The sequence below is a fragment of the Pempheris klunzingeri genome, chromosome 13 (assembly GCF_042242105.1).
Source record: "Pempheris klunzingeri isolate RE-2024b chromosome 13, fPemKlu1.hap1, whole genome shotgun sequence".
Taxonomy (NCBI): Eukaryota; Metazoa; Chordata; class Actinopteri; order Acropomatiformes; family Pempheridae; genus Pempheris; species Pempheris klunzingeri.
The window spans coordinates 18575498-18687530 of NC_092024.1; the positions used below are offsets into that span (position 1 = coordinate 18575498).

Consider the following 112033-nt stretch of genomic DNA (forward strand, 5'->3'; position numbering starts at 1 on the left):
CAATATATCCTGCTATACATGACCTTAAAGCAGCTCTTCCTTTCCATCAATTGTCCATTTTGTCAAAAGCAAGACAATAGCTCCCCCTTTAGTTCGATATGGATGAATACAATCTGTATGTAATGTAATAATCCAGTTTTTGATATTTTTGCTGTGAAATCTTTTTGACAGATCCCCTACAGCAGAGAGTCCCAATTAAAAGAGTCAGCTTTGCCTCGTGCCAAAGCTTTCAGAGCTGTGAAAACAACACAACAGGCGAGTCACTAATGAAGTCTGCAACAGAGAACTCACGTCCAGGACTTGTATACAAGTCAGTCAGTCAAAAATAATGTTTGTGTGACTTGATAGACTACACCCATCATGAGTATTTTATTCAAACTGCAATGTGATGGTGCTGCCTCTTCAGCTCAATAATAAAATAAGACAAGATAAGACTATATATTCACAGGTACTGTTCCTTAATAAAAATAATTGGATAATCCCAGTGTTTTCCTATTGTTAACACAGAAATACACCTATGCACAGTTAGGTGTAGAGGAAAGCTCTAACAACAGCCCCTTTATTGCTGTTCCTCCAATAGCGTCTCTGGATCCAAACACAACCCCTAGTGAGCGAATAAATGAGGGAGTACAATCAAAGATATGGAACGGTTTCTGCCAGGAAACAGGCCTAATTGATTTCCTCTGTGTCTTTGTCTCTTCTGTGCATTTATCTGCTACATGGAGGAGAGAAAGAGGATGGGAGAAGAAGAGAAACTGGGAGGAAGAAAGAGAGGCCATCAAGGGTCATCCTTAGGGACTGAAAGCAGAGTTTCTGCAGACGCTCTGAGTCTCGAGCCAATCCATCTCCACAGACTGAGAGTCAACAGAGAGAACACCTGCACCTCGCTCTACTGTAGTGTTCTGCCTGCACGCTCGCCTGAATGTCTTCATGACTGCACCAACATCTGGCAGAGGAGCAAGTGGATTCAAAAAGAACATCTGCACAGCAGCAAGCAGCCAAGTAAGAAAACAGTCCAAACGAAAGTAGTAACAGTTCCTAAAAACAAGGCTACATTGTTGACCACCTATTTTCCTTTAATGAAGACCACATTAAGTATTGACATTGTTCTCCTCCCAGTTTATTGGGGAACATTACAACAGCTTAAAACAGAGCTCACTGTGTGATATTTAACATATTGTGCAGGGATGTGCTGTGGTAGACTGCAATACAGTACATTTTCATTTCTCCAAAGGAATGTCACTTAGGAAGGTGAGAATCAGGCCAATACAGTGAGCAATGTATTATAGTCTAAACAGCATGCAGCAATATTCAGTCGGGTAATGGCTGTGTGTTTATGTGTGTGTTTATGCAGAAATGTCACACATAGCAGCAAGCAGCATACTGCGTATTGGGGAATAAATATATAATATGCAAAAAAAATATTAATTGCATAATAATGCAATTTCACTTCTATAACGTAACATTACTGTATAGTTCACATCAAAACACTTTTTGGTGTTGCTCGCACTATGCACACTGCCATTTAAAAACATTCTCAAATCTATTATATATTAGTGTGAATGACAAGTGTTGTTCTTACACACACACACACACACACGCACACACACACAAAAGCCCCAGGACACAATACAGGATCCCTCCATTGCAGTACAGATCTAACATTGAGGCTGCACACTTGAGCAGGAGTGCGTACACTAAGTACACGGGATTGGCTACCAGTGGTCATGTGACTGCAGACTGTAGTCCCTTGTGTTAGAAAACAGTAATTGAGGCCTCCATATGGTATAGATCAGATGTAACCTTCACCACAGCATTCCTCCAGCACTAAGTCTCCATGCTTGTGCCCACAATGAAAACTGAGCTAATCAAACAACTATCTTCAAAAGAAATACAATACAATTCAAACACAATATACTCCCTCTCTTGTCATACTCCTATTAGACGCTTAACAGTCTTTTTGCGGAAAACAAAAGCTGCACTCGCAAAATAATCATGTAATACTCAAGAAGCCATGTTTGTGGTTGGTGTTAATCAAGAAAACAGTGCTGCAAGTCTTTGTTGTAGCACAAAACATGCCAAATTTCAATGCCAGGGTATGAAAACTACAAAATCCTACCCACTTTCGATTTGCCCACAGACATGCAGGTTCATACATTGAACTAAGTAGGTGGTTGTACTGAGCTTGATGGTCCTACACCTCCCTGTGATGCTGCCAGAATCAGGTGTATGTGTATCCCATAATAACACATCATCAGTCACTGTGCTGCCCTCATTGCACACTGTGGACACAATGTTGTGCAAGTATTTGCTTTACAGTTACGCTCTGACAAAATATGAGCTAGAATATGTGTGAATGTGGGCTATATTGAACATCGATCTGATCAGGAAACCTCAACACACCGTTCTTTCTATTTGGAAAAAAGGAAATTATTAGACAGGAAAATATACAAAATGAAAAACAAAATTTGATTTGGCCTTATCTCAGAGCAGACTGTCATGATGAGAGAAAAAGAAATTGAATAGATTCTACCATTATATCATGCTGTATTTATTAGACAGGAATACCTTGAATTAAATTTCATTTTGATAGACCAACTATGTAAACATTAAAATAAAAATGTAAAACAATTAAGCCACATACCCTACATTAGCAGTAATGCAATCTTTGTTATTCGGGTTTCTTCATAGTGGTTAGGGATAAACCTTTGGCTTTAGTAACCGTTCTTGCATACTATATTTAAATGTAACTAAGCCTTTTCCTCTTTGCCAATAACCCCATGGGGCCCTCCCTTGGTGGTACATGGACCTCACTTGACACCACTAAGCCAAGGAATTTGGGATCACAGCTTTGGTTTTAGGGATGCTTGCATTTCCACAACACCAAGTTCCAGGGATGTTTATGATATACATTCACAATGGGGTCCAAAAGTCTGAGACCACATTGAAAATCTCTAATATTTTCACGTAAACCCGGTAATAATCAGAGTCTTTGAAGATTCAGAGACAGTTAAAAACACAAGGTAACAAATTTGTGGCACTGATCAAATGAAGCAGATCAAATCCACCTGAGTGCCACCTGAACACATGCTTCAGTGAAGGGGATACAATCCAAGGAAGTCTGACCTTCTGTACAAATGACTTAAGTTGGTCAATGCCCCCAAATTTGTCTATATTTGATTGCTGGATATGGTACAAAAACTTAAATATATTATCTTCATTGTACTTGTCATAACATCTTGTGTCCCTGAAACCCCAAACCTTTTGATTATTTCCAGGTTTTTCCATGTGGTCTCAGAATTTTATGTATATCTAAGAACTGTGGGATTTCTTCACATTTTATGAGGGTAGAATGGGACTAAAACAAAGTGTTTCAGTATCAAACTTCAACTGTGCACAAATTAGATATCACCTTAAAATATCGCGATAGTTGAGGTGTTCGAACCATAGATCGAATCATTCGAATCATATAATAAGTGTAGGATTCGAACCCTTGTGACCACACCACTTCATGATGTTTGCTCTTGTTTTTAAACTAGTTTCTGTGTTTAAATCAACTCAGTTTGGAGACACATCCTCTCTATCTACATAAAAACGGGGATTTCCCTCTCCAATTATCATTTAAACTAGAAACCAGCTAATTAATCACACAGGTAACGGTAACTAAGTAACTAACGAATAACGGTTGGTGCTGGACGAGCCAGTGACGTCACTCCGACGTGGGGCCGCAGCACAGATTGTGGTCGTAGCTTTATGCTGTAAAAATGTTATTAGGTGAGGTTTGTGACATTTATCTGGTAATTAAATCAGTCATTTTCTCCCATTCCCATTTCTCCCCGAACACCGTCGCCAAACTTCGCCGTTTGGAAAATGCAGTGCACTGTCTCTTTAAGGTCTCTCCGCTAGCCTGTTTCGTATTGATCAATCCACCATTTTCCAACACAGAGCGGCGGCAGTGCTAACACAGCTCCGGCTGCGAGAGACAGAAGAGAGCCACCCCTCTACCTGGAGAGGAAGCCAGGGACCGGGGGCAGTCATGGCAGCGAACATGTACCGGGTTGGAGGTAAGGTGTAGGGGGGAACATTTTAGAACCTTCCGGGAGTGTTTTTGTGGCGGACTCGCCATGATTCGCCGCGGGTCTTCCATGTATTTACAGAGCGTGGTCCGTCTTTCCTTCCCTTCTATTATTTCCCTAAAGCTAAAGAGCCTTGTGAAGCCTTGTGCTTCACAGATGATGATGATGGTGACTGTGTGAAGAGGAGGATGGTGATGAAGAGTACTGGTTCGCTTACTGAACCGCTGCTGGATTCCCTCGTTTCTTTTGTGTTTGTTCTAACTTACCATGATCCCCAAAACAACTACTTTAATGTGCCGATGCACATAAAGTAACATGCATTGTGTTTCCATATATTTAGGCTAACATTAAGAACATATTCTGAAAGTTTTGCGTGCCATTCAAGTATTGCCAGGCTACTCTTTTATAACGATGGCTAACATTACTAGTTATTCACTGACCTGCAGGGAAGCTGCAAGTAGATGCCTTCACAGAAAAAGTGCAGAAAAAGGAACTGAATTGAAAAAGTTAAAGGCTACCTCTCAACTACAAGAGCTGAGATGGGGAAAATTGGAATGAAAATATCATTGCATGCTTAATGGTGCATTTTCACATCAGCAATCAGGGTTATTTTTTTTTCTTAATTTGTGTAGGTGAGTACATTTGATACCTAATTAAAATTACTGTTTTCTCCTCCCACTAATTTTCTGCTCATGTTGCTCAGTTTCACATCCTGCAGGTACTGTGTCCAAATAAACACATGTACTGTTACTGCAATCATAGTATAGTTTTGATAAGGCTGTGGTTTTGGTTTTTTTGGGGGACATCACCAGATTTAAGAGGTTGGAACAGAGCAACAGCAAAGACAGGACAACAATCAGATGCTTTACACACAAAATATTATTTTTGCAGAATTTTGACTTAACGTGACATTTTATTAGGTTACTGACAAAATGTTTCAAATTTCAGTGTGAATAGGAGTCTGAACAGTCATATAAAGGTGTACCATTACAGGTATATTGTACTTAATATGGCAGGTGTAACTATTAAGAGGATCCTTCCTGTATGTCGTTGTGAGCTGGTCAGTTTCCTCTTCCATCAAGCAAATAAATCCATTCATGTTTTTTTTTTTTTTATTGTAGTGCAAAATTCTCCCTGATACGGTTATGATTGGGTAGCCAACTTGTGTAGATCTGTCTGTATATGTCAAAGGGAGAAGGAGGGACAGGGATTTTCTGACTGATTACATTTTCAAGATATATTTACATGTGATGAGTGGCAACTGTCTTTGGAAAGAGGAACACTGTTACTCTCTTATGGCACCAGCATTAAAATAGCTTGTAACGAACGTCATAGCCCCCTTATTTAGTCAAATGAAACAAGGCCTACCTGAGTGAGAACAGGATTATGTCCAGAGCAGGGCAGAAAGTTAACACTTTGTAAGCCAAATGTTGGTGAACGTAGTACATCTCTTCACTCTGTCCTCCTCATGTGTTGAGAAGCGAAGCAGTCAAGATCGTATGTCTTTGTCTTTTCCTTGCCTGTCTGCCTATCTTGTAGCTCTAAGATGGTTTAATTTGGCCCCCACATTGTAGCACTCACATTAATACCCAATAAACTATGAGCCTATACCCAGGCTGCCGTGTCTGTCCAAAACCCTAAGATCATAAATCAACTTACAACTGGTCCTGGTCATAGTGCTATAAATAGATTTAAAAAAAACAGTGGATGACACCGTTAACTCACTTGATATAAAGCAACATTGTGTTGCACTCTTTGATCTTTGAAGATTTTTGATACTGTTGATCACAACATTTTGTTAAATAAGCTGCTTTCTGATGGTTTTGATGTTTAAACCTAGCTCAAATTATTTTTCTATTATAGAGTTTAAGCTGTTGTTGCTGTTCGTTTCAAATCCAGTCCCCAAATGGTTGATGAAGGTGTCCCTCAAGGATGAATATTAGGCCCATTTCTATTTACTGTGTACATATAGGTTTTACTTGTTGTGGCTGTGTGTGTTTTATGTTTGTTTTTAAGTGAATTGTTTTTTTTATTTTTTTTGTTGTTACCTTGTGGAAATGTCATTTATTCTCAGGTTTCTTCTGCTAGGGAAATATTTATCGTAGTGTGATTTCCTGAATAATTGCCCTTAACTGTTACCATTAAACTGTTTTCTATCATATTAACCATACAACTTATTGTCTGCCCTTGTTAGGCAAAATTGCAACATTACAGGAATAACCTAAACTTATCTGAAACAACAAAGCATAAAAGTCCAATTACTGCATAAACATACAATAGCATTGAAATTGTTTCTCCACAGTACAAATAATAATGTAGATCAAAAACAAGCACAATTGAGGCCAAAAATAAGCCTCATAATTGAGTGAAGTTTCTCCTGAGACCAATTCAACTCAACATCAGAACAAAGCAGAACCCTTAGAAAGATGGCCGCTACTTTGCAAGACAATGCTGGATCGTCTTGGAAAAGCAGCGACTTCCCTTGTGACTGAACTGTGGACAAAAGCTGGCTCCATAGGCCCCGATGTCTTTGTTTTTACCGTGCAGGCCACACGCCACTCTTCCTGTGCCTGCAGCGCTTCTTCCTACTGCTTTCCTCCATATCTGTGAAAATGCTGGTGACAAAGTATAGGCCGCATCATAAGTCTTATCATCTTAATGGTGGGAAAGGAATAGCAGCTAGTCCAGACTTACTGCTAAAAAAAGTCTCCCATGCAACAAAGAGAAAATAGTTTTTGTGAATGCTTTAAAGGATAAGTTCACAATTTTGTGAGTTGGCCTTAAATGTGACCATATGGACATTGAAACAGGTTTTGCTTGCTGTTCATACAGGCCATTAAAAGTTCCTAATGCACGTCATGTGTAAGTGATGGGGGGACAAAATACACAGTCCTTGTTCTGTGCAAAAATGGATTCCTGAATTTATCTTAAGCGTCAGGCGTCTTAGTGGACATTCAGACTGAAATCAGCCCTGTGTTAAAACAGTGCAGGGGACGGTGTTGGTGGGGGTTTGCTGCTCAAGGGAATGTTGAGACATGAAATACAATCCAGAAAGTCCAGTTTGAGTAAAAGATCTGTTAATTTTAAGGCTTCTCTTGCAGTACTTTCAGACAGGATTCTACAACTGGAAAGTTATCACGGGGGCGATTTCTTAATCTCGTTGTCAGATAGTTTGGTCTAACAGTAGAACTAAGGCATATGCAGTATAAAGTAATCCGTCATGAATGCGTGCTTGCATGTATTAGATTGACTAACTCGGCACCCTGCAATATGACATCACATCGTAGCAAACATTGAGCCAGGTTCAACTTTTGTTGTTGGGCTGGAGCCCTTCTGTGTCGGCACCTCCACTGCCTGGCCGAACTAAAGATTTGTGAAGCTCTCCTTTAAATAGTGGAGTGTTTTTACTAACTTTAAAAATGACAAACTTTGTTGTCATTTTTGGTTGTTTGCATTCTCTTTTTTGGCTGGTGAGAATTTTCTCTGTGCTGCCAGTTATGAGTCAGAACCTGCTTAAAGGTGTTGTAGTGTTTACTAATTTACAAACTGACTAACTTTGACAGCACCCACACTTTGTTTGGCTGGCAGCGGGTGTTAATTTCCCACATTGGCAGTTGTCTCTCTCGCAGGTCTGGTGGGTGTACTCTCAGAGTGAAGTTCTGAGACTTGCTTGCCGCCATCCTGCCAAATTCAGGACGGTCAGTTGGAGAAATGCATGGCAGCTCTTAGATTCATTCAACAAAGTGTCACCATCATCACATTTTTTGGAGGCCAAACTGCACGTACATCCATCACAATAAACAATGTTTTCTACAAGCTATCTGCCTTGTGGCGCCTTTATGGCACCTCAACTATTTAGAATTCAAGATCTGGTTTTCGAAACTGCCCTAAAATAGTTGTTTTGAGAGGGACGCTTTGTGTAAAATCCACACACGTTGCTGATTAATCACATTTGAATACGAACAAGCTGCAGTGGTGGCTGTAACACAAGTGCACCACAGATGCATGATGGTAGTTAAGTTGCCACAACTGATTATAAGATTAAAATCCCTCTACTTAAACATCACCAAACAGATTAACTTTAATTTTTGAAAATGGCATATTTTATGTTTTTAATTTCTTGCGTTCGATGTGAATTATCTCCAAGGTCAATAAGTAAAACACATTCATCTATTGTCTGAAAGTAGATGTTCACCTTCTTCATCCAGGCATGTCGACAGGACCTGGATGGATGGATAGAAGGGTTCTTATCTTATCTTGGACATCTTCTCCCAGATGTGTGCAGCTGTCTCTAGGTCGACCATGCTAGTTAGAGTGAGAGTCATATCAACGTGCGAAAACGAGGTGTGAGATTGATTCAGAAGATTAAATTTACCTGCTATTACCATAGAAACCTCCACTCACACCACGACAGTCTGAGCCATAATGCCTCCCTGCCCACGACGACAGACACACCTCTCTGTGATGTTTGTGTGTGAGTAAGCATCGGATGGGGTGTAGGGGTATGTGTGCGTGGACAAGTGTGGGCGGATGCTCACGTTCTCCGTCTCCTGCTTCTCCATCTCCCTTCATAGCTCAAGGCTCGACCTTTTCATGGCTGTCATGTAGTAATGTCGTTTCTGTATTGGCACCTGTAGGGAAACTTTTCAGAGCAAACATATTTCTAGTATTTTGTGAGTTGGTCAGACTCTTCTAGTGATGGTTCCAGTTTTTTGTCTATGCCTGCTAGAACTGGAAGCTCTCCCATTAGGCTTTGCTGCAGGCACACTGTATACTGTGTGGCACCAAAAGGCAGGGAATACTGCTCAATGGAGAGCCAAAGCAGGAACTGTCTTTACTCTCTTACCGTGTGATCACCAGTCGTTGTCAGATAGTTTGGTTGATGCTGTAGTAGAGCTGTTTCTTTAGGATGTATGAGATATTATACACTAAAGTGCTGATTTACACCTTTTTGTCTTGTAACTCCTTGTAGCCAGTTCTACTCACAGCCCGTTGCCACAGATGTCTACATTTGTCTACAGTTAAAACAAAGAGTGGTGTCACCTCCTTAGAGTTTGAGTTCAATCGCTTTTAGAGTCCTGAAGTAATAAAACAGCATTTCTCTTAAAACAAAATTAAAAAAACAATTTTACGTAACAGAAATGTTTAGTTAATCATCTTGCAAATCCTCAGTTTTCTCTTGCAAAGGTGGTGTTAGATGCGATGGTTTAGTGTAAGACAACCTTTTTAACTTATTAAACAACCAGAGTCTGACGGAAACAATCATTCAGGCAACATGGAAGTGTTCGGCTAGATAGTATAATACTTCCTGCATTTAGAGGAAAGATGTTTTTATCGTCTCTGTTAAGCATTGTTAATAATAATAATTCTTTTTTCAGCATATGTGTCTCAATTGGGGTTTTTACACAGCCTCTTGCCTGTCTACAGTCAGCTCTGTGAGTTAGAAACACACCAATCAGACATCAGTTTGTAAGGCTGGGGTAGAGACGCAGCAGCAAAAGAAAAGCCCAGATTTCTGGGTCGAAAGGAGAAACGCCTACTTTTAAACATTTTGAAAGACTTCACTATCAACAGGTTTTTGCATATGCCTAAATGTCACAATGCCGACCTTTTCCGGAAGGTGGATGAAGGAATGAAAGCGAGAGGCTGTGTTCACATGGGCGAATAGGCTGGGAAAACTTATTTTGATGCAAAGAAGCAGAAACGGCTATATGACATTTTCAACTGAGTACGCACTGCTGCATGTAAAATGTGGATTATTCATTTTCATGAATCAGGAGGAGTATTGTCTTTTTTGGAATAAGGGTGAAAACTGGAATATGTTGTGCATGTGAACGTAGTCATTGTCTCTCATGTCAGATTTTCGATCCCATTTTAACTTTAACTATCTTAACGTTTCTGGTCGGCTGTGTACTTCTTCGGCTGTCTGATATTCTCCAGTCTCTCTTTCCGTTCATGTATCTCTCTCTCCATCAGTTATCTCATGTTTTCCCCTCTCTCATCACTGCATCTGTCTGTCTGTCTGTCGGTCTCCCTCTCTGGCCTGGTTTGAATCCGCCCAGCAGACTCTCTCTTTTGGGGCTCGGTAAAATGCCTTCATTGGCTCACGCAAAATTCGACTGCACTGTGACATCACAGGTGTCGGATCCTGCTGATTGGCTGACTCTGGGAGCGGGGGATGGAGTGTGTGTGTGTGTGTGCGTGGGGGGGTGGGGGGGTACGCGGATTGAGGCGGCGGGAGGGCTGATGGGAAACGGAGAGACTGAGTGACGCTGCTCAGTGCCTACAGGCCCTCTCTCTCTCTTTCTCTCTGTTGCTCTCATTTTGAGTTCCTCTCCAGCTCGCTCTCTACCAGGCTTCAGCTCCTCACATGGTGGAAACTCCAACACTCAAACAAGCCACTCTTGACTGTCACTTATCCGCTTTCCTCCCATATCCGCTTTTTCTTGCTGGAGGCAGCAGGAGGGAACACGGTTTGAACTTAATTAACTTAATTTTTCGAGCCAGGAAAATAAACGTAGACGACAAGCTCTGCCCAATAGCCCACCTTCACTCTCTAAATGTACTGGGAGAAATGTGCCGTCACTGACCAAAAAAAAATAGAGAAGTGTCTTACTGTGTGGCGGCGATTCACACCCAACCCCACACCAAAACTGAAAACTCGACATGTGGCTCAGCTTCAGTTTGAAATGGTCATGACGCAATTTGGCTCTCTATTAATGGGTCCCTTAGAGCTGGCGAAGAGTTGAAGGCCGCAATTAGTCACCAGTGTTTCTCTTTGGGGTTTGTCAAGAGACCCGTCCGTGTTTTTGAGCGTGAAACAACTTTTTGATCAGGGTTCCTTTGAACATTGACTGTTTTATTTACCTTTATTTGTCCGTGTGATGTTCTCTCTTTCAGCAGGCATACTTGAGCTGTAGAAACTTACTAAGGACAGCAACTAAATTATTAATTTCATTAGCGATTAATCTGTTGATTAGTTTTATTCGCTTAATCGATTATTTGTTTGGGCTATAAAAAGTCCAGTTTCTCAGGTGACGTCTCCAAATATCTCGGTTTGGGCGATGAACAGTCCAAAACTCAAATATTGAATTTACAATTATTCGATATTCAGAATAGCATTTTGTCAATTACGTCTAATTGTGTCAGCTCTACTGGTCAGAGGCATTTTATAAACTAAAAAAATTACTCCGATCACCTTAAACTCTGGTAAAAAATGTTAAGGGTTTCAGACATCTAACAGATTAAACAATGAATCTAAAAATAACAGATTAACTGATAATGGAAATGATCCATAGCTGCTGCAACCCAAATTTACAAAAAGGAGACCAGTACAGTTCAGGGCACATTGATTTCTCTCTACCAATCATCTTTTGGACTTTTCAATACAACGTTTGATCTATAAAAAGGAAGAAATAGTGAAAAATAAGTTTGAATAGAGAGTCCCAACGTGACGTTTACAAATTGCTAGTTTTTGCAGGACCAAACTCCATAACCCAAAGATACTCGTTTTACCATTCGACATGCTGTAAGTGTCATGTGCTTGACATTTTCAGTAACTGATCATCAACATACGAGCCAATTAATTTTCTTGTGATTGTGTCAATTAATCAACAAATTGCTTCAACTCCAAACAAGTTTGTTGCTCCAGAAGGCCCGTGGCTCTTCACTAATGGGAGAGAGTGTCCCTCACTTCCTCAGTCCACAGTTTCACAGCCCAGTCTGGTGATCGGAGCTCTAACCTCTGACCTCCAGCACTAACCCCCTCCACCCCTGTGTTTAAAAAAAAAAACAAAAAAAAAAAAACGTGCAAGTCAGATGTCTTCATTCTCTGTCTCAGTGCTGCTCAATTTCAAGTTGGCCTAGTTGATATTCAGGAGCAGGACGAAGATGTCACAGTGGCAGTGGAGTCTAGTAACAAGCTGTTTCGTGGCGAAGAGCAGACAGACACGATGTGACAATCTCTCCCCGTCTCGTAGCGATATTGAGTAGTGAATATGTGTCAGTGGCTGCCAGAAGAAGCTGTTACAGAAATTACACTCAACATGCTTTCTGAACTACTGCTGCTGGTTTGGATAACCCACAAGAGGAAGTGTTAAGTCCTTACATCTTTTTATACAGATGATCACTTAGTGGTGTTACATACATACAGAATGGCAGGAAATATTTAATTGAATTCATCATTTACTGTACAAATTTACTGTCAGCTTTTAGCTACTTTAATCAGAGATGACTTACATTCGTGGTTCCTTCTGTAAAGCTCAAAAGAAAGATTGTTCTATGTCCAACTACATGAATTTGCCTTTATGTTTCATTCTTGGTAAATTTTCCATTACCACAAATTAGAAAAGAACATTTTTTCACAATGTTGTGAGTTGAAAGTATATCTTTCCATACATTTGTATATGAAAGGTAAAAAAAAAACAAGGAGCCATAGTCTTGAGACTGAAAACTGAAACAATCAAAATCTGTTTTGTTGTCGTACTTAAAAAAAAAAAAAAAACATTTAATCAATTTCATGTCATGTGAAATGTGTTTTTCGGGGCTTTTGGGTGGTTGGTCGGGCAAAACAAGACCTCTGAAGACATCACCTTGTGTTCTCAGAAATTGAACATTTTTTTTAATTCTTTTCTGACATTTTACTGTCAAAATGTTTTTCAAAGAACCAAGAAAATAATAGATTGTTACTTGCAGTCCTTGAGATCAATTGATAAGACACTTATCTCAGAACTTAAAGTATTCACTATACAATATTATAAAACAAGAAAACCTGCACATAGCTGGAAACAGAATGTTTGGGGTATCACGTCAATTGATTTTCTGTCAGTTCATGAATTAATTAGTTTATTTGTTTTAGAAGGATTTATCTCATTCAAGCATGTTACAATGTCTGTATCCAGGATCTATCTATGCCAAATAGACAAAAAACAAACAGCAAAGTGTTCCAAAATACAAGGTATGTTACATATTAGGGCTGCAACTTATGGTTGTTTTCATTGTTGATTAATATATCGAATATTGTCTCAATTAGTCGATTTGTTCTTTGTATAACGTCAGAAAATAGTTAATGTCTTTTGTCCACAACCCAACAAACCAGAAAATATTCACATTTGAGAAGCTCGAACCAGAGAATTTCTTTTTCAAACCGATTAATCGCTATTGAAAATAGTTTGCAATTAATTCAATAGTTGACAACTAATCGATTAATCGTTTGAGCTCTAATAGTTGGTTTAACAGTGTTCAAGTGTTTGTAGGTGGATTTTTCCTTTTAATTCTGGCAGTTGCAATAATGCAGGATAGATTTGGATGTCAGTGCACATCCTGGGGGTGCTAGCGTGAAGAGTACATGCCTAAACCAGTTAGCGTTGGAGATGGGATGCAGGAAATAAAAGCAGGAGTCAGTGTGTAGTGCTGTTATGCTGGTGGAATTTCGGGCGATCTCTGGCCTAGGCGGTCAAGAAGATGCGGGGCCTGGGGGAGTGTGGGGGATGTTCAGGGTGAAGGGAGGATAGCTCCATCTCCAGGCAGCCTTCCAAGTGTGGGGTATAATCTGACAGGACTCAGCCAAGACACATGCAGGGCTAAGACCAGGCACCCTACCAAGACTGGGGCCTGTGGGGACATCCTGGTGAGAGCTAAGCCTCCAATGGGCCTGGAGCAGTGCCAGGAACCACAAGCGCGCGCGCACGCACTCACTCACACACACACACACACACACACACACACGCACACATGCACACATGCGCGCACGCACACGCGCACTTGAATGCATAGTAAAGTCACACATGCGTGGTAAAGCTTGTGCAATCTCTTATCTCTTTATATACACCCACACAAATGGAGATGCACTGTGCATGCAAACAACAACACACATGGGAGGGGAGGGGAGGGGATGGGATGTGAGGGGGGTGGCTAACGGAGCAATAAGACAAAGAAAGCATGAGGAAATACGAGTCTGAAAGGAAGGTTTGGAGAGCCAGAGTTGTGTGAGTGTGTGCGCATGTGACAGCGACAGTGTGTGTGTGTGTGTTAACGTCTCATTCAGTCAGACCTCCCAACTACGACTGAATCTCCTGTGTATGAAATTAACCTAATGGAGTTAAACCATTTGGTGGATGTCTGTGTTGCACTTTCCTGTTGACTAATTAAACTCTCATAGTGGCGTCCAACTGGAAATCACCCTGAACATTTGGATGACCTCGCAATGCTGACTGACATTTCTCTTTTCTTTCTTTTCCTTTCTGTTTCCACTCCCTCTTTCTCTTTCTGTTTCTCTTCCTCTTCCTCCTCCATGCTGTTCCTCTGCAGATTATGTTTACTTTGAGAACTCGTCCAGTAACCCACTGCTCATCAGGAGGATAGAGGAGTTGAACAAGGTGAGTGCGTGCATGGCTGAGGTTTAATCCATACCATTGAATGAAGCACAGATCTGATTGCTGTACTGTACATCGAATTTCATGCCTGTCTGTGCCAACCCTATAAACCCACTCTTCGTCACCCTAATTTTTCAGAGATTGACTCAATATCTCTAAACCGCCTTTGTGTCTTCTTAACTGTGTCCCTAGGGCATAAAAGATCAAAAAGTTTCTGGAGAATGCTTTTAATTGTAAAACATCCTTGGTATTTAGGGTTTTCATAAAGCTGAATTTTGAAAATAATTGGAGGCTACTTTATACTAGAAAGCAGTAAAAACAATATGTTATTAATATATCACAAGCATGACGATAATGTTGCTCTGGATGGTAAATGCCAGCCTGCCATCTCGTACACCGTTCAGTAAAAGTAGCAGAAAAAGAGCCCTGTCTCTGTAGACTAGTTACAGGTGCCCGCTGTCTGTCCCCTGTCCCAGGCCTGTGCTGGATAATATGGAGGCTGTTTAATGTGATTGACACAGAGCTCAGAGTGAACCCTCTGCTCTGCCTGTCACTGTCACTCTCTCTGCTCCTCAGGGATCCTTTGGTTTCTCCTCCATAAGGTTGCAGATGCACGTCTAGAAAGTATAGAACAGTGTGAGAAAATCTTGACAATCCACAGCTGCTCAAAACCATAGAAAAACACAGAAATTTAGAGAATTTGGTTTATGTGGCTAATATTAAAGCCTTTTGTAGATAATGTCAATAATCTAAATTGTACAAACGGCAACGTACAAATCAAAGTCTTCTACTTGGTGTCACGAATTTAAGGAAAACAAATATGCAGAAAAGAATGCTATTTCTTTAGGGCTTTCTTCCATTGTTGAATACCCTGCCTATTATTCCCTTGATTACTCTTTTGGTTCATAAAGTGAAAGAAAATTGGTGAAAAACGCACATCACAATTTCTTAAAGCACAAGATCATAGTATCAGATTACTTGTTTCTATTTGAAGTGTGACGTTAACATACTCGCAATCAATCAGGCAAACGCTTGCAGAAAAGTCATCATGTTTTGCTGCTGCATGCTTAAACCATATGTTGCTGCATCCCTTTGATCATACCAGATATGCCTTTACCCTTTCATGGCTTCTTGCACACATACTCATGTGCCTACATGTCTGTTTGCCCCCACCAATTCATCTCCTATTGACCTCTGTTATGTTCTGTATTTATTTGAGCTGCAGATCAAGCTAGGTTTACAGTTTAAACTTGCATAGAGCTATAGATATAATATACTGGAAATACTGAAGGCATTCTTACTCTTAGTTCTGCTTTACTTCATCAGGCTGCTTTCAATCACACTGATATGTCAAAGAATCACCAAAGAGACCTCACAATAACTTACCTACAAAACCTAGCTAAAATGTAATCAAATCAGCTAGGTAGTACCTGTATAAATCGTATCTTGATGCATCCTTATGATCATAGATACGCCTTGTTTTTGGTTTTTCTTGCACCCTCATACTCATGTCATAGTGCTAAGTGTAAAACTGATTCCATTGGTTGGTCTCTTATTATCTTCTGCTTCACTTGGCCTGTAGACCAAGCAAGGTTTGCAGTTTTGCCTGCTCAAGGAAATGATAAAGGTAGTACTTAATATTACATCTTTGCAATAATTGCAGCTGCATCTGTACCTGCCAAAAAAATCTGTCATAGAACAAAAGAGCAAAACTCTTTTCTCTGCATTTCATTAAAAACTTCCTTCATTTGGAGAGAAAATTGTGTTTTTTGTTTGCTCTCAGAAACAATCACAAATTAGGAAATTATGTTTTCATTGTTACTGCAGCATTTGTGAGACACGGAAATGTGGCAGATTGGATTTTAATTATTTCATGATTGGAAAAGTAGAAAGTTTGCAGCGCTAAACTGTCAGCAGAATGTAAAGAAATACAACATACTGACTAGTTGCTTATTCTCCATCTCTTTATCCACCATCCTCTCACATTACACAACACATATGATAGAAATGTGATTGTCAATGATATGTAACACTTCACACAGTTTCTCAACACAACAAGTTATACTCTATTGCTCCATTTTGATTCATATCTGGGGAACAAAGAAAAGATAAAAGCCACTTATCAATTTCTAAATGAGCTTCATTGCTTTTTAGATGTAATTTTACCCAGAAGTGGCTGTTTTGTTTTTCAGACAGCATTTAATAAAACATTGCCCTGCATCTCCTAATTTAAACACAATGTCATCTCAGTGTACCAGTGTAATATTACAGGGAAGAAACGAGTATTAGGACTGCACAGCTCACCCCCAACACGCCACACTGTCCTGATAACTGCAGCACTTATTGTGATTTTGGACACTCGCTGTAGTCTCACACTGCGTTTTCAGCCATAGTTAAGAACTAGCCTCGTCTATGGGTTTTTCATCTGTGTGTGCGTGTGTGGGTGCTCTGTGTGCGGCACCACTTGTTGCCGTGGTAACGCCGATTGTCTCTGGTCTGCAGACAGCCAATGGGAACGTGGAGGCCAAAGTGGTGTGTTTTTACCGGCGCAGGGACATCTCCAGCACACTCATCGCCCTGGCAGACAAGCATGCAAGTGAGTGACCGACCATAACCCAGCCAGCAAACATCAGGCATCAAAAACACGCCAGACAGGATCTGAAACAGTTCTTTTTGGCAGCCCTCTTCAGTTATTTTCCACCACAAAGTTGTAGTGCCTTCAAATCCAATTGAACAAGATTTCCCTGAAATGGAAAATACTACTCTATTTGTTATTTGGCCTCATAGTAAGGCTTGTTTGCACACCAGATTTTATCAAGGGGTGATACAAAATTGAATTGAGTTTGTTCACTGTTGCCAAGCTGAGAGAAACAGTCCAGACTGCAGCCCCTCCTCTGACAGGCCTGATTGCAGACAGCATTCGATCTGTTGGTGTATCAATGTGACGACACCTGTGTGTGTGTGTGTCTGTGCATATGTTCCTCTCCTGTTTAAAGCGTGGGTGTGTAGCGTGCTCTTGAATGTGGTGCTGTTCCCCAGAGCTTGGAGCATATTGTGCAGTATCTGGAACAGCTGGCAGACTTTGAATGGGCTCTACCTAAAGCAGTATCGTGTGGCCTTTTAATGTTGGCGGTACGGAGAGGTTTTTCAGAGAGAGAGCGAGACACTTAAACAATGATTTAAAAAGTGATGATGGGAAAGAAAGAGGGAAATACAGAAACCCAGAGGGATTGAGATAGTGGTTAGTTTAAGATCGTGAAAGAGACGGAGCGGAAGAAACCGCAGGTAACAAAAGTGTGTCACTGAAAGGCCAGAGCCATTCTTTAGTCTCTGGGTCACCTCCTCAGTGGTCAGTTGGAAATGATGCCTTCAAGGCACAGCTCCAGAGTGCCTGAGTTCAAAGAGTAAAGAAGCAGAGAGGGATGCAGGGTTTGTCTCCACCTCAGGATATTTTCTTGCTTTTTTTTTTTAACATGACATAATACCACCACTTTTGATTGTGTGAAAATGTCTATTTTGACTCTATTCGACTAGAGTTCGTCTAGACTTAAAACCGTGTCTGCAAGCCAACCTTTATTTGAATTGGATTTATAATAACTACAACTGTCACAAGGCACTGTGTTACAAGGTGCCTTACAACTGTTACATGGCAAAAGGGACTTGCCAGCTGTGTAGTAGAGAGTTTGAAAGAGACGTGTAAGCCCCTAAATTAATGTCTCATTACACACCCGGCCTTTGTTACGGGCGTGCCTTTTGGTTGGTCTTGGTAAATCCTCTCAATTTCAATATTGATCAAGACATGGGGGGGGGGAGGGGATTTCAGATGCTGTTCAATAAGTCGACTCACACTCTGTACTGACACCATAACACTTTAAGTTTAACAGGCCACATAAGCTACTAAGAATACACTGAATACAGCATAAACATGTTAATTTCCGTAACCTTTCTACAAAGTAAATTGTCCACTTTACATCTGGGCTGAGATGTCGGGTTGTGGTTGGAGAGGGTTAAAAACCCTCTCTACTTGGTGTCCACTGCTGTCTGCCCTCCTGTTTGTATACAAGTAAACCCACTCTGACTTAATATTTACATTAAACATACCCACGAACGTAAAGGCAGACAAAAACAGATCAGGCTCATCAAATCCATGTGAAAGATTTTAGCACAGCAGCGGTTCGATTTGACTCACTCCACCATTCACACCAGCAGCACTATCACGCTAAACTAGCAGCAGAAACATTGCCGTCCTGTAGTTCAGGCTAGAAAAACCAACCACTAGACTTTGACTGGGTGTGGCAGGCTTAATGTTGGGTCTTGGGGTGTGAAAGTGTCAGAGACAGAGAGAGACGGAGCAAGGGAGTGCTACCGAGTGTCCTGTTTGAATGAGTGCACATGTGTTTGTGTAACTGCATGAGCTTGCATGTGTGATGCCTGGGGGTGTATCCGTGGCAGGAGGCGATTGTTTGTTCTGTTGGACCACACAGCATCAGCTTGTCTGTGTGTATGTGTCCCTTATTAAGAAAGTCTATGATAATTCTTGAGCAGCGTTTGCAGTATTTGCTGCTTTATATGTGCAGTGTTGTTGTGCAGTGCTGCTAATTCAACAATATTCTGAACCAAAATATTATAAGAAAACTTTTCGTTGTTTTGGTATATGTGTTTTTTGTTGCATGGCAAGTACACCTGAGTATCTAACTTATCTCAGGTTACTTTTCACTGCTTTTGTTGCATTTTCGGTTAATCACATGCAGATGCAACCCACCCAGCATCATATGATAGTGCTGGCATTGTTTTCTGAGGGGAGTAAAGGTTTTGGCTGTGCTATACCAGCTGCAGTTTTGGTAAGGGGCTTCCAGACATTTGCAATATGTTAAAAAATGCATGGCAGGAATGGCTATGCACCGCATGGGTGTGGGCTGTATCCTGTCTGCATTTCTGTAGCTGCAGCCTCGCTGTATGTGTCTCTCTCTCAGTGTGTGTGTGTGTGTGTGTGCATGCTTGTGTGTGTTCATGTGCTCTTATATATGCATGATGGACTTGAGTTTTTAGCTCTGGGCTCCCTCGCAGGAATTGCTGAAGGGGTACGTTTAATTCAGTTTCGTTATGGATCAGTGGAGAATGGCAGACGAGTGTTTGTGTGTGCGTTTGAGCCTGTGTGTCTTAATGTGTGTCTGCTCTGAGTCATTGATCAAATATTTTGCTTGCAGAGATTCTGAGCACTCCCTCAATGGGGCCTCCAACCCCGGCATTAGCTCCTCCCCTGTGAGCGAAGCAGCCTCCTGAGTGGTCAGCGTCTGTGGCGGACTTGGCATTTTACCTCCCTGGTCCCTCCCTTCAGACGTTTGAATTTGCCATGACTCAAACCTTCTTCTATTTTTGAGATGTGGCTCCTCGCTCCCTTACACAATAGACACTGATGTTGCCAGTGAACTGATGCACAAAAGTAGAACCAGTGCGAAAGAAGTAGAGCTTGTCGTGGGCAAAACACAGTATTTTAGGTTTCTGGTTTCTGTTTTTCTTGGACACTAAAGTGGGTCACGAGCCTATGTAACATCCTTTTCTTTGGGATGCTTTTTAAATTCATTTGCAGGATGGGGGCTCTACGTGGAAACAAACCCCTCAGTCTGCCAGTAGTGCCATGTAGTACCACTTGAGCTTCACACCCACTCTATGTTTGTGATGACATATTATAATGGGACGAGGTTCTACAGTGAGAGGATGAATTTCTCATTTGTATCGCCTGCTGCAGAGCTTTATGAACTGTGGCCTTATCAGCTGCAATAATTACAAAGTGAAGGCAGCATCCTTGCCTCATGTCGCTTGAGCTGCTGAGCCTGTTGTGGAGCACACAGAGATTTCATGTTGTTGTTGACAGATGCTAAGCAGCTTATCAATCTTATGTATTTTAATATCATAAAATTGTAATTACTTGTTCTGTTTATCATGGAAGAAAGGGAGGAAATTATGCTGAGATACCTTTTGTGCGCTGCATTTGTTGCATGCAAACAAAGTAAAAATGTGCTGCATACAGAATAATTACAAAAAAATATATATAGTTTTGTCAGTGTTTTCCCCCTATGACTTTTTCCAGTAATGGTGCTGAATCGGGTGAGTTTTATTTTGCACCACAGGAAGATATTTAGCGTGTTCGCTGATTCAAGAGGGACTTGAGATATGTGTCTGTACACAGTTGTATATGTATAGTTGTGTTTAGTAAAGTGCTTGAACACCAGGTCTGCCAACTTCTCAATTTAGTTTGAAGTGAGATTGGTGAAGTCATTCCTCTACCCCCAAGAAATTAGTTTTTAAAGTTCAGCAGCCAAATTCACAGCTTTAAAGCATTTATAGTTGAAAAGCCAAGTCTATAATCGTGGACAATGATGAATGATTATGGTTTATCAGCCTACTTGCCAACCTCCAGACAGCCTAAAAACGGGAGATCAAACCTAACCAGGGCGTCTTGGGAGGTTGTCCCAGAAAATTGTTAATTTCAGACAGTAGTTCTGCATTCTAATGAATTTCTGGAGTGATTTTATTGCTGAAATGTGGAGTCTGGAGGATGTGGGAACGGGGCATTGGAAAACGGGACTCTCCGGAGAATCTGGAGGGTTGGCGAGAAGCTCCATCCACAAACAGTAACATTGTATGAAAAACAAATTGTTCAAAGACAGAGGATCCCGCAGGATAATTTTGTTCAGAAAACAAACAAACTAGATTTTATTAAACTAAAAAGCTGATGTCGAAATAGCAGAGAGAGGAAAAGTTCTTATTTTGTTTGGATTGGTCATATTTTTCTCATTGACTATGTCAGAAGTGCTTCTACACATATTTACTGATAAAACTACAAAAGCAGTTCATCTTCAGCCAAATTTAGCTATTAACCAGTGAGCTAGGATAAATACCAATGCGTGATGGACTATTGCAGCATCATGCATTCCTCAGAGGATGGCCTGTCTCGCCTGTCTGCTGGACTTTAACCACCCTAAATGATAAGACGCAAGAAAGCTCTCACTTGCATGGCTGTTTACATTTCAACTTTTTAGTTAAACTGTTCAAACTATTGATCAAATCCATGAAAGATAATTATTGTCCTAAATTGTCAGAGATGTATATGCAACACACTGAGTTTGTCTTCCCCTCCTTGCATTGGACAATCAAGCTATCACATTAAGATACAAACATAAAATCAATGGAGTGGTGAATGAGGTGAATATAATATGCTGCCCTATATGGAAACACAGAGAAAAGTGCATCAATAGGCTCAATAAAACAGGATGAGATAGTTATTTGAAGTGACAAACAGATGAATGGTCCATCGTAGTTAAATTCAAACACCACACCAAATTGAACTGTATAGAGCAGTATAGAGGCTTTGCTTTAACTCTGGTGTTGTAACTGCTTATAGGAGACACTGACAGCACACGGACAGACAAGCTGTCTGTCGGCACGGTGTTATCAACACAGAGACAGACAGGTAATAATTGGTTGGTAGTGAGACTGGAGCCTTTCTTGTCGCCAACTGCACTTTCAAACGACCAATAACCAATAACAGACTGCTAAATGGTAGTAATGTCTGGGGGTGTTCTATTTATAATTCCTCCTTGTTCCCGACTCAAGCTGCTTAAAGTGGAGATAGGGAGTTGATTGCGTCTGGGAAGCAGCGGCACTAATATAGGGGAAACACTGGTTTTGGGGATGTGTTTGCCTCTATGCTGTTAAATTAAACTTCTGTTTTAATGGCTTGCCAGCTTTTGCGTTTTTGAAAAGGTTTAAATGCACTCCAGTACCCAGGTTAGTGGGAGAAATGAGTTTAAGTCAGCAAATCACGTTTACACGGCAACAACCTGATTACTGTTAAACCCGTGTTTAAATAGAGTTGGCTGCTAATCAGATTTCTCCCTCACCCCCTACAACATTGTTGAACCAAGGCTTCCACAGGCATATATTAACACAGTTCACACAAAGTCTTGAAAGTTTGGAAAATGCTTGATTTTAACAGTTAAGTTTTCAAGGTTAGGAATGTGCCTGAGTTCAAATATAGTCCTTGAAAAATTATCTTGTATTTCATCTCCACAGTCCAAAACTCTTTTAATCTTCTAATTTAAAGTGAAACGATCCCGTCATCGTATTTGTTTGTTGCCTCCAGACGCCGACTGGAGAGGAGCTGAGCTAAATTTACTGACATGGGCACTGAAATGAAAAGGGGACATTTTTCTGTTCCGTCTCACATCTAAGTGTCGCGCACGGTGTAGATAAACAAATTGACAATATACGGTGATTGCTGACGGAATAAAGGAATACTGTAAGCTGCAATTGCATTTACATGTGATGATAAAGGCTTCAAGAGTCGGGAAATGTTTGGCTTAGGTACCTTGAAAGTCCTTAAACTGCTTGAATCTGTATTCTTAAAAAGCTGCACAAACCCTGCACTGAGTATATTATTTAGACATCAGGTTGCAAAGTGTCAGTTAAGACAAATTTGCACACGTCATGAGGAGAACCAGTCAGCCTGTGAAAACAGCTGTGTAATGTCTTCCTTTTTCTCTGGAGGAAGCTTTGTTATGTCTTAGAAAATATCCCTTGTGATGTCAACAAAGCAATCTTGGTTTGGGATTAGAAATAACAAATATTTAATGGAAAGCCTTTTTTACTAAATGGTGGAAGGAGTCGGCATTTACCAGCCAGACATATTTCAATAGCAGCATGGGATGTATAGGATCCAGCATTTTTGGAATTCGACTAAAAGTTCGGATACCTTGCTCTCATTTTTCCAAAAGAAAAAAAAAAAGTCTGTAATACTTAATCACTTTAGTACTCTTTAAGTCCACTTAAACACACCACATAACACATTTGAGTCTAATGTTCAGAAGAGGTCATTCAAACATGATGCATAAATTCAAGTGCAGTGGGACGTCCTCATCTCACCTGAACCTCATGATCCCAAACTGTGTTATTCTGACAATACAGAAACACTTGACTAAACTGTTTGTGTAAGTGTTAAAAATTTCCACATCTGTCAACTCGGAAAAAAAGGCCACTTTTCCTCACTGTCGCTGTGCTGTCGTTACACTTTCCTCGCAGAGCTACACCATGTTGTCAGCATCTCTGTTTGAAGTCCCAACAACAGATACAACATGTTCTACTGACTGTGCTGCACTTATTCTTACACCGGTTTGGTGGTGTGAATGGGGGAAAAAAAATTCCACAAAGCACTTGTGGGACGACATTAAAATTGAAGTATTTCTTTAAACACGTTCCTGTTCATCTGGCGTGCTGAGCCCACAGATCTGAAGACACAAGCGCCTCATTTAAAATCAGAGTCAGGTCTAGTCAGTAATGACAAAACGGTGATCTCAATATTGATTTTGTGATGATGTTTTGGGCGAGCCTGTTAGTATTTTCATACATTTCATGTTTTATGGAGGTGGGACGTGTAGTCTTTTTTTTTTTTTTTTAACCTTTATTTAACCAGGTAAAATCAGTTGAGAAGACAATAGTGTTAGTAATGGACTAGAGAGTTAAGGAAGCTCAGAAAATTGTATAATTCAACCTTTAAGACAATATGTAATTTATGTCACAATATTGCCATAATCCCAGATGATATCTTCTCACACCACAGTGATGATTTTATATTGATAGATGTCCCCGCTTTAGTCGGAATCGTGAGCAAACTGTTATTTTCCTTCTCACCAATGATTTTTTTAGCAGTCTGTAGCTGTCTGCGTCTGTCTCTCATGCTTCCACCACCACATAAGCACACTGTACCAGAGAGGTGAAGTCAGTTTGTTAAGGTAATAACAGTCTGCTGTGCTCTCCTCGTCTCCTCCTCTCGCCCTCCGGCCTGCTCTCTCCTCTCCTTTCCCTTCACTCGCAGGCTCTCAGCCCGGTAAGGCGACCCATTCATCAATAATTGATAATTGGCCGGGACAGGTGAGATGGAGAGGCAATTTGTAGAAAGTATGGTGTGGGTGCACTGCCAGGAGATTGGCTCGGAGGAGGTGAAGGACTGAGGTTGGGGAGTTGAGTTGCTACTCAGGGCCAGTTGGAAGGGCTCAGCCAACCCATGTACTACTAAATAATCCTGCTAGTATGTGTAAAAATATGAGCATGCAGAGGCCGAGTAACACACATTCAAATACTCACAAATAGATCCCAAAATCACAGATCACATTTTTGCGTCACAAGGCTTTAAACTCTCTACTCTTTATACACACAGTCAAATGGCTTTATCTGGAAAGTGAAAGCTCTAGAAAGAGCAGCAGAGGGGAGGTTCCTCACAGAGCGACTGATATGCCATAGATGTGGTGTATATACAGAGCAGACAAAAACAAGTTTGCTCTTCCTCATTAATTTCTCAGTTTCTCCAAGAAATGCACGACAGGAACACTGAATCAATTCTCCCTTTCTGTATTTTTCTCCTCTTTGCTCTAAGAAAGCCTAACATCAGAAAGAAATGTCACGTTTTTATGATATGTAACATGTTGCTCATAAAGCTTTAGGTAAAGCCAGCAGCGGCACTACATCACACAGCGAAGGCCACATATTTAATGAACCGTCATCTTGTTATTACACGTCAGGATCAGACGGGTTCACCTCAGCAGATAACTGATGGAGTGACTGATTGCATAAGTCATATGTTCACCAACCATTCAGACCAGCACGTCACATTGTCAAGGGGGACAATGTCTTCTGAGTTTAGCTGGAACGATTAGTATATTGGTAGAAAAATAATCGACAACAATTAAAATTAGTTAATTAGAATCAATCCTTCATGTCATTTATTAAGCAAAAGTGCCAAATGTTTGCTGGTTCCAGGACCTGGATGCATGTGAGGATTATCTGCTTTCATTAGTTTTTTATTGTATATATTTGGATTTTGATCTGACAAAAAAGAAACATTTAAAATGTGCAACTTTGACTTTTGACTTTTTATAGACTAAATTATAATATTTTCAGTTAATCGACAGCTTAATCGGCTGTGAAAATAATCGTTAGCTGCAGCCCTACTTCAGACATTGTACAGGTTGGGAAAAGAGGAGACAAACAGCCCAGTGAGTCAAAATCAGGTGCTGATATCTGAGGGACAAGTGGAGTTTTTATGCAGCCTTGTTCCAAAACAAACACAAACCGCTTCTTCATAAAGAATCTTTATTCTCTTATTTTTCTAATCCAATTCCAGCATGTTTTAGGAGTTATTACCATTCAAGTTTAAGTCTGTTTCAACTGATCTGCTGTCAGAAAAGTGCTGAAAAACATACACTTCCTATTTTTAGACAGTTTTGTCTTGCAGCTAGTCTTGTATATGGCACACACCTACTTCTTAATTAATACACTCTTGCAATTTAAATCTGATTCAGTTTTGCAGTGTTGTAGGTTTTTATGCTAATGCAGTGCCTCGCAGAGGAAACACCAGCAGCAGTTTCAGACTCGTTTTGAGTTGCCTGGTTAAAGAACCACTGGAACATAAGTACAGTAAATTTCAAAAATGGAAAGTGCAGGTAAAACACATGCACATAATGTATAGAATAATGTAAGAATTAGATACACATGCAACACATGCACAATGTACCTGATGCCTTTCCAACACACACACACACACACACCTCACCTTCCTACAACTTCCCACCTTATTTCCTGTTCCATTAAATTCTTTTTTATTTTTTTTTTAAACTAATAATCTCTGTCCATATTTTGTAGCTTTTACATGGCAGAAGATGGAGCGAGGCTCATGCTGTGTGTGTGTGAGCGCGCTCAGGCTGGGCACTGATGGTGTGTCTGCTGGCTGCTGAGTGCAGAGTGAGGGATTGAAGGAGTACTTATTGATTTTGGCCACACATCTCTTCTCCTGAAAATCCCTTGATTGCTTTTGTTCTGCTCCCTGTCTCCCTCTTTCTGTCTCGCTTCCTCTAATGAAACTCCAAATGAATTGGAGCACGTACTGACTGCTCTCTTTCTCTCCTCTGCTCTCTCACTGGCCTCCTTGGTCTCTCTCCCACTCTCTCTAGCTTTGTGTCTGCCTGTCTTTGTCTCTCTGTCTTGCTTTCCCTGCTGATTTCTCTATCGCTCCCTTTATTCCTCTCTCTGTCTCTCTCTCACACTGGCTTCGTGTCTCTCTGCCCTCATCTTATGCTCCCGTTGCTCTCCATCACTTTTGCCACACTTTCTACCCCCTACTTTATCTGTCTCTCTCTGTTTGTTTATTTTCCTGTTCGTCTCATCGTCTCTTTCCACTTCTCCCTCACCTTCATTTCCCCATCTCTCCTCACCCAAACATGAGGAGGGAATGTGGGGTGGAGATGTTGCCTACCAGCAGCAGCTAAATCTATTCTTATAGAATGACTCAGACACATGACCCACTCAAATGGGCTGATAGCCCTTCAACAGTCGCTCTGTCCATTCATTCTTTGGCCGACTCTCCAGGACTGTTTTTCACCTTCGATTCTCGTTTTTCCTAGTCGTGATCTGTGTGTGTTTTTGTGTGGTACAGGGACTTTCTTTTAATCTTACGTACAGGCACTAGGGGTAGGTATTGAACTCTGTACTTTTAAGTGTACCAACAGTATTACGTTGGTACTGCTGGGCTACTGATTCATATTAAATAAATCAGTGCCGAATTTCAGTGCCTGGGAGTGTGAGACTCCCCTGCAGCTTGTTAAAGTCCAGTATGTTTATCTTTCTCAAAACTTGACAGAGACGATGCTTGCTGCAGTTTTGTGTGGTGTGTGAATTTTTTAAATGAATAACAATGCTGAAATTGAGAAGTTTGGACTTATTTATTACAACTGAAATAAAATTTTTGTTATTACTGAGAGAGTAAAAAAGGTACAGAGTTTCAGATTCTACCTGGAATAACTACATCTCAGAGAATCCATGTCAGAGCTCTCTGAGACACAATGCTGTTACCTGCTCGAGGCTGACAAAGTTACAGTTTACTAGTTCGGTGGAGACCTTCTCAGAAAATGTTGAAAACAGTTGTGTAATGTTTTCTGTGGCTCTGGAGGAGTTTTGTCAAATCATAGACGAGACAAAGAGATAGATAGGTGTTTGACAGGTCAGGATGGTAAACATAGGATCCAGTGTTTCTAAAGGTTGAAACATATAAAGAATGAAAGGTTTGGATATGTCAAACCCTGCTACACCCATTTGTGACCATTGTTTTTTTTTATCTGTCTCATGTGAGTTTATTAAAGAGCAAATCGAAACTCTCTCTCACACACATACACACACAGACATACACACACACACACACACACACCTCTTGCAGTATCTAGCCATTCAGACAGTCTTCATTTGAATCATTTTGATCAAGTTTTTGAGCTGTCTTTGAGTTTTCTGCCTCCACCCAAACTCTGTGGAGGTAAATGGACACATCTCTCCAGAAACATAGTCCCTGTTCCTCTGGATAATCCACAGAACAGGTAGAAAGTAGTTCCAATCAAAAACTTTTGACAGTGCAGTCTGTGGATTACCCAGAATAACCAGGACCAGTTACGTAACTGAACTGTTTCTGAACACCACAAATGAAATTTCTTCTTCACCCTCATTGCATTTGGGTCATGGCACACATTGATATCTCCAAACTTGGGGAAATAAAACTGAAGCTGCATTAGTTTAATTTAATTTAAAGTGTTAATCTAAAAAACAGACTTTTAAAGAAAGAAAAAAGGCAGATCTTTCTAGTCGTCTAGCTGTAGCCAGAATTTAAAAAATATTCAAGCTATAAAAAACCAAGCACCCCCCCCATATCCAGATTACTTTTAAGAGCCCTAAAATCTCCGTTAAAAACGCTGCTCATTTGGTGATTTTTCCATTTTTTTGATTAATTCAACTGTTAATTTGCCCGGGGATGGGTGACATGGTAAAAAGCATTTAAGCTGATTTCTGTGGATTTTCTCTACTCCACTAGGAATAAATTCTGGTAGAAGAAATACAAAAATCAATGCATCTAACAATTTAACTAATTTTTCCAAGACATTAACTCTAAAAACGGATTGGTACCCATCTTTGAAAAACCAACTATGTATAATTTCATGAAAGATGAAGTACATTTCAGGTCGTTAATTTCCCAGAAAAAATACCAAGGTCATGACCTCTCTTTTCTCTGTGGAAGCTACAGAAATGCCCACTGTGTGTCTCTTTGCTGTTTTACAGTATGTGGATAACACAGATGAGCTTTCTCTACATTACTGTTCTTTTAGTAGTTACAATGCTTGAAATACAGGATTTTACCCAAATAAGAATACAAATGAAAACACATTTGGAGGGCATGAAAATGACGAAGAATCCTGAGGGCGCAAATACAAGTGTGACACACTGTGATATCCATGACTTGGCTTTTATAATCAGGGTAAAAATGCAATGCTGCATGAATCAGAAGAGAAAACCTCAGCCTGATGCTGTTTGATTCATGTTTCAGTCCTTCTATGTAAAACACTTGTCTACGTATACAGGAGTCTTCCAGGGGACTTCATTGTTCCAGCTCATCAAGTGTGCGTCTTTGTGCTTTATACCTGCTTGTTGTGCACCTGAGACTGTGTGTGGCTACAGCCGATACACTCGTTTTCCCGCTTTCCCCGTGGGCGTCTTTGTTCCACCTCATCTGATGTTTGTATGTTTGACCGTTGCACCTCTCACCACCCAGGGGAGCTGGAGGAGGAGATGGAGAATCCAGAGATGGCGGACCTCCCCGAGAAACAGAAGCACCAGCTCAGACACAGAGAGCTCTTCCTGTCCCGTCAACTGGAGTCTCTACCTGCCACACACATCAGGTACGCCCCCCTGGTGTTACACCACTAAATGATCTGTTTCACTTTGTCAATCTTTTCATTCCAGTTTCTCTTTTTTCCCCACATGAGTTTTGGACTCGCACAGTGCAGTATTTTGATGGACAGTAACCCAGGCTGTGAATGAAGCCTCCACACAGTTTTATTGGGCAACCACTGAGTCCAAAAATTCTCTCAACTCAATAAAAAGATCCCTAGGAAGTGATTGTCAGTGAACTCAGAACAAGTCCAAATGAACCCGATAACTGCTCTGGAAATTGACAAGAGAGTTGTCTTGCGTCTTTGTCAGAATTCTTTTCACTTTCACTCGAAATGAATAATAACTTTGGCTGTGAAAATGAAATTTAGCATTGTAATTATTAAGATTTTCGTCCTGGATTACTTGGCACCTACGGTTTGAGCAGCAACTGAGCAGGAATCCAACAGAAGAAGAAACTGGCCTATCTGTTCACAGTGCAGCCAATCAAACACACTTTGCTTTAATAAAGAAATCAGTCAAAATAATGGCAACCGTACACAGATTTCACACTGCCCACAATGAGAGTAATTTTCCAACAGCAGAACACACAAAAGTCGTTTCCTGCTGAAAATGTCCATTGTCTTGTTTGGTAGACGTATTATTGGTGAAGGATCCGTCCTAACTGAAGTGACAAATACACTTGAGTTCCCGGTGGCTGCTTCAAAATAAAAGCCCAAGTTTGTGCCCACATCTTTACAAAGACCTGGCTTCATCTCAGCCCCGTATCAAGCCACTGATCCCGGTGGTGCACCAGGTTCCGGTAAAAACAAAGGAAAATATAGTAAAACAAGCTGATAAACACATGAACTATTTGATTTTATTTTCTTAATGATTTAATGACTATTCGTAGTTTGAAAATCATGGCCCATCCCTTGTAGGAAATTAGAAATGAGTAAATAAAACTTTAGTTAGAGTTAGACTGGATTACATTTTGCATCATCTTGTGTCTATCCTGTGTGCATTGATTTGAGCATAGCATCATAAATGAGGTTTGATTTCATAAAAATCTTAAGGATTAGGGCTGCAGCTAAGTATTATTTTCATTATTGATTAATGTGGTGATATTTTGTTTTCATTTGGTCTTTTAAAAAAAAAAGTGAGAGCAAAAAGTGAGAAATTCCTGTCAGTCATGTGCTCATAAGTTTTGTTTTTTGTCCAACCATCAGTCAAAAACTCAAAAAATATTCAAATTACCACAATGTGAGACCAAGAAAAGCAGCATTTTCTCACATTTGAGAATCATTATGCATTTTTGTGGCATCTTTTGCTTGGAACAGTGAATCAATTATCAAAATATCAATGCCAATTTAATTTTCTTTTCATCAATTAATCGATTGATAGACTAATCGCTGTAGCTCCATTAAGCTAGGCATTGAATGTAGCATAAATTATGTAGTAGCAGCAAATGCTTCTAAAATGGCAGCATTTCATCTCTGACCATTGATCACACTGTTTTTTAATGAATTTGGAGATTTAATTAACCAGCTTCTGCTTCTGTTTTCATGCTGCTCAGACTGTTTTTTACCTTCCAGATTACATTACATAAAATGCACCACATTATTTGCTATACATAGCTATGACGGCTTTAGTAGTTCAGTCAAACAAACTCAGAAAATAAATCCACCCATATGCGCGCTGGAGCGCACGTTGAGCGCTAAATGTCAACAGAAAGCCGTTTCTACATATAGAACTGCCTTTGCTCGTCAGTGAGCTCCTGGCAAACCTGCCTAATCATTACCACATTATTACTTGACTTTTCTGAGGAGAGGCAGGAAGAGCAAACTGACATCTGCTCGAGTAAAAGTACTCCGATGAGCTGTTTGTTTAGCGAGGATTCAAACTTGATTAAGATTTCTGACTCAACATCAGCGTGCAGCAGGGTCACATGAGGTGTTTGAGTTTATCACCCTGCCAGATCGTATTTGCTTTAGGCTACAGAGGTATGACTAATAAGCTGGTAAATAATTTGAATTCAGATGGTAGCAGTTAAGGGACAGAGATGGGTGCTGTCTGTGTCAATACACTGGGCCATTTGATTCATCAAATAACAGACTGTGCCAGCTGGAACTAAATCAGTATCATCGTTGCAGATTCTTAGATACATCCTACATCAAAGTATCCTCCTGGACAGTTTCTCTTGCAGAGACCTGGACCAGGCTAGCAGCCTTCATCTCACACTTATGTAACGTACCATATCCTTGACTGAAAGTCTACTTTGTGTTTCACATGTTAACTATTCACTCTTTCCTCCCTCCTCCATGTCTTCCTTTCCCTCCTTTCCTTCCATCCTTGCTGGACTCCAGAGGGAAGTGCTGCGTGACGCTGCTCAACGAAACAGAAGCCCTGAAGTCGTACCTGGACAGAGAGGTATGTGCACCAGCTCGAAGGGGTCGTCTTAACTGTGATTAGCTATGTTAGATTTCAGGATTATCTAAGAGAGAGGGTGTGTATGTGTGTGTGAGAGACTTATGAGTTAAGAGATTCTCGTTTCCAGATGAATTATTCAACGTGTTGACCCAGAATGTTCTCTTCACATACAGTAATGAGGAGACGAGAGACTAGCAGAGGAGAAATACACGCGCACACACATGCTGAGACAGATACACTCCTCTCTTTCGCCTCTGCGTTCGCCCCGTCTCGCTTCCTGTTCCTTTCATTCTGTCCTCACGCCTTCCTGTTCACGCCATCTGTATTTCCCAGGATGCCTTCTTCTACTCGCTGGTGTATGACCCTCAGCAAAAGACTCTGCTGGCTGATAAGGGGGAGATCCGTGTCGGGAACAAGTTCCAGGCCGACATCACCGACCTCCTGAAAGAAGGTGCTTCATACTTTTTTTTTTTTTTTAGGTAGAATTGTAATTGACACAGAAGTTTTATCCTTAGCTTTCTTTTTATTCTCTTTAAACAATTTTTTCCACCTTAATAGGACAGTGTCAAATATGATAACCTACTCAAACTCATTTCTCGTGAACATATCATGAACTATAAACAGCAACCATTTATGTTTTGCAAGTAAAATTATGAAGAAAAAAACCCAACTAAAACTAGGTTTCCATGGCAATCACAGTGTGGATCCGTGAATAAAGTGCATAATCAAAGCATTTGCTGCACAAATGATGATTTTGCGGCTGTATGGAAAGGATTGGGTGCCTGATGTTTCTTGATAGTTACTAGACAACAACAACGTCTGTATTGTTTCCCTCGTCATAGTTTCTATGGTTGCCACGGTCACACAGTGAGCCACTGCCACTAACCTTGGCGGGACGTCTGCCACAGTGTTTACATTGAAAACATTGGAGGCGACGGAGGCAACCACTCGCCGTCTGAAAGCACCTTAAAGCTGCACCTACTCATACTGTATGTTTCACATCCAAAGCTGATTAGATTTGATTTTAAACTCACTTTGCAACTTGTCCATAATAAAATCCATGATTATTTTCATTCAAGCAGTTTGAAAGATATTTTGCTGACATTTTGTGCAAGTGTTTCGTGCAGATGTTCACTATTTTCAAATGTGGCTATTTTTCTGCCGGATTTAGGGTTTGGTGATTTGCCAGAATTTTAATCTTAGCAGGTGGGAAAACCTCTGAAATTGCAATTAGGGCACCAAGGGACACCAAGCTCTCTAATTAAACCCATGTTAATGAAATTCTGTGACATGTGTTAGAAACCCAGGCAGGTTGGCTGGTTTGTTGCAGGCTGGCAGCTCGACAGACCCCACCTATTCAACTCTGGGATTCATTAAGGCTTTACACGAAACACCAGGAAGAAAATCAAGTTTTATTGTGGATTTTACAAACTTGTGTTGCACACATAGAAAACAAGGAATCATAATGGCCTTGAACAGATCAGGAGAATCGGCTGTGTCTGTATCTGCATGTCTTCTGGGTCCGTGTAGGCGAGGATGATGGCAGAGACTTGGAGAAACTAGAGGAGAAGGTCTGGGACCCCAACAGCTCGCTGACGGAGAAGCAGATCGACCAGTTCTTAGTAGTAGCTCGGTAAGTCAACACACAAGTGCAAAAGCATACAAATAAAAGCATAAAAAGTGTCAATAAGTTAGCTTTACAGGTGCTGGTAGGCAGATTTTGTTTCCTTTAGCCAGAGTCAGGCTAGTTCTCTCCCCTAGTTTCTAGTCTTTATGCTAAGCTAAGCTAACCATCTCCTAGCACCTGCTTCACATTAAAGGTGTTAGAGCGGTATTGATTTTCTTAACTGACTGTCTGCATCAAAGCAAATAAGCATTTTCCTCTAAATGTCCTAACATTTAATGCTCCTGATTTCACTTTTTTAGAGCTGTATATGGTTGCTTAGCAGTTCTAAGTGTTTCAGCGCTAGTAGGCTGGAGTTGTATCATTTTCTCTGCAACACTGTATCACTTAATATTTTATCAGGAAGCACTGAACTTTGCTGACTAGTCTTTCAACTATTTTGTGCATGGTTGAGTAAAAGACATTTGGAACTATATCAAACACAAAATGTAGATGTTGAAAACACAACTCCAAATTATGTTTATTTAATAATTATGTCGTATATATATTTTGTCTGTTTCCGCATCACGTCTGTGTCCCTCAGGTCAGTAGGTACGTTTGCCAGAGCCCTGGACTGCAGTAGTTCTGTCCGGCAGCCCAGCCTTCACATGAGTGCTGCTGCAGCATCCAGAGACATCACCTTGGTGAGATGCACACACATGAAAGCAGCCTTGGGTTAAATCAGCAGCACACTATCGATGAAAAGTGTCGAGGGGAAGCAGTAATGTTAATCATAGAAACCGCTGGTAGTACACACGCGTGTTTGTGTGTGTTAGTACGTCTGTTAGTGATTCTTCAGGCCTGTGTCTGGTTATCCTTTACAAACACTTGGCCTTAGAAGCCTAGTGTGGGTCTATTCTGCCCTAGATCTCATCCTCATATATAAAACATAGATGAGAAGCCTGCTAGCTACCCACATGCACGCGCGCGCACACACACACACACATACATATATGTATAAACACAGCCTAAAGCCTTGGACTAGCGGCTGCATACAAGCTCCATTGGCTAAACAAAATAAAATGTGATAATACAGAATCTCATTGCATAACTGAGTCAAACAACAATAGCAAGTCTTGAGAGTGACATGCATTTATTTCTTGTGTTTCAGTTCCACGCTATGGACACCCTCCACGCCACGGGCTATGACATGACTCGAGCCATCGCAGCGCTGGTACCTCAGGGTGGGCCCGTCCTCTGCAGGGATGAGATGGAGGAGTGGAGCGCCTCAGAGGCCAACCTGTTTGAGGAGGCACTAGAGAAATACGGCAAAGACTTCACCGATATCCAGCAGGATTTTGTGAGTAGCAATAAAAAGCACAGTAGTTTGATATTTTGGGAAATATGTTTATCCGCCCTCTTGCCGCAAGTTAGATGAGACAGTCAAAGCCACTCTCATATCTGTTTGTAAAATATGAAGCCGCAGCCAATGGATGGTTAGCTTAGCTTAGCATTAACACTGGAAACAGGCTTCTTCAGGAGAAAATAAACCCCTGAGCTCTTGTTGCCTGGTAACCTCATGATGAAGAGTGCAGGAAGTCAAAAGAAAAAGTCTGGCCCTGTGTAACCACAACATGTTGTGTGTACAATTTGTTTTTGTACAGATCAAACAAACAAGAGATAAGAGCTTGAGATGTGCTGGAGTATACTGCATACTGATACAGGCTGATACAAGGAATCTCCTTCATAAAATCCCAGAAATCAACAAAAATCTAATTTCAGGACCACCCATTGATAAGCCAGTTGCTGGATGAGATGATCATGATTATCAGACTAGATGTTTTAAGGAAAATTGATGAGTCAAAATTATTTATATAATGCATTTTTTTTTTCTTCATCTTTTATCATGCCAATGTTCTTCTAAAACAGACATTCTACTTAAATGAAATGAAATGTTTTACGTATATTAATGTTCTAAGAAAACTAACAGTGGAAACAGACATGCGAGTGGTATTGATCTCAGGAATAAAGGGAAAAAGCTTTTTTTCCAAAATGTCAAACTGTTCCTTTTAATTGTGGAGTGTCACAGCTATATTTTACTTAACGTATCTCTGTGTAGTCGGGGTCTTTTTTTCAAGAGTAATTATAGTGTAATGGAGATTCATAAGGAAGACATCATGAGTACTTTGTATGCTGCTCATCTGCCTGTATGTGGGATGTCTAATTCAGAAATGTGTACAATAGGTATTTAGTGCACTCATACCTCCAGTTTCTGAGTGCAGAAACCACAGAATCCTGTAGCAGACATTTGGACCTTTTTTAGGCATTTATATCGAACGACTTTCTAGCACAACAGTAGTTTTGTAAACTAAGACTGCAGCCAGCCCAAAATAAAGGGTAAAATGTTAAAGCTAAGCACAATGGGCATTTATCCAGAAGCATTCCACAGAAATATCTTAGAGAAAACTAACTAAAGCCAGGAGAAAGCTGCCTCTCTGCTGTCTGCTCCTTGCAATCCTCTGTGCTTTGTAGAGTTCACCACCGCTCATTATGCTCACTGTGTGCGTCACTCCACCACCTGGTGGCTGGCTGCTGTCAGTACTGCTCACTCAGATTTCCACCCAGGCCTTCTCTCAAACAACATGACTACACCAGTGTTATGGGTGGGGCCTCTGCTTGGCAGCTCATTTGCCTTTCAAACTTCATAAAGAGAACTTTACCCTCTATTCACTTGTTTTTGGTCATCTATATAAAGATTCTCCTTGTATAAAACAATGCTTTTGTAACAGATGAGTAAAATACAATGGGCTAAAATCATTACAATATTCATATGGGAATGCTAAATCCACTTTTCCTCTCAAACAGACGACCTGAGGGTTTTTAGCAGCTTTACTGAAAATATAAAAAAGTAGTGCATCGCTAAGAGTCAACTGTCAAGTGTGTATTATCCTCGCTTCTAGGTCGGTCTGCGGATTAAAACCAGCAACCTGTCAGTCAAAAGTCTCACCACTACACTGAAATAATGATTATTTTGTGCCCTCTCTCCTTCTCCAGTTGCCCTGGAAGTCACTGACGAGTATTATTGAGTATTACTACATGTGGAAGACCACAGACAGATACGTACAGCAGGTAAACACATCCATTATATGTCGGTGATTAAAGAGAATTTTCTTGGGGCTTTCTTAATGGGCATTATGTCATTCAGAGCAAATTTTCTTGATCTTTTTGTTTGCAAGTGATTTACATCCCCAAGTTTTGGGGAGTTTATGCTTTGGCACATATCTGTATGCTTTCATCAGGGGTGCTCCAAAATAAAAAGTTCTAACAAGAAGAATCATAAACCAATATCACGTCTGAACTCAAGATCCTTTTAATGCTTTTTTTATTTCACACTAGTGTTGGTGGAGCCAACCTCTCTAATCACACCATTCTGTCTGTGCTCTCTCCTCGGCTTCTGTCTCTGCTCCAGAAACGATTAAAAGCAGCCGAGGCAGAAAGCAAGTTGAAGCAGGTCTACATCCCTAACTAGTGAGTACCTCAGTGCAAGTTTCTGGTTAAATTACATTCATCAGAAACCCTTTTTGCAACACTATGGCGTCCGAATACATTAAGATATCAAGAAACGTTTGGAGTAGTTCTGACCTTCTCAGCAGCGTCTCTGGTGTTATAAAGTTGGGTATCTGCTGCTCTTGTGAGAGCATAAAACCGTCTTTCACTATCAGTATTAATGACAGCTCTCAGCACAGTATCAGTAGAACTGCCATCTCTGGCAGGAAGCTGATGAATGTCATTTTTTCTCTCTCCGGCCTGTTTTATCTTTGCTGGCTGACCCTCTCTCTGCTCCCCTTCAGTAACAAGCCAAACCCCAACCAGCTGAGTAACAATGTCAAACCAGCTCTGGTGAATGGAGCGGCAGGTGGAGGGGTCCCAGGACCTCCAGGCTCGGCGCAGACCCCCACCCTCGGCAGAGCCTGTGAAAGCTGCTACAGTAAGTCACGCACAAGTGCATCACGTTTTGAATATAAATTCATATTATATGATATGATAAAATTCCAGTAGGCCAGGGCTCCAGACTAAAATTTTAAATGCCTTCAAAACAACTAACATAGCGTAATATAAATACAGGTTAATGACAATAGTTGTGCTGTATGATCGGCTATAGTGACATTTGTAGTGTCCGAGACAGCTGGAGGTGACAACAGGCAGTGTTTTAAAAATGCCCCACTGTGAGTCACTCCGTTTGGATGGAGTTTGATGAGAAAATTGCCGCTTTAGTGTGGATGCAGCTCCAAAACAAAGGAGAAGAAGATGCATTCAGAATTTGACCAGCTTAGTGTGGGCGTACGCTTAAGTCTCAGTTATTAATGTGTCGATGTGGTGCTGTTTAACACTTGTCTTCATCTGTACTTGTAAACACAAGAGTAAAACATCTCCAATATGATTAGTACGTGGTTACAGTATCTGTTTATACTGATCCAACTTAACATCCAACAAAAAAAAAAAACCACATTCCTACAACCAAATACTGAACTGATCATCCAACTTGAATTCAGTAAATCTTCTCGACTGTATTTTCATTAACATGCTCTTGCAATAGACCACAACAGTAATTTACATTGCCATTTTAAAACAGCTAAAGATCAACGCTCTGCTCTCTGTATGAGGCACACATTTGATATTGGATTTACAACATGGAGAGGAGAGAGAATAGGATTATGTGCCCCGCAGCAGAGTATTATTTGAGTTATTTTAGTGGTTGTAGTTAACTCAGTGATGAATGATTAAAGGCTGTGCTCTCGCCTGCCTGCACATGAGCATCTTTCCATAATTATGTCAGCATTATGAACCATCTTGAGCACGTTTTATACATATATATGTGCGTATGTCTCACTGTTGCACTGCGCTCACTGTCCTTTGTTTGTGTGTGTGTGTGTGTGTGTGTGTGTAGCCAGCAGCTCCTACCAGTGGTACTCGTGGGGACCTCCCAACATGCAGTGTCGCCTGTGTGCTTCATGCTGGACCTACTGGAAGAAGTACGGAGGGCTGAAGATGCCCACAAGGCTGGATGGAGAGAGGCCTGGACCCAACCGCAACAACATGGTACAAACTCACTCACACACACACACACACACACACACACACACACACACACACACACACACACACACACACACACACACACACACGCTTCACTGGACATTTACTTGTTCTGCAAATACCAAACAACAGCCTTACTGTTTGCCTAAAGCCTTACCCTACCCTTAAAGGAACAGTTCACTCTCCAGAGAAAATCTTTTTTCTTCTCATTCTCGTGTTAAAACCACCATCAAGTTTGTACATTCGTTAGGGCTCGTTATTTTTATTATCAATTTATTAGAGCATTTTTTTCAATTGATTAATTCATTTGGTAATGAATTAATTCATTTGGTATTTTTTGTTGAAGAATATTTGATCTAGGAGATCGTTTAATTTGTTCATTTGTTGATCAGCTAATAATTAATCAATGATTTGTTTCAGATCACAGGTAGTCAGCTGGCATGGATTCCTTGTCAGAGTTCTTTAAATCAATATTAAAATTTGGAACTTTTCCGCTGCAAAGACCATAAACACTTCACTCAAACACCTTAAACAGGAAAGTCTAAATGTCCAAAAATACAGCTTTTTCAAAAGTCTTTTTTTTATGGTTTCCCTTAAATATATTCCTACATGTAGCAATTAATACAAAATGGTCCTCATAAGTAACCACACTGTATGCCAACGTGTAAATACTGTAAATGTGTTTACCCATCTGTCTCTGCTGTGTCAGTAAGCCAGATTGAGTACCACATACACTCTGAATATTTGCCCAACTAATGACGGGTTTATATATTGTTCAGCAGTGAACTCGAGTAAATTATTGGCTTCTAAATGACTGTGATTGTCTGCATCAGCTGGACCCGTGTGTTAAATGGATGGTGCATTTTGCATTTTAGGAAGCATTCCAGTCAGCTTCATTTTGCCAATCAGTAACCAATAAATCCAAGTAATTAGATCTATTTCAGATAACCATTTACTCCAAATGTTTTCTCTGCCATCAGGCAGGTGATAATTTGACCTGCCCCTAGTCCAGCCCAATGTTCATTACATCAAGTGTACGCTGTTGATGCACAAACGCACATTTCCTGTATGTTTATCTAACTGATGTTAATGTATTCGTACCACCAGAGCCCCCACGGCCTGCCCCTGCGGCACAGCGGCAGCCCCAAGTTCGCAGTGAAGACGCGACAGGCTTTCTACCTGCAGACTACCGGCCTGACGCGGATGGCTCGCCGCCTCTGCCAGGACATCATCAGGCCAAGATATCTGGCCAGGCACCCCTACCTCCCTGTCAACACAGCAGCCATCAAGGCAGAATGTAAGGACCTGATCCCACAGACTGTATCGTGCACTGTTTGTTAAAGAGACCAGTTTTTCTTTGGATTTTGCACAGTTGGAGTGAATTTTGGTCGGTTGTAAATTTCCTGTGTTTGGATTTGTACAGGTGCCCTGCGGTTGCCAGATGGGCCAAAAAAGCCTTTGCCACTGAAACCTGTGGAACGTAAACCTCTGGAGTCTGTGGTTCGGTATTTAGGTAAGAAGAAGTCGTCACCTACTGAATCGCTTGCGTTTGAGTTTCTGTTTTCAGTCAGTTTTATCTGGACGTGCTGCTGTACATGGAAGCATGGTTGCTGTTTAGCCACATTAGCGATGCATGTCAGTACACCATGAGCAACGATTGGATGGATAGCCATGAGGTTTTGTACAGATGTTCATGGTCCCCAGAGGACGAATCGTACCGACTTTGGTGACCCCTCTGACTTTTCCTCTAGCGCCACCATGAGGTTAACATTTTTGGTTTTGAGTGAAATGTCTCAACAATTATAGGATGGATAGCTTTGAAATTTGGTACATTATATTATATTCACTTATACATTTATTCTGTCCAGCACCCAGGATTTGTAGTGTTTGGACGTGTGTGCTTTCACAAACTTTTTTGCATAGTATTGTTATTTTGACTACATTAGCAGGTCAGTGTTAGCATTTAGCTACTTGCCAGCTGTACTCTTAGTTTTGTTGCTTTGATATTGTTAATACTTTCTTCCTGAAGTGACACACTGATTCTGCGACAAGAACATGATTTTGCTTTTCTCAAAGGATTAAAGCGAAGGCTGCCTTACTATTTTACTGCCTTACTGTATTTTCTTTTTAAAGCACATTCATAAATATGCATGAAAAGTGCAAACATCCTGTTATTCTGAATCATTGTGGGGCATTTTTGATACCTTATCTTAGCACCTGTGACTGCTTTGTCAGCTTCATGTATTTCACATCTTCTAGTTCAGTTGTTCCTTATTGTCCACTCAGCTGATCTAGAACAACCTGCTTTCTGTCCTCTTTTGTCCCTCTCTCTCTCTCTCTCTCTCTCTCTCTCTCGGTTTCCTACTTTCCCATTGTCTCTCAACCTCTCCCCGTATTTTCACCTGCAGAATCACACCCCCGTCCAGCCAAACCCGACCCCCCGATTCGTGCAGGGTCCATCTCTACTGGCAGCCTGACGCCCATAAAGTCCTCCCCCATCCTCAACAACGGCTCGCCCACCATCCTGGGCAAACGCACCTATGAACAGCACAACGGACTGGATGGTGAGTGAGAGGAGAGAGCACTGAGTAAACATCTACTTAAATTGAAATACCTGTTGTTGCTGAAAATAAGCATGTTATTCATGAAGATTTATTTAACTTTTTTTCCATAAATCTGATAATCTTGGTCACCTTGTTTTAATTTGACCAATTATTTGGTAGGTAAAATATATGACTTTTATTGAGATGACATTTTATGAAGCCAGTTATTTAAACTGGTCCTGCTGTGTTTCTTTTTTTAGTGTTCGTTGATGTACTAATTTGACTAAAGTTAGAATAAGGCTGCCATCATTAGCTTTTAAACTAATTTAAATGTTATTTCATAGCATTTTTTAGTCATTACTATGTAATTTGAGCTATCTTAACTGTAGTTACACAAACTAAATATATTACATTACACATAAATGTTAAAGCATTAATATCCCTGCTAAATGGGGATTGTTTTAATATTTAAAGAGAAAGTAAAAGCACGTCTGCGCTCCATGGTTCACACGATGGGTAAGACACATAGTTGAGATCCACTGCTGAAGGGTTAAGAGTTTATGTGGGGCTCTTATTTTCTTTTGGGTTATGTCCCACTTTCCCCTCTCCCCTGTGAAACGAGAGAGGGGAAGAGACAGACTGAGAGATCAAGAGAGTGAGAGCATGCCAGAGAAAGACAGAGAAGAGGGAGAGAGATTGCGGGAGGATCGGATCGGCCTTGCTGCTTTAGCTGGAGGCTACAGTCTATGTTGTCATGGTAACAGCGGAGAGGAAGAAGGGGAGGAGGAGGAGGAAGTGGGGGGCTTGGTAAGTGTGTCCTGAGGGAGAGCATCTCCACTGGTCTGTGAGCCCACCTCAGGCCCAGGCTGGGATAACACACCGGAAGGAGATGTGGGCTGCAAATCAGCCAGTATTTGGTCGGCAGTGGAGCGTATTAGGGATTAGTTTTTATTTTACCGCCAGTCTATCAACTTAGTCATTGGTGTCAGGGTAGTTTTTTAGAAGATAGGATTGCTTTTTACAAACATTTTTTATTTTTAGTTATACCAATTGTTGGATTTTTTTTTGTTTCAGTTATTAAGTCACTGTTGTTCCCATAAGATGTGTATTTTCAGCACCAACCGTATGGGTTTTCCTCAGTTTCCTATTTTCTTATTCATTTACTTTCACACTGATTTCTCTTTCACGCTTGTACCCTTAAAGGAATAGTTCAGTGGTTCTTGCTGTGAAAAGTTTGAGACCCAGATCATGTCTCGGCTTTAAAAAGTCCCATATTACGTGAAATGCACAATTTAATTTCTCCTCAACATAAATATGTGTCGCTGACACCAAACGCTGAGAAAAGACCGGCCTCTCTCCTTTTCTCCTGCTCCATCTTTCAGTACAAGTGTGTGAAAACACGCCGTTTAGATTTGGCTGCCTTTATGATGTCATAAGTTGAACATGTGACCCCCCCCCCCCCTTCAGCAGGCCATCTGTCCCCACCTGTTGAAAACCTGAATCCACTTCGCTGTCCGCAATTGTTCTCTTCTCAGTAACGTCAGCTCCCACTAACGCGTAAATGTCAACGGCGACGCAGACTGTTCTGTTCCTCTAAACGATGCATGCAAAACAGCCGCAGCAGCCATGTCTGGTCTGAGAAAAATAATGTGTCTTTTGAACATTAAACCATGTAAAACTATTCTAGTAGGACATCCAAATACATGCATGAATGTGAAAATTAGCATGATATGGGACGTTTAAATGTGGAGCTAGAACCAAGAGGTGCTTAGCTTAGCTTAGCATAAAGACAGGACACAGGGGGGCTGGAAACTGCTAGCCTGGCTCTTTCCAAAGTTCAGGAGTCCACCTACCAGTAACCAGTAACTCTGATGTTTACAAATAAGTTTGTTTTATCTGCTCGCAAACATAAATGTAAGAACAATTTATGGTGAAAACTTTTCCTTTAACACTCAAACTTTAACATAGTGTGGGGCTCAGGCTTTATGGTGGCTGTGGAGCGTTCAATCACCTGCTCGACTTGGTTTTGGATGCATGTCAGCATCATATGAAGCCGTCTTTCTTGTTTGCCATGCTTGATCTCACAGGTGCTGTAGAGCACATGGCTGTTTTCACCTGTGGGAAATAATGAGAAATGTTCCTTCATGCACTGTGGGTGTTGTGAAACAAGCTTTGTGGAGCAAAGTGAAGAGGAGAGTTTATGTTCTGTTTCAACTGTTGATACAGTGGCATTTAGTTTGTGGGAATTAGGTGATAGATTCAAAACTAACCTTTACATTATCTAACTGTCAATTCAAGAAGAAAGGCCTGATTAATGGGAATTTATTACCTCCAGTGCTGTAAACATTGATGAGCTGTGATTGGAATCCTTTAGAAAGACAGAAACCTGATGTCAGTTGTACTGTGGGGAAATTGTGTGGAGGATTTTATAGATGTATTTTTACCAAACATGACAGAGACAGAGTGGTCAAAAAAAGGACAAATTATTAAAAAGATGTGTACATGTCTATTCTTTAAATTCTGTAGGTGTAGTTAAGGAATTAGTACTTCATGGAGCCACCAGGGGGCAGAAGATTTCATCCTTTAGTATATTCACTGGACTGTTGGCTGACCGGAGGAGTGTGTGTGTGTGTGTGTGTGTGTGTGTGGGAGGGAGTGACCACCTCTTCTTGTACTCTTCCCCTTCTGCAGGCACTAAGTCCAAAGCCCTGATTCCGCAGTGGGACATCATGGCCAAACGGCTGAGTGAAGCGGGACGGCCCTCGGCCTCCCTGCAGGACGAGGTACATGAACTGGACTGAACGCTCCATGGGAACGACCTGTACTTCAAACCCCAGAGAGGTGGGACGCACTGCTGAGATTCTCTGAAAAGATCTTTGTTACTTTATTTCTGTTTATTCTGTTTTTTCTGTTTAAGACTGTCTGTCAGGTGCGTCTCAAGTGTCCAAACATGTTTGATTACTTAAAGTCTACAACGAGATGCAAATTTTTTGTGATTTAGGGGGCTTTAATACCAATAATTTGGTTTATTTGGTCTGTTTCTCAGCATTTGTGCCAAACAAACAAAGGTTATACATCACTTATACAGATCGGGGGAAGAGTTCTCAAATAGCAAATGGATTTAAAGTGTAACTTCACCTCCAGATCTGAGCCGAACTCCAACTACTGCATAATTTAGAAAAATGCTAAAAAGTGTGCAGGGGGGAGGATGTCATTGTGTGAGGCAGTAATTGCCCAGTGATCTGATTAGAGGACATTAACATCCTCTTTTCATTTAAATGACATAGACGGGTCTCAACCGGTCAACTGTATCTCAGCATCTCAGCATTCAGGGCAGATTTAAAGCAGTAATTGGCACGTTGAGACATTTTCAACCTACGAAATGCCGATTTTTATGAATTTGGTAAGAAATGTCAATATTAACACCAGCATTGATGTGAGTCATCACAGTACTGTCATGTCATTTAGTTTCCAGCTCAAAACCACGTAGAAACGTGCTGTAATTCTTTAATAGAGGTTTAAATCACATATCTACTGTTGTAGGTTTCTGTGATTGGTCAGTTTGCCATCACACTACATGTGTCACTATCAATTTCATTATATTTTAGTGTGGTGAAACATTCTGATGGTAACGCCTCCACCAATAATCTCTGTCATGGTCAATATCATGATTGATCCTTGTCGTTTTCAGATGACTCTGTGAACACAACTCAGATCTCCTGTCTTTGTTAGAAGTTTTATTGAAGCGCAATGCAGCAACTTTTTTCAAAGTCAAACAGAGGTGGAGCGGACATTAAACCTGTGCGGTGGTCCATCACTATTATGTTCTAATGTACTGCCACCAGCAGGAAAGACTTCCTGCAAGGTTCTTGCACTCTAGAAAGTCTTTAAGACGAGTCGGTCGGATCTCACACTCTGACTGTGACAGACACAAAATCCTGCACACTAAAATTCAGTTGATGAATTTTTCATCATGAAGGTCTGTAAAGTAATAAAGTGAGTACAAGTAATCGTCAGTGTGCAGCTTCTTGTGCTTCTTTCACAACCATTAATAAACAAAAGAAATCAGAACATGTATGAAAGCATAAAATCTAGCAGACACTTAAAGTAAGTAAAGTAAATAAGTAAAGTAAGTAGTGGCTTAACTTAAAAACATCCAACCTGCGTTTTAAATGATGTTTGAAATGTATTTGCTGCCAAACAAAGCTGCACAAAACAGTTCACTGCTCAGTTTGTCAGGAGCTGTTGGGATCTTACTACCGTTAGCACTGATAGTGGTACTTTAGAAAAGAACATTGTAGTTTATCGCAGTATTTTAGACCACAATAATCGCAGCATGGAAATAATCATGATAATTGTCCTTTGTGTGTTGTCCGTAGCAGAGGGGGACATGAAATGGAAAGGCCTTTTCCAATAAACCATAGCCGAGGGCAGCTGAGGGAAGTTGAAGCTGGAAGGAGACGACAGCATTGGCCACCTTTCTTCAGTCAGTACGGGTCTGTCACGCTGCTGAAGACCAACCGATAATCGATCAGTTTGGCTGTGGTCAATCTGAAGATGAGCCTGACTGTACAGGACTGTGTTTATTACTTACATTTCTTGTTATAACTGTCATTGTAATTATTGCTATTGTTATTATAATTTTTTTTACCAACTATAACTCAGCTTATTGTTTGTCGATCAAACGATGGAACTTGTGAAGTTTCATGAAAAATGCTTGCAGAGCCCTGTGGAAAAGGGTGGAAGGACTGTAACATAAGCCACTTGCATCTTCTATGTTTGTTTTATGTTTTTTTTTTTTTTTTTTTTTTTTAAACTAGTTAAATTCAACAAGGAGACGCACTTTTATTTCAGCGACACGAGTTAACTCCTTGTCTTTTGTTTTCGATGAATTTGAATGCTTTACGGGAAATCTTCTGTTTTGTGAGCCGGCCCTGCTCTTCGGCCAGAGAGGTTTAACTTATTGAGAAAGACTTGCTGTTTTTTCTACTTTTTCACAAGTAATGCATCAATGCGTAGATAATGTAATTAAAAAAGATAATTGATTTTTCCCTCTTCTTTTGGTGTCTCTGCGCAGAGGTGAAAGGTGTCAGAACTTGCACTGAATGTTGTTTTTTCAAGCTGGTGTTCACTCCTTTTTCGTACTCGGATATGAAAACAGGACATATGCAAAATAACTTTTCATTCCACATTGCTATATATGTTTGTGCCTAAAAGAAAAAGATCAGAATTTGAAAAGATTAAACGCACAAACACAGCCATGTTTTTATAAGCAAAAGTCCATAAAACGACTAAAAAGCAGGAATGTGTTCTGCTGTCATGTCCCATCATTTTGTCAATGTGTTTATCTTAATTCTATGTTCATTAGTTGCCTGTTTTCATTGCACACAACCCTTTAATTTGAGTGACTGATATAAACATCAGTCATATTGGTTCTATTGGTCGATTGAAGAAAATATACCAATACCCAACACGTCTGCTGACAGTTGTTTTTGTATCTCTTAGCAGTTTGGATAGTTCATTCTCAACCTTTCAAACAACCGTAATAGTAATAACAAAATGTATAACACACTTCTAAAAACCGTTACAAGGTGCTTCACATGGCGAAATCAGGATGTAACAATTCAGCACAATAAATTAAATGGAAAAGAAAAACAGAAAAAGGCTGAAATGAATAAACACAACAAACTATAACTAAGTAAAGTAAAACAAACCGGTGACATTGTTAAAATATTATACATTTTCTTTGAAATGAGCCATTCTGTATAATGAGTACTTTTACTTTTGATACTTTCAGTAAAATTGATTGATGTGTCAATTCATTGAATGAGTTAATTCATTGAATGAGGAAGTGGTAATACAGCGGCCATCTGTGTCCTGCAAAGTAAAACGACAATGGAGTCTAGTGGCTTTGAAGCGAGTGAAGAGGAGGAGAGTATGGCTTCAGTTCGCTGTTGGAAGGTCTGTCTTACAGCAATGTAAAGCAGTAAAAACATTCCATATATAGCCCAACCTTTAAGTTATATTGTTTTTTCTTTTTCAGGTGGCTAAAATACACTTTTCTGCAGACCCTCTCCACAGCAGTACATTGCTTAGCATCTGTGCCGGGACTCCTGCCCGGGGATGGGGGTGTGCTGGCCGCTACTGTAGGTGATACACCAACTACGGATGAGTACTTAATTCAACCACACCTACGATAAACCAAACTAACCCCCTTTAGTTAAAAATATCTGAATATTTCTTCAGCCACTATAACTACACATGAGTGCAATGAGGAGTGAAAGGCTCTGTGATATCCAGTTTTAAGGCAGGACCCTGTTCAGGGATCTCAGTCTGCATTCAGGCTCATGTGGGACTTCAAGTCAAAAATAAAGCAAGGAGCCAGGATGTTATTTTTACATCACTGTGGGGTTACTGGATCAAAACAGCCCTTCTGTCTGGTGGTTTTCTACCCGTGGGTACTAGGTAAAATTAACATCACAACACTGGGTCAAAACACCCCATTGGAACTGGGCGAAGTTGACCCATTATTGCGTCTGCAGTTTAATGACCCACACTGGGCAAGTTTTAATCAAATATTTAGATTTATATTTAGAGTAGAGCCTTAAAAGTAATCAAAAAGATCTTAAAAATCAATCTCAGAGCATTTTGGAGAGGTTGAAACGTGAGTTGTAGGCAAACTGACAACTAAATTATGTGAATTGGAGGTTTTTGGTTGAGACGAGACCATTTTGAAATTGAAGATGCTCTCTAGTTAATGTACAGTTTACAGAACAAAGCATGCCTGCAGTTAGTGACTAAGGAAGAAGGAAGAACAAAAAGAGGAACAAACAGCAAGAACATATGTTCATTTCCTCAGCAATCACACTGATAAAGAAGAAGAACCGAGTGTGTTTCATTAAAATGAGCACACTAATGGTCCAATAAATACCAACGCATTGTATTCAGTGTTCTGCAGAGGCTGCGTTTACTGCTGTGAATCTTGCACATAGAGTATGTAATACTCAGTTTCTCTATTTCTCTCAGTTTTTCCTTTGAGATCCTCTCGAGTGCTGCCGTTTGCGGATTCTTTGCATGCAATCGGCATGAAGATTATAGTCCAGGCTTTGGCTACAACCAGAGCTTAGTTGTGACACCACCTCAGTGTTTTCAGGTCACTGAGCCTGAGCCCTTTCTCTTCTCTGTCTCAGATTGTTTGTGCTCCAGAGAAACTCAATATTTATAGTATCTGCTTGTCCGACTCCTACTTATCATAGATTAAGCAGCTATTTTCTCTTTCACTCCACTCATCTGAACCACGAGGTCGATGCTGAACGCTAACATAATGATTCTGAGCGAGCATCCGTCCTGTCTCTGTGGAAAATGGCATCTGGAAGGTATTTTAGTATCTACCATTAACGTCCAGTTGAAATCCTCTCTAGTGAGTGAGCACACAGATAACATTATTATACCGGCCATTTATTCCTTGTTGATTTCCCTTTAAAGACCACTTAAAACTAGAAAAATGGGCACAGTCATCACAGTTGATATTTTAGTTACATCCTGTGTTGCATTATCATATATCATGTGATTATCCTTTAGCGTCCTCAGATCAGAACAGCAGTGCCATAGCTGCTGGAAATACACCACGCAGTGAGCTTTGGCTACTTCTGCACCAGAGAAGAATCTGATCTGCCATTGCGGCCTCCTTTCCTTTGACTGTGACACCAGTACAGCTGATTCTCCTTGAACAGTGAGAACAGCTTCCCTTGAGCTGAATCCTCCTCTAAGTCAACCGTTCCTACGACTGGTGTGTCCCAGGTTAGACACCGCCTGCTGCTGGTCTGAAGTGTATTTATTGTCTCAGTTAACTACCAGGTGACTACCAGTTAACTACCAGGTGTGATAAGTTGGCTGCACAGGGATAAAGTAAATGGTCTGTATTTGTTTAGCACCTTTCTAGTCATTTCAACTACTCAAAGCTTTTTTACATCACACCCTCATTCTCATATAGGAGGAATCTAAGTTGGAGGAGATTATTCTCACTGAAGCAGCGTCTTGCCAAAGGACACTTTGACATGCCGACACATAAGAGCCAGGGATCAAACCACCGAGCTTCCGATTGAGGGACGACTGACTCTACCTCTGAGCCACAGCGGTTAACAAGTGAGAAGAAGAGTTTAAGTAGTTGGAATTTAACGGGTTCTTCCTTGATCCCTTGTCCAGATTTGCATTGTTACTAGTAAAAATACATTTGTGGATATCTACAATTGTATAGTTTCTAGTCATGATTATAATTTAGTTGAAGTTTATTTAAAGTGTCACGATGCACTTCATAAGAACAGTGAGAACTAGAGGAGCACTTAAAGAGCGCAGACCTCGGCCAAGGCCAGTAGTCCAACCCTAAACAGTAAATATCTGGATATATTTCCAAAGCTAGAGGAACTATGTGAAAAACAATAGGTGTGTTGTATGTTAAGTCACACCACACCACAGAGACCAGTTTTACAGTTTGGTCAATATTATTTCCTGTTCATCAGATGGACTGGGATCTGCTAAAAAAAAAAAAAAGTGTCTGGCTCTTCTTGGGCCCCCATGTGACACCCTTTCCACCCAGTGTCATGAAAATCCTGTCAGTAGTTTTTCCATCTGTCCTGCTGACAGACGGCACTGAGAACATAACGTCCTCGTCATAGGTAACAACAGGAGAACTAACAGCACAGATGATTATTACAAGTTAAAAGCAGAGCAGAGAAAGATGAGGTTTGAATCTGTCGTTTAAGGTTTTTCAAGGAGTCGTACTAATATACTAATATACGTTATGGACCGTACGAATGCAAACTTGGCAGACGTTACTGCAAAATACCGAACCTAAACACAGACAGTTCTAGGAGTTCTCTGTTTATAAGTTCAATAAGGTTAAGGATGTGTCCTTGTATTATGGTTTCTAATATATACAATTAAAGCACAGCCATGTAACTGAAGGAATCCACTTTGACAGACTGGTTCCTGTTAAGAAAGTGCTGACTGTGACCTGGACTTGAACACATAGCGTGACTGAGGGCAACTTATGTAATCATAGTTTCTCATTCACCCATATTTGGACATGTAGTATATCTCTTGTGCCCTGAGAAGATTTCTCTCACAGGTATTTTATAACTGTGGTCATAAACTCAGTGAACTGACTCAGAGTTGTCAGTTACATGGCAGTATCTAGCTAACATTAGCTAGCAGCCATAAGCTACTGGTGATACCACACCAAGTAATGCTGTTGGTTATTGATTAAACAATGAAATCATTGTGTGCTCTCTTAACAAGTTTGCATTTATGCTGTTAAATAACTAAATACTAAATAATTTTTACACCAGTGAAAAGAGTGCATCTTGAACCTGATGGCCAGTGAAGTGGTACTTTGAATTTTTTTTTTTATTTATTTGGAAAAAGCATCAGCTACTTGGCTAAAAAGAAATACAAACCACCAACCACCGCCGCACATCAGAGAAATTAACAGAAATACACTGCATTCAAGGACTTGAACGCATTTGGATGTGGATAAAACTGACACCTTTAAACACACAAAAATAACTAAAGTCTTTACCAGAACACAAAATAGAAAAAAGAGTCTCTCACAGTCCACTACCCATGAATTAATCATTATGATTTAACAGGAAGGAATTACATTACTTTAAGTACATTGGCTTCTTGATAGCAGCCACCTGCTATAATCAATAAACAACCAGACCTTTATTTGCAAATGGAAGTAGTTTGAGAGTGCATTACGCCAACGTCAGTGATGTTAATGACACTCATAATGAGAAGAAGGTTTGGGTCCTGTTTCTAAAGCAAAACACACAAAGAGAAAGAGACATTATTCTTGGCGCAGGTGTCACTTCTTCTTGTGTCACTGGATATGTGTGAGTGTTCACATCTCTGCAAACTCCTAAAATATTAATCCCACTGGAAGCCTGGTGAGAAGAAACTGGAATTACTGCAAAGGTCTGAAAGATTAGGGGGGAAAAAAAACATCAAAATACCCAAGAAATGATGCATATAATTTCTGAGGATTAAACATCCTACCTTCCATGTGCAGCACTCTCTGTTAGTATACAGCACCATTGTGCCATTTCCTTTGGGAGTGTCCTTGCATGTGCTTGGAACTACATTCTGGGGTCAAAGTCAAACGAGTAATATATTCTCTGTTGTGCTGATGCATCGCTTGTAAACCTGGTTGACAATCCTGCTGATCCACTGACAGTGACGGAGAGGACTTCCTGTCAGGTCTGGCTTCGGCTGAGCTGCGGTGAAGAAATGGTTAACGAAAGATGCAAGAGGTGCGTGAGTCTGACTGAGCATGTGCTGCCGCTGCTGCTGCTGCTGGTGCTGCAGTGAAGTAAAATGTGTCAATGTCCATCGGAGAGCAGAGACACCGTGGAGGAGAAGCCGGGGACAGCAGACGAGCAGCACCGCGACATCCTGCACAGCCTCTCCGGGTGATGTGCTTGATCCGCCGGCCTCTGTGCTGAGGGAGACACCGCAATCTGAAGGTAATGAAAAAACCTGCACTGAGGATGATTCATGGTAGCCAGTATGTGAGGATTTATGAAGCATGGCCGTTCATGCTAACAACATGTGTGTTGTGAAGCTTTTAAGTGACATTTGCTGGCTCACCTAGCCACAGACTGGAAACTACGCTCGGTTATTTAATGAATGTTTGCTATGCAAGTTGGCAGCTGGACAAGCGCGTTTTTGTACCGTGTCCCAAATTGAATGCAGCATTATTTCTGCAAAGTAACTAGCTGCACATTTTGTTGAATCGGGATGCATTCCGCTTCGTTCGGCAGGATTTATGCTCAGTTTGGCTGTTGCACTTGTTCAAAAATGGACAGGACAGGCGATGCAGGCACAGAGAGGGGACTCCAGCAGCAGCAGCAGCAGCGTCTTTTTGTGGTTTGTGGATGTCAGTGATGCTTCATAAGAGATAAAAGTGCTTTTCAAGTCTCCTTAGTCAAATTTTAGGGGACTTTTAGAGTGGATTTGTAGAGGATGACCGTACCGCACTGTTCAGCGGGAAGGAGGCGTGATGCTGCAGCGGAGTCCCGGGCCTGCGCACTGGCCCGTAGTTCCCAGGGACAAAATAAGATGACTTTGTCCATCCATCGTGATCACAACCAGTGGAGTTTATCCACAGAGCCGATTCAGCCCTGTCATCATTCAGTTTCTTCTGCATGGCCATTTGTGGATGTGCTTTGCGGAAAAAGATGGTGCTTTGCGTGGCTGTGGGTTAGATTTCCAAAATCCCATCCCATCTCATCGATTTATTCCTTATAAGGCCTGCAGTTCACTATCATTTGGGGTGAGATAATCCCTGCTGCTGTCTTGGTAGCCTATACTCCCCCTCAGCCTCACACTGACTGACTGTATTGGCATTTTGGACCTATTTATAACCCACACACCAGCACTCACAGTAAGGAGTCCCAAAATGACCCAATGGCAGGAGCACTGGTTTGAAAAGACAACATTCAGGTCACCTCAGCTGTGTGGACACTTGGTCCAGAGAGCTGTGGTGTTCAGCACAAGCACACTGCATGTCATAATGCAGTTTTTTGTTTTTTTAGTTAGCTGCCTCTTGTTTTACCAGACCTTATATGTTATGTTGGGAATTAGTCGGTTAAAGCCACATAAAAGGTCATGGTTGAGGTGGAGGAGAGTTTCGAAAGCTAAAATGTTCCTCTGTATGAGTGAGAATAGAAGTGGAAATCCCAAATGACTCTGCTTATTCAGACAATTTCCCTCAGTTCAGTTCAAAGATTTTAATCACCGACCACGTGGTTTCTTCACTTTATTTCCCATGCAAGTAGTTGCATCGTTGTTTAAATGCACTTCAGTGCGTACATCCATTCATATGTCTGCAAAGTTTAGCGCTGATTGTGACTCATTTCAGTAGTCTGTTTCTGGTCGAGGCTGTCGTGTTCAGGTCAGAACAAAGCCAGCCTACACAACCACTGCTTATAAGGTTAATAGATCAGCAGCCTACTGTCTATGACAGCGTTGTCAGATTATGATTGTTTCTGTGGCCTTTTCTGTTATTTAGTAGAATTTAAGGTCTTTAAAGTAATGTTAGCAAGTAATGTTCTGTGTGTTACAGCTGAGCGGAGAAGAGCTTCAATGCTAAAAGCTGCTGATTCATTCAGTTAAATGATTTGTTCATACATGTACTGAAGATCTCCACGATGGACGGTCCCAAGGCACCCAAATAGTCATTGTTTAGGGGAAGAAGCTTATTGCAGATATTTACTACTCATACTAGTGGTGGAAACCCTTGAAAATGAATTTTAATATGGTGTTTTCAAAGTTTGAAAAGTGCTTGAAATCTGAATTAACTGCTTAAAATTCTGCATTAATATAATAAATCGCTATCTTATTGGACAGTTTTTAGATGAAGCTATATAATAAGTCAGAGAAAGCTTAATTATTTTGAAAATATTTAATTTAGCACAGCCATTACATGCTGAAACTGCACTTTAAAAATGCTTGAAAAGTGCTTGAGTTTGAAAAGGTGTAGGCAGCCTGTACGTTAGTACTGGCATGAGCACATATATGTTGGTGAATAGTTGCCTGGACATAACAATACGGAAATTAATTAATGTTTGAAATAATCAGAAGACAGAGTCAACTTATACTTTTAACCAGAGAGGGCTGACATGTTTTTGTAATAGACAAATATTCCTTTCAGTACATATCTTGTAGTGGTTTTTATAAAAATGTTTATGGAAAAAAAAAAAAAAAAATCCAGTATTAGTCAGGCTCTACATAAAAAAGATTTTTGGGTGATTCCTTTATATAAAAGTGAGTTTTGTCTTTGCTTTAAAGGTCTTCTGACTCTCTCAGTGTGTATTTGACTTAGCTTAATGCACAAAAACACTAAATAAATGCTAAATATTTCTTTGTTGTTCAAAGCAGGTAACAGTTTAGCTGAAAACCTCTTTTGTTTTTCGAAGATCAATGTCCCTAAAACCTTCTCAGAGCAGCAGGCATCAATTATGCATTGTCAACGATTGGTCATAAAGCTTCTTTGTCTGATAACAGATTAACATGCGCATGCATCCCTCCATTACGGACATTACTTTCCATGGCACCATGATGACCATGTCAGTAAATCTCCTGTTTTCTCTGTAGCAGCTCCAAGATTTCTAATCTATGGGGCATGACCCACATGCTATTCAGGACAGAGGGCTTAGCTCCCATGTCTTAGGGTCTTTCATTAAACTGTAAAGAGCTCGAGAGCTGTAAGGGGTGTGTGAGGAGAAGACACTTTCAGAGCAGGTTTGGTCCGTAAAGGTCAGTTTGTCTAAAGGTGACATTGTTGATATGTAGTGTGTGATCAAGAGACAGACGGGCAGAGACTGGAAATTGCAGAGAAGAAGAGGTACAGCAGAAAATAGCCAACCGCCAGCAGCTTAGATAACTCAACAGAATCAATTAAAAGTCAGAGTGGACTGCAGCACAATGTGCACACAGAGACGAGGCACCACACTGTAGCGTGGACAGACTCCACACTCTACCACCAGTCTGTGTAATGTGAAGGTCAAAATGACCAAGAGAGGGTTTTTATTTCCAAATGTGAAACCCAACATCAGCAGAAAGCGACACCTTGAGCTGCCAGTGTGCTTCATCATAGCTGCAGGTCAGATGGTTGAATAGTTTCAGGAAAAAAACCCTCCCCCAACACACTCTACTAATCACCTCTATTCTAGGATCTATCCAGGCCCATACGCTTACTCAAGAACACTTTTTCTACTCATCCCAGAACTCGTAGTCAGGATATTGGCTGATCTTGAGTTCCCGTGTGACACGGGCGAACGTCACTCTTTAGTCTGCTCAGCTTCAGTTTTTCCCTCATCTTTCATTCATCTTTCAACAAACCCAAACACACTTTGTATGTTTATGTTTTGTCGTTCTTTACACCTCCGTCCAGAGAGAAACGATATTTGAACTCCGCAGCATTTTTATGGTCTAAATTACATAATAAAATTTGAAACAGTCCTTGTAGGCTGTGTGGTGCATTAATTATAAATATATTGTTCTAGAAAGGTCATGAAATTGCTTTGGTGGGGTAGATGATATGGAATAAATCTTTCATTAGAAATGGCTATTTTTAACATGGATTTCAACAATAGCCACATCGCAGGAGATTTTGAATCTTACATCAAAATGTTGATATTGCATTGATTTCTTACCCAGATCTAAAGCTTTTTGTCAATTGTGTAACAACAGTGACTAACTACAGTGTCTGGCTGATTTGTTTAAAAAAAGCAGGTATCCCAACACCAAGCCATGATATTGGATGGGTGCATCAATAACAAGCATTAATAACATGACCGTTCTTTTTAAAGGTCATCGTGTAATGTGAAAACTTCCCTATACAATGTGAGGGAAAAGGAGTCATGAACCTCAGGTAACCTCTGTTGGACACGAGCTTTTCAGAGTGCAGCTCTTACAGTACCACTCTGTTTACATAGAGCCCTCCTCCTCCTCCACCACTCTGCTTGTGTTGTTCGGGCTTTCACCTTGCAGATATAGAAAGGCTGCATACTGTAAAGTTATATGAGCCTCTGTTGGCTCTGCTGTGCCAGGCTTTTAGTCTCAGCCATCATGGCGTCTTTCCAGCTCTATCAGAAGCCGTACTTGTTTACGATACTCTGGGGGAAGCTCTGGATTTAGAGGGAACGGCGTGGAGGGAGAAGGGAGATGTGTGCTGGTTCGAAACCCTGAAATGGCCGAGTAGAAATTCAATAAAGGTATAGCTGAAACAAGTTGTCGCTCAATCAGTTAGTTGAAAGAGTCGTCATAAATACAATCTGTAAGTATTTTGTTAATCAGTTAATCCTCTGAGCACAATACCAAACCGACTGCAGCCTCTCAATGTTGAGGATTTGTAGCTTTTCTTTGCCTTAAGTGATAATAAAGAAATAATCTCATTCATGAGACAATACAAGACATTTAAAGACTTTGATGGCTATTGCTCACTCTTTTCTAACATATTCTAGTCTGAATGATTGCTTCATTGTGAGATATCAAATCAGAATCAAATTCTTGATATTTGATTGGGTTTTGAGGGTGAGGGAGAAGTGAGCGTGACTTAGCGAGTGCAGTACGATATGAAGCTGTAGGACGATTCACCCCCACCCACCCTCGCCTCGCCCGTGTTGTCAGATCAGCAGGAGGAGGATGAGGGCCAAATGAATAAATTAAGGCTCGATCACATGCTTCGCAAACGAAAACAAAGCCAAGAGAAATTCAAACACGCACCTCCTGCTATAACACTGCTGTGCTAGCTACCTACGAGCAAACATCAAGTGCGTTTTTATTTCACGGCCGGTGTTAGCTCGTTGCCCCAAATCACATTTGATTTGCATAACGCCACCTAAGTCATCAGAAATATTTATATCCTCACATCTAGACAATTATTGTGGCTTTTTCCCCTCAGCGACGTTAGGCTATATTTGTTGTTGTCTTTACACATGTAAGGGCAACAAACTACTGTAGTTTATTTCAAGCATATTTCAGCATTAAAGGGTATTACAACTCTGTTTGGCCCAAGACTTCCTCCAGATGGAGAAAACCACAAGTGATGCTGTTCAGGGTAACAGCCAGCTTGCTGTTTCTGGCACTACTGGCCTGTCTTTTGCAATTGATTGGGATCAATTTGTTTTGTGCCGCCTCAGAAGGTTCTTCTTCCCCACCTCCAACCCTCGTCCTGTCTGTCTGTCTGTCTTTCACCTCCCGTCACTCAAACACTTGCCCATCATGCACACAAAGGAGGAAACTCGATCAATTAGTGCTGACTTGGATAAAAATCATTAACCTGTCTTGCTTTATGTCCCGCAATCAGCTTTCAGATTACTAGTAGTAATAGTAGTAACATTTCTGATCAATTTGTTGATTGTTTTTTTCAATTCATTTGTAGTGTTAATGATGGCAATGTCATCACATTGCTTGTGCCAAAGGTATTCAGTTTATAATACGTCAAAGCAGCAAAAACTCATATTTTAGAAGCTGAAACGTGCAAATATTTTGCATTTTTGCTTGATAAATTACTAAAACAGTGAAGGATTTTTTGGAATGAAAATTCATCAACTAATTGTTCCTGTACTGCTGTTTTAGCTCATCAGTATCCTGGCTTGTCTTTATTTGGATAATAAGGTTCAAAACAGAAATATTAACCTTAAATCTGCAGTATTTTCAGGGGGTCAGATGCGACTACAAGGGCATGTTTCTGGCAGCTGCTGTTTCCATTAGCGACAGTGGTAGTTGGGTCACCTTGGTCACTGGCACCTATCTGCATTGGATACTGCTGGTTTCTATACGCTGCACTGCAGCCTCCTAGAGTGACCTTCTAAAAGCCTGCATAGGCTGGGGATCTGTGCCACAGTCAGAGCGCTACACTACATGATCAGGGATTATGTTGTGATGAGAGGTCAGCAATGGGTGAGGTTTCTGATTTAATCACGGTGTCAGAGTTCACAGCTGTCAGCATGCTGTCGGCAGAGTAAAGGCCTTGTCCCTTGTTTTTTTTTTTGTTTTTTTTTAATGCAACCATGGCTGACTGTCATAGGTTTTCTTCATGCTCTTCCTTGTTTACCTGCTGTCACAAGAGTGTCTCACTGACAGACCTGTCAGCCTTGTTTTCAACCGGTTCAAAGTTGGCTCTGGCACATTCCCTCTCTTTCTCTTTCTCTCTCTCTCTCTCTCTCTCTCTTTCTCTTTCTCTCTGTCTTGCTCTTTTCTCTTTGTTTCTCATGTGAAAGCACACGCTCAGTTGGTGTCTTCCCTCTGTGCCCTCAGACAAACCCCTGGCGCTCTGTGGTTAGACGTCCCTCCCATTCAGTTCCAGACAGCCCCCTGCCTGTGTTGTGTCTCCCCGTGGTCATGGGGAGCTTTACAAAGCAGGCAGCTCTATCACATTTGCCATTCTGATCACCATCACACTGTGGTATCCCGTAGTGGGGTTCAATAGAATGCAATGGCGAGGCGGGTCGCCACAGCAAGAGCTGGCAGGAACCTTGCCGATCAATACTTTGGGACGATGAGAGAGCTGGTGTGGTGGTGGGTTGGTGGGCGATATCCTACTACAGCTGCAACAACAACAACAGCAGCAGAATCAAATAGCACCCAGTGTGTGAACTGTGTCATGCTGAGGCTGCAAGTCAATAGATATGCCTAAATACACACACAGAAAGGGAGAGCGGGGGCGTCCTGACAGCTCACGGTTTTAAGACACTGAGCATGTAATCGCAGCCCCAGTTTGAGTCCGACCAGTGTGTGTCACCCCCATATATATAGGCTATATTAGTTAAGGTGTAGGATGGAATTAAACCCAGCGAACTAGTCCTGTTTAAGTTTAAAATGTTCTTGATCCTTCAGATGGATTTCCGGATTGGGATTTCCACTCATTCCCTCTTGAGAAAGGTGAGGATCTTATTCTCTGGATAATGAATTCCCCATACAGTTCAAGCACAGAATTTCATGCTGGGGAAATTATAAATAGCTGAAATATGCTGTCATACATATGTCATTATCCAAAGCCATCATTTGTCCTGTTTTTGGACAGCATACACAATACCCTAATGTATGGTGGCTGAGAAGTGTCAAACAAACTATGTATCCAAAATGCTCTGCAAATGCCAGGTACACTAAACTCAGGTATTTTTAAACCTGGGCCCATTTTTACACATTTTGCGTTTTAAATGACTCGTAGGGACAAAATGTTTTGGAATTGCTCCAGTAGGTGCTCTGCTGGCAGCTGAAAACAGGCAGTGAACAAGCTACTGTGGCTGTAATGTAATCCTTTGGGGCGTTTGTATTCGATCAAAGTACGTCCTCTAAAAGTGCTTTTTCTGCCACTGACAGGCTCAAATGTTATTCTAAGTGTCACTAAGTGTGACAACATTACAGAACAGATCCCCACGGAGACAGACCTGTAAGATGCAGTGGTGGTGGTTCAAAGCCACCAGACTCAATTCACAAAAATAGTAGTAGTAGTTGCTGGTCTACCAATGTTTTGATCAGTTTATGTGTATTATTGGGTGAGTTTGGTGTTTTGAAGAATTAGTTTGGATCCAGTAAATGCAATATTTGTGTAATACACAATAACAGACACAAACTAACCGATGGAGGCAACAGTAGACCAGCCACTCCTTACCTCTGTCGGGTAAAATTACTGTTTTTGTTAATGGAGTCTGGTTGGTTTGAATAGTGAGGTGTCGCAGCTGTTTAATAAGAAGGATCCTTTCTGTAATGTATAATAAGAGAATAACAATCCGAGCCATTCACTGGCAAGAGAAGCACTTTTAGTGAACATACTTTGATCTGGCACCAATTCCAAAACTTTTTTTACCTAATAGTCCTTTTGAACCCAAAATAAGTAAAAATGGTGCCCAGGTTTAAAAATTACTGGAGTTATCCTTTAACGGAAAAGTCAAATGCAAAAATCACAACACATATGCAAACAGCAACATCAGCTGTAGTGATGCCAACGGATGTTCACAAAGAAACGGGCTGACACTTCTTGGCCACTGTACTAATGCTACTGACTGACTGACTGACTGTAACTTACAAATATTTCTAAGTGCTGTTACTAGGTGCTTTACAAACCACACTAAGCCAGTATTGCAGGATGGTGTGCCAGAGCTCCGACAGAGCCTGGCTATTTAAGTGCTTGCATCACCTTAAGTCTAAGTCTCCACTCTGATTCAGTTATAACTGTTTACTTCGACTCCATTCTCAGTCAGTGACGTGTCAAAACACAATATTAGATTACAGATTGTTTTAAACAACAATATATCATGGGGACATTCATTCTGATTACAGTGTGCAAGTAGTGTAGTATAAATGGAAAGTTAATGTGTTCCTGTGCTTTAAGATCACATTTCAAACCTCTTTCATTTCTGTAGCAAATAGGATGTTGATGTTTGGTTTCAAGTTCACTCTGTTAAAGAATAAATAAGTTAAAAGTCAACATTCACTCACTCTTTTCATCTAGAACTGCAGAAACCTGTTTGCTCGGCTACAACATGCTCTCTTCCTGTTTCGTGACATAAACAAATCTGCCTCTGCACAGTTAACAGTCAGAGTCATGTAATCTGTTGTGTTGAAAATTCAAAGAGCAGTGTAAAGACCCAGACAGGCTGATAAACCTGATGTCTCGTATACTTATTTATGGATCTTTAACCTTTATAAAAACAGTCATTTTAACACAAAAACAGGCAGGTGTGGAGATGAAAAAGAAAACTCCTACACTTCTACAATTTGTCAATACCTGCAGTGAGAAATGAGCTCTGCATTATGAAGCTACTAGAATTCCACATTGACTTAGCTTCACCTCTGTAATAGCCATTCATCATGCCAAAGATGAAAAACGTCCAGAAAGACTAGAAACACAAACAAAGAGCATCAACATTTGGTGAAATATTCAGCAGCGGGTGAATCTGTAACACGCCAGCTTTTTTCTGAAATCACTTCTTCCACCTTTGTGTGTTTCTATAGCAGATTTGGCTCAAAGTTGAGTGTTACACAGCTGAATATTGCATTCCAAATATTTCATCATTAGCAGCTTAGTGGGCATGTGAGAGCTGAACAAATGGTGTAGAAGGGAAAGAGAGAAGGGGGGGCGGGGACTGAATTGTGAAAAAGGGAGAAAGAAGACGTGATTCTTGGGTGAGATCTGGGGTGAGTGCCTGAACCTAACAGTGCTTTGATGCAGACCACGTTTATTTAGTTCAATCATATAGTTCAACATTTGGGAAATATGATGATTTGCTTACTTTCTGTGAGTTGGATGAGATTAACACCTCAGATCTGACCCTTAGATATAAGGCTACAGCCAACAACCGCTTAGATTAACATAAAGGCTGGAAATGGGGGCTCTGTCCAAAGGTAACAAAATCCACCCACCAGCTCCTGGAAAGCTCAAGAATGGACACATAATATCCTGTTTGTTTTGTATAAAAAAGTGTAAAAATTTGCAGTTTTGCATGCGGTCATGTGCTAAACTATTTTTTGGACAGGTTCAGTAACTTCCCGGAGTCGTTACTATTTTTGTATGGATTAAGTGAATGTAAAAGTAGCAGTAATATCCAGCATGTTAATGTGAGCTTTAGAGGTGCTACTACATGGATTTTCTTACCGTCTGACAGAGCCAGACAAGTTGTGCCCCTGTTTCCAGTCTTACTCCTAAGCTAGGCTGAGTGGTAAGAAAGCAAACATAGCATATTTCCTAAATGTTTCCTTAAAACTTTGTTAGTGATTATGGGTTTGAGGTTTTTCAACACTAAGGTCAGAGGGAAAAGTCAGTGTAACACGCTTTGTTATAACAGGCAACTCATCCTCTGTTCAGACGTAGTAAAAGTGTTTTACTGCCTCCCCTGTTAACAGGTTAAAGTATTATGTCCATGATCTTTCTAAAAATGCCGTTTGACCAAGGCCTGCTTTGAGAAAAGAGTGAGAGTTTCCCAGACAGGCAGTGAAAAGATGGTATAAAGGGTTTAGGGAGGTCAGTTGGTCCATCGCTGTGGCCCAGTTCCTCACATGAAACCCTTGTTCCTTGTTTGGGAGAAATGTGCTAATCCCCATGGGCCCACTCTGGGCCCCAGCCAGCCTTTGAAGACAAAAAGAGCTAAAAAATCAGCTTTTGTTCTTCAAACAAGCTTTTGTACTCCTAACCTCTCTCTGAGCTTGTACTTCACACAGCGGCTATGATCCATTGTGTAATGGTTGCTGTTATGATACAGTTTCCTCTGGAGGCATTGTATAGTAGAAGATATACTCTCAGTGGCCCTCTCAGCTACATGGTCTTTGAACGTCTCGGTGTGATGCTGTTTGCCTTCAGTGGTTTTTATTAGACATGCAGTGTGATATAGAGTAGAGTAGAGGAAGGATCCAACCCTGCGTGGGCCTCCCGATACCTGATACCAAAGCCTATGTGCGTCAAGCTGCGGGATTTGGAAAAAGAGCACATGATGTAGGCAGTCAGATGACAAAGCTATAGCTTACATAAGAAACCCCCTCAGTCAGTCAGTAAATAGCATCAACTGATGGAAGGCCATAGAGTTCAAGTGCTCTGTAGCCCTGCCGTCTCTAATTTCATCTTTCCGATGTCATCAGAGTGTTTTATTGCCTTATCCTTACCTCTGGCCAGGCGCTATTTGCAATTAAAAGTTGTAATCCTTATGATTTAGCACCCGTGTGTTTTTTGGCGATAACACCAAGTGCTGTTTTATTCTACAGCAAACACTTGTTGAGCAGCGACTTTGTCAGAAATACAACAGATAAATAACTGGTGCTTCTGTTTACAGTGCAGCCAAACAAACTTGCACTGTTTTAATTAAAGAGGTCGGTCAGTAATCTGGTTTTTGCTATTGTGTCATGAGTAAACGATGATTTCACACAGCAAAAGCAGTTTTCTACACAGCAGCAGGACACAGTCAGTAAGGATTGTCCCACCGTGGCTGTTTACCCTGCAATATTTAGAACTGATCCACTGTCTAAAATATTTTGATGAATGATCATGGTTGTACAGTGACACATTGCCTTTCCTGTTGCGTCGTCACATTAAAAGTTAATCTGTGTTGTGTCAGTTAAAAGCTTGTAATGTGAAGCAACCATAAGATTTTCACTAAGATTTAACTTAATACAGCTCTGACAAGAGAGGGAACATTCTATGCTTAGGTTGATATTAATGAGATAAAGTTCCGCTTTATTGCATGTTGCATCATTTCTGTGAGTCCCTCAAGTCACAATGGTGGACTATGCTACCATAAATTCGTTAAATTTCAAGGACTAAAACTTAAAATAAAATTCATGTCACTTTTTTATACACTTTTCTTTCTCTCCTTTCTCCTCAGACCTGCATCTCATTTGCACAAACAGACGATTTGGGTGAAAGCAAGAGGAGGGATGGTGACACTGGAAACCCCAGAGGCTCCGGTGCCTCTGACAGCGTTGTCTCGCTGGTACCTCTACGCCATCCACGGCTACTTCTGCGAGGTCATGTTTACAGCCGCCTGGGAGTTTGTGGTGAACTGCAACTGGAAATTTCCCGGCGTGACCAGCGTGTGGGCGCTCTTCATCTACGGCACCTGCATCCTTATCGTGGAGCAGATGTACCTGAAGCTGCGTGGCCGCTGCCCCGTGCTGCTGCGCTGCATCATCTACACCTTATGGACGTACCTGTGGGAGTTCGGCACGGGGCTGCTGCTGCGCCAGTTCAACGCCTGCCCCTGGGACTACTCCGAGTTCCGCTACAACTTCAAGGGACTGATCACGGCCGAGTATGCCGTGCCCTGGTTCTGTGCGTCCTTCATCGTGGAGCGATTGGTCATCCGCAAGACGCTGAGGCTACGCTTCCACCAGGGGCCCGAGGACGGTTGGTCAAACCATCGATCGGATGCTGGGGGTGGAGCAGGGGCAGGAGGAACTATGGGGGGGGTGAGGAGGAGAGAGAGGAGCAGAGGGATGGGAAACGATGCAAACGGCTACCTTAAAGGAGAATGAATCTGAACAATCACAATCTGAAACCAGCCCGTTCGCCCTGCTACACCTCTTCTACCCTCCTCAGCCACTTTTCATAAGCAGTCCTCCCCCGTAACTGTGTGGGGGGAAGACAAGCAGACTGGGCTGGTGTGCAGAGGTGTACAGAGTATCAGAACAACCAGAAAACAAAACATAACTGGGACCTCAGACGCCCAAATAACTCCCTCTGCTCTCTACTGTCAACAGAGGCACAATAACTCCATGCTGCTGTGTTCGCTGCATCTCATAACACACCCACCCATTTCCATGTGGGACTGACCTTAAGGAGATCAGAATGACCAGGATAACGCTATCAATATCTCCTGTCCCATAGACTGCAAATAATTTGGGATAAAAAAAAAAAAAAAAAAAGATTAGTGTTATCATCCTGCGAAGGAACAAATTCAAGAACAATATGTCTGTTCTTCAGGGGCACATCAGTCTATCTGAAAGCAGAATGCTTGCTGCATAGAAATCATAATATAAAGTAGCTACAGCTGTAACTTTTTAAAAATGTACATATTGTCCTTTAGTATTACTCAAAGTACTGTAGTAATGTAGCTACAAAAAGCTCTTTAAGAACATACTGTCCACCCTGAGGCAAAGCTCCATGTGGCAGTTTACATCATGAAGAATGTCATTCTGCAGCAAGCGAATACCCACAATGCCTGGAAAAAAATGCATGAAAAAAGTTGTCTTCCAATATAATATACATTTTTACATTGCTCATTCAGAAGTCATACTTAACATCTCTTGAGTCAGTCGGCGGTTTTTGTGTGGGAGGGGGATGACGGTAGCTCAGGCAGCAGAGCCGGTCGACCTGTTATCTCGGTCGGTTCCCGTTTTTTTCCACCCGACAGCATGTTGAAGTGTCCTTGAGCAAGACACCGAACCCCAGACTGCTCCTGGTGAGCAGGTCATGGCCTTGCATGGCAGCTTTTACGCCATCAGTGTATGAATGGGTTTGTGTGTGTGTGTGTGTGTGTGTGTGTGGAGACTAATGAGAGGTATCTTTAGACGCTAAATAAAGGCAGTCCATTTACCATAATAGCAGGGGCGCTTTTCTATTGATGGCAGTGATTATGAGTCATGAGCAGCAGCATAAAGTACCAAACGTCTTGGTAATTTCCTTTTTGAGAAAACCTTTTCATTTGGTGTACTTTAATGTCCTCTCAGATCTACCAGGGTCACATAAGCCTCATTTCTTTGTTCTCATTCACTGGAAATTAATAGTCATTCATGTCAACTCATACAGTGTGAGACAATGGCTGCTGTCACGTTTTAAAAAATAATTTGTTCATTGAAAAAAACACTGCAGGATTTCCTTTTATACTGTGTGACAGCAATAGTCATAGAAGTTTCTGAAGTTTCTTGAAAATGCATTTAAAGGCAAGTTTTGCCCATCAGACGTTTTGTTGCTCGTCAGGCTTTCACCACATTTTCACGACCCTTCTCCTTATTTGCATCACTGTCAATTTGACGAGCGTGGTAAGTGAAGAGCGAGAAATACAGCAACTGATTGTAGTGATTAATCAATATAGAAACCCTCACTTTTCTCCTGACATAGCAAGTGTCAAAACTGGCTGCTTCCAGCGTTAACAATCTGTGAGTCACAGACAAGTTGGTTTCCTTGGTGAATAATAGAGCAACAATCAATCGATTTGTTATCAATTATTAAATCAATCAACTATTTTTTCAGTCAAAAATGATTCCAGCTTCTTAAATGTTAGATTTTTCTGCTTTCTTTTACTTTTCGATGAGAGAAAACTGATTATTTTTAGGTTCTTGACATTTGGGGATGTCCCCTTGTGCTTCAGGGAAACACTGATCAACATTTTCTGACATTTTATAGACCAAACAGCTAATTAAGCAAGAAAATAATTGACAGAGTAATCAACAATGACCATAATCATTAGTTGCAGCCCTAGTGAATAATGACTTCTATGGTGTTGTACTGGACGTCTGTGACAGGATACAGGAAGCTGATGAATAGTCACACGATGTAGCTTGTCTAAAATGCTTAACACAAACTAAGTGTAACAGTTCAAGTTACAGGCAACTGGAAGTTTGAAAGGTCTTAACTTGTCCAGACATTTGTTACTCTAAGCAGGTGAAAACATACAGAATAAAACCCATCTCCTCTGGTGTTGTCGCTCTCCATGTGGATCATGTGACTTCCTCGGCTCTGGCAGTAGAATAATGAAGGACCACGCTCTCGCCTTCGTGCAATACAGGAGCTGACAGTGATGTTTTCAGCCTGAGTAGGTGGATCTGGTGCTACTGGGTCAGGCATAAAGCAGGTCAGACTCTTCCCTCGAGTCTTTACAGTGATTCTGAGGCACCAGCAGATTGACAGCATTGCTGAAAAGTGTCCCCCAGGAGGGCCGTTTATGTCGTTGACTGACAATATTGTAGTCAGCTTTCCTAACATTTAAGTGATGACTGGAAAACTGAAAAAAAACGAACAAATACAAATTCATGTTTTCACAGCTCGACTGGGCCGTAAACGTGTGACCTTCATCATTGTGGCTGTAATTAGTCCAGAGGGAGGAAGGCAGGAAGCTCATGACAGATAAACTGCTGCCACCCAGTGGATACATTTAAAACTACACTTGGAAAATATATTCTGTTAATCATTGAGAAGAAATTAGATGTAAAAAAAAATGTACACAAACACATGAAGGTCAGGAATCCTTATTAGGATAACGAGCAGAGGGATATTTTTGTGTTTATGCTCTGTCACTTTATTTATTTGGATTTCATTTTTGTTTTATTTCATACATGAATCAACAGGCTTAAAAGCAATAGAGGCTTCTGACCCAGCAATGATTATCCAACTCAAGGCTGTTATATGTTCCTCTCAACAATCTTCTAAACTACATTATAACAACTGTTATGCAGCTAACGTCTTTACCCAATTCTGCTTTGATGAGACAAACCACACACACACAAAAAAAAAACATGCAAAAATTAAGAGTATTTGCTCTCTGCAATATGTGAGAGAAGGATTATTAGGTGAGTGTGTATAGTATGTGTTACAGAGACACCTTCTCTGTATGTGTATGTGCATGTAAAGTATGTTAACACTGAGCTGAACTTCTGGTATTTTTACTGTGAGGCTGCATGTCAAGAAGTTTTCAATTCCTCCCTCAAACTGATTTTCATCCAAGTGATCGTTAGCCCCATGTACTGTAGTGGTTGCTTTTGTACATGTTTTAGTGAAATGACTGTACTGTGTATCACTCACTTTGATTATGTTATGTGTATGATTTATCATTCTTTTCGATTAAATGTATTTATTTGATCATAACATCTGTGAAACTTTTTTTATTATATTGTTACAACCCTGGCTCACAGGTTGCAACAAGTGAGAGAGTTCACACACCAAAGTTCCAACAAAGATATTTATTTCTACCAAATAGTTTAACAGAAATATGCCCATTCAACCAACAAAGGGCTCTGGCTGTGTGGCCAGCCAGCAACCCAGCTCAGACAAAGAGAGAGGGCGAGAGCAAGAGAGGGAGAGAGAGCTCAGATGGCCTTTTATATGCCTGGACCACACCTACAGGTGTGGCCAGGCAAGTTGACGCCCACTTCTCCAGAGTCCAGCTGGAGAACAGGGAAGGAGACATCACAAGGCCGTCACAATGTATATCAACCCTTAGATTGTTAAAAGATTATTCAGCCAGTTTTTTTTTTTTGCAATATTATGAATTTCATATTCTAGGTCTTCATATTGACTTTGGTGATCCACTGACTAAATGTTCCTGTAGCGCCACCATGAGGCTCACATTTGTGCTTGTAGGTGAAACATCCCCAAAACTTGGATGACATTGAATGTCACTAGTTTGTGCACATTCACAGCCCCCCTCCCGATAGTTTAGCATACTAACATGCTAAGCTAAGGTGGTGAACAGTATAAAGATTACACCTGCTTTGCATCAGCACCTTAGCACCCTATGGTTAGCATGCTAACATTCAATTTGGCTGAAAGCACCAATGAAAGTTTTGCATTATAACCTAGTTAGTAGGTACAAAATGACCAGCATCCATTATGTATATTTATAAGGATCTTTCCTCCTTATAGCTTTTATCAGGTACAAACTCTTTTAACCATGTGTAATATTTTAACATGACATTTACACTTTGATTACTACGCAAAAGAGCATCTGCTGTCATAAGTAAACTTGTTTTAAAAAAAAACTTTATTTATTCACTTACTGAAATTATTTCAACATGGACGCTTTTTCCCATGTTGCTCCTCTGTTTCAGAATCAAAACAAAGATGGCTGCCCCCTGATAGGACGCAGGAGCAACTTTGAAAAAAATAGTTAATTCTTTATATATATGTCGTTCACAGACGGAATATTTTTTTCAACAAGACGATTGAAAGAGTCTTTTAGGATTCTGGGAATAAAACAAGCAGCGGTAAGTGTTTTTAAAAGATGTTATTTTTTAGAGAAGCTGATGCTTTATGGAGCACAAACTGACTCAATGATCTGGCTTCATGGCTAACTGTTGCCATAGTGACGTTAGCTTCGTTAGCTTAGCAGCTAAGTAGCACGATTTACAGGAAAAATTAGTGAAGTTAATTATGAAAATGACAATTAGGCATAACAGACTGTAAATAATGTTGGTGTGAGATTCAAATGATTATTTTGGGCACAATTATGAAGATAACATTTATCATTAACAAACGAGATGTATGAATGCTAACAGCCATGCTAGCAGCTCTGTGATGCTGTAATGGGACAACTTAACATTTGATGATGGGAATCATCAAAGTTATTACAATTTATTCTGAGGGAGACATGAATGTGTGCACTAAGTTTCATGCCGTTTCATACAATAGAAGTCAAGACTTTTCACTTAAAACTCCAAATAACAACTTGCTGGTGGTGCTTGGAGGAAACTTAATCAAGAGGATCACCAAACAATACATGATTGTTCAGATATTACCATCTGGATCAAAGTGGTGGACATAGACATCTTGGTTATCACTATCACTTAAAAGCACCAAATCAAACAAGCTGTTACATATTAACTCACACAAATATCATTATTAACATTAGATTTAGATATGAACACCTCATGCACAAAATACTTCCACTAAACTTGCCTCATGTCTATTTATTGGCTTATAAAGGGACAAAATCAAACTCAGCTCCTGCAGAGCAAAATGGGCTGCAGGATCTGAAGCTGCAGTACCTTTATTTGGCCACATGATGGCTCTTTTTCACCAAAAAAGACAAACTGTGATCATCAGAATGAGTACACAGGCTGATTCTGAGTCATCAGTCTGCATTTCAAGATTTGATTGCCAAGGAGGCTGTTTTTATGACTGAGCTTTCTAAGCAATGGGGCAAAGACTGGCTTTAAATATAACTATGTATGCAGAACAGTTGTCTGGTTTTATATGAACTGAAATGCCCCCTTATTTCATTCAAGATTCAAAGTTTACTCCTCTTTATTTCTAAACTGTCATGCATTAAGGAGAGGCTGTGAGTTACACATTTTTTCATTATATAAGCGTAATAAAAAAATAACTCATTTACTTAAATGACACCGTGATGACAGATTTCAAGTTGTGTTAAATAGAAGCCTCAAGCAAACATTTCCATCTCCTCCCTGTCTTGCTGCCACACCTTGCATCAGGTAGTGAGAATCTGGATCATTTACCTGTCTTGGCAAATCCTTTAATTAGCTGCAAGTCCCCTGAGGCCCTGGGGCCCTTCACCAAAGCAATGCGTACGTACCTGTGTGAGGGTGTGTCCACTTCACACACTCTGCTGCACTAATGGCATGAACCTGCTGTGGCCCTGCCTCATTTGGCCCCGTCAACATGTGGCTTCATCATGCCTCCTCCAATCAGTCACTCACACTCCAAATATGGAGCCTCACAGCCTGTAATCTGTGCGGGGGAGATGACAAGTGTCCTCCCTGAGGCAGGTTTCAGGGCCTGTTTTGTGAGAGTGTCGTGAGCTCACATGTGTGCGTCCTGTCATGTGTATTGAGCTTAAGTTTCATGGTGCTTTTCTGGTATGACTCATGTTCTCAGTGTCAGGTTCCAGTTCGCTCCACAGGAGGAAGAGATGCATTGAAGGCTGGGAATTAATATAAATTGTCCTCAACAGTTGACCTCGTTGAGACTACATGTTAAGGAAAAACCAAAACACTTTTTAGCTACAAATTATGATTCCCCACTTAGTGTATAAAAGAAACCATTTGAAGCTTCTGATATTTTGTATTGATGTAAGGCTTGGCTTCCACATGGATGGCGTAAAAGCTTTGCTTGTAGTGAGGATCTCCAAACCAAACCAAACCGGTACACCGTGTATGGTGGTGTGAGGGGACGACGGTGTGTTTAAAGTCTGTCGGACAGTTGAATGTCTGGTTGGCATTGGAGAGTGGTGGAGCGAGTGACAGCGTCATGGTGCATTTGTTGAGCGTCAGTGAGGGTTTTGGGGGGGTTGCAGAGGTTTGGAGGGGAGGGCGAGCTGACAAAATGAATAGCTCCATCAAATCGAGACCTTAACATTTGCATTTCCACTGAATCAGACCCGGCGAAGAAAGAGCCCTCCATTGAGAGGAAACTTCTTTGACGTGTGAATGAGCAAATGCGTCAGGCCTTTGCCGAAACACATTCATGCCTTCACAAGTTTGGACAGAGTCTGGGTCTTTTGCTCAGATCCTGCTGGAAAACTCGGGCCTTTTTTAGTCACTTTTTCCCTCCATGTCGGCTGCTTGGCAGTCAGGCCCTCCTGCAGTCAGAGTTGGACTAGCAACGGAGGGAGAATAGCTCGTTGATCACGCACTCTTCTTCCTCTTGACCTTACTGTACTGTATGTCTTCATACTGTTCTGGTGACGGCAAACAAATCCTCTGAATTAGCCACCAAACAGGTCATTGACACTCCTTTGAACAGAGGATGTTGAGGAAGTCAAACCCACCCAAACCCAATTTTGGCCAGAATGGAGTTTGCTCACTCATTTCTTGACGTAAAATGGTATAAAAGCACACCAGGCCTACACATCAAACTACGTAGCATCAGTCCAATATGAAAAATACACTATACTGTTTGTCTTTTTGTTACTTCACTCTGATGTTTGACTTTCGCTTTTTAGAATGATTTTTATGCATAGAGGTTGATACAGAAATGCTGTTTTCACATTTATCAGCTGCAGGGGGAAAGTCTCTCTGTATTCACCTTAAAGGTCCCATATTATGCAAAATGCACTTTTTAATGCTATGGAATATAAATATGTGTCCCTGGTGTACCTACAGACCACCAAACTCTGAGTAAAGACCTTCCTCTCTCTTTTTCCCCTGCTCCATCTTTCAGTAAATGTGTGTGAAAACATGCTGGATAGATTTGGCTCCCCTTATGATGTCATAAGAGGATCTGCGACCTCCTCAGCAGGCCGGCTGCCCCCGCTCACTGAAAACCTCCTGAATCCACCTCACTGTCCTCCACTGTTCCTTCCTAACCAGCACCAGCTCCCGGTAATGCGAAGATGTCAAAGGTGAGAGCAAAGCAGCAGATTGTTCTGTTCTTCTAAAACGAAGGGTTTAGACAGAGGCTGAAAACAGATGACAAATGCCAAAAATAATGTGATAAATCATACACACAACATAATCAAAGTGCTTTTTAAACATTAAACCTGTTATAGTAAGCCTCCAAATATAATTATGAACTATAGATTTAGCAAAATATGAGTTAAATTTCACAGCCACATCACAGTACATTAGTTACATCAGTAACATCAGTAAGATCAATAACATCACACGTAGCTTAGAGGCCAGTTGTGGGATGAAAATATTTTCATATTCATAGATTCTGGAGTGAGAGCGAGAGAGATAAGGAATAACACGCAGGGCTATCTCATCATGAGTTTCACTCTTTTTTTAATGCCGTTAAGTCCTGTATGTGACACACACTGATTGTATCTCGCCATTGGTTACACAGCACAGGAATACATCCAACAGGAACAACACGTACAGTACTGAAGTCTTTGGGGACACTGGAAATAAATAGAAGTTAAAGAAAGTTCAAACTTTTTCATCTAACAAGCCTCCTTTTATGAGGCTCTCTGGCATTGCTTGTGTTACGACTGAGTGGAACTGATTTGTGGATTTTCTACAAACTCAGGGAGCAACCTTTCCTTCTGCCCAGGTGTATTCCCTGAGGTAGCTTTTAAAATACGGCTACTCACTATCCATTTCCTGTCTCAAGGCATGTGAAATGAGACACTCTCTGTCTCAAAGATGGGCTTCAGAGAGCCATGAGATGACAGGTCCTGAATGAAAAACCTCCATATTTGGGAGAGTCTTCACTCTGCCTCGGAGCCCGCCAGTTAGTAAAATTACACTTCATATCTGGCAGCGCTCCTACGTAAAGCAACAACAACAGGCAGCAGGTTTGTGCATATTTGATGTTGACAGTTTGATCCTCTGGCCAGCTGTAGTGCTCTAGAAACCTGCCGTTTTTTGTTAACGGTCACAGCTTATCTCCTAGAAGGCTTTGCATAACGAGAGGGAACAACTCTTTCCCACGCTGCTTTCCATGTATTCTATTTCAGGTGTAATTGTTTGAAATAAAAGCTATCACTGGTGCCTCTAATGTAGCACAAATCTGCAGGTAACCAATGAGGATAAAGTGTTTCAACCAAACCCGTGTTACTGAATGTTTAGTTATGAGGGCCCTACAACATAAACAACCTTACAGGTAAAAGGCATTTTCTTTTTTTTTTTGCAATGCATCAGTTTGGATCTCTAGTGAAAAGTGCTTTCATAACCAAGCAGCATTCAAGCACAACAGATCTAGGCCTGAGGTCAAAGAACCTGCCAAGAAGAACAAATGCTCTGCTGCCTTGCCCATTTTTATGCTCACTGTTTTCCATATTCAAACCTCCATTGTTTGTACTGTAAATAATTAAGTCATAACATCCTGGATTTCATTTTAGTGTATCAGATAATAAGCAAATGTCTGTGATGATTCTCTTTGCTTCTGTATTACACCCCACTTTCAATGGTGGAAAGCCGCAAGTACTGGATTTAAGTACAATTTTGATGTACTTCACTTTAGTATTCTTCCACTCCACTGCATTTTATAAATATTGTACTTTTTTTACTCCACTGAGAGGAAAAAACAGAAATTTAAAGAAATATTTTTAACAAACTTGAACATCACGTGTCACTAAAGAGATGAAAAATGGCAGCAGTGGAAAACATCAGACCTGCGCGGAGACTGCACTGCAGTACTGAGTGTTTTTACATACACGAGTAAAGGATCTGAGTACTTTTTCCACCGCTGGTTATCCCTCCTGTCTCCTCTCTGGTGTGGTTTCTCTGTCCCAGGTGTGCAGGACTGCTCACAGCAGCTCTGCTCTCCAGGTACACTGCAGCGTGAATTATAATCACTTCTGGCAGGAGAGAGAATAAGGGCAGTTATTAAAATTAATGTGCTGCTGCTTTTCCTGCGGTCCGGAGGCTGCAGGAGTTTGAACCGCGCTTGTGCGGGCTGGGCCCATTCAACATCCATCCTTCCTCTCCTTCAGAGTGTGTGCGTGTCTTTTACTTTCTTTTACACATGTGTCATCCCTGCTTAATTTCAAGTCCAGCTTCCTTTCCATTTGGCCTTTTCAGATGCAAGTTTTTTGGGCACTGATCAGAGTGTCTTATTTGTCCAACATGGCCGATGCCAGCTTCCCCTCAGTCCAACAGGCCCAAGGGCCACGGTCTGCGTTGTGTCTCAACATGGTCCGCTAAGCTTCAAACAGACGCTGCACTGTACTGGAGCCCGGGCCCGTCCTCATTCCCTACTTTGAAGTGGGAATCCTTGCACTTAGCACATTCTAACGTCATCATAGTTTGGTTTTGAAGGGATCCAAATGTCGAGGTTGGCTCTGTTATACTGGCTCCTTCTGAACTACACATTTTATTCCTGCTGTTTATCCCCAGCAAACATGACCTTAGACACTCATTTGGCCACCTAAGCTGCAGTAGCTGGCTTGTGACGCTTCCAAATGTGTCTTTATGTCTCTTAGAATTAAAAGGTAGCACCTAATCCCATTTAATCATCTGCAGGCTGAGGCAGGAGCTAAACATTTAACAGCTTATAAGCCAAACTCCAGCCTCTCTACAGCAGTGACATTCTCAGGGTAATTGCGAAAATGATTTTAAAGGTTCTCTGTACGAAATTCAGAACATTAATATAGTGTTTAACGGCTATTTGCTATGTAAAAACACAGTGAAGTAATGGTGACCTGAGCACATATGGTTTGGTCTTCTGTGGATTCTGAGATCTTATTTAGAGAAGCTTTTCAACTATTTTTAAATCTAATAAAATGTATGCTCAAACTCCTAATTTTGTGTTTTGATGTCAGCATGTCTTTAAAGGTAGTTTGAAGTATTGGCAGACCTTTTATGAAGTTTTCATTAATCAATTGAAATATCCCAACATCTACTTGATGTATCAGCACAAAATTTGGTTCAGACGTTCGTAGTTCTCAGACAGGCAATCTCATCAACGTTTGTGTTACCAACTCCTCCTCTAGTGCCACAATGAGGTTGTAATTGTTAGCTTGGAAGGAAATGTCTTGACACCTATTGCCTTTTTTAATCTGCAGTCATGAAGAAAACACTTTGGCACCTGTCTCTGAGTGAGAACTTTTACTTTTAGATAATTTGCAAAATTAAGAGGAAATGAAGCTCAAAGTGAAGAAGTGCATGTTTGATTTCAACATAGATGTCAATAAAATCTGTATGAATGAATTAATGAATGAATTAATGTCTTTATTGTTTTCCCGCTCATTCCTGCCTCCCTGTGTGTAACTAAGGTCCAGCAGGAGCACTGGGAGCAAATTAGCTTCAGTTAAAACTAAACTGTCATCTCCTCATTATTACTTAACTGTATCCAACGGTATTACTGTCACATCACCTGTCTGTTTACACCAATGACAGCTGCAGGTAGACAAATGCACACACATAATTTCATAATTCAAACAAGCAGAGATAAGAATCTAACAGTAATACTCGCGCCCTGGAGCTAAACTGCAGGGGCTTCTTGTTGCATAAGCCTCCCCAGTCATCATCTGCCCGTCATGTTTTCCGACTGTGGGAGAATGACTTGCCTGTAAAGGCAAGTGTTTGTGTTTTCCATGTGAAGCTTCCAAGCCGCCGGCAGCAGCGGCGGTGGCTGAGTCTGGCACAGACCCTTTGAGGAACTCCAGGATGCTGTTTGGTTGAGTGACTGACTGTGGCTGTGTGTGTGTGTCGAGCTGCTGTGTTTGAGTCTCTGTTCGCTCTTATTGGCTTTTTGCCCCTGTACCAACAACTCTGAGCAGCCGTGGCCTTTTTTGACCCAGGGGTAGCAACACCTGAGGGGGCATTTGATATAGAAATAGACCTACAGCTGTGTTACTTCAGCTGGGGAGACAGTAGAGGCACAGTAGTGGAGGGCTACTAAGTACTTACATAGTACAGTAATTAAACCTGCAATAATCAAACGATTTTGGCCTCTTGGAATGAGCAGAAACACGTTGTGAACACATGATTGACATATTATCACCTTTTTTTTTATTTAAGTTTATAAGATGAACACAGTTCCCTATTTACTGTTTTTGGTCTACACCACCTCCTGAAGGAAATACGTGGCTCTTCAGCTGTTAAATGCTCCACTATGTTCACCAGCTAGTTGCTTACTGTGCTTGACTGCTGTTTGGTGCTGAGCAGGTCGTATGCACATGGCTTTTAGTTTTTTTTCAGTGAGAACAGCTGCCTGCTGAGGCTGAAAATGATGCTGTGAGAGCAGTGAGTATCAATCAAAACAGTAACATGTGACAAGTGACGTTAAACAAGCTGCTGAAACGAATGAGTACTTTTGACATGTTAATAATGCTTTTGTACCTCCACTTAAGTGAGGATTTCTTCCAGTAATGTAGTGTTTTTTTGTTGTGGTATTGGTACTTTTACTTTGGCCTGAATACTTCTTTCACCGCTGAATACAGACACACATGTATTATTTTTAACATCTTAACCACACCACTGCAGCCATTTCAGCTGGTACCTTTATCTAGGTGGGTGAGCAGTGCAGCTTGTAGCCAGGTCAAATGTTTCTTTTAGTTTTCGCTCAGTGTTTTAACTTCAGTTTTATATGCAAAACGTGCATTAGCCCAAACATGGTACGGCCTGCTATTTGAACCGCCGAGGGGCTCGTTGCCATGTGCAATGGAGCCGCTCTACAGGAGGCTACAGTGTGGCTGCTGTTTGTGCAGGTGTGCTGCAGAATGACGTCTGATTATCAAATATGCTGGACATTCATAGCCTTTGTTTTTTCAACCATTTGGTCTGTTCAGAAAAGCCCCCATTTGAGAGTCAAGGAAAACAGTGTGATTTCCGCCAAGGGTCTGTTCTGTGGTTTAGCCCCCCAACCAATAACCCGCCTTCACCCTCTTAAACCGGTGAGGCTGAAAGCTAAGGAGCACAGTCAGCGTTTATTTATAGAGGCTACTTTGATGTGTGGACTGACAGCTGATATTTCCAGCATTAAGCTGTGGGCAGAGATCCACCTGTGAGCTCTGCCGAGTTATTCCTCGGCTCACAGCGATGGACATGAGGAAGGAGAAAGAGCTTGTACTGTAACTGGCAACAGGCCAATACTGAGCTGTCACTCTGTATGTTCATCATGGAGGGAGACGTCTTTATGTACATGTTCGTTGTAATGCTGTGGGGTATAATGCTCTAACGCTTTGAATACACCATATAGCAGTTGTAAGCAGAGATAAGGTTTTTAAGTGGCTATTTCACTATATAACTATAACCGCACCTGTGAAGCATCCGATGATAAAATATTACAATAAAATATAACATGGTTGTAAATAGAATTGCACTGATTTGTTTGCAAATTTTGGTTGCAAATAAAAAAGAAAAAGAAAAGAATACTCATGGGAGCACATAGAATACATATAAAACTATTAGAAATGTGTAAATAAGAACAAACAAATAAATTGCAACTAAATTAAAGACCAGCGTTAATAGGTCAAAGATTTGACCTATAAGAATGCCAACCGTGACAGTTTCAGCTTTTCAAATATGCAAATGTCCTTGTTTTACTGCAGGTACACAACAAAATGCACAAGTCTTTTAACCAAATGTCTTTCTTGTCAGCCTGCTTCCATGTGGTTATTATTAGTCGTTATCATATTGCAACATCGTAACATTTGTTTTCTTATTGAATATAATAATGGAATTGGAAAGGTTAATGTACAGTGTTACTACTAACAGCCACTTCAGGGTAAAAAATGCATGGTTGGACATGTTTGTCTGCTTGAGAAAAAAGGGTCAAGAAGCAAAAAAACGTAATCTGGCAGCAACAAAAACATCTGCTCACTCCACTCAAGTTGATTTTGGCGTGGAGCTCAGCGTGGTTTGTGTAGTCCGACTGTGGTCCTCAGCTCGCCTGTTCCCCTCATGGGAGCTTCTCCTTCCTCTTTCCCCCTCCTCACCCACCTCCCTCCTCCCCTATTGCACTTTATGAAGCAGTTAAGTTATTTTACATCATGTCTGCTCCCCACAACAACCCTCTCGCTTTCTACAAATCTCTCTTGTCATTATGAAAATAGTGCTCCGCTGCAGCTTTGCACGCCAGCGTTTGGCGATAGAATGGCCCCTCTGTGGACGTGGAGTTGGGCATGGTGTGTGTTTCATGTAAAAGTGTGTGTTTCAGGGAATAGGAGAAGGGAGATGAGTGATTGCTCGCAGGTAACTGCAGCACAAGTTGCTCGATAGGAGTCGTTTTGAGTGTGACAGGAGAAGTTTCCAGCGTCAGGTGTAATTATGACAAACGGCTGGGGTCATAGCTCAGGTGTCCTCGTAAAAGCCCAGAAATGGGGAAAACAAATCAATATAAATACAAGAACAGATCTCACAGTGTATGCTGCTCTCTCACTGCCTGTGCTGTACTTAAAACCTCTGTGCTACATGTTCTCTAATATAACTATGGAAAACCATATTAAAGCACCAGCTCAGCTTGGCTCTTTTTTGTCACTGAGCACTAGCATTTGCATTGTTACTCTGCTGAACTCTCACTTCACCTAACACTAGCAAATATAACATTGCAACAGAACACCAAATATTACAATTCATAAGTGAACAGGAATATAAGAAGAAGACAAAGAGTCTGCAGCCATGTTGGCGGCTCTGTGAGGCAAATATAATGTTTACTGTCTGAATTTATCATGTTACTACGCTACCATTTGCTAATTAGCACTAAATGCAAAGTACAGCTGAGTTTTGTAGGCATTTTGTCAAAAATTGGACTAAAATCCCGTCTCACACTTTGAGCCTGTTGGCCTGTGGATATTATTCCTGACTGCTTATTGAGTTTGGATTATGCTCATACAATTTTTAGTACCAGTTAGCTAATGATCTTAATGCACACTGACTTAAATACTTGCTGTACTTGATGTCATCCCTTATTCATGCCAATGTTATGACTTTTGTTCACTTACAGTAAAAGTAAAAAAAAAAATAAGCCCATAGCATCAACACAATTATCTCAATAGTAAAATACACTGATTTTGATTTATCATCTTAATGAAGCCTACAGGTTAATATTTTAGAAAAAATAATCAACCATAATTTGCTTTAATTTCACTTGATACCTGCAAATCATGTTATGGGATTATTTATACTCTTGTAGCCTGAAGACTCTTTGCTACTGCTGCTAAAAACACCATAAAACACCATATTTGTTATTAGACTTGGGAAAGTTACTTAGTAGTAGTACTTGGTCCGTTTGAATGCTTTTTGTAGTACATTTGATCTCATATCCTCTTATGCACCAAAAAAGCAGAGACATGATCCAACCTGTTAGGTGAGTGTAGTGTTTTTTTTTCCTTTTTCTAAATTGCAGTTCCTAATAGTCTTTAATCCTCATCCATCATCTTGGCAGGCCCGTCCCTCCTTTCAGCTCACTGATTGGCTGAGAGCCAGTGGCCAGACAGTACACAGAGTTCACAGCCATTGTGATGTAACAGTGGGAACTCTACCTGAGGGCTTCCCTTTTGTCTCACCTGAGCTGCTATTGACCTCTGTTAGTCAGCATGCTTTACGTTAGTGATTGATATCGTCTGTACACACTACACTCACAAACACACACCCTTCAACCTTTCATTGGCACTCTCAAGGCTTCTTTAATGTTTGTTCTGGCTGTTCTGACTTGTCAATCACACAAGCAGCCCGGCACGTACACACACACACACACACACACACACGCACGCACACACAGACTTTGACAAGTGACAGAGGTGGAAAATAGGTTATGCAAACTGGAACAGCAGGTTTTGGGCTTTCAGCAGCAGCAGTGAGTTGTGTGAACGGCTGTCCAAGGGCTGGATGAGTAAGCAGGTCTGTCTCATTGTCTGTGAGTTCATCACTGACCTCATTTTCTAATTTCCCTGGAAAACAACTTGGCCAGGCTCACATGGGGCCAAGATTACCAGGTCTAGACAATGACTGTGGAACCAGCCCCGAGCGGGAATCGTTAAGAGAGAAATCAGTTCTCGTGTCAGCCACAAACTTTGATTAAAAGAAATGAAACAATCACCTCCAGTGGAATACAATCTTCCAGTGACGTTCACAGCAGTGGGCAAGATCCACATCCATCTTCCACCTTCTTCATATTTAATTCACATCCTTCTCCTTAACTATTAAAGAGAATCAGGCCATCAAAACACCTTAACGGTCTCAAAATAATTGCGCAATTGTATAATTGTAATAATTGCACTGGTAGCTCCTTCAATTGAATTATTTCCTGGCTGTATATATATATATATATATATATATATATGTATAGAAATATCCACACATATTGTTAATTTTAACAATCTGCATATATGTTCTGTAGGTGGCATGAAGGGGCTACAACTTTCATTTCTTTGTACAACCCAGTGTTGTAAAATGACTGAACTGGATGGATCAAATTACTTTGATACATAGATAGAAATGCTGTTTGGCCTTGGAAGTAACACTAGTTAGCACAACATGCTAACAAATGCAGCTTAAAGTACGTTAGGGCAGATAAACACACTCTAAACCGCTTCTAGCAGAAGAGATCCCTTTCTAACTCCAGTGTAAGTTAGCACAATAAAATGGGTGTATTTATAATTACAGTCTTTCCCTCGTTGTGTTACTGTCCCACCACTGCAGCTCAGCAAGGAAACACTGCATGGGGAAGTACAAAGACAGAACTTTAGAAAAGTCTGCAGGTTTGGAAGATATCCACTTGATTTGGTCAACGTAGCCCGCTTCAACCTAAAAAATCATTGTGTAATTCAGCGTTTTTTACAAAAATAGATAACATGAGCTTGTCCGTTTGAGTAGCTCTACTTATTTAACATTGAATAAAACATTTTTAGATCTTGGAGGAATACATGGCTGGTCTGGCTGTTGAAGGACAGGGCCAGACGGGTGCTACAGAGGTCACAGGGTCGCCGGGTTAGGGGTTCACACACATTCCCAACTGCCCCTTACCCTCCCTCTCAGTCCTGTCCAGCAGGTGCCACGATTTGACCTTGGCTGGGAATCTGGGATGCTGGGAATGTGAGTGTAGGAGCGCTCGGCCCTCTGGGACAATGCTAGGGGGATCTGTGACAGCGCGGCTGTGATCTCGGCAGGCCGGGAGTGCTGAGGGTGACAGACTGAGCCAGGCTGGACCGCGGGTCACTTTCCACTGGACGCCTGACGCCTTTGATGTCTGGTCATCGCTGCTCGCTGACAGTTGGTGCTTTTCTACATCCTCGCCTGTCCCACATGACACTGACAGACCACCCATGTCTGAAAAAATGTCCTGCCAGGTTTAAGTTTTCTCAAGAATGCGGCCCATCTGAGCATCCCTCGGCCCATCTGGACCCCTCTTAACCTGGGAAACCCTGCGATGATTGCAGTCTACATGCGTTTTTGGTGTGTGGCCTCGTCATTGGGGACAATTGAGAGCCTCTGTAAGTTAATTCCAAAGTCTCAGTATCATCTAAAGAAATTCACATGTGCTCACTCAGTCTGAGCTGTATGAAGTCAATAAATGCTTCAGAGATTAATTTACACGCGTCTAATCTGCCGAGGAATTTGTGTAACTCGAGATACACTCACACTTGAACAATAAGATCAAGGATTTCTCTTCCTTGTTTCATATTTGCTCACATATTCGCTGCTGCAACAAAGACAAAATGACTAGAAGTTGCTGGTAGATTAGTTTCAGCTTGTTAAAAGTACTTTCCCCTGCATTTTCCGGCTAATTAGTGTGAAGTACTTTAACCCCACTTCACCGTTACTCATTCAGGCCAAAGTCTTGTGCTATTGTTTATTCAGACCAACGGCAGGTGATTGGCTTTGATATGGAAATCATTTGATAGTGTTTATGGGAGTTTGTCGGAGCAGATGTGAAATGTTAAGGGCTGTTAAAGATCCAGATAAAAGGTAAAGTGCTTGTTTGAGCAGATAAGACGAAGAGGTGGGAGGAAAGACGGTTGTCTGACACAACCAACCTGACTGTTTGGGTCTCGAGACCAAGGCTGCACCTGTCTGTCTGTCTGTCTGTCTGTCTGTCTGTCTGTCTGTCTGTCTGTCTTTGTGTGTGTGTGTGTGTGTGTGTGTGATCACTAGTGGGACATGACATGGCAGGTTTTGTAAGGTTGACTGACTGTTTGTCTAAAAGAAAAAAAAGGCTGGTTGCTCTGCATGGACCGGACCTATTGGCTTCACAACCTTCTGTCTATTTCTGTACAAAATAATGGATTTGGGAGAGGACCAAAGCCGATTATTTTCCCTATCAGCATTATTGCATAGTATATTATTTCGCTTATCAGAATCAGAATCAGAATTCCTTTAATAATCCCCGGGGGGAAATCGCTTTTTGTTACACACAGCTCCAAAAGAATAAGAATAAACTTCAAACACAAAAGTAATAATAATGATACAAATAATACCACTACTACTAATAATAATACAAATAATACCACTACTACTACTAATAATATATAACAACATGTACATTCAGAGTGAGGAGATGTATTATATAATACTTGTAATACTACTACCACTACTACTACCACCAACAATAACATATAGCAACATGTACACTCAGAGTGAGGAGCTGTATTATATTGTAATAATAATAATAATAATAATAATACAAGTAATACCACTACTACTAATAATAATATATAACAACAATACTATTTACTAATACTGGTAATACTGTACCATAAGACCATACATACGTTCCCAGAACCCAAGGGTGACGTCTTCAAATACAGTTGGTTGTTTTGTTCAACCAATAGTCCAAATAGCAGCAAATTCAAGCTAGACCTAGTTAATGTTTTTAGCCACACTAGCTTATGGCTCCAGACTGAATTTTCCATGACATTTTCCTAATGACTAGTGATCCTTGGCTTGATCCCCTGACTTTTCCTCTAGTACCACCATGAACTGGACTTTTGTGGTTTTAAATAAAATCTCCCAACAACTATCGGATGGATTGCCATGAAATTTTCAACACACAGTTGTCCAGCACTTGGTTTAGGTTTTGGTTTTAACTAATGACATTCCCATCTGCTTGTGTGTTTAGTGCTGATTAGTAAATGATAGAAGGCTAAGACGCTAAATTGAAATAGTGACCATGGAAAACATTATACCTGCTAAATTTCAGCTTGTTAACATTTTGACTTTAGCATATAGCTTGAAGCACCTTTGTGCCAATGTTAATGAGTTATGAAGTGGGTTACATCCTTTATCAGATTATCAGAGGTCAAAATGGTCCATTGGAGGGAGGAAGTACAGTATCACTTAATGACTGATTAACTGCTAATAAAGCAACAAAGGCAACCTATTTAAGTGGTACTGTTTGATGCGCTAATAGACCTTACAGGTTTGACTGATGCCCACCAGCCATTCAGAAACAAGTTTTTTTTTTTCTTTGCCATGACATAAAAACACATCCGCATATGCTCACAAGCTTAAAGCTGTTTTGTTACAACCTCCCTTTGATGTGCATATACAGTGGGGCAAAAAAGTATTTAGTCAGCCACCAGTTGTGCAAGTTCTCCCACTTAAAAAGATGAGAGGCCTGTAATTTTCATCATAGGTATACCTCAACTATGAGAGACAAAATGAGAAAAAAAATATCCAGAAAATCACATTGACTGATTTTTAAAGAATTTATTTGCAAATTATGGTGGAAAATAAGTATTTGGTCAATAACAAAAGTTCATCTCAATACTTTGTTATATACCCTTTGTTGGCAATGACAGAGGTCAAACGTTTTCTTCTTCACAAGGTTTTCACACACTGTTGCTGGTATTTTGGCCCATTCCTCCATGCAGATCTCCTCTAGAGCAGTGATGTTTTGGGGCTGTCGCTGGGCAACACGGACTTTCAACTCCCTCCAAAGATTTTCTGTGGGGTTGAGATCTGGAGACTGGCTAGGCCACTCCAGGACCTGGAAATGCTTCTTATGAAGCCAGTCCTTCGTTGCCCAGGCAGTGTGTTTGGGATCATTGTCATGCTGAAAGACCCAGCCACGTTTATCTTCAATGCCCTTGCTGATGGAAGGAGGTTTTCACTCAAAATCTCACGATACATGGCCCCATTCATTCTTTCCTTTACACGGATCAGTCGTCCTGGTCCCTTTGCAGAAAAACAGCCCCAAAGCATGATGTTTCCACCCCCATGCTTCACAGTAGGTATGGTGTTCTTTGGATGCAACTCAGCATTCTTTCTCCTCCAAACACGGCAAGTTGAGTTTTTGCCAAAAAGTTCTATTTTGGTTTCATCTGACCATATGACATTCTCCCAGTCCTCTTCTGGATCATCCAAATGCTCTCTAGCAAACTTCAGACGGGCCTGGACATGTACTGGCTTAAGCAGGGGGACACGTCTGGCACTGCAGGATTTGAGTCCCTGGCGGCGTAGTGTGTTACTGATGGTAGCCTTTGTTACTTTGGTCCCAGCTCTCTGCAGGTCATTCACTAGGTCCCCCCGTGTGGTTCTGGGACTTTTGCTCACCGTTCTTGTGATCATTTTGACCCCACGGGGTGAGATCTTGCGTGGAGCCCCAGATCGAGGGAGATTATCAGTGGTCTTGTATGTCTTCCATTTTCTAATAATTGCTCCCGCAGTTGATTTCTTCACACCAAGCTGCTTACCTATTGCAGATTCAGTCTTCCCAGCCTAGTGCAGGTCTACAATTTTGTTTCTGGTGTCCTTTGACAGCTCTTTGGTCTTGGCCATAGTGCAGTTTGGAGTGTGACTGTTTGAGGTTGTGGACAGGTGTCTTTTATACTGATAACGAGTTCAAACAGGTGCCATTAATACAGGTAACGAGTGGAGGACAGAGGAGCCTCTTAAAGAAGAAGTTACAGGTCTGTGAGAGCCAGAAATCTTGCTTGTTTGTAGGTGACCAAATACTTATTTTACAGAGGAATTTACCAAATAATTCATTAAAAATCCTACAATGTGATTTCCTGGATTCTTTCCCCCCATTCTGTCTCTCATAGTTGAAGTGTACCTATGATGAAAATTACAGGCCTCTCTCATCTTTTTAAGTGGGAGAACATGCACAATTGGTGGCTGACTAAATACTTTTTTGCCCCACTGTATGTCTATCTGTTTCTTGGAATGTAATCAGTATTTGTTACTTTATCTTCTCTTTTTTACCATGAGATGTGTCAAAATACGTATTTGAATACACAAAACATTGCCACAAAATAGTAAAGGTAATTGAACTTCTACCTAAAAGTGGCACTTTTGGTTTTGGTCTTAAAAAACATTAAATGAGTGTATTATCTCAGTCACATAAACTACTACACATATGAATCATTGGTCATTTGCCCAGTAAAGTCTGTGAGGCTCTGTCTCTGTCGCTATTGTTTAGTTGTGTCTGTGCTTTCAGTCATAATGTGTCATCTCGTTAAAAGTATCTGCCTGTCCGACCTGTTTTACTCAGAATGTTTCACATACCAGCAACACATGAGCAAGAACTGTAAGCAAAAATGATGTAATCATTTTATCATTTCATAGTATCTGAGCACTTACGCACCAGTTGCACTAGTCAACCTTCAACCTGGACTTTGCAGCGTGTTACAGTTAAGGTTGATCCAGGTTACTGGGTATCCAGATCAAATGCAAAAACTAAAATAAAAGGAGCTGAGTTTGTGCTGGTGTGCTGTTTCAGGCACTGGTAACACAGTTGGAAATACTCTCAAGGAAGTTCAAGTTGAGTAATAGATCCGTGAGTTTGAAGAGTTATCAGATTGAAAACATTGAACAGCTGTTCATAATAATACAAGGAAGGATTTTACAACACAAGATGACCATCATTTTATCTTTCTTTGATGACTGACGCAGTGTTCACAGTACAAAGTAATAATCTATCATGAATGGGCACTTGTACATAGTTGGCCACCGTAGTGCCTTGCTGGATGAGGTTGTATTGTGTTGCAGTAAAATTTGTTGATATGCACAAACGCCCACTTCAAAGTATTCGCCAAGGTCGGGTCAGTCACAACAGTTGTCTAACATGGCTGGACAGAGGAGTGCCATTAAGACATTTTTTGAAACGACCAAGATGGCTGCCACTGTTGAATGCATCAGTATTAAAAGGGACGGTATATTTTCTCTAAACGAAGGAAAAACAACTGCACTTATGGTTTTTTTTTAATAAAAACGATGTGTTTGCCATACTTCTGACAGGATTTTGCAAAAGTAAAATTTCGGCGCTACGTCACACGTTTTGTTGCTCTGATTGGTCGTAGGTGTATCCAATTGCACCCAGAGGCATTCTGGTCTGCGATAACACCCCATGAGCTGAGAGGTCCCACACTAATTTATATTCAATGTTGGATTATACTTATTGATGCATTCGTGTGCACATCACATTAATGTTTCATTTGGTAAAGGTGGAGCTTTTTTAAATTACATTATATAGTGCTGGGTAGCTTGTGAATATCCACACAATGATCAAGTACAACTAGTAACTAAAGTTATGAAATAAATGTTCTGAAGTAAAAAAGCACAATATTTACTACTGAGATGTAATGGAGTGAAATGGAAATAATCAAGTAAAGTACAAGTACCTTAAAATATAACTTAAGTACATTACTTGGGTAAATATATTTGGTCATTATCCACCGCTGTTGAAGTCACCTGTGGATTAGCAATACAGAGGACAGAGCGAACACGCATGTTGTCTTCAGCTGCCTGCCTGCTGTAGCCTTTCTGATGCCTTCAAGTGCAACCCTTAATAGAAAACATGAGATGACGCAATGCTCGGTGCGTCAGGGCCGTGTAAAATGTGTGTGGTGCGCCCTCATAATAATTCCGACAGCGATACTGTAGCTGCATTAAGTCATAGTTAAGGACACTTAATTGATTTGCTTTCCTACTCTCATTGTAATTATCTAAACCACAACTATAAACTGGATGATTACAAGCAATTACCAATTACAGATTTGATACATAATCCGGTATTAAAACATACTTGCGTTTCAGTATTAATATGTTACAGATGTACACAAAAAAGCAGCTACAGCATCAAAATATTGATCCACATTAGCTGGGATTGTGTTTTTCTCTGACCTCTACACAGTTCTGGGAGCTCCATCAGCAGCAACCGACCGCACGGAGAAAAGAGACATAAAAACTGTGATTCACAATTTCTTTTTCCATTAAGCCTGTTAGCAAAATTGTTCTTTTGTCTTGGTTTTATAAAGCAAGTGAAGTGGGCTACCCCACAAAATATTCTGTGCTTTTTCCAGTGCTTTTCCTCAGAAAAAATGTAAAAACAACCACCCTCCTGTACACATCGCCCAAACCACCGCACACACCTAATGTGGCTTAATAATGGTTTTTAAAGCCTTTTTACAATAATGCTCACTCCGCAGCTTGCACACAAAGCTGGCAGGCTGGCAGGTCAGAGCTTGCGATTGAGTCAATGAGACCATTATGCTCCCCACTACTGCAGCCAGAGCCCATAACCTGCTCAACTGCAGGCCGCGGAAAAGAACCCACAGTGCTGATGGACCCATAGGAAGCACACACACACACAATTACCAGGGGTTTATCATATGTACCGTGACCATTTTAGGACATCTCAGGCTCAGCTGATCAGGCTCAGCTCTTCACTCATACACTCGTCTCATCTTTCATTTGTCTAAACTGGACTCGACTGCGTCTGACACAGTCTAATGAAAAATGCTCCACAGCCAGCTCAAAGCGCAGCTGAGTCTAAACACAGTTCATTCCCACTGCATGGCAGACAGACCCAGCTGATTTCCATTAAAAGGATGAGGAAAGCGACTGTGAACCTCTTTTTATCAGAGTTGGGGAAGTTGACCAGACGTACATTTATCCTCAAGCCTTACTTGGTCACACAAATATGAGAAGCACGCTTAATCGGATGTCAGTGTGTTTTGGTTTTATAAGAAGGAAGGCTTCGATGATAAGGACCAACTGGCTGCTTTGGCAAACATACATCTGGTTAACTTTTCCACCTCAGATAAAGAGTAGCACGTACCTGCTTCCTAAGCTTTTCAATGGGATCCATTTGTCTAGTAAACACACCTGAAGCTGTAGTTGTTAACAGCTGGAGATTAGCTGGAGATCAGCAAAATAATTAATGGCAATCAATCCAGTTGTTGACAAGATATTTCTCTCTGGACCAAAGTTTTGTGCCTCTGCTCTACACTGTAATCTCTAGAGCCACAACACTAACCTAGTTATAAAAGTGGAAATGGAAAAGTTGCATGCTGCTGAGTGGCTTAGTTACAGTTTAATCACCCATGTGCAAAATATTTCCCCTGTCTCTACAGCACTGGGAGGATTCTGATTAAACATGTTATAACATCCCACTTACTGCAAAAAAGATGTTGGGTGCTGCCACAGTTAAGTCAAAGATAACGTGAAGTTCAGGTCACGTTTTTCATGTTTGAAAAAAAAAAAGAAATGTCTTCAGTGGCAGATTTGATCAAAATGGTTCATGGTTTTCAAATCATCCCCAGTGATAATCATATCTATAATATAGAACTGCAGATTACTCACATATTTACATCCAAGACGCACACTCAAATAACCATACAATACACACACCCATGGCACAATGGCAGGCCCCAGGGTGGGGGAACAGTCTCAGGTAGATTAGGTGTCTTTTTTTCTTTGCCTCCACATTCATTGCATCTATAATCAGGTCATAACCTACTTGATGTCTTTATGAAATAATCTGCTTCACTGCAGGCGAGTACATGTGAAGAGTATAGAGTGGCAGGGTGTGGAAACCAGTCGTCACACAGGGACTCTGCAGCTCCTCCGAGTCAAACCTGAGTGTGGGTGAGTTGTCTTTTTTTGTGCCGTATACACATTACGGTCTATGTAATTACAGTACAAGTGTGGTGTATAATTTGAGTCATCACAGAGAGAGTGAATGAAGAGTGCAGGAGGGCATAGTGTTACTGTAGTGTGGGAAAGAGTTGTGCTTAAGGGGTCAATATTGGGAGCATTGTGTCGTACACCACCAGGGGGCAGTAGAATAGTTCCCACAGGAACCGAGGGGCCTCCCTGTCGGGATGCAGGTCACACTGTAGTTATCTCCCCTGTTTCCTTGTCTTTCTTCGCCTGTCTGTGCTTTTCTTCCTCTCATCTCATTTTCTCTAATCCCACTCACCCTCCCCTTTTCTCCTCACTCCCTGCTCTCCCATTCTGAATCTCAAAGCACAGTCTTGCACAGTTGAGTTATTTTCAGCACAAACACCTCCGAGTTCTCCACTGCTAACTAAATTACGCTACAAGTTTGTAGGCCCACTCACAAGAGACGCGAGGTCGGCGTGTTTCGGAGGCGGGATGGAAGAAGTGAGCTGAGAACAGTGGGTGGGAGAGATAAATCAGAAGAAGAGGCGAGAGAGGACATGCTGCATTTGGTGGGAGTGAGTGTGGGTTGTAGGTGAAGTGAAGTGGTCTTCGCATTGTGTTGACTTTGAAACACTAGATCACATGCTGAGGTGAAACGACCAGAACGATTGTCTGGCCAAAGCTGTCGTTTTCTCCATGAGGGCTGCTGCGGTTTAGGGAAGCTGAAAAGTGTGATGGGGGAGGAATTTGTCTCTGTTCAGTTGTGGTCATTTATGAGGAGAAGGGTGTGAGTGTTTGTGGCTCTTTGTATGTGTGTGTGTGTGTGTGTGAGCCTTTTCTGCAATGTATGCTATTAAACACAAAAATTTGGTGTCAGCAGTATAGAGGAAGAAGTAGTTAGATCCTTTACTCAAATAGAAATATCAATACAACAATCTAAGAGCAGTAGTACTGCATTTCAAATCCTTGGTGCATTATCACCAAAATGTACTTAAGATATCAAAAGTACTCATTTTACAGCAAAATGGACCCTGTGACTGATATATTATTTTATACGACATTATTATATTGTTAACACAGTTGGAGCTAGTTTAAATACTTTATGTACAATTAGGTGTCACCCCAAGCCCAAAAGGTTGGAAACCACTGGTTCAATCTTTATTGATATGTTCTGTTTTGTATAATCATCATGCGCTATTTTTCTCATGCAAAGTAACAATTACAGCACTCAGATAGGTGTAGTTGAGCAAAAAAGTACAACATTTCCCTCTGAAGTGTAGTGAAGTACAAGTATTGAGATAAAATGGTGTACCTAGTTACTTTCCACCACTGTTTGTGTAGCTGATGCAGGCGCGCACTGCAGGAACGACGAGGTCTGGAGGGCAATTGCTCAAAAGCAAGTTGTGGTGTGTTTGTGTCTGAGTGGGGGGGGTGGGTGTGGGGTTTTTTTGGGGGGGTTTGCATCCATTCCCTGCTGGATGGTGAAAAGTGCAGCGCAGCAGAAATGCATTCCAAAGTGGGGGGAGAGCTGCATGGGTTCCACGACTATCAGGTTCTTTGGCTGGGCTGCGGGTTTGGCTCCATCGTAGCATAATGGCAGGAAAAGAGGGGAGAGTGTATGGATGATTAGTAGTGAAGGGGCCAAACCAGAGAAAAATGTTTTAGCCCCAACCTTTTATTGTTTATAGATAAAATGCTTTGCCAGAGCCGTTAAAAGGCAAGCGAAGGGGAGAAAAATCACTGCCTTGGACCATTAAGAACAAAAACTGATTCACTTTAAGAAGAAAACGCTGCTTGTTATGTGATGCTCAGTGTGTCTTTGCATGCTGATACATGTGTGTGTGTGTGTGTGTATGTGTGTGTCATGTGTAGCTCAGAGAAGCCTGCAGCAGGCCCTGTAGCCAGTCTGACTGCTAATGAACTTGGATCGGCGTCCGTGAGCGTTGGGGCTGAAAGGGCTCTTTCTCCAGCCACTCAGCTGTCACTAGCTGACCTACAGCTCTCTGATTATGTCACTGTCGCTTAGAAGGCTCCGCATTCATCCATCATTAGGCTACAAGTCTGGACACCCCAATCAAATGCCCTATTAAAACCTTCTACTGGTCTCTTTCAGTTTGTTTGCTGATTGCAGCTGCTGCTCTGTACCAGGAAAAGCAGTGTGCCAAAATAATTCAGTTCCAATTCTTTTGCTCCAACTCTTGGATCAAGTAAAGGTGACGTGTAGAAATGTCCACAACAACTCTTTGTAAGTGATGAAAGTAGAAGTCGATTGAAATCGCATTTTAAATTTTCCACCAACCCAATGATTGTCTGAGATCAGGGCCCAGCAGCTCCCTGAATGTCGTCTATCCTGCATGTAAACTAACAACAAAAACAGGTTTTCCCAGACAGTCTATCAACCTACTCTAATTAACTACAACCTACACTGAGCAAAAGTCTCAAGAACATTAAAACAGCTAATGCTAGTTAGTTGTTCAACAGTTCAGCACTGTTCATGCCGCGTCTGCCTCCCTCCATCCACAGGAGGTTCATAACGAGGCGACCATGCCCACTTAGGAGACAGGAAGTGTTTATCACTTCATACCATTGGCACAGCCTGAAATGTGTCATCTTTGGTCGTCGAGTATCTCTGGAGTAGTGTGCGTAAGTGCGTGTTGATTGGTCGAACACTTGAGCCAATGCAGCACCGGCAGCCACCATTTTAAAAAACATTGTTACATTTTTTGAAAGCATTTTTGAAAATAGACAGGCTTGACAGCTAATCTATGTATACTCATGGGAATCCATTTTCCTTGTCACAACACTAGCTCATTTTTAAAATATCATACAATAGAATTTCTTGTGCAGTAGACCTACTATATTCTGTGTCCAGTAAAAACTTCAAAAACAATACGCTCGGTTCAGCCTTTATTGGAAGTGCATTTATAGCTGCTGAATAGCTGATTTCCTATCCCATGAGGGATCTCACGGCCCACCAGATTTACCCTACATTTTGCCGATGATACTTATGTACTTTGAAGTACATAAGTTCTTACAAGTAATATTTTGAACACAGACAGGACTTTTACTTGTAAAGGAGTATTTTACATTGTTATATCAGGACTTTTACTGAGATAAAGAGTCTTAATACTTCTTCCTCTGCTGCATGCTGTGCGTGTTCGGCCTCTTGGATCTGGAGGAATCCATTGAGCACCGGTCGCCAGGAGCAACGGTGCTTCGGGAAGAGGAGGAGGAGGAGGGGTCCAGTGTCCACCCGTCCACGCCTCCCTCTTTCGCTCTCTCTCTCTTTCTCTGCCACCCTCCCCTCCCCTCCCCTCCCTCTCACATGGGCTTTGCCTTTGGCTGAACGCTGGGATTCTTTCACAGTGGCTGCCGGTTGCCAAGAGAGATCGAGGCGCAGAAAAGCTGGGCAAATGTATGTGGGTCACTGCGAGTCAGAAGGGGGCTTTTCATTCTCCTCTTCCCTCCTTTTTTCTCCTCCTTTTTGTTCCTTTGTTCTTTTTGGCTCTTTGGCTCGCTCCTTCTCCCCTCATGAGTGAAAAGATAACACTGATCTGTGTCAGTCCCGTTTATTATTTTTGTGGTTGTGCCGCTAAGACAAGGCCCAATAAGATATGGAGCTGAGTCCTTTTGACTTATTAACTTCTCCCTGGGTGTGCACGCATCTCTGAGCGTCTCTTTGTGTGTATGTACGTGTGTGTTTGTGTGTTTGGCTTGTGCTCCTGACCCATGGACAAACAAAACGGTCTGAGAGAAGGGGACGGACTCCACTAAAAAGGATCTGGAGCAGATGTTTCGTTGGCCGCAGTCTCACTTCCTTTCACCAGCTCTCGACTTCTTCTTTCCCTTCCTCTTTTTCTCTGATGGATGCTGAGTGGTTTGTGCTGTTTTTGTGGAAGACGCGGGAAAGTAATCCAGGCTGTTGACACTGTGGGGACAGATCAGGAGACAGCTTGTGCTGTTGGCTCGGGCTTTACCTTATATGTTTGTCTCTGCCTGCCATATGTGCTGTTTGTCTCTCTCTCTCCCTCTTTCTGGCTGTTTACTTCTAGTAGTTATCAGCAGACAATCATATATATATAGGTCCGCAAGGTTCATCAGAGCCACCTCAATCAGATTTTTGAACTTTATCTGTGGTCGTATCTACAGAAGTTTCAGGTTCTGGGGATTTTTTGTTTTTTATTTGACATGTGTCATCCCCTTTTGAGCCAGTGAAAGTGAGTGTGTGTGCACAAGAGTTCACTGCAGTGTTTTAGTGTTTCACCCTCATTGTGTCTCTATGCTTCCCAAGGTCGAGAAAAGGAGTTTGTCAATGGGGTACAAAGTCTAGATATCCCAGATATCCACATCAGAGCGCTTGCTATTATTTCATTAGATTGATATCAGGTTGTCTGACACCACCCTCTTTCTCCCCTGTTCGCCCTTCTGCGGCAGAGTTTCTCATTTCAGCAAAGACAATGGCCTGTCTATCCTGCCGTACTAAGTAAATGTCAGGTACTGTCTACCCTCCTCCTCATCTATTCACTGAAATGCTCTAGGGGCTGAGGGGTAGATATCCATCTACCAGGGTCTGTATACATGTGTGCTACATGGTACAACTCCAGTCAAGTCACTGTATTAAGTTTCCCTACATATATATAGTACTACATTCTATATATATATATAGTATGCAATCATTTTATTTTCTTCATGAGTTTTGGCCACCAACTCAGGGATGTAGCCAGGCTTAAACATCTTTCTTCATTGCAGCTGGCTGAAATTATGAGCTTGCATTATTATTAGTAACATTATGACTAATTTGATAATCAATTAGTTGTTTGTCATTTTTTAAATTAAAGTGCCACAAATACACTGGCTTCACCGTCCGTTCTGACTCTAAATGTGAATATTTTCAGGTCTTGTATAACAATAAACTGAATATGTTTGGGTTTCAGACTGTTGGTCGGACAAAATAAGACATGTGAAGATGTCACCTTAAACTCTGCTAATCTGTGATGGGCATTTTTTTTACATATTTTCTGGCATTTTTAAAAAATCTAACAATTACTCAAACAAAACCCTGATAAAGTGGATCTGTACGACTGTACCTGCGCAGCACCAAACAGCAGACAGAAAAACTTAGTGAGGAGCTAACTCAACATAGTGAAACATTCAACAGTTACAGAGCCAGGTACCGTATGTGCCTCAGGAGGTGGTGGAGATCAAAATTAAGCTAAAAGACCTGTGAATATTGGACCTACATTCATCAGGTGGCCAGAAACACAACTCTAAATGCAAGCTAGCGTTGCTCTGTCTGTCTCTTTGTAAACTCCTTAGTGGAAATCCGACTTTGTGTATGTATCATATGGACTTTATCCATATGATAAAGTCTTCATCTTTTTGTAGTTTCAGGTACAGACTGAATGATCTTGAATGGAAAAAGAAAATCCTCGTCGTCATCTTCCTCCTCCTGCTTTTCCAGAAAGGTCAGCTAAATGAAAGGGAATTGGCTCAAATATAGATCAGGGATTGTTACTCCTGGAGGGACTGACGGCATGTGTTATGTTATATCATTAGGATAATAATTCCTCCGATATAAGACACCTCTGGCTGTCTTCAACCCTTTCATATCCCCTCTCTTTGCTTTGGACATCTGGCAGACATACGCCTCAGGCTGATGGCGGAGGGAGGATGTGGGGGCAGGGATCGATTCCATAACTCTATGGACTGTTGACTGAGAGCCTCAGTATTTTCACTGGGAGAAATATGGCTCTTTCAGGTGTGAGCGTGAGCATTTTTGCGCTGTTTTGTTTGGCGCTAATGAACTATTTCTAAGCCAGATTTCTTACTGTAACATTAGAGTTTTATTGTTTTTTTCCCTCATAGTCACCTGATTTCCTGCCTCTCATGTGAGGTTTTTTTCTTCTCACTTCCTGCATAGCTAGTTTCCACCAGATATTTCTAGAAGCACCATCTTAGTGGTGATGACAACAACATGTGTGCCACAAACTTGTTTTGGGCTTCAGTGTGATGTGAACAATAGGTCATATGTGTTGTGACTGACTTGTTTATAAAGTTCTCCGGAGCCTAATTGCTATCAGACGTTATCCGGGGCCTGCTTGAGATAAAGGGGGGTGCATTATGAAAGAGATATGGGATTTGGAATTCCTGCATGATTTATAAGATGAGATAAATGTTATTGAACCCACCAGGAGGAAACTTGGAGAGCCACATCACACGCAGAATATGGAACAATGAAAGGAGGACTTAGATATCACAGGCAAGATTATCTCCACAGCTATAGCAAATAACAGGAATGGCAATACATTATCACGGCTTTGCATTGTCTTAACCTCCCGTTCAGCATCCCTCTGTGGCCCTCGCAGGAAGCTCGTCCACCTCCAGTCGAGCTACATTCATCTCCCTGTTTATTTTCTTTCCACTGTCCAGGGAGAGCTTTGCAAATGACCTAGTTTTTGACAAGACTCAATGGGGATCGGTGTGCCAAGTGCTCCTGATGCCAGACAGGTCCTGGGACAGGCAACGTCAGATAGCGTGAGAGTGGAGAATCCCTCAGTGGTGGAGGACACATCCAGATCCTTTTACTTAAATAAAAGTGCAGGTAACGCGCAGTAAAAATGCTCCTTTACAAGTAAAGGTCCCGCACTGAAAAAGTTGCTAAAGCAAAATTACTTAAATTAGAATAACTGAAACGTACTCAGCTGCAACCAGTGACTATTTTCCATAGAGATTAATCTGCCAAGTGTTTTCTCAAATAATCATTTGGTTTATGTAACTTGAATGAGTAGTTAGAAATGCTGTCACAATTAACAAGAGCCGTTCAAGTTCAAGCCAAATTTCTTGTTTTGTGTATTGTGTGTGGTTTTCTGTAAATCAAGCAGATCCTCCCTCATGAGAAGCTGTAACTTTTTTTCAATAAGCTCTTTGTATTAATTAGTAAACTGAATAATGACTATAGCTGTCAAATAAATGTAGTAGAGTGAAAAGTACAATATTTCCAACTGAATAGTGATGGAGTAGGAATATAAAGTAGCATGACATGAGTCAAATTTGTACGGTACTTAAGTGAGCGCACCTTTGGAGTAATGAAAACCAGTGTTTGTATTTGTGTCTGACTGCCGTAATAGCTGCGCTGTAAGCCAGCTCTCCATATTTGCTGCTCTGCTTCTTGTTCTTTGTTTGGTAAATTAGAAATTTACGGTGCACAGAAATTGAGGGTGGGAAAACAAGATCTGCGAATCATGACGGGGTCTATTTCGGTCGCTTGGTAGTTTAATGTTGCCGTTCTCATCAGTAATGTTCGGTTGGCTGGTCTGGGCTTTAATGCTGGAGGTACACAGCTAGCTACCTCATGGAAAATGTTCATCATTACCACACTTGGCCTGGCGCACAACAAACATGCCAGCACACAAGGACACACATTCAAGCACACACACACACACGCACATGCGCGCGATTCAATGTCAGCAAAGCCAGACATAACATAAAGTAACTTTGTTGAATGGTAGCATACAATTTTTCAAATGTCTGATCCATCACTTCCTGTTCCAGTAAGCGTGGAGGTGATGGGTGGTGGGGGGAGGTGGGCGTTTTTCTGGGCAGCTCCGTCTAATGAGCAACTCTTTCACCGAACCAGACAGTTTATGGGGTGGCTGCCAGCCTCATTAAGAGCAGCTCTTAATTGCCCTTTTCTAGCCAAAACCCAAAAGCTGAAACATCTGCTGGCCCGTGAACCTTGTTCCTCCTCCCCTGTGCCCTCTTCCGCCCGTCTTTCTGCTCCGGCACTTGTTGATCACTCGTTACCACCACTGATTTCCACAATAACGGCATCCAGGCAGCAGATCCTCTAAAGCTGAACAAAACACTACCAGTGACGTATCTTGCGGTATAACATATGCAGCAGCTTAGCACTTTTTCAAAGTCATTAGGAGTCTGTGGGTACTTGCTGTCAAATCAAAAATAAGATTAAGGGAATAAAAACAATAATGCCGAGGAAATTAGAGCCCAATCAAATATTATTATTTTGACCATACTTCTATAATGCGATTATGCTCTTGAGGCTGAAGCAAAGGCTTTTGGCAAAAAAAGAAATATTAATGCAGTAATTTCATGTCTTAATGGTCTAATGCAGTCCAACACAATAGCCTTGCCACAACATCCATCTTTACGAAACTCATTAAGTTTGGTAAAATGGTCAGAAATGTGTAAATTCAATGATGTTTTTTTCTGAGGTCATATTTAAAGGTGGTGGTGAACTGGACTACATAATATTGAGATGTGTTTCCAATTTTTATTTACTAACTATTGCCTCAGTGCTAATAAATGAATCAACACCTCTCTGACAGTTTTAACAAAAACGGAACATTATAGGCATCATAAAAGTACATTTTATGGCAGAGCAGGTGAACCTTATAAAATGGACACTGAGTGGATGTTTGTTTCCAACATTGTGTGTCCTAAAGGCCTAACAAAACTGATGAACACATTTCCTTCCTCCATAAAACATTTGCAAAGCAGATTTTTTGATATTTCTAAACTAAGCAGTCTTCTTTCCTCCTTTTTGTTGGTGCGTTGCCATATTTGTTGATGTGTTTTCATCATTAACTACAGCGTGAAACTGGAAAGTGCATTGTGTGACCTGCATGCTTGTATGCAGTGAATACATGAGGTTCCTTGTGTAACATACCAGTAAAACACAGTATGCTAACAAAATGACTTATAGCGCCACTTGTGCTCAAAAAGGACAATATTTTCATATAAATAATGAATAAATGTGAATGTGTAATTTGAAATGGTTGACTCACAGAATTTACGCTTAGAATTTACTTGTATGAATTTACTTACACTGCCGCTCCCCTCAGCTCTACAGAGCGTTTTAGCGTCTTTTAGCTCATTGTTTTGGTTTTACAGCCCACAACTTGACTGTTTTGGTTGACTGTCGCCACTCTCACCAGCAGAGTTTCAAGCCATAGCAAGAGTTTACTTGACAAAGTTAAGTTTTTTTGGTGAACATAGTGGAGCATTTATCAGCTAAAAAGGCAGATATTTTACTCAGGAGTTGGTGGAGACCTAAACAGAGTTACAAGAAAGCAAATATTGGACTAATATTCATCAGGTGGAAATAAATGTTAATGTTTCTCCATATCCTAACTGTATGCTAACATCTTCTCCATAACAACTTAATGCGTCCTAATCTCAGTGTTGTGTTTACAGCTTTCTGTGTCGCTCAAAATGGCCAAAAAACTCAGTAAAAGCAGGTTTAAAAGCAGGTTGCACGTGTGTCCTGCACCTCACTAATGTTCAGTTTGAAGAAAAGTAGACTGTACTCAGCCTGACCAATATACCATCTGTATTTACAAGGGGAAGAAAATCATGACAAAATGCATCTGTAAATAAAAAAGACTGAGCGCATACAGGTGTAGAGAAAGTAACTCTTTCTCTTAATGTAACAGAGAAAAGAGCCAGCTTGATTTGATCTACTGTACCATAAATTTAAGATCCCAGATCAAGGCATCGAGCTGAGGAGAGCAGGAGGCTGTGGGAGAGTTTGCCTGAGAAGACCTGTTGATAAATGGCCAACTGGCAGAGGAGTCTGATGCGACAAGCAAGGTTTAGACAACTCCTCATTGTCCAGTGGCTTGGTTACTAATTTCCTGTGTGTGACAGGAGCATTGATGATGAGTCACTGTGGACAGAGTGCCATTCCTTCCTTCCCTTGGCCCAGAAGAGAGTATCTGGGCCAACAGATCGTGACCACTTGTAAAACAAAGTTATTCTTGTAATTGTGCGAAACACTTGTAAAGGCACTCGCATGTAGAGTAGCAGGGGTATGGAGGGTAAACCTTGATAAATGAGGAGACAATGACCCTTACAGACATTAATTCAGGGGTGTGTCCTGATGTGGTAATTTGGACAATGTGTGGGAGACAATGAGTGTTTTTAGAGATTACTACATAGAGATTTCACAACTCGAAAAAACAATGTGAAATGTGAAAAGTATTGAAATATAAGTCTCACGGTAAAGGACTGAAGTCAGTGCCTTGATTTAGGTCTGAGTAAATTGTTTGGAGTGAGCGCAAACGGTCCTCACCTCTTAATAGATGGTCTGACCCCTTCCAAACACTGCAATTTGTTGGCAAGCTGTGTTCAGAGAGTCCATCCTTTACGTGTCCTGTGTTTGTCTTATGAAAAAAAACAATTAGAGTGGAAAACAGGATGATATACTATCATGTGTAATGTTTTTCTCTGGAGCAGATATAACACTGGAGACTCTTGAAGATTCCTCAGGGCCTCTTGAGCCACATATTCCCTCTGCGTGCTGAGAGATTTTTTTAATGCTTAAAAATGTTTGACCTCCTATCAGTGTTTTCTAGCTGTGGAGTGAGAACAAGCTAAGGAACATAAAACATACAACGGGAGAACATGGTTATCTAGCCAAGTGACAGATTTGTTTGTAGGGCCTACATGTCACAACAGCCCGTCCTGATCCCTCTCACAGCCATGTTGTGTTTGGGTGTGTGTTTCCCATTGATTACCTGGCTGGGAGAGATGAGACAGGAGGGGAAGGGTGGGAGAGTGGGTCTGGGAGAGAGTGTGCGGTGGACGTTTTCTCAATTCTGGCAGGCTGTGGACAGCTGGACCACCGGTTCGAGTTTCTCCTCACAGCGAGGCTGAAATTTCAGCCCCTGAAAATCGAGGGTAATAAACGATTGGGGCTCTCAAAACAACCTCTACGTGTGGTTTTTTTTCCCGCCCTTTCCTTATTATTCATGTCCCAGTTCCTTCGCCTCAGCCTCAGCTCGGCTCCAACAGGCGCTGGTATGATAGCAAATGTGATTATGTCAAAATATTTTACTCCAAACATGGTCAAATGGTAAAAAATCCCTCCAAAGCATTAGTATTATGTTGAATCAGCAGGGCTCACAGCTGTCCTGGGCACAGCGTGGTTCACGTGGTTGGGATTATTCCTTGACCGCAGCGGCTGTGCTCTTCCTGATCTGAAGTCAGCCATTCAGTCGTGTTTTTGAGTCGCAAAGTTTTTTAGGAAGTGAGAAGTGCTGATGAGACAGTCAAACACCAGCACTGGTGCAACTGCAATGAGTAACAACAGGATGGAGCAAGGCTCTGGCGTGGCCTCGGACATGACTGGGGAAGTGGGAGCAGAGTGACAGTAAAGATACAGTCAGATGAGCTTAAACATGAGCACACAGGCAGGGCTTAGTCATCTTCCACTTAATGCATTTTCAGTTTATTTTGGAGCCCTGTGGCAACCTTGCGTATTTGTCAGGTTCTGCTTTCAACAGACCATAGTCATGATTGTTAATTGTAGACTGTAAAAAAGATTGGTGCAATCTTCCAAGGTAAGCGGAGGACCTACTTCAACATATAAATTGGAAAGACTAGTCATTTAATCAATTAGTTCATTGACAGAAAATTAATATTAAAAAACAACAACAACAAAAGAACATGAGGGAGCTTTAATTGTGTTGGTGTGCACATTTTTAACTGTGGACTGAGCCAGGCTAGCTGTTTCCCCCTGCTTCCAGTCTTTATGCTAAGCTAAGCTAATTGTGCTCTAGCTCTGTACTAAACACAGTCAGATGAGAGTTGTATCGATCTCCTAATTGCACTCTCAGAAAGACTGCAAATGAGCATATTTCCCCAAATTGTCTTGAAACCAAACTGCTGTGGCATGTACAATGTAAATTGTGCCAAATAGTGTCCTGAAAATGAAAATAACTCATCCTCACCGAGTGTGTGACTCTAAACCAGGCTGCTGCAAATCTAAGGTCACTTGTACAAAGCGGTCACATGAATGAGGCATGAGCAGTCAATCAGTCGAGCAGAGGTTTCACAGCCCAGCTGTCAGAAAGCTGAGCTTTCCTCTCTCCTTACTCAGCAGAGCATAAAAAAAACACACACTCTTGTCTCTTCATTTCCTCGCTCTTTCTTTACCCTCCACCTCCTCCCTCCTCCCCGCTCCCTCTCCTCTGTGATGAATGGAAGGTATGAATTCTCCGCGGCCTCCCCGGGTTTCTCTCAGAGGCCCTCGGCAGCTGAACAAACAACACGCTCTCAACTTAAAGGCGCAATCAGGAATTTATTTGAACCATGTACGTTTTGGGTATATTTGTGTATGGCCCTGAAGCACTCGAGAAGGAACATGGAAAAAAGATTTTTGTAGAGTCATAACTCAAACCTGGATTTTTTTTCTACAAACTCTGCAACTGTAAACAAACCTTATTCGAGCTCAGACTAAGCAGTTGTCCGCTCATTTATCAAAACTCAGGTGATGAATTTTAATGAATAAAAAAACTATCCACACCCAAATAAATCATTACGTAAACAAAGCCGGTAATGAGGAAAACTTCTCTCAGGCCTGTCTTTAACACATGTGGGCATGGACTCAGAGTGGTGGCGGTGGTGGTCGTGGGGAAGGAAAGGGAGTGTTGCTGGTCAGGTCTGGAGGGGTGGTCCTGGTCAGGAGTCAGACCCAGCTGTTGTGGCCTATTTATCCATGCCACAGCTCCAGAGGTTGCGGTGGAGGGTTGGATGGGTTAGCGAGGCAGAGCATGAAACAGAGAGAGAGGGAGAGAGAGTCTGTATGACAGGGGCGGGGGGTGGAAGAGGAGATGGATGAGGATGATGAAAAACAGATGGAGGGCGTGTTTTTTTAATTTTTTTCTTAAGAGACTATCTGCTCGTGACGCAGGTTGAGCTGTCCAGGTGCATTGTGGGTAGCCTGTATGAATACGTGCCCAGCTTCTTGTGGCTCCAAATTGATCAAGGAGGACTGGCTGCGGTGATGCAGCTGTCTGTGCTGGTTGAACACATATTCATTTACTTAAGTAAAAGAACCAAAATCCTTCTTAAGCAGAAGTGCACATGTATTATCAGCAAAATTTACTTGAAGTTTCGAAAGTTAAAGAACTGCAGAACAATGTTAGATAGTAATACTGATGTATCATTGTGTAAGTAATATTGTGATGTTGTAGCTGGTTGAGGTGGAGCTAGTTTAACTACTTGATACATGGGTAGTTAAGTCCAGGGGTTACTTAAGGCCCCAGTTACTTAAAGGTTTCATAGGCAAAATTTCGAACCACTAGATGTAGCACTAGAGCACCAGCATCTGAGTCCAAGAAAAACTCACAACAGCTGCAGCTCTTGTTTGTTCAATATGTACACTGTCATAGCTTTTTCAATCTAATAAATAAACAAGTCTGTTAAATGCCACAATTGTATAAACAAGAAACAAGAAAAATAGCCATTATTCGAACTCTGGTGGTGGCCAATGGCTGCATAGTGGAAGTGGAAGAGGCACAGTCCTTCCCAACAGCCGTTAGCTTGCTAATCACTGTCAGCAAGCCAAAAAGTCAGTCGTTTGCAGTTTTGCTCTCCAACAAATTCATATTTCATTCCATAACTGGCCGGCTCAAAGGGCAGTGCTTTGAGCTAAACATGCTAAAATGCTCACAATGACAATACTACCATGATGTTTAGCAGGTATAATGTTTGCTATGTTCTTCGTTTAGAGTATTAGCATGCTAACACCGTAAAGCTGGGGTTGATGGGAATGTTATTAGTTTTGCAGGTATGTGATCATAAACGCTTTATGACCAACTGATGCTAGATTAATAGTTAAGGGATCACCAAAGGTATTACAGTTCATCCTAAGGGGGGGACAAGAATGCGTGTATGAAATGTTGTAGTGACTTTGATTCCAGCGGTTGTTGATACATTTCATTAGAGCTACTAACATCTTGATGGTGCTAGAGGAAAAACGGGATCATCAAACTTAATCGTAATTCATTCAATAGTTGCTGAGACTGACATTGAGATTGCTAGCACTTGGCTAGGGGTTATGCTAGTCTAGTCTAGTAGTATAGTCTAAAGTAGTATATAATGGTCTAAAGTAGTATATATAGGAAAAGGCTAGTCTAATGTAGAATATATTGGTAACGTGTGAGTAAAGTGACTGTAATACTGTACTTAAGTACAGTATTTGAGTAAATATACTGAGTTAATTTCCACTGCTTTCAGGCAGAACAGTGAGGCTGTAGCTGCACGGCGAAATGATGTGAAATACACAGTAGAACGCTGGAGGCTTGACAGCTCTTTAACGATCTGCAGGCTGTGTTATTCGACTGGTCCTCATTCCCCCCACCCACCCATCCATCCACCCACCTCTCTGCACGCTGCAGCAGCCAGAACATTCCTCACACATCTGGGTCTTTCCCAAACGCTCCCTCTCCTACCACTCTGCGCCGTAATTACCCACAAGCCCTGTGTTCTCCTTTTCTCTTTTCTTTTTATGATCCTCGGCCCCCCCCTCAACTGAAATCATAAAAGCACGGAGCACACAAACGTCATTTATAGTCATGATTTAGGAGGAAAGAGGCTTTCTGGTGTCCATAGAGATGTGCCATCCAGAAATATGATTTTTCCTCAGCCGAGTGTGTGTTGCCAGAACTTATAAAAGCAAGACAAACATAATGAATCAGTTACCCAGTTTGAACTGTAATTATTTCTTCTCCAGATAGTTGTTTGCCCCTTGAGGTATTTGTGTTGTTTTGAAGCCGCAGAGTAAAGCAGGACTCAATGAGTGGGAGTGGGAATGAAGACAGTTTCCAATGATATAGCTGTCCTATGGGACTCTGTGTGTGTGTGTGTGTGTTCTCCAGTGGTGGAATGTAACTACATTTACTCAAACACAGATTGGAGGTGCTTCCATTTTATGCTACTTTTCACATCTGCTCCACTACATTTCAGGGGCAAATATTGCACTTTTTACTCCATGATTTTAAACTTATTTTAGAAGCATGTGTTGTCATAGTCGTTGAAATTCTCATAACATAAATAGATTGACAAAAAAATAGAAAACAATCAATGTCTGAGGCTGTCACAGGACTGTAATAAACCAACCTGCCTGTCTGCCTACTTACCTGCGCGCATGAGTCTTCTACAAGGCATTGTGAATTACATTTTGTTGATAATACTTTTACTAAAGTATGATTTTGAATGCTGAACTTCTACTTGAAATGGCTTATTTTTTCATTGCTGTGTTTCTACTTTTAAGTCAAGGATGTGAAAACATCTTGTGCTACTGTAGTGTGAGAGAGAGCATTTCAGGGGTCAGAGGTTGATGGCATGTGGGGCAGGTCGGCACTGACGCTTCTGCGGCGGGCCACATGTCTGAGCGTCCACAGGAAGTGAGGGCGCATGCAAGGGGGCGCGCATACAGGAAGGCGCTTTGTTGTCGCTCCCTGCCAGGAAAGAGCTATTGTTAAAGGTACCCGGCCGTGTTTTTTATCTGAAGGCACTGTTTACTCCTGCTTTGTCTGTAATCTCAGGCCCCTCGCTCCTGTACCTTCCACCGCTGGCGTTCTGCCACACATTTGTCTTGCAGCTCTTGTGTTTTTCAGATAGCGTCTTACTTTCACACTGTGGGAACAATTGTTGGGACACTTGAGTGCCTGCTATCTGAATTGGATTAAAGGTTTGTTTGGAGGTGGATAACACCCACTAGAACTGATATGGTGGGAATACATATGAGTAAAAGCGGTCTGTGACAATACCTGCAAATTTAAAGGTGGAAGTGAGAAAGGATAATAAAGCAAAGAATGTAAAGTAAAAGTTCTTTCAAGCGTGAGTTCTCAGATCCTTATAAAACAGTGTTTATAGCAGCGACCTTGACTCTGAAGTTGTTCTTGTTTTTTTTCTGATTAACCAAATCATCCCATGAGGGATGAAATCAGACACGTGTCATTGTCCTTTACTGAGAAACACAACAACCCAGACACTCAGAAAACAGAAAGTTCCCTGGATAATGGACGCTAAACAGATTTATGACCACTAACTGAAGGACTGGTTCAACACCTACATGGTTCATTTGCTTTATTTGAGGAACATTTCATTATTCCATGTGGCTCCTGTTAGTTTCAACTTTGGTTTTTATTTCCAAAAGAGGCTTCACAGTTTGGTGTTGAAGTGTCTTTGCAACAAGCCTGTATGATCCTATCTATGACTTAAAAAACAAATGTTAAGAGCTCAATATGCCCCTAATACATCTAATCACCAACATTTTATGTTTTCTCATAGTTAGCGTCTTTACAGTGGTGGGACAGTTACATTTAGAGACATTTCACTTGGTTTCACTTTCAGCTTTAAAATACCCCAAAACTAACTTAAAATAGCACTAGCTTACTAAAAATACCATGAACCAAAGAACATTTCTTACTAGTAGCATGTTTCTCTCCCCATGATCCTGTCCTATGACATTCTTTCTCTTTACTATTGGACTGTACACTCAGCGGCCCTGTAGCCCTGCTCTCCCTTCCCAAATCCCCCCCCAGTCTGCCTTCAATAGAAATGGAAATTTGAGGCCCTCCCCTCCCGCGGCTCCTCATCTCTTTGCTCCACTCCCCCAGAATGAGCCAGGATGTTTTGAGAAGTGGGATATTGCTCCTAATGGATTCCAAACACCACAAAAGTTTATTAGGAAGCAGGGCATCGTAAAAGTAGGAGGTGGGGTGACTAGGAGAGGAGAGGAGGGTGTGTGGATAGGTTCTGTTTTGTTTTTGCAGAATATTCCTTTTTACTCCTCTCTGCTGAGGGAAATGAACCTGCTTCGCCTAAATGACTGGGGCAGTATTTTTAGCCCAGCCAGGTGCCTCATAGATCTCTCAAATCAACTTTTTTTTTTGTCTGCTTTCTTTTCCCTCCTACACAGTTTCAATGGCATGACGGATGCAAATCAAATGACAACATCTGCCTTGTTATACATAGATGTGACCTCTGGCTCTTTCCGTGTTGACATTACCAACATGGTGGAGGTAGACGCTGTTTCATAGACCACATAATGTAGTGATACACTTTCTGAGAACTTGTGTGTCTAAATGTATCTATGTTTCAGTATTTCATTAGCTTATCTGATCTCCCTAAGAGATCAGACTGCTTTGTTATTTTTCATCTTGTCTGCAAAGTCTGTGAAAAATCACCAAAACCAACATGAATGACAAGAATTGTCTGTGTATCCAGAGCTTGATGTACAGTTGCATATTCCTTTGTGCCATAGAGCCCTGCTATTATGCATTTTAGACATGTCTAACTTTTCTGCTTTAAAATACCCCAAAAAATGACTAAACCTTTGTTACATATTTTGCTGTGCTGTGTACTTAGATTATCCCAAATATGTCCATAAATGTTCAACAGAAATCTGTAGTATTATTCAATTTATTCAAGGTATGACCTTTACCCCCTCAGTTATGGGGAAACAAGCACCACTCTGCATGATCCTCTGCATTTATTCCTGCACCACAGCTTCATTTTTTCCATTCATTGGAGCCACTTTGCAATGAAGTTATTCAATAGAGACCTAATTTATTGATATCATCAAACTACGTCTTTTGTTTTGCTGTAGCTTCATATTTAACGGATATGACTGAGGTAGTGATCGTCTCATTGAACTCTCAGGAAGAGGGTATGTTTCCCAAAATGCTGAACTATTCCTTTAATAGAGTGCCATCTATATACACTACTCACAAAAAGTTAGGGATATTTGGCTTTCAGGTGAAATTTCAGGATGAACCTAAAATGCATTCTAACCTTTCCAGGTGAACTTAATGTGACCTTCTCTAAACTTTTGAATGCACATGTCCAACTGTTCAGTGTTCTGTTCTCTAACAAGAAGCTTAACAGCAAAATTCACAACAGGTTTGATCCATGAATCGACCAATACATTTCCTGGTTCAGTTAGAATTGGTAATTAAACAGTCCTCCTCATCATGCTGTTCACATTCTGACATCATGAGACCAAGACGACACCTAACAGTTGATCAGCAGCACCTCAACACTGGAGGCTTCAAACAGGAAGTCCTCAGACGGAGGTGTTCACTGAGCTTAGAGGGTCACAGAGTGTCATCAGGAGGTTGTAACAGTGATACAGAGACTGGAAGAGTCACAGAAAGGAGAGGAGTGGACGTCCTCTGGCCACATCCCAATTTATTGAGACACCGAAAATGTTTTGTTGTGGTATACCTACCACTGTTGTTAGATTTTCTTCAAATACATTGTTTAAAATGAAGAAATTACCATTGCATGCTTCTACTTAAATGCCCTACTTTCATGATATAATATCACTGTAGCATTAACTTTTTACATTTTCCATATATTTCACCTGAAAGTCGAATATCCCTAACTTTTTGTGAGTAGTGTATGTCCCCCTTACCATCATTTGGAATCTCAGTTTAAAACTAAACTTGAATCTTGAATATTTGTGTGTGCAGTGGGATGTGTGTGCACATATGCCTCTGCAGAGCTGTGCGTGTCGACATCCAATGAAAGCGAACGGAAAATGTGGAATTAGATTGAATGCCTTTGCAGTGTGTTGGCTTGTGCGTTGAGGCAGTTTTCCTTGATGTGTGTGTGTGTGTGTGTGTGTGTATTCATGGCCTTCTCTTGGCTGAGTCCATCCTTGCGTCAGAGGCCCTAATCTGGTCCTCTCCTCACAAAGCCTCCCTTTGATGTGCTTCTGCTGCTGCTGCTTCCTGCCATGTTCAAATAAAGCTTCACAATCAAATTGAGTCTGCCTCCACTGAATGCATTAGTGTTTAATAGCGTTATTGATCAGCCTAGAATAATTCTACAAGTCCCTCTCTCATTTCTTCCCCACCTCGAGGCTAAACCCCCCACCTCGGCCTCGCCAGCGCTGCCTCAGAAGTGAAGCAGTGAGTTGAGGAGTCCTGAAAGGAACAAATACCCTCCAATGACTTTCTCTCTCAATGGGTGATACGGGGTTCTTTAGAGAAAAAGTGGGATTTCATTTGTGATTTCCTGCTTGATCCTTTAATCCTTTAGTCTCTTTTCTTAGACAACAGCACATAATTTCATCCCTCAAATCCTTATTTTGCACAGCCAGCAGCGTAAAGCTACTTGATGGTTTGCAGGAGGCATCTCGAACTGGACAGTTAGACAACCACTACGACTTTTGGCTTTCTTCCTGAGAGTTAGATGAGAAAACCAATAGCGCTTTCATGTCTGTACAGCAAATATGTAGCTGGTGTAGACAGGGCTGGTTAGCTTAGCTTAACACCAAGACTTGAAATTGGGGGCAACAGCTAGCCTGGGTCTGCAATACAGCTAAAAACAGAATCTGAGGGTTCACAGAATATGGTGTAACACTGACACTTAAAACCCTGTAAGGAGTGTTTTATGCTGAGGGTTTTTTTCAAGGTTTTTGCATGGATTGAACAAGCAAGTTATAATGTGTTCATTTAGAGAGTGCATCAGAGAACTAAGCTAGCTGTTTCCCCCTCTTTACAGTCTTAATGCTAAGCTAAGCTAACTGCTTTTTGACTCCAGCTACATAGTCACCGTACAAACATGACAGTTTGTAAAGTAAAGACATCAATGTTCTCATCTAACTCTAAGCAAGAAAGTGAATAAGCGGATTTCCCAAAATGTCAAACTGTTGCTTGAAGTTATTTTTTCCCCCCACAGATCCTTCGGCATGTGTCTACAAGATCGTGCTTTGAGGGAGTTGGCGTCTCTGTTCCTCATCAGTGGACTCCTGACAGACATGCTCTCCAGCCCCAATAATCAACCCAAAAAATGAGGGGAGATGTTTTCTCTCTGCTGCTCAGTGGGAACAGAAAAGCGCAGTGGGAAGTGAAGGGAAGGCGGGGAGGGGGGTTAGCTGAAGATTGGAATTCTCAGAGACGTGATCGGCCCCCACCTCCATGGGCCTTCCCGGGCCAAGTTAGCCGTTAAATCCCCCTTTCTTCTTACTGATGACCCGTGAGTGATGTGGGGGAGGGGTCACAGGGTCAGCGGACAGTGTGGGGAGGAAGGGGAGCAGAGGGATAATGATGATGATGACGAAGGTGGTAGTAGTGGAGGGGAGAGGGGGAGGGGGAGGTCAAATGAAGATGGGGCGAAGCCAGGCAAGGAGGCGCACTTGTCTTTCCACTCGTGTAATCCCTCCAATTTGGATTATTAAATCTAAATCTGTGTTCCGGATTCAACAGAGCCCACATTGCTCACAAATCACTCCCAGGTGTGTCGAGGACATCGCTGAGCATGGAGATGAGAACTGCAGCACTGCTGCTTATGGAAGCAATCACACATGTTGTAAAGCCTGAAAAGTCTGAAATAGTTATGAATAACGAGTTACACTGTGCAATGCTGCTGTCGGGCAAAACCCACATCACTCCAGCTTGATGATTCTTTTTGCTCCCTGGTGGATTGGGAAACATCTGGGTTGGGTTGAGTTTGTGGAACCTGTTAGATGAGCTGATAAAACCATACAAACAGTTATATCAACTCACACATTTGTCATTTGCTTGCCATGCAGCTGTCAGCACCTGAGAAGTTTGACAGTATAAGAGGGCATGCTGATACTGCTGGTGTTATTGCTGCGGTAGTCCTCACAGGGCACAATATGCATTCGATGTGGTTTTTTGCTGAAAAGGTGCGTTGTGAAACTGCGAAATGACAAATGGGCAAAAATAAAGTGAAAAATGAGTAGGAGTAGCAGTGGTTTCAGTATCTTCACAAAATGCTCTTGGACTCAATGTTGTACATAGCTTTTATTTAATCAGGTAAGGTCATTGAAATAAAGATCTCTTTTGCAAGTGAGATGTGAGTGCAGCAGAAAGAACAAACATGGTCAGATATGACTAAAGGACAAACACATACCACAAAAAAAGAGGACAAGAATATTCATTCATTGGTTTCTGATAAAGTTAAATTTGAAACTGTTGATAAACTGCATTCTTTGATTGTCTTGGCCACTTGGAGGCAGTTGTTATGACTAATGTTGGCAAATAATTGTCTGATTACACATTCAGCAAACATGGAACAACATTATTGTTATTCACATGGAGTCATGTTTCTGGCTAACTAATGAATATAAGTACAATATTCACTCACCTTTTAGCTCTTTTTTGGTCTCCACCAACTCCCAAGGAAAACATACTCACTCTTTACCTGCTAAATGCTGCGCTATGTTGACCAGCTAGTAATTAGTGAAAACCACTTCCTATTGCTGCCAAATATGGCGCTACACAGATATACGATCCATTGTTGGCATAAAAATATTAGTTAGTACAGCTTTAAAAGTAAACATCACATTTTCAGTGTTTCAAGTTTACTTTTTGCAAATGCAAATGAAAAGTTTGAGTGCATGTTTAAGCAGTTTAATTTCAGCAAATATCTCTGCTGCACACTCTCTATGTTAACCAAATTGCTATGGCTACATAGCATGCATGTACAGGCGCTAACATTAACACGAAGAATATTATTACTCTCATTACCTGAAAGAAACAATAAATATGCGGTACGTGCGGTGAATTGAGGTAGGAGTGAATTGGACTTCAAGTACAGCCTTGTCTCCATCTAAACGCTGAATCCACCCTTTGATTTCCTGCCCGTCTGTGCTCGTATGATCCAGGGGATAGGCACACCTCAGGCAATATAATCAAAGCCAAGGTGAAATGCGACACACCCCGTATGCCCTCTCATATTTATTGTGATGAGCATCTGTTCTTGGAGCTTGCCTAGCACCTGAGCTAACTACCACGCATTGTCTCTTTTTAGCGAAAATGCCCTCAACAGGGTCACGCAGGGATAGTTAGAAAAGATCCATTATTCATTTCCATGTCGCCAAGCTCTTTCCTAAATAAAATGCATGTGGCTCTTTTGTCTTTCTGGAAGAGGACAATTTGTGTTTTGGGCTGTAGTTACGAAGATGAAGTAAACATGAGGTTTGCATCTAATGTTACAAAGACTTTTGGTTTATCTGAGCGTTGGCAAAACCCCATTTTGCTCTGTTGGTAAAACCACCGCCGCACTTGATTTCTTTCATCATTAGTGCTGGGATCAGTGTTGTTGTGGTTAATAAACAAGGACTCCAACTGCTGAATCACCACCAGGCAACTAAACAATTACAATATGAATGGTTTTATTGAAGACATCAGACTTTGTTGTAATTTTGAAGTATTTTTACCCTCCGTCATGCGTGTTGTTGTGGTAAACTGCCATAGTGGAAATTTTGAAAGTAGGTCTTTCCAATTAGTTATTACAAGAAAAAAAAACGAGTTAACTATTTTCAGCTAATAATAACCACGGCTGAGAGGCAAATAATCAGTGCCAAACTGAAACTGCACCTAGACAGATTTGAATAAAGCACTTTGCGTGGAGGTCTCCATGAAGGAAGGTCAAAACGATGCCAACCAACACATTCCAGTGTTAGTAGCATGAGCGATAGCTGTTAATTAATTCACTGTAAAGACAGAGAGGAATACCAGAAAGGAAGTGGGGGAAGACGAAGAGGACAGAGAGGTCTTGTGTTTCATATTTTAGGTCCCTGTTGAATCGAGCCCAGTGTCCTGAGTGCTACTGCAGCACTGCCTGGGTCAACGCTTCTCTGCTGTGATCGAAGGAGCGTGAAATCTGGATGAGTGCACCTGTATCTCCCAAATCCTGCTATTGTCTAAACAGAGACGCGGTTGTGGGGGTGTTTGAATGTGTGTGTGAGTTGTGTTTTGTAGATTTTGAAAAGTGATTTACGATGATTTAGATGTAGAGGTAATAGTGAAACCAAAGTACGGTATAGAAAAGAGCTTTCATTTAGGTTTACCAAACTAATTAGGGAGCTAGGAAATCAATTCTCTACCGTGTGGAAACGTGCCTTTGATTTCACCACACAGTTTACACTTAAAAGCTCAGTATCAGAAGATTGGCATTAATAATAAAACACCACATGGCTTTAAAAACACAGATCTTTAGGTTATTATGAAAAAATGCAAAAAACGAAAACAAGTTAGTTCTGGCTTTTCTTTTTTAGTGCTAAAAATACCTGCATGCTCTCATGCCATAAAGTGCTGTGTACAGTGGCATTGTGGTAAGTGGCTGCTTACCTTGCCAGCATCAAGGTGAAGGACAAAATACGCACACAACCTCTGTGCAGTGACGTGATCTTTGATTAACATTTAAACTGGATTTGCTGGTTTGTATCTATCTTTTAAATCTGTTTCCATGTAACACATCCACATAAACGCAGCATCTTATGTTGATTTTTTATAGTGTTGTTTTCAGTGTGTAGCCCACATTATTCATGTTTTCATAACTACAATAGGTAGATATGTGTAATCTTAGAGGTGTTGCTCGTGGTGATGAACCCACAGAGAATTACTGCCCGACAGGCAGTTACTGACCTAAAATAATCAGAATAACTACAATGTTCATTTAGGTTCATTCAGGTCTTTGTTAGAAAAATATTTAGTTGGCTACCCAGACTCCACATTTGTGAGCTGACAGTTTTCTATCTTAATTCTTTTTGTAACTTAATTTCTCACCAATTCAGATAAGTTGCCGCAATGGGAAAGGTGTTTCCTTTGACTGGCAAATCTACTACAATTCCTGCTTGTCATGGGATTTAAGCAGCAGAGACGGGGTCAGGAGTAATTCATCATCTTGAGCTGAAAGCTGCTGCTTGGCCAACTCGCTGTAAACAGTGATGACGTGGTTTTGACTGAAGTGCCTCTCTCTTAGGTGTCACTGTGTCTCGTCTCTCTCCGCATTCATCTTTTTATCTCTATTTCATCTTTCACACTGTCATTTGTGCCATTTGTCACCTCCTGTGTGCCTTTTTCCGACCACATCACACCAGCCGACCACAGCGTGTGGTCCCCGATGCATCACGGCTACTCTAGCCCCTCTTTTTAAATCTTCCAGGGGAAGTACTTTGAAGGTCCGGCTACCCAGTGGTGGGTATGGAAACCTTTTTAGCCATGACCATCGGTCTCTGAGAGATGTTCTCCATTTATGGTTTGACCTTTTCAGATGTGCCGATGCATATTCTTCACCTGCAGACGACAGACTGATGATGTATGGGAGGCTCATTGCATCGGAAAACAGGTACTGCAGATAAACAAAGATAGTAACAGTGATGGTGCTTTTGTGTACTGTATACTGTCTTGATGACGTAATAGTGAATGGTTGGATGCCATAGCACACACACGACAAAGTCAAAAATTTACAGCTTACAGTACAAAGCTTCCAAAATTGCTTCTAACGTATTCACAAAGACAGACTCTTATTCTTTTTGCTACAATTTCATGTCCTATTTGTCCCCTGTGGGCCACCATAGATGTCTTGGAGGCCACTTTAGGGGAATCTATAGAGATTCTTCGCAGAGCGTTTTGACCCAGAAATGGGGGACAGATTTTG

The 112033-nt window shown here is 41.2% G+C and overlaps 2 protein-coding genes across 3 annotated transcripts; both read left to right on the plus strand.

The window, feature by feature from the left end:
* Positions 1-488: 488 nt before the first annotated feature.
* On the plus strand, positions 489-46679 carry mta1 (metastasis associated 1). 2 transcript variants are annotated; one of them, XM_070842130.1, is made up of 19 exons: positions 489-1002; positions 3946-4064; positions 14385-14452; positions 16952-17045; positions 29091-29217; positions 31555-31618; positions 31952-32069; positions 33149-33251; positions 33826-33925; positions 34393-34581; positions 36276-36350; positions 36691-36749; positions 37073-37209; positions 38170-38321; positions 39426-39615; positions 39742-39831; positions 40727-40882; positions 43553-43702; positions 45241-46679. In XM_070842130.1, exons 2-18 carry the CDS (start codon positions 4037-4039, stop codon positions 43660-43662), a joined length of 1860 nt encoding a protein of 619 aa, XP_070698231.1. In that variant the 5' UTR covers positions 489-1002; positions 3946-4036; the 3' UTR covers positions 43663-43702; positions 45241-46679. The 2 variants fall into 2 exon arrangements, with proteins under 2 accessions (XP_070698231.1, XP_070698232.1); XM_070842131.1 differs by having other exon boundaries at positions 45244-46679.
* A 4483-nt stretch (positions 46680-51162) lies between these two features.
* On the plus strand, positions 51163-64664 carry tmem229b (transmembrane protein 229B). Its single transcript, XM_070842807.1, has 2 exons — positions 51163-51384; positions 62743-64664. Exon 2 carries the CDS (start codon positions 62795-62797, stop codon positions 63389-63391), a length of 597 nt encoding a protein of 198 aa, XP_070698908.1. The 5' UTR covers positions 51163-51384; positions 62743-62794; the 3' UTR covers positions 63392-64664.
* The last annotated feature ends 47369 nt before the right edge of the window (positions 64665-112033 follow it).

What these genes read in the sequence shown, in the direction of transcription:
- mta1 (XM_070842130.1), top strand. Translation starts at nt 4,037, where the DNA reads ATGGCAGCGAACATGTACCGGGTTGGAG. An exon ending in CAGACAGATACGTACAGCAG is followed by an intron (nt 36,351 to 36,690) that starts GTAAACACATCC and finishes TCTCTGCTCCAG; the next exon opens with AAACGATTAAAAGCAGCCGA. An exon ending in CAGGTCTACATCCCTAACTA is followed by an intron (nt 36,750 to 37,072) that starts GTGAGTACCTCA and finishes GCTCCCCTTCAG; the next exon opens with TAACAAGCCAAACCCCAACC.
- tmem229b (XM_070842807.1), top strand. Translation starts at nt 62,795, where the DNA reads ATGGTGACACTGGAAACCCCAGAGGCTCCGGTGCCTCTGACAGCGTTG.